Raw genomic sequence first — 144,179 nt, 5'->3', positions numbered from 1 at the left:
CCATAACGCCTGGATCTCCTACAAACTGGCGGAGGCCACAGACGCCTCTCTGTTCACTGTCAATCTGTACACAGGGGAGGTGAGGACTAAACGCGCTGTGTCCGAGCAGGACGACTCCTCTCAGAGGCTGCTTATAGAGGTCAAGGACGACGGGGAACCGGTCCAGTCCGCCACCGCCACTGTGTCCATCCTGCTGGAGGACGGCCTCCATGAGCCCGTCTTAGACCTCCGACACAAAGCAGCTGAGCCCAGCAAGAAAAATGGGAGAATCACCCTTTATTTGATTCTCTCTCTGGCCTCGGTGTCCGTGCTGTCTCTGGTGACTTTTCTCATCTTAACGGTTAAATGCATGAGGAACAGCAGAAGCAGCGGTAGTTGCTGCACGAGACGGACCGACTATGATGATTACAAGAACCCCAACAGAAACCTGCAGATTCAGCTCAACACTGACGGACCTATAAAGTATGTGGAGGTCCTGGGAGGAGACATGTTGTCTCAGAGTCAGTCCTTCAGGTCGTGTATGTCTCCGATGTCAGAGTACAGTGATTTCACTTTGATAAAACCCAGCAGCACCACTGACTTTAAGGAGGTGATCAGTGTTCTTGATGCGTCTTTACCGGACAGCACCTGGACCTTTGAGAGCCAGCAGGTGAGCAGAAAAGACTAGTCTCGCTATAGATTTCATCATTCATTCTTGAGTTACATATTTTTTGTTCAGCCTGAAAGTGAAAATAAAAACACCTAATCTGAACTAATTTGATATATGACCTCAAATTTGTTCCGGATGAAATGTGATTGATATCTGGTCAGCCTAACCATTCATGAATTCTGTTGTTTGATTTCAGTACAATATAATGAAAACACTGAATTTATTTAGAGTTTAAAATTCAGTGTTTAAAACTGTCTGTGTGTCTATGTTTCATACAAGTTGTGAAAGGTGATGATTTGTATTATTATTATTTTTTTATGTGACATGGTATTGATCCCTTAAAACAGCAAATCCAGTAATTTGTTGTGAAAAAATAGGAAAAGTAAGATGTCTAAATGACTGCTTCTAATTAATATCATTTAATGAAAGCATGCACCACAAATATATTTCCATTTGTGATCAGACAAGTATATCTTCCAAATCAAAGCGTCTACCTATTTAATATATTAGCATTATGGTCATGTTTAGTTAGCAGAAATAATTTTAAAACAGGGCGCCAGTGGATTTGGGATTTGGAATTAAAATCATTGTATTTTTCATCTGCTGAATTTTTATTCAGTATTCAACAGGGACAATTATTACAGAAATGTGAACATCCCTCATATTGCATTTGTCAAAATTCAAAGCCACCTTGAGGGGGTGCAGTAGCTTCATGGGCATTGTTAGCGCTTTGTGATTGGACAGCAGAGATGGATGCTGTGAACCAATAGCATACTGAACTGTACAAAGAGATCTACTCCATCCCCCATTCAGTCTCACCACTGCAACCCTCACAGTGCACAGTGCTGGAGAGGAGATGCAATTATTCAAAGGCGTCCGGAATATACATTTCATTACCAAATATTTAAGGATTTATTCGTATTGGAGCGTTTATTCTGGCGATGGATTTGAATGTGGGGTTGTGTTGATGAATACCTAGATGGAAAATAACGTCTTCTAGCGGACCGGGGATGACAAAGACAATGGGATACCGAGACTGGAGATGGCAGGCGCTTTGGTGGCATCATTTCTTTCTCTTGTGGAGTACAATAGACGGACAGACTCGTTACAGCATCCCGGAGGAACTAAAACAGGGATCTGTGGTAGGAAATCTAGCCAAAGATCTGGGTTTGGGACTATCAGACATTTTTGACCGTAAATTGCGTGTCGCCTCTGAGGCTGGTAAGCAGTATTTCAGTGTGGATGCGGGGAAAGGCGAGCTGGTGGTGAATGACAGAATAGACAGAGAGGCTTTATGCGGACAAAGCGCCAGCTGTGTGCTGCCCTTACAGGTTGTGACAGAGAATCCACTACAGCTTCACCGGATAGAAATAGAAATAAGAGACATCAATGACAATTCTCCGATTTTTTCAACAGAGGAGCGATCTTTAAAGATAGCAGAATCGACTGCCACAGGCGTACGCTTTCCATTAGAAACTGCACAGGATCAGGATGTTGGTAGTAATTCGGTAAAATCTTATACACTGAGTAAAGATGAGTGCTTTAGTTTAAGGATTAAAGAGCTGTCAGGAAGTCGAAAGGTTCCAGAACTAGTACTAGAAAAATCGCTTGATAGAGAGAAACAAAGTGTACACCAGTTATTACTGACAGCATTAGACGGAGGCAATCCAGTCAAAACTGGAACCACAAAAATCATAGTTACCGTACTGGACAATAACGACAATGTCCCTGTTTTCAAAAGACCATCATACAATGTAACTGTACATGAAAATAGTGTCCCTGGTTCTGTGCTCGTAAAAGTTGAAGCAACAGACGCAGACGAGGGTGTTAATGGAGAGATTGAATACGCGTTTGGTGAGCATACACCCCAATCACTGTTATCTATTTTTCACTTAGATTCAGGTACAGGTGAAATTTCCTTGGCAGGGCAATTAGATTATGAAAGTAGTGCAATGCATGAAATAGATATAACTGCAAAAGATAAAGGAGTTCCTGAGATGGAGGGCCACTGTCGTGTGCAGATAATGGTAATAGACGTCAATGACAATGCTCCAGAAATAGTTCTCACTTCAAACCCAAACCCAGTGCGTGAAGACGCAGCCAGAGGCACAGTTGTAGCTTTAATCAGTGCACAAGACCTTGACTCTGGTAATAACGGTAAAGTCATGTTAAACCTCGCAAAGGGCTCACCATTCAATCTGAAATCCTCTTTTTCTAACAACTACGCACTGGTTACCAGTGGTCCTTTAGATCGAGAAAATGTCTTACAGTATAATATTGAGATAACAGCCACTGATTCAGGCTCTCCTCCTCTGTCCAGTAAGAAAATTATACCTGTGAGTATCACTGATGTGAATGACAACCCTCCTATATTCACTCAGCCCTCCTATAATGTATATTTAAAAGAGAATGGAGTAGCAGGTTCTATACTGTACTCAGTATCAGCGTCTGACCTGGATTTTGGTGAAAACGCTAAAGTCTCTTACTCTATACTGGACTCTAAAGTGCAGGACGTTTCTGTCTCATCTTATGTTTACATCAACTCAGATAACGGCAGCATCTACAGCATGCACTCGTTTGACTATGAGAAACTGAAGGTGTTTCAGATTCAGGTTCAGGCAAAGGATCAGGGCTCTCCGTCTCTCAGCAGCAACGCCACTGTCCATGTTTTTATCCTGGACCAGAACGACAATGCCCCCGCTGTTATTTACCCCTCCTCCGCTGCCCCGGGCTCCCTCTCTCATCAGAGGATGCCCCGCTCCGCTAAAGCGGGTCACCTGGTTACTAAGGTGACGGCCGTGGACGCTGACTCGGGCCATAACGCCTGGATCTCCTACAAACTGGCGGAGGCCACAGACGCCTCTCTGTTCACTGTCAATCTGTACACAGGGGAGGTGAGGACTAAACGCGCTGTGTCCGAGCAGGACGACTCCTCTCAGAGGCTGCTTATAGAGGTCAAGGACGACGGGGAACCGGTCCAGTCCGCCACCGCCACTGTGTCCATCCTGCTGGAGGACGGCCTCCATGAGCCCGTCTTAGACCTCCGACACAAAGCAGCTGAGCCCAGCAAGAAAAATGGGAGAATCACCCTTTATTTGATTCTCTCTCTGGCCTCGGTGTCCGTGCTGTCTCTGGTGACTTTTCTCATCTTAACGGTTAAATGCATGAGGAACAGCAGAAGCAGCGGTAGTTGCTGCACGAGACGGACCGACTATGATGATTACAAGAACCCCAACAGAAACCTGCAGATTCAGCTCAACACTGACGGACCTATAAAGTATGTGGAGGTCCTGGGAGGAGACATGTTGTCTCAGAGTCAGTCCTTCAGGTCGTGTATGTCTCCGATGTCAGAGTACAGTGATTTCACTTTGATAAAACCCAGCAGCACCACTGACTTTAAGGAGGTGATCAGTGTTCTCGATGCGTCTTTACCGGACAGCACCTGGACCTTTGAGAGCCAGCAGGTGAGCAAAGCAGAACAATGACATATACAGTTTTGTAAGACTTGTACTTAAACACCATTAGCAACAAAAAAGCACACCTCTTGCCTTCACAAGAAGAAATCATAATAACCATCAGTAGATCTTCGAGGAAAATAAAATACTACATTTATATTGAAATTAAAATTTGCTATTTATCTCGTTCACAATTAAAACCTTTGGGGGGTTTGTTTGTTTATAATGATTCATTTGAAGACGGTGATTTCAATTGCTTTTCGAGTTTAGTGTTTCAGCACCACAGGAATGGACAGCGACTCTGACCCATGAGGCATACAGAGGGCACGATGATGTGTTGTTGATGACATTTACTCAAGGGGTAACGAAAATACATAAATATTTAATAACACTTAATTATTTTTACTTATTACAGTTACTACAATTATTGATTTGAATAAAGGCTGAAGATGACCTTCACACATTACAAATCAAAGCTGAGGAAAATGTATTTGGTCTCAGACGAATCGATTGTTAAGACTAAATATTTTTTTATTCATATTTTGATACATTCATTTATTATGCATTCATATACGTTGCTGAAATGTTAATAGGCATCTCCTGCTGATGCTTCACTTGCTCTCTAACGACAGTGCAAAAGGGTTGGTGTGTCTTTAAAGATGCTGCTCAGTTTTCCTCTCATTGGATGTTAGAGGTGGATACTGCGCACCAATAGCATTCAGAACTGTACAAAGAGATCTACTCCCTCCCCCATGCAGCTTCAGCACCAAAACCACAATGCTCGTAGTGGGAGGAGAGTGGGGGAAATGGTCCATATACTCGAAGTATAAGGTTTTATCTTAATTTTATTTTGGACAATGAACAGGCATCTTTTTAACGGAACATGTCACGCTCTCAGAATATGGATTTTGAATTTACATTCTGTGTTCTTGTGGATTGGAGATGATGTATTTTACTGAATCTGGGATGACAAAGACAAAGGGATACCGAGACTGGAGATGGCAGGCGCTTTGGTGGCATCATTTCTTTCTCTTGTGGACTACAATAGACGGACAGACTCGTTACAGCATCCCAGAGGAGCTGAAACGGGGATCTGTGGTTGGAAATCTAGCCAAAGATCTGGGTTTGGGACTATCAGAAATTTTTGACCGTAAATTACGTGTCGCCTCTGAGGCTGGTAAGCAGTATTTCAGTGTGGATGCGGGGAAGGGCGAGCTGGTGGTGAATGACAGAATAGACAGAGAGGCTTTATGCGGACAAAGCGCCAGCTGTGTTCTACCTCTGCAAGTTGTCATTGAGGACCCGCTACAGTTACACCGAATTGAGGTTGAAATCAGAGATATTAATGACAATTCTCCAAGCTTCCTTTCAAATGAATTATCTTTAAAAATAGCCGAATTAGCAGCAGTCGGCACCCGCTTTCCTTTGGAGAGCGCACAAGATCCCGACGTTGGAAGCAATTCACTTAAATCATATACTCTTAGTAAAAACGAGTGTTGTTCACTTAAGATAAAAGAGATAGAGGGTGGCAAGACCGTTCCTGAACTTGTTTTAGAAAAGCCTCTAGATCGAGAGAAAAAAGCTGTTCACAAAATATTATTAACAGCATTAGACGGTGGGAATCCAGTCAGATCTGGAACCTCACAAATAACCATAAATGTGCTTGATATAAATGATAACTTCCCTGTGTTTGAAAAAAACCTTTATAAAGTGACACTGGGTGAAAAAAGTATCAAGGGGGCCACTGTTATAAAGCCCAAAGCAACAGATGCAGATGAAGGCTTAAATGGTGAAATTGAGTTCTCATTTGGCTCTCGGACTCCAGATTCTGTATTGTCAATGTTCGATATTAACCCTTTAACGGGTGAAATCACCCTGAAAGGGGAGTTAGACTATGAAACTACTAAGTCATATGACATTGATGTAACTGCAAAAGATAAAGGCAGTCCTGAAATGGAGGGTCACTGTCGCGTGCAGGTTGATATTACTGATTTTAATGATAATGCTCCAGAAATTGTTCTCACCTCTCAGCCAAAGCCAGTGCGCGAAGACGCACCAAGTGGCACTGTAGTTGCTTTGATCACTGCACGAGACCTTGACTCTGGTGATAATGGTAAAGTAACCTTACAAGTCACCAAAGCCTCTCCATTCAATCTGAAACCATCCTTTTCTAATAACTACGCACTAGTTACCAGTGGTCCTTTAGATCGAGAAAATGTCTTAGAGTATAATATTGAGATAACAGCCACTGATTCAGGCTCTCCTCCTCTGTCCAGTAAGAAAATTATACCTGTCAGCATCACTGATGTGAATGACAACCCTCCTTTATTCTCTCAGCCCTCCTATAATGTATATTTAAAAGAGAATGGAGTAGCAGGTTCTATACTGTACTCAGTATCAGCATCTGACCTGGATTTTGGTGAAAACGCTAAAATCTCTTACTCTATACTGGACTCTAAAGTGCAGGACGTTTCTGTCTCATCTTATGTTTACATCAACTCAGATAACGGCAGCATCTACAGCATGCACTCGTTTGACTATGAGAAACTGAAGGTGTTTCAGATTCAGGTTCAGGCAAAGGATCAGGGCTCTCCGTCTCTCAGCAGCAACGCCACTGTCCATGTTTTTATCCTGGACCAGAACGACAATGCCCCCGCTGTTATTTACCCCTCATCCGCTGCCCCGGGCTCCCTCTCTCATCAGAGGATGCCCCGCTCCGCTAAAGCGGGTCACCTGGTTACTAAGGTGACGGCCGTGGACGCTGACTCGGGCCATAACGCCTGGATCTCCTACAAACTGGCGGAGGCCACAGACGCCTCTCTGTTCACTGTCAATCTGTACACAGGGGAGGTGAGGACTAAACGCGCTGTGTCCGAGCAGGACGACTCCTCTCAGAGGCTGCTTATAGAGGTCAAGGACGACGGGGAACCGGTCCAGTCCGCCACCGCCACTGTGTCCATCCTGCTGGAGGACGGCCTCCATGAGCCCGTCTTAGACCTCCGACACAAAGCAGCTGAGCCCAGCAAGAAAAATGGGAGAATCACCCTTTATTTGATTCTCTCTCTGGCCTCGGTGTCCGTGCTGTCTCTGGTGACTTTTCTCATCTTAACGGTTAAATGCATGAGGAACAGCAGAAGCAGCGGTAGTTGCTGCACGAGAGGGACCGACTATGATGATTACAAGAACCCCAACAGAAACCTGCAGATTCAGCTCAACACTGACGGACCTATAAAGTATGTGGAGGTCCTGGGAGGAGACATGTTGTCTCAGAGTCAGTCCTTCAGGTCGTGTATGTCTCCGATGTCAGAGTACAGTGATTTCACTTTGATAAAACCCAGCAGCACCACTGACTTTAAAGAGGTGATCAGTGTTCTCGATGCGTCTTTACCGGACAGCACCTGGACCTTTGAGAGCCAGCAGGTGAGCAGAAAAACACATGGCAATGTGTGATATTGTATTCATATCTGGGATAAACAGAATCTCCCTGATTCTGTTTTGTTTTTAATCTGTGTTATACATATATTCAGGACTAAAGCGTGTTGATTTTCTATATTTATTTCCTTGGATGTTCATTGGGAGAGTGTGTAGTTTCTGAAACCAAATCAAACTCGGTAAAAACTGAAGTTTTATGGCTAGCCTAGAGTCAGTATGGTTGTAATTCGTTCTTCTAAACTGGGCGACAGAGAACATTTAATTTCTGCGATATAATTCTATCACTTTAATTCACCTATCGATTAAAATTATATATAATACTATGCCAATTATAAGATGATGTGATTTTAGTTCAGTGAATGAATATATATACCTGAGCTAAAACAATCAATTTCATGATGCATTTTTTTCATATTAAAATAAAAATCTCCATTTTCAAAAATTTGGTTAAAATAGTTTATGGTTTCATTGGTATCGTTCTGTCGAGTTTTAAAAAGAATGTAAAAAATAATAGTTTTAATTTGGCCTGAATAAATTACATTTTCTGCTGAATGCATTTCACTTTCCATAAACTTTAAAAAAGTACAACGCCTTAACTTTATCATGAAACCCCATTTAAACTTTCCTCTGACTTCGGGAAGGGAAATTTGGAAACCATGCCCCCCTGCGGATACAAATAGCACTGCTATAAATAACAGCTGCTTGATTTGACTATGAGGAGTTCTCAATGAGAGCATGTGACTGAAATTTCCAATGGTGTATCAATAAGATCAAATCTATCCTGTGTTTTAATGTAAAATTGTATTTTCCACAGTCGTGACACATCCTCCTTCTGTTGTTCTACTTTCACTACTATGTCAAACTATTACAAAGAGAATTAAGTTGATAGTTTCCTGTCAGTGGAAGTGAGTCACAAAGTTTTGTTAGTGTGTGTGTGTGTGTGTGTGTGAGCTGGGGGACAGAGCTGGTCCAGCCCTGTCTTCCAATGAGAGCGAAGGCCTCCGTGGCCTCTCCCCGCCCACGAGGGGAGTGAGACGGAGGAGACAGAGCAGAGAGTTTCACTGAAGGCAGAAAATACCTTGATTTTCCTCCTCGTTTTGTCTTAAAAGTCGGCAGACATGATCACATCAAAACTTCCTATCGATCTATTTTTAAAGCGGAAATGCTTACCATCGAGCACGGCAGCCTCGTTTTAACATAACTATGGATACGGTACGGTGAAAGAAGAAGTTAAAAACTTTCCCATTCTCCGATCCTCGGAGCGCAGCACAATGGACTCCAGACAGAGAAAGCGCTCCGGAGGAGGGAGGCTGTGGAGGCTCTGTTTTTATCTAGCCTGCCTCTCCGGTGCGTCCGCTCAGCTCAGCTATTCTGTATCGGAGGAATTAAGCCCGGGCTCTATCGTTGGGAATATCGCTAGAGATTTGACTCTCACTGCTGATAAGATTGTTCAGAGGAGGTTGCGGGTGGTCTCGGAATCCACAACGCAGTATTTTGAGGTAAAGCCGACGACTGGGGACTTGGTTATTAAACAAAAAATTGATAGGGAGCAATTGTGCGACTTAAGTTCAGCATGTTCTCTACACCTTCAAATACTTCTGGAGAATCCTTTAGCCATTCACCGTGTCGTGGTGGACATTTTGGATGTGAATGACAATGCACCGCAGTTTTCAACCAGCAACATTTCTCTGGAGATATCAGAGGCGGCCGCGCCGGGCACAAGGTTCCGTTTGGAGAGCGCACAAGATCCAGACATGGGGACCAACTCGTTGCGCACTTACCATCTCGCAGCAAATGACTTCTTTACTTTGAATGTGGAAACTAAAAGTGACGGCAGTAAGTTTCCAGAGCTGGTGGTGGATAAAGCTTTGGACAGGGAGACGCAGGCCTCGTTTCGCCTGTTGCTCACTGCTGTAGATGGAGGTCAGCCGGAGAAATCTGGCTCAACACTTCTGCTCATTAAAATTCTGGATGTAAATGACAATTCACCCGTCTTTGACGAACCGTCAAAGAAAGTTAAGCTATTAGAAAATGCCGCACTGGGCACTTTAGTAACGAAATTGAACGCGACTGATGTGGATTCAGGTAACAATGGAGACATATCTTTCCTGTTTGATAAATACACACCGGAACGTGTTCTCAACCTCTTCAGTGTGGATTCTAAAAGCGGGGAGATCCGTGTGAAGGGTCACGTTGATTATGAGAAAGGCTCTACATACCACATCACAGCGCAGGCCAGAGATGGTGGCTCTCCTGCTATGGAGGGTTCCTGTAACGTCATAGTGGAAATTATTGATGTGAATGACAACGCACCAGAGGTGACACTGACGTCAGTAACCAGTCCTATCAGAGAGGACTCGGCACCAGAGACTGTGATAGCCCTTATAAGTGCACGGGACTTGGACTCTGGTATGAATGGGAAGGTTACATTAACTGTCCAACCAGGTTTGCCATTTAAACTTAATTCAGCATTTGGCATGCATTACAGCCTCATCACTGCTGGAAACCTGGACCGTGAGACTGTCCCAGAGTACACAGTGGTCATTAGGGCCAGTGATGCTGGTTCTCCTCCCCTTTCATCACAAACCACATTTGTGGTGAAGCTCTCTGATGTAAATGACAATGCCCCCATCTTCTCTCAGCCTTCATACTCTGTGGACATCCCAGAGAACAATGCTCCTAGTTCTCCCATCGCCACTGTTTCGGCCACTGATCCAGACCTTGGTGACAATGCTCGCATATCCTACTCCATCATTCCTAGCATGGTACAGGGCTCATCCATCTCTTCTTATGTCTACATTAACCCTGAGAGTGGTCACATCTATAGCATGCGCTCTCTGGATCATGAACAGCTTAACGCTTTCCGCATTGAGGTGCAGGCCCGGGATGCAGGGGTGCCCCCACGAACAGCCAACGTCACTGTGCATGTGTTTGTGGTGGATGTGAATGACAATGCACCAGTGCTTGTACACCCTTCCTACCCAAAAGACAAAAGATTACAGCTCACTGTGCCCCCATCTGCAGGCCCAGGGTACTTCATAAATAAATTTGTAGGAATAGATGCAGACAGTGGGCACAATGCATTGTTGCTTTACTCCATCGCCCCTGGACTGAATGCTGGCATGTTCCATATCGGAGCACGCACTGGTGAGCTCCGCACAGCCCGCCAGTGGGCAGAGGAGGAAGCAGGCTCAACTTATGACATCATGATCATCATTGAGGACCATGGTAAACCACCAAAGTCCAGTTCTGTGAACATTACAGTAACTGTGGATGAGAAGGACACGCCCAATAATGCTCCAGCAAGCCCTCGCCACAAACCATTCTACCATCCCACTGGGATGTCGGACATCACCCTGTACCTCATCATCTCTTTAGCCTGTGTATCAGCTGTGTCCTTCATCACCTTTGTTGTCCTCATGGTACGCTGCCTAAGGCACCGTGGCCCAGGGCTGGGAGACTCTGACTGCTGCTGCTATGGTCGTCACAGATCCAGCCGCTACCATCAGAGGCCCAGCAAGGACCTGCACCTGCAGCTGAATACTGATGGACCCATACGCTATATGGAGGTTGTTGGAGGCCCCCAGGACCCGCACACACGCACCTACAGGCCCTGCTACTCCACCATATCCAGCCGGAGTGACTTTGTATTTATGAAGCAACCCATGCTGAGTCACAACAACACACTCAACATGACACTCAGCAGGAAGCACCTTATGAACTCAGTCAGTGAGGTGAGGGATTAAATGGGAGAGCAAGCATGGCATTGGTGGGATATGCCATGGTTCTAAGATCAATACAGCTGTTTCAGTATCTATAGACAAGTTTGAGAAATGCCTTAAGGGATTATGGGAAATATCCTTCATATGCAGTTTTGATATTGTAGTGATATACAGAATGAATGGGTTAAAACCAAGCAACATGGTGAAAAAGCGCTTGAAGCTTAGTTCTCTTACTAGACAGGTTTAGGCCTAATATTTAATCTGACCTCAGGATAGGAAATGTTTTACGATATTTGACTTTGAGCAGCAGAGAGGATCTGTACTTAATGGATGAGAAAGGTAGAGTTAAAGAGAAAATCAGGCAGATAGTAGGTATTTGAGATGGCTGAAGTACTGGCAAAGATAGGGGAAAGGGAGAAACAAGTGCTCCTAACAGATGGAGAGGAGGAGACAAATAGATGAAAATATGTCCTGCAGTTTTGGCTCAGTGGAATGGCTGGGAGACAGAGGGAAACAGGATGACAGAGGGACAGATATGGGGGGAGGGGGGTGAAGGAAAGGAAAAGGGCCATGGAAAGAAAATGGTACGAGGGGTGGGGAGGAAAGAGTCAAAGAATAAAGCTGTAGCTGAAAAACAGGAATTCATGGGGTCATGGTGTAGCCTGACCCCTGACTTCCTGTTGTCCTCTGAACTTGTGGTGATTGGTTCCAGGACTCGGCATCACATGAGTGAGGCTGTTCTGGCAATGTCAGTTCTACAGACACTTCTTATTTCCATTCTTAGATCCTTGGTCAGAAATGCCAGTGTGAAGGAAGGCTAACCATAGAATAATTACATGCATGAGACACAGACAACACATTTAGTGTTTTGATGCCATGGAAGCACTGTCAGGAATAGAAAATGGCTGTCGGTTTTCTCACCAGGATGATTCATTTTAGGGGAATTTAATGAAAAAAAAAGAGGAATGAGGTTCTGCCTCAAATCCAGTCATCCTCAGGGTTCATACTTCATCATGTCATGTTTAATGTAGAGCTGTTGATTGATGATTGGTGTTAAATATTTCTTCCCACACAACAGGGTCTTTACCCTAGTGTCTATTTAATATCCAAAAGATTCTCTGGTTTCTCAAGAGTCTGTATTACATATCCACTATCCCTGTGCTGAATTAGGTTGTCCCTGAGGTCAGCAGGGTACCATCTGTCTCTCTGCTCTAGTGACACGTGTGCAATGAGGACAACAGGGGGAAGAGATAGAGGGATAGACAAAGGGATAGGAAGGATGGCTTCACGCACGTGTGCCATTGCGACAGACTGCACAGGCTATAATAGCTTAAGAGCAGCAGCCATCACTGTGGGTGTTTATGTGCTTGCATGTAGGATTGTGCCGACAAAGCGTCAGGCACGAGGAGCCTCCAGTAGTGTGTAATTTTAGCAGGACCCTGGGGCATTACTGCCTGATTGTCTGTCACGTCCCACTCCCCGTCTTTGTACCCTCTATTCATTTGCAGTGTGCTGATTTGGCACACTTGATTTAACTGGGGGTTAACACAGAAAGTTTTGCAAATATTTCATTATATTGAAGTGTATTGCCACATGAAACATTAGCAACTAAATTATGCAAGGTTTATTTGTGGCAAATTGGCCTGACTCATGTAAAGCTTTGCATGAAATGAGAAATATCCCCATGATGAACAGGACACTCTGCTTTAATGTACAGAGAAACATGCCATGTAATCCTGATGTCATGATTTGACTCACTTAGTTATCACTTATATCTTCCCTTCCACTGCAGTTATCCCCTTCTTTATATTTGTAAAATCAGAAAGTTATATTAGGATAAGAATATTTCCATGACTGCAGTTTTTCACTCTTCTGTGAAGTTTCTGTAAAGGTTAGCACGTGGACTAAGTTAGGCCCAGTGTTTTGTAAATATACTTTTTATGGATGACAAAGCTCCACATGCGACAAACTGGCTCATGCGGTTCAGGTAAACTGTCCTTTAGGGGCTTTGTCAAATGAGTCATGATGTTTGTTTAAAGGAGAGGCATATGAAAAGCAAGCAGCATACTTTGTGCTTTGTCTCAGTGCTCAGCTCCTGCCTTTAATATGATTTAACAGCGTAATGATCCAGCATTTTAGTGGGTATGCATCTTATTTCAGACTTCTGATCACGGCTTAGCATTAAAGAACATAGCTGAAGTGAGGGAGTGAAAGTATGGCTGTGTATTGAAGGTTATGTGGTGTGCTGTGTATGTGTGTCTACACTGAAGGTTATCAGAGCAACAAACAGACACGACTTCCTCTTTTCAAACAGAGCACCAGGTGCAGTGCAGCCATAGCTCTTTTAACACTAATGCAATTTGTGTGTGCGTGTTAGGAAACTGAATCTTCCACAAAGAGTACCAGATGGATCTGTGTGTGTGCAGGGAGTGTTTGTGTTTTTTCCCACCCCTGTCAGAGAGAGGGAGAAAGGGGTGTGATTGCATTGATTTTCTTTTGTACACTTGGATAAACATTTGTGTATCATGATAGATAAGTGGTTAAGCAGTAAATGAGAATTTTGAGCTAAGTTCACGTTTACATGTTTTCAAGCATGCTGGATGAAGACCAGATGTGCCCAGGTGCTGATCAGTCTAGCTTATACCTTAGGATGAATCCAGTGTTCACATAATGGACATCAATTTTATCTCTTAAGTACTTCAACTGAAACACAGTGCTGCAGGACCTAACAAACTCATTCACGTTACGAGCCCTCAAAGCACTTTGGTTCAACTTACAGATGTATGTGAAGCAGACTGACAGGGTTTAAAGCTTCCTGCTGATATGAAAGTCTTTTTATTGGATGAGAATTCATGCCCACAGAATTGTAATCCCTTCATGTCTCTCCACTGGCCTGGTCTAGTCTGAGTAGTCAATTTGACCTTCTCTCTGGCTCCTGCCTTTAAATTTAATTTGCACGGTGAAAAAAAATCTTGTGCATTTTGAGTATCTTCAAACAAGCACATCCAAGGATCCTCAGATAATTGGAGCTAAATTCAATTAAACTGTGATCCCTGCCTGCATGCCGTTAAACCTGGCTTGGGTTTTGTTTTCCCTAGCAACTTTTGTTGTCTAAACCATCTGAACTTAAGAACTCATTAAGTCTTAACAGTTTGTGGCTCACTTGAAATGATGACTTTATGTTTGACTTTATTCTTGAGCAAAACTTGCATCCTTATGGAAATTACCTGTCTGCATACAGGATAACAGCACATTAGGTGTTAGCAGTGCAGCCCAGTCTGTTACCCTTAAATTCCACATGCCTGGGATCTGACCTTGGAAATGACGAGTATGTGTCCATGAGTGTTTGTGTGGTGAGAGCGAGTCACACAGCTGGAATGCTGGGCCTCTCTGTGGATATTTGCCTCCACTCAGTGCTGATCTTTTTCACTCTCTACCAAAGCTCAGACAGACTTGTGTGCCCACGCACATATACTCATCCCTGAGTCCATTTTTAGATAAACATCGACCAAGCTCTACTCTGAAGGAGGATAAGAGCTCAGATATGCTCTGGTTTTATGTTGTAATAATGGCAATTTGTGAGTTCTGGCATTGCAGTTTGGTGAGAAGACATAAGCAAGTAGATTTTTCTTCTTTTTATCTGTCCATGTTCTTTTTCCTGACTTGTTGAAGACTCAACTCATTGTGTTGAGTCACCTCCAGGGTGAAACAGACTCTTTTGTAGATGACACTGAAATTTAATCCACTAACAAAAATTTCCACTCATCACTACTGTATTATAGGCTTGTTCAATGATTGCATTGTATAGTTGAATGAATAATTGCTATACAACTCCATCACTTTGTTTCTATTAACACTTCCTCTGAACGTTTGTACTGTAGTGTCCTTCACAGGTCCTTAGTAGACCAGACAATATACCGCAGTTTCTACTATTACTCCCCAGCTTAAGTTGCGTTGATTTCTGTGTAATGTTCTTTTCATGAGCATTATTTCCCATATTATTAGCTTTTTTTTTTCTTTTTTTTTGTGTGCATCTATTAAGTCACTGATGCATTTGTTCATTATTTACCTGTATTCTGATACAGGTAAATAATGTTTATCCTCCTTTTTGTGTCGGTATGTTTTTAGGGAGTTTCTCTTTCTGTTTTCCCTCTTGCTATCCCGTTTCTCTCCATCTTTCCCTCGGGTAGAACAGCTCTTTTAATAATGCAGCACATCATCCTGCTGGCCTCTCTCTCTAGGGAGTTCTTGTGTCGATTAGGCGGCAGAATCTGGAGCCAAGCCAAGAGGTCTATTCACCGCATCACTGCACAACAAGAGAGCCTGAGAGAGAGGAAAAGAGCTAGAGAGATGGAAAAGACATGGTGGCATGGCCAGTGAGGTAGAGATGGACAAGAGTGCAATAGGCTTAAAGACATTAATAGAGTAGCAAGGACACGTAGAGATGAGAGAGGCTTTTATCACTGCAGAGCCACTGCTGTAGCCTTATCTCGATGGCATTTTGGTTTCAAAATAAAACATATTACAAACATCTGTATTTTATACTGTTACACTGCATTTATAACTGAATGCTCAGTTATGTGATAATGTAGTTTTCTTTTTGATATTGTCTGCTCTCTTATCTCTGTTATCTCCCATTTTATAACCTAAGCTCTAGTTTGTTTGTTTGTTTGTTTGTTTTGTGTGTGTGTGTGTGTGTGTGTGTGTGTGTGTGTGTGTGTGTGTGTGTGTGTGTGTGTGTGTGTGTGTGTGTATTGCAGCATTTTATGCTCCACAGCTTTTGGAACAACATGGATGCCTGAGCATAAAGATATTTGTTGCCATCTGTATCTTTTTGTTGAGCATCACTGCAGAGGCTTTCTGAGTCACAAACACAAACATACAGACATACACCATCACACACAGATGCGTCAACCACAAAGCAACACCTTTTGAACCTGAAGTTACACCTCAGAAACGTCATGATGTTGCTCCAATGAAACATACGATTCATGTTGCATCTTCTGTTCTCTTCACAGCAAAAGCCCCCCAACAATGACTGGCGCTTCACACAGGGACAGAGACCTGGACCAAGCGGGTGAGTAAATTGAGACACACACGCACATTGATAAAATTTCCATAGTGTGAGGTACATGTTGTAGCGCTGCACAAGGCGAGCTTATCGTAATGACAGAAGGAGTGATGAAGAATGAGGGTAAAGAAGAGGGGGATGGTGGATAGTGAGTGCAGTAAGCATAAGAACTGGCTGGCTGCATTATGCTGACTGTAAAGTACTGATGACATCAAAGTCGCAATTTGAATCTGACCTTGAATTACACTGTCGTGATGATGTAAATCATGGTTGCATTCTGCGACGTGATGCTGCTCAGTGAACACAGATTTTTAATTTACACTCCTGACTGAGCATCTCTGCCTGGGTCCAGGCTGCTTTATAAAATGGCTGCCGCTGCTTCCACTCCCCCTCCCCTTCCCCTTCCCTCCCCCTTCTGTTCCTCTCCTCTCTGCGCTCTCTGAGCCTGTGCGCCATCACTCAGTACTACTGATGAGGGACGGTGACCATAGCTAGTGGGGGGATGGGACAGCGTATATATCCTTCTTACTCTCTCTTCCTTTTCTGCAATCTGAGAGGTCGTACTGACTGTTGACTTGAAATACAATATTTTGACTTGGCTTTAAATGACAATAGATGAAATTTCAGTTGTGTGTTTTAGGGATCTTTTGTGTTGATGGTTGATGATTGCTTTTTGTCCATATTGTGTGGGCTTAAATGGAGTGAGTGCAGTAACAGTTTTCACAACAATGATTGCACAACACATTCTGTGAGTCAAGGCTTCTCCCTGAAACATACCAGCTGGGGCAGAAAGCAGCGTCGAGCCAAGTCAGGAAAATGTTAGACACACAAAAGCACACGCCACTGTCTTTATAGCATACCACTGGGATTTTGGATACATTGGACCTATTTCATGTTAGCGGTGGAGGAAAAGAAAACTATCCCCCCCATCTCTGGTATTTTAAATGGATATGACAGGCCTAACATATTTTCCACTGAGATCTAGAGCACAAAGTCGCCACATTTTCATTTTTTGTACATCAACTTTCAGTACAATACACGTTAAATCTTTCAGACTGTATAACTTGTTGTGTTTTTAGTCCCCACATGCCGTACGGTACACACATAAGATGGACGCCGAAGAGTGGGACAAGGTACTAATTTAGACATAGACACTGTATGTTCACTTTCTGTCCTTAGCAGCTGACTGCTGTTCAATTTTGTCCACTCACCATTTGGTGGAAGAGGGACCTGATCACAAATCAGCTGATAAGGGCAGAGAGTGGCTAAAATTGTTTAAATAGTGCACTGCAGATGAGTGCTGTGCTGTGTGTAGATGTACCTAACCCATAGCTTCTGTTAGTCTCCCTAAAGGTTTGATGGGGTTTGTTGATCGATGTGCATAGGCCACAATGCCTGCTGTGGCGTAGAAAGGATTGTGACACTTTTGAGTTTGCGTGCAGTGTTTTGTAGATTTGTTTGCCTTGTATGTGTGCTATTCATAGAGTCATTATAGTGTGAGAGCTCTTGTTTTCTTTCCTTCCAGAAGGCTTACCATACAGTGTTGCCTTTCATGTATGTCTGTGATGGTTGTAGCTCAACATCACCACGTGTGGCTTTTTCATGTGATTTATCCACTGAAGACAACAGAAAAAGGGACAACGCGGAGAGCTGTCCCATGATTGATTTTTAAATGCCTGTTAGAGGTTTAAAGGTTTCTCAATGAACTAAACAGCTCTCCATATAAAACCCCTGTGGTCAACATGCAGTTAAGACAGATGTCAGCATGTACACCATGTGACTGGGCTCCAGTTAAAGTTAATGTCTAGAAGGTTCTCTGCAAAACAACAAGGAGATCCGTCTTTAGAAACAAAACATGTCATGTAAGGTTGCAGAGGAAAACCGATAGCCTTGTTTGGCCAACCAAGAACATCCCTCTGGACCACAGTTCACAATCTTGCCCAAAGGAAGTGATAATCCTGACCACAGGAAGCGCTTAACACAACCACAGGATGTGATAAGTACAGAAAGATGCCAATTTAGCACAAATGAAGCATTCCCTTTAATTTTAAGTGATGTGAAGAGGCACAAAATGGCTGCCCTGGCTTCACTGGCCGAGCTCTTACTGAGTCTGTTTCTTATTGGCTGCCTGGCACAGGACGTACATGTTTCTCTCCCTCAGTCTCTCTCTGGCACTGAACTAAAAACCACTTCAGAGTTTTGGCAGTGAGATCTGGCAACCTGCTCTTAAACAAATCCCTGTTTTTATGTTAGAATTCCTTTTTCACTTTTTCCTTCTTTATGTCCTTTACTTTCTCTTAAGTCCCAGGAGCAGATCAATTTGTCCAAAAGGTTTTTTTCTACTTACTTTTAAATATAAAAGAGATTGTTCCTCTGTATATCCCATGTATTTAACACACTATGTATGCATATTGTCCTGCTTCCCTCATTTATTACTGCAGCCTATATTTGTCAGAAAATAGAACCTGAAAACTCTTTGAAGTTGTACATGCCCTGGTGGGCTAATGATCCTCCACCAAATGCCTTCAGGCGGTTCGTACATGCAAATGCACTGCAAGCAGACACACTATTCTGGAGGTTGAAAGAGTAGTTAAATCCATTTAGTGTTATTGCCCTGTAACAACTCTAGAAGGAGCATCTATAATGGTTTTATAGGACTTTTTGTCTGCTGGTCTTCTAATGAAGTGAAGTGGCATTCTTAGTTTTTTTTCTGACATAGCATGAAGATGACATTCAGCAATACAGTTAAACATCCAAATATGAAGGTTTATTAGTACTTTGGGAACAGGAGCAGAGTTGGGATTAAAGCATTGTGACCTGTCAGTTGTAGAGCTTGTGTTGGTGTGTCACAAGTGTGGGTATGGAAATAAGTAGGTGAGCATAATAGATCGCAGATCTGCTTTCTCCTCTGTTGCCCCACATGCAAATTGCAGGCTTTGAGTAAACATAAGCCTTTGAAGGTGTAGTTTGCCCAGATGGAAATGTTCAGTGCTCACTGAGCGCTGCATGTGTGGCTATGCAGACAGCTATTTCCTTAAAAGTTGGGATCATTAAATATTTAATCAGATTTACTAGATGGCACAGTGCTCATGGTCATCCCAGAGAGAGTGAGTGAATGTTATACAATGTTTACTGTGTGTGAGTGCGCAAACACGCTTGCTACTGTGTGCAGACACAATTTGTAAATGCCTTAACAAGAGTGTGTTTCAGAGTGCTAGTTTGTTTGCGACACACCCTGTTTTGTAAACTATACATCCTCCTTGTTATCTTTGCTGAGGTCTCCTCCGGCTGTGTACTTCGCCGTCAGCTGCTTTGCCTTTATATCACAAACCACCAACTGTCAAACCACTGAGCTAAATAAACACACACATACACACTGGAGTGGATGAACCACCAGCTATTTACAGTCCTCTTTCCTCGTTTTTGTCACAGGGCAACTGGAGGACCTGAGGTTGCCATGGGAACTGGCCCTTGGCCACAGCCCCCAACTGAGGCTGAGCAGCTCCAAGCCCTGATGGCTGCAGCAAACGGTGAGTCCTATACCTCCTCATCTTCTTCCTTCTACCTTCTATCAATTCATCCTTTTCCAAATCAGTCTCTTTCTCTTCATAAGCTTAGTGAGGGTGTGCGTGGGCAGGAGTGGTTGATTTAGGTTCCTGTTTGGTTGAAGGGTAAATAGGCTCACTCATTAATAAAGCTTTCTGTATCCACAGTGATGTTTCCATGTAGTGAGTGTGTTCTGCATCCAGTGGAAGTCTCAGATCATTTCCAGACAGCGCACATAGCTACGTGCAGGTCCTCAGATCAACACAACAGCACAACTGATGTGTTGAATTCAATAACATGACAGAGTTGAAGGTTTTCACTGTACACACTCATCACATGTGCAGTGTTTTATTATAAGCAGAAGGCCATGGAGCCACATGAACAGTTATGCAATATATAACCTGCAGGCTCATACATAACCAAAGGTTCCCATATTCCAAAACATATTTGCTGTTCTAGTTCTCTGTTCCTGCAGTAACTGCCCTACGCAGCACTGAGGGGACACACACACAGTGATTTATCTGTGGGCTGTTACTGTGAAAGCCTTAGTAATAACCTTGAAAAATACACATAACATTGGCCTTAAAATCAGGCTGAGCAACACCAAATATAGCGCAATCAAACACAAAATACTCAGAAATTATGAGGGGACAAAAGATTTATTGCCACATAGACTAAAGTCACTGTTTCCACTGTTTTATTGACACATCACAGCTCCCTCCCTCTACACACCCGCACCCTCCCCCTTCTTGAACACTGCACCGGACATTGTGTGAAATTTTTCCATTGGATCGAACAGAGACGGACAGAGAAAAGGCTTTGTCTTTGGCATAGTGGCAACCTGTATGTCAGCACAAAGTTAGAACGGTTAGTGCCATGAGAAAGGAAAGAACAAACAGTGTGATAAATACTGAAGGTCATCTCTCCTCTGTACTTAATGTTACTGTGTTGATAAGCACAGTGCAGGAGAAATTAATTAATACAGCACTGTGTGAGAGCAGTAAGGGTATTGTATGCTTTCAGTCACTGCTTTGGCTCACTGGAAACCAGAGCAGTTATTATGACAGTTTTCATGTCTATACGTTTGTTTATATAGGCTGAGAGGAGCTACAGGATGGGGGAGGGAACGTTTGTGTCTCTGGCTCTGCAATGCAGGGGCTGTGGGAGAATTATGAGCTGAGCAGCTACGTCATGCGCAAGCACACACAGGGCAGGCCTGATAGAAAACCAGAAACACAAGAGTATGCTGGGGAGAGTTTTTCATCATTCCTATTAAAAAAAAAACATCTGCATTCAATCAACCATTTTTTAACACTTCTTTTGTTCATATTTTTACTACTGCCCTCAGTTTTTAGTGTAGCTCACTGCAACCTTGTGTTTTCACACAAGTACTGTATCTCTTATAGAAGCTTTGAAACTATTTGTTTTAATCTCCTTAAACGATTTATTTTCATTTCACTACTATAATACGACATAGTCATACTAAACCTTCAAATTCTTGTTGTCTAACAAGTTTCATCCCTTTCTCCATTCCCTCCTCACCCTTCATCCCCCCACTCTGTCTCTCTTCTCCCCAGAAGTGAGCGAGGCTACAGCCACCCTGGGACCCGGCACCATGGGCCTGAGTACCCGCTACAGCCCCCAGTTCACCCTGCAGCACGTGCCCGACTATCGCCAGAATGTCTACATCCCCGGCAGCACGGCCACACTCACCTCCAACCCCCAGCAGCAGCAGGCCACGGCTCAGCAAGCCACCCAGCAGGCACTGCCCCCGCCCCAGACCTCAGCTCAGCCTGAGCCTCCCAAGGCCGCCCAGACCCCTGCCTCCAAGAAGAAGTCCACCAAGAAGGAGAAGAAGTAGAGTTGGACGGAGAGAGGTGAAGGAATGATAAACCCGGCCTGATCTGATAAGAAATTCAACCCCCCATATCCTTCCCATAAGGTATCTTACTGCACCGCTGTCACTCATGCTAGCCACGGTCTAAATAATGACAGCAAATCACTTTTGACCACATGGACGATGTTGATGGTTCTTTGAAAGAGTGTCTTGAAGAGTCTGAATGTGCTGAAGGCTGTTATTCGTGTTGATAACCTGTGTTGTGCTAAGGGTCGAGTATTGCTCACATAATCTTTGTCAGTGGATAATTTTGGCAGGGTATGGGGGGTTATAGTGATTTTTATGTTTGTTTGTTTTCTTTTGGCAAAATCAAATGAACTTGGACAAAGAGATTCAGTGTAAGAAACCTTGCTGGGATGACAAGGCTATACGCAGTGATGTATTCAGAGATGAATTGTTAGTGTCTTTCATGTTGGATTTATTGTGCTCTTTCTCTGATGAGGAAAGTCAGCTATTGTAAAGTACGCTAGTTGCCATCCATTAGATTCCTATATAGGGTCAGCCTTGCAGGGTCTTAAAGCATAAGTCCTGTGGATATAAGGCTGTTGTTTGACAGGTATTACAAACTCTTCTGCATGCTCTTTAAGGTTCAAACCACATATACTAGTTTAGAGTTGCAAACTATGCATTGCAAAAGCAAAAAGGAGGACATCCTGAATCTGTTATCCTCCCTCCAATCGCAGGTCAATATAATGCACATGTAGCATTTACTTGACACAAAATGAAAATTACTTTTGTAATCATAGTTTAAAAAAAAAAAAAGGATTTTAATCCCTGATATTTTTATGACCTGAGCATGCACCCAGAGGACCGGCTGGCAGAGGGTGGCGTGGCATTGTGTCATAAAGTCACAAGCCATGCTGTCCATGCAGGTGGTATAGCAGCAGGGTCTGGCTTCTTGTAAAACACCTCCAGATGGGCAAAACATGTCATGCTGCCCTGCACCCTCTACCCTCCCCTCTTCACACTCGGCTAGTGTCCTCCCCTCACTCACTACCCCCATGATGAGAGCCAAACAAGGAGAAATGCACTGTTTATATTCTGATGAGATGATGTAGGGATAGTAATCACTTCTGTCTTTAGGGAAACACGTAGATGTGGTAAACTTAAGTGCTTAGGAGTTTTCTAGACACTTTACAAGCCGCTAGAGTATTTCCCCTCACTATCTATGAAGTGCTGAAGAAACTTCTTGATGTGACACAGTAACATGTTTTTTCTTAGGGAGATAATGATTCAATAGCATAGAGGAGCTGTTTGCATAAGATATGAAGTCTTTACGTTGCCATCCATCTGTCTGTCAGGCCTCTTGGCCAGATACAACTGCATGAGAAAAGGCAGTTTGCAGGCTGGGTCAGGGGGAGTGGAGGGCATGTGGTGAGGGGTTCACAGACTGAGGTGGCACCGTTACAACAACCAGGGGGGTGGAAAACCACCATGGCTCTACCCACTGAATGTACAGAGGAACCACTGTTGACCTGCCCACCCCTTAAACTTTCTGTAATGCACTGACCCAGGTAGAGGTCAACAGAGCCAAGCACAGCTATCCCTGTTGGTGAGGAGATACCACTCTAGAGTCCATTTAAATATTCCTCCTCCATTGAAATCAATGGAAAATCTTAGCCTCTCTACCACTCACCTCTCCCCTCCATTCCCCAGTCCTGTAAGGCTCTTCTCCCACTGTAAATAAACACAAGTCCTGTCGATGGTATGAGCCAGTTGTTTGTATAGTAGGGACCACATCCAACATTTTCAAAATAAAAGTCCCTCTCCACAAGACGTGGCTTACTACTGGAATGTGTTGCATTTTGTTTTTCAAGAAAAATAAGAAAACCACAGTTTTAAAAAAAAATGTCAATAATGAATAAAAATCTGAGATGTTCAACAGTTTGTGTTGCAATGTAGTAACTAAGCACCATGGAAGCCAACTAACTCTTCAGTGTAAATAAATGAATTAAAGATGACTTTAGATAAGTAAACAAAGTGACACACGTAGACTAGTTAACTTGTGATATGTGTTGCGCATATTTTTGTGTTCATTTTCTCTCTTTTATCACCCTGTAAAAAAAAGAAAAGCAAAACAAAAAAATATGGAAATGTTTCTATCCTTCTGTAACCTCTCAATGTTCTTTTGCGGTGATTTTATCTTGTGCATTTGTGAAAGAATGCCTCTCATTCTCTTTCTGTCCATATGAACAAATGATTATAAATATTATATATGTGTAAGTCCGTCCGCTGCTGAATTAATACTACTCTATCCTGCTGTATTATCTTTCTTATCAAATGCTTAGCCCCCACGCTATACCCCTGTGTTACTCTTATTTTTATGCTAATATTTATATTGCTGTTTTATTTTCTCTTGAACACTGACATTTCAAATAAAAAGATTCTGAAATCATTTAAAAACATGCTTGTGCGTCTCTTTTATTTTATACTAACGTATAATTTTCATACAAACTGCAGTTTGAGTGAGTTAACTTTGCTTCTTTGCTAATCCAGAGACTCATATGTGAAAAGCATTTAATGTTGTAAGATGCAGTGTGCTTTTTGTCTGTGTGACCAGCACTCCTAATTCTGAAGCTTTGCTGTATTCCTCGTCCATTTCAGGTGTTCTTTGCAGCAGATTAAAAAATTCACATGCGTAGCATCCTTTTTAACTACTGTTCCTTCTTCTCATGATCAATGTGAAAAATAAATTGGGCCACTTTATTGCCATGTTACTTCTAGTGATAAAATGATGAGTTGTTTAACATTATTAAATTGATTTGAATTACAACTTTAAAAGTATCTGAAGCAAAATTATATCAAGCAAAGCATTACCCTGAGCAGGAAAAAAGACAATTTCATAATGTGATATTTTATATAATAAGATCTAAAAGGCGATTCCCTCACTGCAACATGTCTGCCTATGAGTCCTCTTAGAATGACACGGTTAAACAATGACTGTAAATTGACCTTATATCAATAACTGACCTTATATTGTGTGATGTCTGAATGCAGGATATAGATATAATGGTAACAAGACACTGAAGAAACAATTTAAGTAAAAACACATCTATATTCATACAGCTCATTCTATCTAAACTCTTCTAGTTTATCATACCAGAGCCACATGTTCTTGAACATTTCTCTCAGAAACCCTGGGGCCGCTACAGGGAACAGGGTAGCATGCTCAGGTTCTTTGTGCCTTTCACAAGGTCTTACACAATAACATACATGCCTATAAATAGCCCATGGGACGTCACTAAGCAAAACAAAAGGAGCAGGCTCTGCTGCAGATGTTGGGGGATGGAAGGAGGGAGCTGGAGGGATGGAGATGCGAGTGTTGTTCATGAATCAGGCGTGACGTCCATTCTAATGCCAGCTAATGGAATTTTTCTGTTACTACTTGAATTTTACACCAGACAAAAAGCTCTGAGACATTAAAAAGAATACCTGAAAATTTGTCTTTTATTTTCATTTCTAAATACCATTCTGGTGTAGACCAAGGAATGTTTAACTCGCCAGTCTGGCTATTCACACTGCAGCATTCCCACGTCAAACACTGCAGATTCACATACCCAAAATGGCCGACTCCACTCACCCTTCTCTCATTGTGTTATGTGGTTGCCACGGTAACTGTCAGCCCCAGCGGCTGGATGCTTTCCTCTGTTCTCCACATCTTCATTACAGATCTATGCAATGGCCAATATTGGCTCCGCTCAGGGCCTGCCTGACCTGAATGACCTGCAGGAAGACAAACATATTCATCCATTAGTCAGTCCTGGCAACTTTGACAGAGACATATGCAGGAAACATGGCAGAGTGGAGAGGAGGATTTCCCACACACGGACACAAGCGGATGAGTCAGAGGTAATAACGCAATGTGGGTTTGTCCCAGTTTGATTCACTGGAGATCTACAGTATGACTTCCATTTGATAGCTATTCTAATTTTGGCTAACAATCAAAGGAAATTGAAGTATTATTCATGTGGGTACAATATACTGTGCATATAGCCTAATATTAGGCTTTAAAGTAGCTTTAGAGTCACTATGTCAGCTGATGTTTGTCATCATGTTACTCAGAGACTCCTGTTGGCCACACTGTCCCCATGTGTCATCCATTTCCCGGAGGGGAGACCCAGCAGAATGGGGAGATTGTTCTTTTATTGCCCCATTTGGGTCCCCCACACTATCTCGCTTAATTAAGCACATTCCTACTGATTATACACACACAGCCACATACACACACAGGCAAAAAACTTAAAACCAGTGATGTATAGCAGAGTTCACCAAAGAGAGGGAAGTCATAGCAGACTGGAAGTTGACAATGGACTGCCTGTGTATGGTAATAGAATTAGTCAGACAGCCTGGACACAAGAGAGAATAGCAGGCATCATCACATCCTGCATGTGACACATGTACATGTAAGTAGGCAGCCCACAGACATACCCATTCACTGTGGTCAGTCATTGAGTCAGTGAAGAAGTCAGACCTTCAAACATGCACAAACAAAAGTGTGCAAAAGTAAATTTCTCAAATAGCCCAGTAATCAAATTTGCTCTAATTTGTCTAGATTGAAGCAGAAAGTAGAGCAGAGCCTCTTTCATGGTGTGTGAGCTGCTGGGAAGGTCCAGAGAGAGAAAACACGGATCTTATTTCAGGCTGAGGAGGATCAAATCTGATCCATATGAGGAAAAAACACAGGACATGACATAACGACTGCTTGTGGCGGGACAGGAAGTGAGTTTACGCGCCTCTTTTACTCCCCCCTCCCTAATTAGTCTGGCAAAAGAAGGAAGGACCCCTACCCCCCTCCTTCATCCTCTCCTCTGACTTCCTCTCTTCTTCCTTCCCTGCCCTCCCCACTCCACTCCCTCCTTCCTCCCTCCCATCCTGCAGCTGTCTTTGCAGTATGTTGGGTCACCACATGTTGGAGGACAGAGCACTGCTCTGTGGAAACACGGCAGGGATAAAGACCAGCTTAATCTGGACTTTACCAGGGAATGACTCTGGGATGAAATGTATACATTTACAGTTCCACAGTCGAGTTAAGCATGGCCTAAATCCAAATGACACACTTAATGGAGATTAAATATAAAAGTTTAGAGAGCCAGAAAACAGACAGCAGTGGGTTAATATGATTTCTTCTCATGCAGAGACAGAGAGAAAGACACTCCACAGTTTTTTTGGATGGATGTTCCTCATAAAAAAATTAACAGGGAGAGAAAGGAATGGAATCTTTTTTTTCTTTTGGCACACTCAGTCAGCTCCAAAAATACACCCCGACTGTCCTGCACGACACCAAACATCAAGTAATATCCACTGATTGGAAGATTTGTAAAAGCCTGTTTTTATTTATCATGTCAGCTGAGAGGAATGTACCCATCAAGCAGAGTTAGGTTCAGTGGTCTTGAAGAGTAGGAGGCAGCCATTGAGCAGGAGCAATGGAGCACTGGAGCCTGAACGTTGCTAAGGCTAACAGCACCCTGATTTAAAGAGACACAGTAATGTGCTAGCTGCTGGCTCAACTAAATCACAGAGATGGAGCTGTAGCAATGTGGAAGAAGAACACAATGCTCCCTTTCAAAGCAGCAAACCCCTTTTCTCTTCCTCTGAAAAGCCTCCTCTCTACTCTCTCTCCCTCTCCCTTTCTCGCCTCATCTCCTCTGCCAAGAGCTCTCGCGCCTGTTTTCTCAGCTGGGAGGATGGAAATCAGACAGAGGGGAGACGGGGAATGAAGGGAGAGAGACAGACCGGGGTAGGGGTAGAGTTGAATTTTGGGTGACAGAAGCAGGGTTAATTGCCTCGTTATGATTTTGCTACAGCAGGTTACAGAGAGAAGATGAGAGGAAGAAGCGTCTCCTCATGCTTGCATCAGGTGTCACTTTACTAGGTTACAAGTCAAAGGTCGAGTGTGCAAAACAACAAAACAGCATTAAAGTCATGTGATCACAGGTGACAGAAAAGAAAGATAAAATAAAGATCGATCTAATTGACTCTGTTCTGTTTACTCGACAAGATAGAACAATGAGTGCTTTGAGGGGATCAAAAGATTCCATCTGGTGCAATGTGGCTTGAGGGCACCCCCACCCTGTCTCTCCCCAACACACACACACAAGCAAGTTACAGTTACCCACAACCCCAATCCCTCTTTACAAGCCTATAACCTTCCCCCATCCAGCAGCCACCACAACCCCAGCATAGACAGTGCAGAGTATCTAATCCATTTCTTCCACCACTGTGGTTGTCATGGAAACGCAAAATTCCCCATCTTGAGTGACGAGAGAAGGAATAGAGTGAGGAGAGAACAGAGAGGAAAGCAGAGAATTAAATATGTAAAGATACAACAAAGAAGCCTGTAAGCTAGAACATTTTCCTGCTTCCTTACATTACAACTGCTTCTTCAACACTGCTGCCATAGAGGTTTGCACACTGCATATAAAGGAGCTGGAGCTGCATGTATGAGATTTTGTACATGCCAGCGCATTAATGGGGGAAGTAAATGTATGCTCTGTGTGTGTGTTATCAGAGGTCAGATACGCTGTGAATTTGCAGCACCACAGACATGCAGACACTGACACAGAGGCATGTCGACAGCTCAGCGCCATGGCGACAGGTGTTGCCGCGGAAATGGTGCAGCTGCTGCATGGATATTTCAGGCTAATAAGCATGCACTAGCAAGCTCCTCCATGCTCCCCTCCCCACTCTATTCCCTGAACTAACACACCCCTGCTTCATACTGGAGGCTGGAACGCAGACTCTGAGGGGAGTCCATCTTAAACCATATTACATAGTAAGCTTGCTGTTTGATAAAAGAACGAGATGCAGAGGTTGAGCTAATGAAGAATGCTCAGCCACTCTGACCAAGTAACTGCTGTAATGAAAATAAAACACAAATTTCAAAATTTTAGACTATGCAACTGTCATCTTTTCTAATGGTATCTCCTCATCTAACTTATGGCAATGAGCAAATACGCAAAGTTCCCAAAATGATGAACTACTTCATATTTTCCAGCAGAACCAAGCCCACCCGGAACAAGTCAAAGAGCACAGATAGAAAACAAGTACAGAAATGTCTCATGTGAAATAAGTATTGTTCTAATTTTGGCAGAAGATGTGTTCATGTAAGACCTCCTTGTTTACAGTATTAAGCTATTTTCTTTTAATGTGAATCAATCACCAGGAACCATGCACACCACCATTAATTCTTTGGAATGAATGACCTGCATAAAAGATCTCACAAACTAATCTCACTCTCAATTCTCCCTTAATTGTACATGGTCATGACAATGTAAGAAAGTTCATCTGTGCAGAGGTCAAAACTTTTCTATGCCCATATGCAGTTAAAGAAGGTTTGGGAGCAAGACATAAATGTGTAAGTATTTTTTGCCCTGTAACATCAAGCAATTTATATTAGCTCTTATGTTCATCATCATTAGAAAGTACACAATCAAGACTGACACCAAGTCTAAAATTTAGGAAAAACAGAATCAAGCAGTAATGAACCCAGGCAGAACACACACACACACAACTGGAAAGTTGCATATTTGTGAAACACTAGGGAATAACAAACTGGACCCACACTCATTTAAAATCAACAAGAGGGACCATGGGAATTGTTTAAGAGCTATATCTCATATTCTGACAGTGGTCTGAATGTCAGCAGTGTTGGTGGGATACAAGGGACTCCATTGCACACCATGACCTCTGGGACAGGTGTTAAACCCATCAGCAGGACACTCTAAGCTGGTAATGTATTCTTGGACCATGGGAAATACTCAAACACAAGATATACGAGAGGATTACATTTATTGTTACAACAAATTAAGTTGTAGAAGGAAAAATACAGACCTACAGCATACAATACTGCATTAAGACCATTCTAGCATCAGCATTGTAAGAAATCAAGAAAATCCATAAGAAGCCTTGTGACACAGCTGAAAAGGATAGAAAAACATGAGCCATGTTTGTTCTAGTTTTGTGCTTTTTGACGCAGTGCAGTCAGTGTGCACTATTAAACTTCCCAGTTCAATGCAGCATCTCATTTGGAAATCTGCATGAATCATGGCTAGTTTGTTTGCATGAATGTGTGTGTGTGTGTCTTTTAACAGCAGGCAGAGGAAGCAACAAATTAGAAAATACTGCAGGTTGTTCTGAGAAATGAGGAGACAAAACGAGGAGGGAAGAGAGAGGAAAAAAACAAGCTCCAGTGCCCTAATTTACTGCTCTCATGGCACATCACCCTCCCTCCCTGCATCTCTGTCTTTGTTCTCCTGCTTCCATCATCTATTCTGAATTTCTCTCAGTACACAATACTCGTTTAAGTGGTCAAAAGTGTGATTCTCCTATTCTTTTCTATTAATGTGCTTGCATTCATTTATTTGTCTTCCTTTTCATAACCCCTTTCTATAATAAGAAACACTCTGCCCTAGATAAAATGGAAGTCTGTCAGTCTCCCTTTATGAGCCTGCCTTTCCAGCCATCCAGCCATCCCTTCCCTTATCTCCACCTTCAGTGATCTCTCCGTATCTCCATCTGAGGAGGCAGTGGAGGTCCAGGGAGCGGTTTGTGTCATACGTCTCTCTGGGTCTATAAACCTCAAATATTCATGTGCCTGCTTTATGCCGCGCAACAACAGATGATGTCGGTCGGCAACAGACTCTCAGTTTCCATGGCAACCTCCACCATCCGTTTCCCCCCTCCCCTTCTCTTTCTGACTCAGTTGGGTGATACAGAGGGATGGTGGCGACGGTGATTACCTCCCTGGCAACATGTAGCAAAAGGGGGAAGACATGTTAGCATCACATAGAGTAGATCACTAGGAGGTGAGGGAATGAAGTGAAGAGGGAGAGATAAAAGAGAAAACTACAAATAATTGATGGTGGTTAGAGAGAAGCAGAAGACAAAGGGGAAGAAAAAGGTTTGAAACGTTAAAAGAAAAGACAAAAAAAAAATCTTCCTGCCCTCCCTGCCAGCTCTAGCATATTCTGGTCTCTTCCTCTGTGACGCTTCTTTGTCCATTCAGCCCAGCATCGGGACTTTAAGCTGCTTACTATAATGCAGCTACACAATGCCTCTTAATACTCCTCTTACCCCCCCACCCACCCTGCCTGTCTGAAAAATGGATTGTAATGCAGTGCAGTGCAGTGCCCCCTATCCTCATGTACTTATTCACGCTTGGTGCTTCTGGGATGTAGCTTTTCTGAACATGAAGTCACAAGGTTTAGCTTTCTTTTCTGCACTCCTATGACTCTGGAATAGACTCAAATGCAACACTTGACCCATCTGTCCTTTATGTTATCGGTATAGAGCGGTGACTCATACTGCACGGTCCAGCTGTAAATGTCCACCAACCTCAGTCTTTGTTTACAGGTCTGATTTTCTCTTCTCATCGCCTCTGCTGCAATCTCTATTTTGTGCCTGACTGAGTAACATGCACGGTTAACACCCTCTGTTTAAAATGCACTGCCTTTTCAGCTGCAGCTATAGTATGTTCACATCTGTGTTTCCTTTGTCTATGTAGGTCATCCTTATCTTTGCATTTGTCTTTGTTTTCGCTCTTCTCTTTACTCTGGTAATGTCACCTCAGCCTCCATTTTAGCGTAAAAACCATAAACATACAGCTAAAATGCATTGAGCTCAGCATGCTGTGAGAAAGAACAAGCCGTAGGGAAGAGATGGGGAGGATATGAAAGGGAGAGGAGGGGTACGCATAGAGGAGTGGAGTTAAAGAAGAAGAAAATAAAAAGGGGGAAAAGATGAGAGACGAGAAAGAGACATGAAAGAGGAAACAAAGTGAGTCGAGCAGAGAGAGTTGAGGAAGCAGACCAGACAGGCAGGGAGGGAAAAAAAAGACAAATCAAGAAAAGTGGGTATGGGTGCTGATTTTTGCTAGCAGGAGGTGAGTGTAACCATGGTTACCAGGCAAAGGAATGATGTCATTGCCTCTAATAGGTGCTTGGCATGATTGGGGTATTTTTGGGGGGTTGGCAGTCTGAGTCTATTCTTCACCCTCAGCAGTTTATTGTTGCACATCAGGAGAAAATGAGACTATCCTGTAAATGGGTTTGTGTATTTGGGAATTTTGAGGTTTTTAAATTATAAATAGCTTTTACAGATAATAAAAGATGTGCACTGGCATGGAACCAGACATTCCTATTGTGTGCCAACTTCATTATTACCTTACCCTAAATCTCTTTTCTGAATTGTCTCCACTTGTTTCTTACAGAAAATGTGATAAAGCCACAACATCTGCCCTAATATTAATAGGTCTGCACCTATGAATTATTGTTATTATCAATTTATTTTCTCAGCATTATTTAAATCTTAGTAAATAATAAAAAAATCATATGTTGTTTTTAATTTTCCAAAGTCAAAAAGTTTCATCACAAAACAGAAAAGCAGAAAAACCTCAAATGTGAGAGGCAGGAAACTGAAAATGTTTGACATTTTTAAAGGATAGATGACTGTCAATGAAGATTTATCTAGTATTGAAATTCTTGGTATAGTTTTATGTGGATTAATTTACTTATTTAGCACCGAAATCTACTAAAGATGTTTTCATGTCAATCACAAAGATCTACAGCAATTTCTACATAATAATCAGCAAGAGTCAAAGACTACCAATAACACAATTGATCAACATTAAAGTCATCTCCATCTTTAGAAATGTAACCAAAAGCATTTTGTGAGGTTTGAATGTCTGTCTCTGTTAGAATCTGCTTAACCTCTAAATGTCACTGTGGATGTAGACTTGTTATCTTCACCCCATATCCACCCTCCTGAAATGGGGTTATAAATTATATAGGACACATGCATGCACACAAACGCAGACATGATTGCACGCACAACCTCATACACACACATATAGACCACACCCAGAAATGTACTACCCCCAGAGGAAATCACACTGCTGCAGGCTCAGCTCATGTAGGTCAGCTGACTGACAACTGTCGTACCTCCACCAATGTGTATGGACAGATAGAGAGCAGGAGGGAGGGGCAGACATACACATTCTTAAAAGCACGCTTAAGAAAAACAAGCTCTCTCTATCTGTCCACAAGGACACGAAAATATAACCACTGACAAAGTGCAAAATGTACAAAAACAACGTAAACATACAGAATGATCTCATCATCATCCCCATCAAAACCTAGACCCGTGATTTTAGCCTGACTAATCAAGACAGACACAACAGCCTCGAGAGGTCCACGTGGATACTAGCATCACTTCAGGTTCTTCACATCCGTGTTATCAATCACCATCTACAGGACCACTACACCCCACCTCCACCTCATGCTGAAGTCCAGACTGTACTGATGAGATAAGATATTTTTTAAATCAAAAATCTAAGATTAAAAAAAGCATAAATCAGTATTATCTAAACCCTGAGAGAATATGTGGTTTTCCCAACACAACAAAGCCTCTAAGGAACCGTGATGAAGCCCATGAACAGGGCAGCATTATGAACAGTACTTATTTCATCAGTGTGTGTACAGACAGAATCATTACTGTATTTTAAAAGCAACAGACATTCAGTATCAACCACAAAACATCTGTTGTTCCAACTAGTTAGCATAACAGATTTTTTTTTGTTCTATTTCAGTAACTGGTTTCTAAATACATCCTGATAAAAAGCTTTAATGAAGCTGCACTGACAGACAGTTGGTAATATTAATGGAGACAGATTGACTCGACTGCATGTCTTGGGTCCTGCACTCTTAAATTCACATGCTATGTTCTGACACACAAACACACCCGTCATCCGTCAGCTGGGGTAACATAAACACATTGTCAAAACCATCAACAACATTAGGAGCCATGGCATGGCTACAGGATGTCAACTTGTCACCATAAGCTATGCGTGATGTGAAAGGTTTGTGTCCATGCTGCCTGTACTGCTACTGATAGACACCTCTGCAAGAGCATTTGCCAATTTCTGCAACAAACAAGCTCCTCATGCCTCTTTTGTATTGTTTACTACACATGTGAGGACTCTCTGAGCATTCCTATTTGTGGTCATGTGAAAGAGAAAAGAGGGGGTGGGGGGTAAAGAGAGAGAGTAAGAATAAGAGTCCTGTGGTTATGCATGTGGCTGTGTGACCCCTGATGCTTATTGATATTCTGTTGGCAACAGCCTTCAGCACAGCCTGCAGAGCAGACAGACCCTCTACTCTTATATTTAGGGGGGGAAATCTATCCCAAGAAAAGGGAAGTGGTTTAGGGCTTGTGGGATTTATAGTGAATTTGTGCAGAGGAATATCAGCAAGCTTTAAATATTTTAGAGGGAATTGCTGTGAGAAAATGGACATAAATAATTCTGTTGGTACATAAATGCGTGTTGCATTTGTTAGTTTCATCATCTCGGTTGAGTGCAGAAGAAAATGCTTATAAGCTTCTTTGCAACTGTTAGAAAATGATGACAAGAGAAACAGGGCTAGGGATGATGAGTCAAACAGGGGGAGGAAAGGTGACGAGAGAGGCAGAAAATGAGAACAGGCCAAAATTCTTCAGCCTCTCCTGGCAATACATGAACTGCTGTAAATCTTGTCAACATTTACTCAGAAAGCCACACACAGGCCTGTTTCATATAACACACAATTCTCTTTACAAAATATCCCATCTGCTCTTTAATAGGATTTAATGCTTAAGTTGCCTCCATGTTGGATGTCTTCTGATCTGACGCACACTGCAACATAGACAAAGTCCTTTTCATAAAATGGTGCCCGTCACATTGCTGTGCTGATGTGCAGGACACATCATATTGATTTAGTACAAAACATGCTTCACTTCCAGACGAACAAACAAATGAGGCACAAACACAGAAAAATCAGTTGGCAGGCAGATACAGGATGGAGAGATAATCAGAAATAAAGAGATGAGAGAAGGAGAAAAACAAGTCCAAACTAAATGTTTAAGCAGTAAGGAATGCATGGACATATAAGGAGAAACAGATCAAATCGTATATAGACGCAACTGGACAGATAGGAATGTATACGGAGACAGAGAAACAGACAGACTGACAGATTTCTGCATGAGACAGGCAGACAGTGTTTTTCTCTCTGCACCCTGCTGCTTCAGGGTGATACAGGGCAGCGCTGTAATGATGGAGATGTCACTCAGCGGTGTGATGGCACAGCCAATCGGTTGACACTCACTGGCCCATGTTAATTGTCTGCTAATTGTGTGTCACATGTAGAATGTTATACAAGCAGCCGAGTAATTTGATCAAGGGGATATCATCAAGATATGATGACCAATGCAGGAAGACTGAATTAAGCAGACAGAGACACATTTGCACACTGACATGCAGACATGTGATGTTACTCAGTTGCTCACTTTCATGCAAATGAGCACATATTCAGCATAATACACAGTACCCTCTTTTTTATATTCCTCAGCAGTCACTCAAACCCTGTTTCTATGCAGTTTGAATGTAACAGTAGTGTGTACTTCTTTCCTGAAACAGCAGGAAAGTTGAGAAATGGCCAATCTAAACAAATGAAGTTAGGCTTTAATCCACAGTTCTCAGAAATGAAGACTGGGAGAAAGAGAGAGAAGCAGTGGAGTGTACAGCCAAGTTAAAGACAAATGAAACAAATTTATTTCAGAGCCCTGGCAATGTGGAAGCCAGTAGCAGCCAGAGAAATGCACGCACACACACACACATGCAAAACAAAACGTCTGGGTCGGAGCAAAAGAAAAGAGAGAGTCTGACGTAGAAGGGATGAGAAAACTGAGAGAGAAGGAAAATATAAAAGATATGTTGTGTGCATGTAGATCCATTGTTATCTTCTCTCCACAGCTGAGGTCACATCTCCTCTTCCATATCTAACACTCCCTCCCTGTCTCCTCCAGGAGGCGGAGGGGTGGCAGATATGCTCCGAGGTTCACTTTGCTACCTGGAGACCGACAGCCTCTCTCGGCCAACCAATCAGAGGCTGTGAAAAACAGACTCCTGCCCTTCCATTGGTCCCCCACTCCCGGGAACTCATTCCACTATCAATGGCCGTGTCATTGTGTCGTCTGGCAGTGCTGAAGCCAATTATACTGCCCCTTTTCTTTGTTCAGACCTTTTTTTTTTTTTCTCCAGCAGACCCCCTTCACGCATATAAGGGCATAGACACACACACACACACACACACACACATACAAATCTCCCTTGACTCCCCAGAATGTCACAGCAAGAGACTGAGGGAGTCTGGGAATCAGAGGACCTGAAACTCATAGTAATGAGGCATCATTATAGATCACAATCAAATTTATATCCTTGATCTGACCTTAACCACAATAAAAACAAAACACACATACACACATACACACACATAACTGTTCAGCTGAACTAAAACATAGATTTTTAACTCCTCCTCTAAATGTAACGTTTAGTATAATTCTTCTACATGTAGCCCAGGAGATATCTGTGCAACCATACTGATTTGTGAAACATTTGGCAAGAAACATGCTAAGTTCTTATAGTGCAATGAAAAGTACATGATGGAAACATCATGAGGTCAATGGAAGATGTGAAGGAGAACGGCTACCTAAATGGCAGATGTTATTGATGTGGGTCTGCCAAGGAATTGTGATACTGGATTATGTCCTGTCCTTTCTTTTCTTAAAGGAAAGCACAGTGTACCTTACGTTAAAAGAGATAAGACAGGAAGCAGGACCAGCATTTAGATAATTCAACCAGCTTCCATCATGGCTGCCACTTAGATCCTCCAGGGTCATTTCACTCAGTTAGGAAGCTTTCTAAATAAAAAAAGACTATTCAACCTCAGTGTCCCTATACTAAATACTAATGTCAGCATGTTAACATGGTCACGATAGCAATTCTAACACACTGATGCCCAGCACATATAATGTTTACTGTCATACTTTAGCAATTATGGTCTTTAATAGATATTTAGTTTAGTTTTTACACACTCAGGTCTACTCTCCTGTGCTACAAAACCTCAAACTGAAGTTTGCGGTCTGTCTTCTTACAGTTGCCTGTGGCTAGTATGACCAGGGTATGCTCACATGTTGACACAGTCACACGTGGTGTGTAAACAGTCTCAAGCATGCATGTAACATAATATAAAACGCACATTCAGACACACCCATATAGAAATGCACACCTATATGCTGCATCTACACAAGGATACAAATGTTCCAAACAAAACTATGCAAAGAGGATGCATACGCTGCAGGCGTGAATCCAGAACAGACACACACAAACACATAGCTGCCCCCACAGTGCTGTTGGTGTGAACAAAGTACACAGCTTTTAAATCCAGAGACCTCTTTTGTTTGTCAGCTAATCACTTCATCACAGCCAGCATTCCCTCCCATCTAACTCTCCATTTCAGTCCCCCAACCTCTTTCATCTGCTCTACTATATGTTCATTTCATTCATTCTCAAACATCCCCACTGTTTTAATTGATACTCTCACTTTCTCCCTCCCTCTGCTCAAAAACTCTTGTAGTTACTCAAGCTCTCTTCTCTGGAATTAAGGAGACCTCTTTAAGACACTGTTTTCTTTTTCTGTGTAAATCATCTGTTTGTTGAAGGGCTGCTTTTAAAAGCCTCATCTTCCTCCCTCCTAATCTGGCATTTCCTTCAGTCACACACAATTGCTTTCATTTAAAAGCAAAGGAACTCACAGTGGACATAAATTCAAAAGGTTTGCATTTGTCTCCTGACATAATTTAAGTTCCTCTTCAACACAGAGTGAAGAAAAATGATAAATGACTCTAAACTACAAACAATTACACCAAGAGGTTCAATTCATTCCTACATTTATTTAATAGTGGCTAAAAATAAAGCGCTATGCTGCAAATTAAGTGAGTACCCCTTTAAAAGAAAGCAACTGTGCAGTTGAGAATGAAAAGACTAAAATGAAATTACTGCTTAAAGAGTCATTGTATTCTCTTTACTGGTGTCATCATCGCCTACAGCCTCTATTTTCTATAGTTTATATATACATTTCATAATAAATCATAAACAAACCTTATCTTATGTCTTATCTTAAAATGTCAAGGGCTGTGTTGTACTCACTTTAGAAAAAAAACAGTACTAGCCCATCAAACATGTCAAAAGCGTTAACTTAAAACATAATTCAACCTTTTAAGGTTAAAAGAAATATATGTGACTTTGAGACGTGTCATGCTCCTTAGTCTGCCCTGATGTTAACGATTAAGGGGTACAACTTAATTTTAAGACCATTTAAAGGTATATTTCTATTTTGTTAAAGCAGACGTTTTAAATCATGAAAAAAAGGGTGTGTGAATATATCAAAATATGTCTTAGCATGATGTAAAATGTAATTTAAAAGTTTCTTCTGTAAGGATTTATTGAATTTTTGGTATAGTACTAACTTTTGTGCAGTTGCAATATGAAACAGAAAGACAAACATTCTCCAATCCACAACACGAGTAACAAGGACACCCTCAGTGCAGTTCTACCACAGAGAGAGACACAAATCACTTCAGCCACCCTTGTGTATACCATAAGGAACACACATGCACACAAATACCAGTAAAAAAGCAAAGAGTTACTGGCCCTGTTATCGTTAGATGTTGATTAGGACCAGATGCTGGAGAATAGCTGCCTATTTCTATCTATCTTCAAAGAGACAGGAAGAGTGGCAAAGACACACACATGGATACAAAGAAATGATGCACAGACATTTTGATTCACCATTTTCTTTAGCGTTGAATCAAAGTCATAACTGCCCCCATGGCCTACATGTGTGTAGGCAACAGTGATCGTAAATGATGAAAGGAAGTCAGGGGTAAATTAACAGGCAAGTTAATGAGGTGAAAGTCGGCACTCTCAGCTCAGGTTCACTAAAGGGCAGAGGCCTTCGTTTGCAGTGCACAGGAGAGCTGCTGGGAAATGGATTCCTTATTCTCCAGGTTTTTGACATGAAATGACTTCCAAAAACAGAACTCATTATTTTCTCAAACTCTCTGTGACATCAGAGATGAGATAACACTAAATGCTCCATTTAACATGAGGAGGAAGCACAACTCTTGTACAGAAAGTATGCTTGAATGTTTTGACACCTGATTTAAATTATTGCTAGAATAGAAATAAAAAGGTGGGTTATTGTTGAAATTAGAAAATGCTCCCATTTATTATTTTGTTACTACACAAAGAGCAGTAAATCAGGCAAAGGGAAATTGAAATAGATAGATGCTCCATTCAGCTTCTCCTGGAGAGTGAACAGCTTTCTTGACTTTTAACTGTAGCTGAAGTTTATTATCTTCAATAATATCGACTGACCTCTACACAGATCAATAGCGTAAAAATGAGTTCATTTTTCAGGTGGATTTGACTTAGCAGTACCACCAGAGAGGAAAGGAACATAATTGATGCGTTTCTCTTTCCGTTTTAAATAAAAAGCAGATGCAAAGGTTTCAGTCTGGACAAGCTGCAACAGGAGCGAAAATATCCTGCCAGGAACTGTGAAAGATTTAGGAGATGTGGAAGGAATCGACCCTAACAGAACAAAGCTGCAACCACGGGAACTTCACCAGCTATTTTCTGCAACTGGTATGACACAGCTTGGCATTCCCAGAACAGACCAGTGGTGGGTAAGATGACAACTACAGGGAGGAGATGAACAGAAGTCATGACAGTTTATGTTAGGAAACATTTTTTGGGACAATTCTGCTGTCCAGGGGAGGAGATGGAGATAGAAGCTGATCGTCTTTGTGATTGTCTGATGGAAGACAGTTGTGCTCTAATGTCATAAAATCCAAAGTGTGTAAACAGCTCTAAAGAAATCTCTGTCCTCAGTTACCGGTTTTATTTTTTAGGCTAACTGAAGATTAGTTTGAGGAAACAAGCATCAGCCTAAGGAATAAACCCCCCAAAAGGCCATATGTTTATGCCAGTTTAGATGTTAGTGATTGAATTTGAATAGATACTAGAGCAAACAAGGAGAAGGTCATAGAGTATCAGTTGGAACAGAAATAGAAAGGGGACACAAATGATGAAAAAAAAAACATTGAATGGCATCAACTGTTTTTTTCTCTCTCTCTCTCTCTCTCTCTCTCATACAGACACACAAGCACTGTTTAATGTGAGGGATCATGTTGAACACTGGCAATCAATGTTGGAAAATGTCTCTGGAAACCCTGGAGCCATGGAAAAATCCTGGAATTTATCTAAAAAAAACTATTTTGAATGTTTATACATTCTTGTGTCGCTTGGCAATAAAATTACAGTTTCACAAAGTGCAGAAACTATCTGCTATTTTACTGCATGATATGTTTACATGAGGGAGGGGGGGATGAGAAGTATGGAGAAATGTGCTTCTCAAGGAATTGGCAAAACTACAGGAATGCAACTTAGTTGGAAATCTCATCACATTTATACATCAATAGATGACATGTAAGATATATACTGTCAGCGTGTTTTTAAAAAAGTATCTAAAAATAAAAGAATGACACAGTCACACCATTAAATTTCTTAAGACATTTTAATAGTTCTGTGTAGCAGACAGAATGACTGTGCATTATTCTGTATACATAGAGCAATCTCTGGAAAAAAAATCGTGTCTCTGTTCAAATACATTAAAATAATCAACCGTAAAAATTCACATAGAAAACAACTTAAAAAACAATAATAATCAAGGAACAAAAGGAATGAATCAAATTAGAAAAGAAATATTCCAGTGATGTTCTGATGTCCTCTTTATTTTCTAAAAATCTTTCTCTCCTCTATGTTGAACAGCCTTTTCAGCATCTGGTACACACCTGGCACTGTCCACCTGAAGAGATGGACAGGATATCCCGAACATAAAACTCTGTCGGATATATTTTGTGCTGGAGAGCAGGCGGTGCAGTCTTCACACCTAGTTATTCTCAGTGTTAGTGGATTACAATGAAGCAACGGCACTCAATCAGAACAAGGATTTCTACACCTACTGTACCTCATTGCTCTTTATGTTAAGTGCCAGCTCCTCTCTAAAGACAATAACATTTTATAGAAGAGATCATATAAATGCTGGTGTTGTTGAGGAAAGAAAAATATTTCTTTGATTATTGATATGCTGTTTGGAGCTGTAAAGATTTTTCTCAGTCACCAGCAATATGAACCACTGATCTTGAATCAGCAGGCTAATAAAGACAGCTGAATCCAGTAGCTTTTACATCCTGAGGCTGGCTACAGTATTGTTTGCATAGGAATAAATATTGCATGGAGCAGCTGACATCACCTTGCAGGATTCCTGTCAGATATTACACCACAACATCATGGCAACATGTATGCTGATGGCTACTGAATACAAATAAGAGCAAAGCCAGACATTCAGCAACTACTGTTGCAGTTCAGTGGGAGGGAAAGTGGGTGAGCAACACACACACACACACACACACACAAGCACACACACTTGTCTCAGCAGTTTTTTGGGCAGTTTTCCAGTGTGCTTTTCCTCAGCAGAAAGACCACAATGCTGTTTATGAAACCTAGCATTTATGACAGCATGGTCGGTACCGTACAGTAATTACAGATGGCAACACACACGCACGCACTCAAACCTACATGCACACACATACACACACACAGGAAGTCGAAAGTGCACACATAACTAAATATAGGCGGCTTACTTCACACACTCAAGATATTCTCATACACATAAACACACAGGCATGTAAACTGCTCAGACTAGGTTTTGTATGGAAACACCCTTTTTAAACAGCAAAGTGTTTTTTTTGGTTTGTCGGTGGAGGAACTTTCTCCTCCAAACTAACTACCTCCCTCATGGATTTATGGGAATGTTCATGTTCATGGATGTAAGCAGGTTTTCTTCATGTAACTGTGGGCACATGTGGTAACATAGCTCAGAAAGGTTTATGTAAATCATCCCCAAATTTTATGTGAAATCTTACTAATGCATGCACACCAGTGAACTAAATCCCTTCTCAGTAAAAACAAAAAAACAAATTAAACACACACTGAAACATACACCCAGGTGATGACTGTTGTTAGACTGGTCCACACACCAGCCCAGTGCAATCTGTGACTGGACAAACTCTGGGAGTGAAATGACAAGACTGAATTTCTATTGGTTGGCACTTTTTTCAATAATACAGCAAATGATTAACATTTACAAACAGTAACATACAGTATATCAGACAATTACAAAGCAATATGTTTCATAGGTAATAAAAAAAAAGAATGTGAAAAAGCGCAAAGTGGTCTTGGCCTGGAACATCCAGAGAAAACTCTATGAAGCACCTGCAGGATGTGTCAACTTCCCAGTCTAAATTTGGGATTTGGAAATAACCGCGAAAAAACTGTGGATCCCTCCTGAGTAAGTCTTTGGAATCGCTCAAGATGTCCTTTGATAAATGACAGGTGAAAATAAAGTGATGTCAAAATATAGAGAAACAGACAAGAATACATGAACAGATATGTGCACATGCTGAAGAAAGATATTTTAATTTTACGACAATGGCAAAGATCCAAAGGTTGATGAGGGGGTCCAGGGGTTGTTACTAAGGTGAGAGCACTGCCCTCATCCTCTGCGTCTCCCTGTCCTCCCAGAAGACACCGAAAAGATGGTTCTGTTAAGACAAAGGTTGGAAAAAACAGGCCTTTTCTTTGAGTATGCTAAACTCAGATGGATATTGGCCCCTGGAATGGCTACGAAATACATCCGTGTTTGGATATTACGGACTAAAATTGCCTGCCTAATTGGACCGAGAGGAAGCAGCGTCCAGTAACTCCTCTAATGACTCCGCTCCTTCTACTTTAGGCTCCTCCTTTTCATCCGTCTTTTTCTTCCTAGTGGGCACTTTGCTGGACGAAGGCGTGTCCTCCTGCATCAGCTCTTTGGCCAAGATGTTGGTCACTGCATGACCAGCTCGTCGGTGGTTGGCTGAAAAGAGAAAGAAGCATATGCTTTAACCACTTGACATACAAATGAAGAGATAAATTAGATTTCATGTTTAGATCACAATCAGTTCATGCAGATATGTCCATGCATGCCTTGAAGTGACAAAAAAAAGAAAGACATAAAAGAAACAACACCACATCAGCAGCCAGATACATAACAGATTATTAGAAACAACCAGCTCAACAAGTTATCACACTGACTACTGGGCTGAACACACAGTCACAAGTGTGTGTCTCTCCAAGAACATCACAGGCTTGTGTCTTAAATGATCAAACACAAGCCGAATGCTCCATTTTCTTCCCAACATACACACACATGCATTACCATGACACACTTAATGGTGTGGCTGTGTACGTGTGTGGATTAGTGTGACATCTGGAGCAACTCACTGCTAATGTAAGATTAGACTCAACATGATCCTAAAGAAGTGGAAAAAATAAGAGACATTTAGAGGAATAAGAAGTGGGACTGATGAAATGAAGGAATGGGGATGGTGGATGTATAAAAAAGAGGAGGGAAGGAAGGGGTGAGATGCCATGAAGAGTCTGATGATACATGTTTTGAGAAGATTAAAAAGGCAGGGAGGAATGAAAATAAGAGAAACATGGATGGAGAGAGTAAGAGGAGGAATGTGAGGAATGACAGAAGCGAGTAGTAAAATACACCTCAGACAAACAGTGGATGCAGTGAGGAAAAGATAAGGGACGGACAGAGAAACAGAACGAGTTTGACAGATTGTGCCCTGAGGATCTTGTTGTTTTTATTCTTCTACCTGCTTACCCTGTTATTTCCTCTCCTCCTCCTCTCCTGCTGCTCACACACACACACACACACACACACACACTCACAGCGGCAGCAGCCTTCCTTTATCTCTCTTTCCGTCCTCTATATGCTTTAACACTCTTCATTCTGCTGCGTGGGAGGACAGCTGTGCAGCAGCGGCCATTTTGAATTATATAGGTCAGTGGGAGATTGTGTTTGTGTGTTTGCTGTTATTTTATGCCTGGTGTCTGTTCACGACTCTTCACTCCTCAAGCAAAAGAGGCTACGAATATAAAGGTTAACATCAGTACAGGACACATTTGTTATTATGAACACACACACACTGAAGCAATGTGTTCCTGTGCTACTGGTGGGAAGAAAAAACTAAGATCGCCATGAAACAAACCATTAGAAATACACATGCAAATGAACCATGGTAACAAACAAACCAAGAGTTGACACATGGTTCTGATGGAGCAAAACAAAAAACACACACACACACACACAAACAGAAGTTACCGAACAGGTCTCCAGAACTAGCTGTGACAAAGACACAATTGAGTCTGGGGAAAAAGAGAAGAAGGAAGATTTGGAGATTTCAACGTCATGTTCACAGTTGAGTTGTCTTCTTTATAGGTGAGCCTAGGTGATAGGTGATAGACACAGATCACTCTTAATGTTGAAAACAAATACATTTATAATTTTCCTACTCTACTCTCAAACCCGTCCTCCATATCTATTTCTGTCTCTTTCCAAACCTCTCCCTCACTCATAAACTTACTAATTAGATATTATGCAAATGACCTAGAAACCGAGAGAAAGAGTGTACGTCAGTGTGGGTGTTCGTGTATGTGTACTGCGACGAGCTTGTCCTAAAAAAAAAAAAATCCAACCCGCAGAGAAAAGCTCTTCAAAGGCTGTCAGCCAGGCTCCTCTCGTCTCTCATCCTCCTCCACTCCCTCTTGAGAGAGAAGACAGTGAGGAGGAAGAGAGAGGGGGATAAAAGTCAGGATCAGAAGCTTGTTGAATTGGAAGCAGCATGGGAAAAACATGAATATAGACAGAAACCTGCAGATTTAAGTAATGAGAGGAACTCAGAGAAGTTGTGCAAATTTTCTTGATATTTAAATACAAACAGCCTCAAGAGGAAATACATTCAACTTGATCCAGGTTTACAAGACCATATGAAGTCAGTTTCGATTATCACATTGCATAATGTCACACCAAAAACAAAAAAATGGTTCAAAGGATGGATAGGACTATTCTGTATATTTGTTATTGTCAACAAATCCAAAACCAAAGCCAACATTTGTGTTAGTCCATCTCTCAAAAGTTTCTTGAAAACAAATAAGAAAACTGTAGAATATGACCAGACTTTGTGGTACATCAAGGTTAACTAACTGAAAAAACAGGACGACCTTGCTGCTAGTAGCCTTCAACAATAAAAAAATAATATTGTCCTTTTCTGTGACTTCTTATCGATTTTACACATGGAGTTCAGTTTTAACAGTTGTTAAATGTCTTATGAGAGTCTGGAAGGAGCTGTCTAAAGCTTGAGAAAACAACCCCGATGATGAAATGTAGGCAATGTATTTTTGAAACCTGACCCACACTTGGGACTAAAAGTCAGGATATCTCAGCTTCTGTTCTTTCGATTTTGACCACTCTTTTACTCTTTGAATCTATCTCTTGCAAGCCTTCTAACCTTGTATACGTAAAAAGAATAGCTGGAACAGCCCTTTAACACGTGGCACTACAAACATGGGAAATGCTCAGCATGTGTGTCCAGAAACTCGCTATGATGTTGACTAAATGATCCATGCACCTTGGCATGAAGCCTGGTGTGTGCAGCAGTAGGAAATGAGAAGTCGGGACTCACAACAAAGACTGTTTTTAGGTGTGTTTACTGGTGGGAGTTAGACTGAATGAGTGTGTTTACACACTGAGGGGCAATCGGTGGCACAAAGAGTGTAGTGAAAAGATCATCTGTAACACATTACACTCCGGGAGACTCAATAATGACTGCCTGTTGAGGGAAAGAACGCTTTGTTGTACAGTATGTGTGTGTGCTGCCCTTATGAAGGGAAAATACAGCAACAGGGAGAAGAATGAGGAGCAAATTGGCAGATATGCAAGTGTAGGGCAGCTTGAGATGAGAAGGTAACAAGAAGTAGCTGAGGTTAAGGTGTACAGAGGGACCTACTTCTTCTCTTATCACAGATTATGCCTCCTCTACACAAACCTGAATTCTGCATGTTGTGGTGACAGTGGTTGATAAGGAAGCAGCCATCTTTATGTTCTTAGTTCATCGTCTTTATAGCAGCTGCAGCAAAGCCACGTTCACGTGACAGCATGGCTACAGTGCCACGACTAGCATGATGGTGTGTTTGCAGATGTAGGTTGGACCTCCGTCAGTGTCTCCATCTTAGCAGGGACTTATATCACCCTCCTCAGGCCAGACTGTGTAACACACTGCTTCTCTGCATTGGAGCACTGTGGGAAACAGTGACGTCATCTAGCACCACTACTGGCTTGTGTCTGTGGGTTAGTATTGATGTGCAATACACATTTTTGGACACTGGATGCACTCAACTGGTGCATGTGTGGGGCTTGCTGGCCTGCATTGTCCTAGTGGGTGTTAAGTATGCATGTGACATCACCACTGCATTAGTAATGGCTTGATTAATGAGTTCCCTCCTATTGGTCTGAATTATCTCTCCAGTGTGTCTGTCTGTCTGTCTTTGTGTGTGAACATCTGTGAAAGCACAGATCTTGGTAGGGGTCTTTTTTCTGTTTTTTGTTGGAGTGGACCGTCTGCAGAGCCAGCGTGTGCCTATTGTTGCTATCCCTATTATCTCCGTCTCTCTGTTGTGATTGGTGCTTTGTCAACTAGTTGCTACTGCTATTGGCTGCTCAGGAAAGGGTCATGACCCAGCAGATGGGTCTATAGTGAGTGTTTGGATGCGTCATTCCTCTACACACGAATGCCTCAAATTGCTTTAAACACGTACACACACAAATTAGCCCAATGAAGCCAAGCTGACTGAGACGGACTGCGAGTCTGCACACACACAAAAGGACATTGACAGACCCTGACTTACTATCTAAAGCAGAGAGCCAGAGTGTGATAGTGTTTGAAGAACGCAAGGCTTTCTGTTCTCTGGAACGTGGTGTCTGTGTTTGGGTGCATGTATTGGTATGCAAACATCTATGCGTGTCTTTGAATTGGTATGCAAGCATCTGGTGTCTGTGCTTTGTCTGTATGTGTTTAAGGGGGGTAGACAGGCGGAGGGTAGACAGCTGTAGCTGCTCATTCTAAACAACCAGCACAAACACACACAGTGAGCTGAGGTACAGGTCAAAGGTGAGGGGGTATATAGCCACCGCAGCCTCGTGGCTTTCCATTCAGTCACACTGCTGTGACACAATGAGTATGACAACACAGTCAATAGGCTCTCACTAGTCCTTTAGTAGTCAATTGGTGACGTCTGCAGTCACCACATCTGCCCAGGGAGAAAAGAAAGAAGAAGGGAAAGGAGGGACACACTTCACGTGATGCATCACTAGCTCCAAAACAAAAAAGATAATAAAATAATATGAGACAGTGCTATTTTATATAGTATATGGAAGATATATTGAAAGGATCCACACTCAAAACATCCTATCACCATGATTTTAAAACCACAGAACTCATCTATAATATCTGAAAGTTATTACAAGTGTAGCTTTTGAAGTGTTCATAAGTTCTTAGCAAAGACTGAGTGCTGTTAACATGTAATGTAAATAAGGTGGTCAATTACAAAATGAAGAAAACCAACCCACCACTGTGCTGATTTCATTTGGGACATGCTGATTGTTATCATACATGCTTGATCATTTCTTCAAAGATATTTTAGTGTGAGCAACTGACTTTGGGACATTACGTATGGTGGTACAGATGGTAATGTGAGATGCCCTCTGATGAAACAACGTCTGGGCTTCGACCTTTATATATTAGTTGATTTGATTAGATGTTACATGCTGCAGTAGCTTAATGCATAAATTAGCATTCTATTTAAACTATCTCTCTGAACCTTTAAGGAAAAAGTAACACAATTTAACCTGAAGTAATCCAAAAATATGTTTTGTAACTGTATGAGTTACATAGCACACAACAGCAACTAAGTGTCTGAAGACATTTCCTTAGAATGGCAACTGAAAAAAGTTTGACAGCTCAGTCAAGTCAGCCATCAAAGCTTAGCTCTGCATCACTGTATCACTAACTTCATTAGGAAGTTATGTGCAACATACGATTCTTCTACCAGGTCAAAGATATGGCAGAAAGTCTGGGTGATAACACTGTGCACTGAATTGTTTGTGTTGATTTGTCCTGTAAACGTGACATCCATTGCACGTCTGTCCGTCCTGGAAGAGGGATCCCTCCTCTGTGGCTCTTCCTGAGGTTTCTTCCACATTTTTTCCCTGTTAAAAGGGTTTTTTGTGTTTTTCCTCACTCAAACCGAGGGTCTAAGGACAGAGGATGTCACTCCCTGTACAGATTGTAAAGCCCTCTGAGGCAAATGTACTTTGTGACTTTGGGCTATACAAATAAAATTGATTTTGATTTAAATTATGCAACACAACCTGTTTGAAATGGGTTCATGCATATTTTTTACATTTCTGAGAATAAGTTATTTGTTGCCACTTGAGTTGTGTCAGATGACTGACAGTGAAATATAACTCATTGTGTATTACATATGGACAAACTGTACAGTACAAGGTTCACAGGTGTTTTCACTCACATAAGGGTAAGTAGATACTTTTCCAAATTTGGAGAAACTTTATTAAATTTAACATGTCTTATGTGAAAAGAAGCATCTTGACACTAACATTATTCCTGATTATTACCTTAAAGAGAGATGTTTTTTAGCTATAATTTATCTTATTCTAGCTATATCTTTTTGTGTATAAAAGGTGACTATACTGGGATATCAGGTGGCTGAAACTTTTGTTTTAATGTATGGCTTCATTATGATTTTGTCTACATTGTATTCCCTTGCTACGAGAAACCATGACTCTCGCTCCACTCCATTTACTTAGCGATCGTTATAAGGGATGAACTTTATTTTGAGCCTGCAGACTCATGACGTGACATCTGATCGTTAATACCACCGAACAACTAAAGTTAATTGCAAATTGACTAAATGGAAAGATAATTAGAGTGAGGGACAGTGAGCAACTGGTTTAACTGCCCTCAGGGCTAGTGACATATTATATCACATTCAGTAAGGGAGGCAAATGTATCTACTTTTAATTAAACACAACAGTGATCTTTTTTATCATTACATCCTTGATCTGATCAAGAATATGAATTACTTTTTCCTATAGCTTGATTTTGTGTTACTATACAACAAATTAAGTCAGATTTTTCCTCAAATCAAAATCTCTTCTCTTGCCCTGTATGCACCAAAGTTATCTGTGTGTGTATCTGTGTAAATGTGTAATTTATCTATTAGACATTTTGGTGTTAACACTAAAAATACTCTTTATGCATACATGAGCTGGAAAGAGGAGTGTTTTTAGCTTTCTCATAGAAGCTGCCTGCGGCCACAGTGGTGCCAGATATCATTTGAGCTGGAGTCAGGATGTGTCTCCTCCTACTCCAGCTCCACTAAATTAAGAACTCTGACTCACCCTACCAGTCAAACATGTGCATGCACACACACAAAAACATGGAGACACGCTCCTATTGTGTGGGTGAAGACCTTCAGGCCCTTCCTAGTTTAAGGAGCAAAGTAAGGGTAACTGGAAAAGAGCAGTCTTTAAACATAAGTAAAGAAAACATAAACTCCTAACATTGCTGAGATTGCCTAAAAACCACAGCAAGGCTTCACACCCTCTCCACATCAGTCGTGGAAAACCTTGAACGTTGGCATAACAAAAGTGACAAGACGGAAAAAATAGGAGACAGGGAGGAGGCACTGAGCAGAGATGTGACATACACAGCCACATATTTTCCTTCTCTTTCCTACCACAGACAAGTGTGCGTACTAAGGAGGACTCTCTCTTTCTCTCTCTAGAACACACATGTTAAGGCCAAACAGTACTATGGGAGACTGACTGAGCCCTCAAGTGGGCCCCATTTTTTCCCCTCATACAGTGCTCTTGCTTTTCCCTCCATTTCCTCCTTTCACTGTTGTCTCCCTCAGTTTAGTGGCGATGAGCCTGAGCTGTTTGTGATTAAAGAGAGTTTGCTGCACTTAAGAGATTTTCGCAGCATGACTTGGGCCACTCGGACCACTGAGGACCACTTCTCACAATTCCTATTAAGTTGCTATGCACAATTACAGATAGGAGGCTTTAAAATGCATTTAGTGATTAAAAGAGAGACAGAAGGAAGGAAAGAGAGAGACAGTGCAGTCTACCCTCTGGCTCTGAGTTATTTCACTCTAGAGCACTGCTTCACATCTGGCTTCTATTGTAGGAGGGATTGGGTTGCACACACTCTCCCCCAGCCTCTCTTATGTGTGAATACTCAACCCACACATGAGTGCATATGAACAAACACACACACACACACACACACACACAGTCACACACATGCTCGCTCACACACATTCTCGCACAGTCGCACACATGCTCGCTCACACACACACACACACACACACACACACACACACACGCATAGAGGCTCTCTCAGTTAATGGGCTCTGGACACTTTTACTTGAGTATGTGCTCTCATACAGGACATTAACTCCTGGCTAGTCAAGGAATGGCAAAAACAGCAGTTCAATGTTTTAGTTCCAAGATAAAAAGCTTTCATGTTGAATGGTTCTGATACTATAGACTTTATGACCTAATTCCCTGTAGACATTTACAGTGAACAGGGGTTTCAAAACCTACAATAAAACCTTGAGAAACATGTGTCTACTACTTCCATTCTCAGGGTATGTGCAAGTAGCACATTGGACCAGTCACTGGCTTCTCAACTAGCTATAATGTACAAATCATGCTCAGATGGTGAGCACAGAAACTTTCCCTCTTTAGCAGATAAATGTGGTGTCAAACATCTGCACAATGAAGGTCAAACTTTAACGATTTGTATTGTGTTCATACTTTTGCTAGTTGTTCAAGTATGTTTTGCCTATTGCCCACTCACTGATCCCACTTCCTTAAACTTTCAACCCACACTCTGGTTTATCCTTCTTGGCTCTACATTCAGATTCCTCTTATATTTTCCAGTTCCACAACCACACCCTCACCAGTTGTTACTCTCTTAAGTATTCCGCTGCCCACACCCACCCTTGGCACCCTCTCTCTTCTTCTGCTGTGCCACCCATTGGTGGAATTGTCTTTGCCCCCATGTAACCATGGACAGAAAATCACTACAACCCACAGCCTATGAACAGATGGAACACAAACAAATCTGCTGTTGTATGTTGATAGAAACATACAGACAGAGATGAAGAGGTAGAACAAATTCGCCTCACATGTAACGTGCTTCAGTATAGTACGCATACCACAAATATGTGTGAAAGGAAACATACATCTGTAAATCAAGTGAGACATGACAGTTTTAAACAAGTTTCCTGAAGATTTACTGTTCTGCTTGTGTGTGAGTACCTGCTTGCCGTGGTCCTCTCTTTCTCCTGAAAGCAGCGCCAGACTGCAGCGCCTCCAACAGGCCATCCATGATACCAGTCTCATCACCCTCTGTAAATACAGCATCAAAACATGAAATTAACAATGCATCAACAAACGCTGGATAAAATAATATGTGGAGTGACATTTTAACTTTTATTTATGTCACACAGACCACTCCATTATCAGAACCATGTTATTTTAAATCAATATAACCCTGACATACACGCTCATTTTCTTTCCCACCAACAGGGGAGTGATTAGTGGCTTTTCCACACCCTCTACCTATCGCTGTTTCTCACAGACACACCAACACACGTGGGCAGGCGGCTTATTTACCAGACATGAGGCCACGTTAGTAAGTTAGTTACATTAACCCATATAGGCAGTGACCTAGTTTAGCTACTCTCACTGCTAGGGGCTACACAGTGGACTTTCAGGGATATAACCTCTGACATACAACCACAGCCTTATTAGAAAGACACACCCACTGAGATCAAGCCTCCTGACAAACATTAAAATTGTGCAGAATTAATGAGTAATTGTGGCTAACAGTTAAAATGGGACGGGTGGGAAAGGAACCTTGTATCTGTGTATGTGTACAGGTACAGTACTGTACAGTTTATATGGGTGGCCTCGTTTGTTTACATCCACATTGTCTGCAGAGACTCTGTGTCTGGGGACCTTAAATCATGGAAGGGGGGCCAAACCAAGAGATGGGCGGGGGGGAGGCGGACTATTCAGTGTCATGCTGCTGTGTGTACAAGTGTGTGAGGGATTGTTTCGTAGGCAGGATTCAGTGGCACAGTTTACTGCTCAGACAGATGGTTTTAATTATTTCTATTTGAACCCGAATAAAGACAGAGAGGTCTGGAAAAGGGGCAGTGAGGTTGGGGGTTAAAGGTTTATGTCGTCACCTCCCCAACCCCCAAAGACACACACACACACACACACACACACACACACACACACACACACACACACTATTTAATCCTGCAGTAAAGCCATGAAGCAGATGGCCTGTGGTCTCGCCTGTCACTTCAGAGAAAGTCTCTCTCAACACTTCCCAAGCCTTCCACAGCTCACATACACCCCTCAATGTCCATGTCCTGGAACTGCACATATAGATCAGAATGATGTAGGCCATGTTTTTCTCCTTCCGGGGAAACACATCTGACACATTTCCACTCACACTAATCACATGGTTGGCTAAAACCACTGGTGGAAGCACACAAACCTATTTGTGAATATGTACTGGAGGCAGTAGAGGACCACACAATGACCTGGCTGTATATAAATCAGGCTTATTGTTGACCCAGTTAAAATCTAGAATATCCTAGGGCCAGTGCACTGTATAGCATTATACAGATAGCTCTATGGCGTTTTTTGTGTGAGTGTGGCCAAGGGCAATGCTATCAGATGAAACCATATATGAGGTTTCTTTATTAAAGGGAAGCTTTAATAATACTTGTTGGATTAAGTCACTTGTTGATAATCATGTGGCCATGTTAATGCACATGATTTTCTGGAAGGGGTATTTAGTCAATGATGTTATTATTGGCAATCAATACAAAATCAATACTGAACTGGCCTCAAAAGCTGTGTTGGCAAAGTAAGACTCAACACAAGCAGGAACACACACTCCAAACATACTACAGTGCATGATACAAACAGTATTGCCTTAAGCAGGTAAGAACATAAGACAGATTAATTAGTGTAATAGCATTAGATCATGAGCTCTTAAAGATGTCTCTTTGGATCTAATTTGATCTTTCTCTCTCACACACACACAGACACACACACACACACAGAGGGTGGATAGCATCTTGTGTGGAGCAATAGCACCCCTAATGGATGTTCACACAATAACAGACAAAGGCATGAAAAGAAACATTTACAGAGAAAAAGGCAATGACAACAAAATGAGAAAGAAAAACAGAGAAAAAAGAAAGAAAGACTGTTTAACAGGGTCGGTTACAGAATTTCTGTTTTTCTAATGTGCTATGATCTTGCCCCTATTTCACAGTTGACTGAGGTGAGACATCAGGCTACCGCAGCTTATCCCATCTCATCCCTCTCTCACTCAGTGCTCTCCTCCTCTTGTCCTCTTACCCTCTTTTCTAGGAGACAACAACACAGTCTAATCCCCAGGACAGCATCTGCTGCCCTACTCTCCTCATTCTCTCTCCCTCCCCCACCCTGCGCCCTCACTTGGTCTCTGTGTAGAGTACGGGCACTCCTAGTGGCTGTTCCCATACTAGCATCCATGTGGGTGTGTAAACCACACACGCACACACCCCTGGCCACATACATAAAAAGTCTCACACAACCTTTTACAGACAGTACTGACACCTAGCTGTAGAAATAAGAAGAATAAGTCTAAGTAGTCTGGCATATATGTAAAGATGAGTGTATGACAGCCAGGGATGAGATTTATTACAGTAATAGATAATATTCATCAGATAAAATTAAATCAATGATTGCAGGCTTTACCAATCTGGTGCCATGGAACTTCAATGTTAAAAATGAAACCAAGTAAAGCACTTTATGATTAGGTTATCAAATATGAAATAAATAACAATCTCAAAACAATCTAATAAAACTCCTTACTCTACCATCACATGCTTTTGCACATAGTGAGGCTCTACTGTATGAGCGCCTGTCTGTCTGTCTGTCTGACTCACATAGGAATGACAAGGCCACAAACTGCAAACACACCCTGACCTTCCAGGGTTTAACCAACAACTGGGATATTATGTTTACAGAGAGACAGAAAGTGAGAAAGAGGAACGAACATTCAAAGAATTCATGAGAAAGAGGAACATTCAGAGAGTACAAATACGCTATGAGAGTGTCAGATGCCAAAGGAAAAAAGGGAAATGAGAGCGTATAAAAGTGTAGCTGCTAAATACAACCTTTGTATAATAGCCATCCAGTATGGGGGTCATAACCAAATACGGAACAAAGACCAGGTGTGTGTATGCCATATTTGTGTGTAGTCGTATTTAAATAGGGGGTGTTGAATGACTCCAGGCTACAGGGGCAGTCAAATATGCCACCTGTATGTAAATGATCTCCCCACCCCACTAACGTACATACGCACACACACGCACATCTTTGAAGCACTATTATGTTCAAGTCACGCATACCTCTAGAGACTGAACATGAAATTTGACTACCTTACTTTCTGCCACAAATGTCCGCCCCATGCTTTTAACACAGAGGACAAAATATTCTTACTCGAGCCTCAGTGCTTTCTGTGTCTTTAAGTGCCCCTTTAAATGAACGGCAGACACAGGGGGAGGGAAAGGTGGAAGAAAAAAAGAAAAAGAGGGAGTAATGGAACAAAAGCAAAAAAAGAGAAGAGAGGAGAGGAGAAGCCAGCTGGAACATGGAGCACTAGAAGAAAAGCTCTAAAGACTTTTTGTAAAAGAGGTTCACAAAACAGACACAGATACACATTCCTACACACACAGAGCAGAAACACTTTGGCCAAAACAAGGGTTCTTTAACACATAGCCAAAAGCGTAACACTCACAAGGACAAGACACAGTAATTTTGTAACACACATACAAACAGTGTGCACTGAGGCTGTAGCAAATTTTGACTGTGGAAGAGTCCCAGGAGAACCCGACTAGAGACAGAGAGAGGAGGAATGTACTGAAACTAGGTCACAGTCTGAGAGAAGGGGGGAAAAAGTGCCTATGCATAAATGTGTCTACAAGGCCGGATCTGAGTGTTAACTGTGCGTATATGAGGGTGAGAGTGAGAATGTATGTGTGTTACACAGGACAATATGCTGCTGCTATGCAGCAGTTTTCAAAGTATAATAGCATCTCACAGAAGAGTGGAAACATGTTTTTGGTGATAAAGAGATTTAAACGTTTGTTCAATTCTTTTTTATGGAAGCAAATCCCTGAAAAGAGGTCAAGCGGTTTCTTGTATACATCTCTCCTTGTCCTCACTTTGTGTGGAGCTTATTTGTACTTGCTTACTTCAAAACACAGGTCATCAACATTAGATTAACTCTGGTCTATAAATACTGGTGGTTTGTTCTTTCACACACACAGACACACAAAGACACACAAAGACACACACACACATACAAATATTCCACAGAAGCGTGGACTCTGACTGCCCCCAACTGGAATCTGAGGGAAATACAAACTGATACATGGAGTGTTTCTCTCTGTTTCAGTCACACACACAGGTAAACAGATGTGATTAGCAATTGTGACCTGCGTTGATGTCGAGAAGCTGGCTCTTCTTGAGTTTCTCCTCCTTTTCCTTCTCTGCCTTTTCTCTGGCCAGCTTGGCCCTCTTGGTCTTCTCTTCAGCCTCCTTCCTCTTCTGATTCTCCTTTACCGCTTGCTGGCGTGGGAAGAAAGAGAAAACATCAGAAAATGCATGTATGCACATTGAATTTGAGGGTTTGGTGTGGATAACTTGTGTGTGAAAAGAAAGAAATTCTTAGATAAAAAAATGAAGAAGACAGGCATACAATGGATTGGATGGATATCCGTGTATGTAAATCCAACTTCAAAACCAGTGGATGCCGGTTATCCACAGTAACTGGAAAAACAAGTTACCTCTTACAGGAGCCCTCCCAAACAGCACATTTACAGTTGATGTATAAACTGATAATATAATGAAGTCACTCTCATTCATTATTATGTCAATACAAACAGGTGCACAGCCCTTTCTTCTCCTCCTGGTTTGACATTTTCTTTTCACCTTTCCCTCTTTCATCAACTAATTATTTTCCCCATCTCCATTTGTGTGTATGTCTTTGTCCTGTTTGTGTGCAAATTTGATTTGCGGGTAGTCATTAAAAGGCTGAAATCCACACCCAAGTCCTTTTGAAAGAGATAATTTCATTCCCATGCACAAAAACACACCTGGAACATGTTTTTAAAGGTGTTGAGGTCACCAAAAAATTCCTCTGCAGATATTTTTCTTGGATCAAAGACAAAGTACTCTCCCAGGTCAGCATATTGTTTATCCATATTCTTATGCAATAGATCCAGCTTCTCATGCTGCTCACGTGCGGTAGACACAAAACTGTGGAAACATGGTGTTAAGGAACATAGAAACAAGATCTCTGTGTTTTAACAAGGCATAAAAATGATTTTATGATGACAATATCGATAGTTTGAATTTTTCTAGCAAGTGCTATAGCTGTTTTAGGTAATTGCTGAATAATTCTATTAAATATGTGACTGAATGAAGAGGATATGGACATCTTCTCCACAAACAAGTCCTTGTCACTTTGCGGAGGAGGGAAGGTTTCCAGATCTTTTTCCAAGTTCTTGATCTGACGGCCCATGAGCTCAAGGGCCTTCTGAAGTGTCTCTGCAGAAACTGCAGGGGACAAAGGAGAACCATTAATTATGTAGAACACCTACCATACTGTACATACGTTATAATAAGTTGTTTTTCTTATATGACTGTAATGAGAGCACACTGTATCAATAAGATTAATGTGTAAAGTAATGCAGAACCAGAGGTTGTAATGGATGACATAATGTAGGAATGGAGCTTAGTTACATGTCCTATTTACCTCTGCTGGCCTTTTCAACATGGATAAGCTCATCTGTGAAGCCCATGACGTCAGGATACTGCTCCTGGCACACATCGGCAAGGAAATGGAGCAGTGTCTGCTTCAGATCAGCTGTTTTGGTGTCCCGCAGCTGATTGAAAAAAAAAGGCTTGATTTAAAAAGGGCACACTGAAAGGGCAATCAATGGAAAGTTGTCAATGCTTTGCCCTTTCCTGTTTACAGTAAAGGGCTTTGCAATTATTTGTTTCCAAAATTCCAGAATTTATGCAGTTTTGTCTGTGTGTATCTATTTCCTATTCCACAATATAAGATAGACATATAAAATCTATGTTTTATACTACATTTTTTTGTACTTCCTGCACTAAGAACTGCACTCAACATATTGTAACATATATAAGATTTGATTTTGTGTTTTTTGTCCTTGTGATTACACTGATGGTTGGCTTTACTGTTACTAAGCCCAGTTTTGATTTCATTTTAATTGTATATGTTTAGTGTCTACACCTTATTTTACCTTGCACAGGTATGATATGGAGAAACCAAATGCCTTTCCATTGCGGGAGCCGGAATTCATATAGTTGCCGACGAGAAGGGTGATCTCTAGCAGTTTGGAGAAGGCCTCGCTTTTCCTGAGCTCCTCGCAGGCTGCTGTCACAGACACCACATCTGGCTTGATGTTGTTCAGCTGCTCCTCAAACTGCAGCTTGAACAGGATGGCCTGAAGTCGGGGCATCAGCCGCTTCACACTGGACATCTTGAGAAAGACAAGAAGGTGGATTTTAGGAATTTGAAACCCATTCCTAGTAGTAGTTTTTTTGCCACATAGATTGTGTGTGTGAGTGTGCTGTGAGGGGTAGTGAAGGGGATTTCTTCTATTACACTCATCATCCACAGCTGAACAAAGCAGGCTGTGTTCACCAACATGAGGATTTTCCGTGTCTAACATATTGGTACAGTATGACTATCTCAGTACTCAACATGTCAATGCCTCATTTACAATTACACTGATTTTCTGCTATGTTTGTGGTTAGTCATGTTCAAGTCAGCTGGCAAGTGAAACTATACTGATTTCACAACCACATAATTCTGTTTTTGTTTTTATGTATGTATACTGTATGTGTGTTTTCTCACCACTACTCCAAACTGCTCAGACTCAGCCAGGTCATCATACTCATCCTTCATCTCTGCCAGGACACTCATCTGCTCTGGTGCTGGCAGCTGTTTGATCAGATTCTATGCGGCAATAAGAGGAAAATATACATAAAGCAAGCACAATATTCAATTTTAAAGAGGAATCAACTTACAAAATCTAATAATACATTTACTGTGTGATGAATCTTGAAAATAGTGTGTTCTTTTGTAACTATGTGACACCCATCTACACTGCTGTGTTTGCCAAGTCTCGCTATTAAGAGGTTATGTATCTCAAGAGACCTCCCGTTTATATAAAGGTCATAAATATGTAATATAATGTTAAATAAAATAAAATTTTAAAAATGTCCTGCTGAAGATCACGTCAACCATGGAGAGGCTTGCTATCTCAAGAGTATATGATGACCTCAGTAAATATATATGAACAGATCATAAAAGTTGCAAATAAAGAAACCTATTATACAACTTTACCGAAACCATGGACTCTGTGAGGATCTTCTCATTAACTTCCAGGACTGCGTTCTTGATCTCTTCATAAGGGACACGGAACGATCCCAGGAAAATGGCTGTATGAGCAAACACAATTAAATTCAGTTGATCAGATTTCATTGCTGGTATTTCAATGAAAGTGCTCACTAATTTCATTTAAAGAGCAATTTCATTGGTATGAAAATGTGGGCATGTGTGGACTTACAAAGGTTCTGTGAAATCTTGGAGTCAAGAACCTTCAGCTCCTTCACCTTCTTCTTTTGCGTCTGCTTCTTTTCGTCTCCGCCATCCTGCTCCTTTTTGGCTGGAGAGATGGATAGATAATATTCAGAGATGGAAAGAAGTAAGAGGACATTTTGTTAGCAATCACATTTATAGAAATAATTTTGACAAAAGAGACAGCAGTAAAATCAAGGTTCTGTAATGGAGAGAGATGAGGATATGAGGCGTGGATATAGGGCCTATGTGATAGCTATAAAAACTGACAGATGTGGCACCGCTTTCACTCTCCCAGCTGTATGGTGTCATGGAGGTGTTATGATTATGTTATCAGTGGCCTTGGGGAGGATGAAGTACTATGTAATGGCTGTAACACTGGGGCGGAGATGTCCCTTGTGTTTGTGGGGCTGGTAAAAATGGTTGAATGATTGTTTAGCTCTAAGGCGTAAAGTTTGCAATCCGCTTACACACATGCACACACAGTACATTCTATCACACACACATTTAAGAGAAACACTTCACATTAACGTGTTCTGGCAAGGTCAGGATTATGGCCGTAAGGATGTGTCAGTGAGTGGGTGAATGCACACTGGATGAGAATTAGAAGTGAAAGATGAACAAGCACATGGGTTTGACCACATAACAGCCCACTGTAGATCTAAGGTCATGTCAAAGTGCTGGATGTCACAGCTGTTTCCTTCTTCCTGCCAGAATTAACTAACCACTCATACTAAATTTAACATTCATCTGTAAGTGTAGCACAAACACTGTATGCCATGATTAATACTGGTCGATTAACATTATGTTTGCCACTTAATTAACCGTTGAGTCATTTAACAAGTTATACGCCAAACATTTTTTAGTTACATATTCTCAAATGTGAGGAATGAAATGCCCTTTCAACTGTGTTTCCTGGCATGTCGTATACAAAATAATGAATTCTGGATATTATTCTAATAATTAAAACAATTGTTAGTTGGGAGTCTATTGGAGCAAATCTCCTCCTAGACCTAGGAGTATTTCTAAAGTCTCAAAACCACAATATTAAAACCCCTATGACACTTTATGACCACAACTAACCCCCACCCTTTTGCTGTGTAGCTTTTTTTAGTTTACATCTCTACCACCCATTTTTCATTTCAGTCTCTCTTTCGGTTTTGCCCAAATCTCTATGTGTCTTATCTTTGTAAAGACCAGACAGGAAACAAGAATCACTGTCTGGAAAACAGCCAGCATGAGTGCTAGTACAGCATGTACAGTATGAGTGTGCTGTCTGTCCAACACTTTCTGTCTGAAGCACGGAGACAAACAATACACCCCTGCAGCTTACACTGCCCAGTGATGACCTCATGTAATGACATCAGGACCTAAATTAAGTATTTCACCACAACAGACAAGGCTGGACTGGAACTACTGTGGCCACTGTAAAATAATGACTAGATGAAGTGGAGACAGATCTACTTAACGCTGCTGAAATACCAGTGTTACTAATATTTACTATTAATTGTAAGACAGGTTCTTATTTCATCACTTCCTTAAACTCATTCCATCATATTTTTCCACAATCTGTCCACATTCGACTGTTCTCTCTCTCCTTCAAACAGCAGCACTCTAAGTATTCTCCACTCAGACTCAGAGAGAGCCACTACAGCATAACAGCTCATTCATCCATCAGTCCATCCTTCCATATGTCCAGTCAAACAGTGCTTTGATGTGAGAGGCTATTCAGTCTTACAGTCTGGTAACAAACCCAGGCCTCTTAATGAGCTCCTCCATCTCTCCATTTATAAATACACACACACACACACACACACACACACACACACACACACACTCAACAGTCAGTCAGTGGACGATGGCCTCAATAAGTCCCATTGTTTCACTCAGTCAGCTTTAGCTTTATGAAACTCCTCTCTCAGAACCAGCATCGAGTTGTGCCTAAGGTTTCACTCAAATTAGTATCTTAGTATTTCTGCCATTTGCATTATATAAATATAATCAGCCATGTGTATCACTATCATGACTCAATAACACTATTGTGTGTCGCTAGAGCTAAAGTCCCCTGCTGAGAGCAGGAAACCATAGCAGGAAGTTAACCATTACACACACAGGGTAGGAAAATCCGTCAGGACATCTGAGAGGAAACAACATAAATATCTCAGCACAAACACATAAACACAGCTCGTCACAGCTGGAAGGTTAGGAAGAAACTCAAAGGAAGTGACAAGAATCTACAAGTAAACATCTTAAAGCAGACACAAAAACAGGGAATCTGACAATGATCTAAAACAATCCACTTCTTCAAGACAGTGGCATCTAGAAAACTGGGGAAATATACCTCTAAAAGAGAACAGTGAGCTAAAAAGACATCTAAGAGTGATTATGATTAAATCAGTAAAAGATTAAAACCATTAACACACTTAGAAATATGCACATACAGCCTACAAAGTACAAATGTTACAGATCAAAGTCTTATCTGAGGAGTATATAATCTCAAGGAGTGATTATCCAGTTAGTCTGGGACAAGACTAGTGACGGCATCATGTCAGTAGGTCAGTGTGTGCCTGTGTGCCTGTGTGTATCTCAGAGAGATGGAGACCCGGTCAGGGAACATGCATTTGTGTGTGTGTGCATCCGTACTATAATAGCTACAGTGCTAGCTGAGCTTGAACCAATGAAAACAGGCATAGCTATGTCATCATGGCTGATTCATAAAATGGGGTCTGGTGTGCAGATTGTAAAATGGCTGCTCTGTGGTTTCCACATGCAGAGCTGACTCTTTTCATTTATGAGCCAATGGCACCTCTAGTGGTGGCTATGAAGCACAGCGCCATGTTACACTTAGTCATTGTGGGGGAGGAGAGGAGATGACAGAGGCAGAACGCATCTGTGACTGGACACACACACACACACACACACACACACACACACACACACACACACACACACACACACACAAGCACATATGAACACGTTGGTGGAGTGCTGACATCTTAACATCCACATGTTTTATCATTGCAGCTGTCTTTTTGTTATACCGTAACACAAAGAAGGCTCCTTTTGTGGAAACAAATCACTACCACTTATTCTAACTAACACACATGCATGCACACACACACACACACACACACACACACACACACACACCATCTCTTTTCCTGGAACACCTCCCCCTCGTCTAACCAGCAGCTGCTTGGCATTGAGAGATGATGAGAAAGGGGGGTTGAGTCTCTAAGTGTGTGTGTGTGTGCGCATGAGCTTGTGCATGCAGACACGCATGTGTATGTCATGAAAGAAAAAACTAAATTCTTCCATCTCTAACTTCTGTTTTTAATTATGTGGAAAGAGAGAAAAAAACAGAGCGATGGAGAGGAGGCAAAGTAGGGGGGCACAGAATCAGGAGCCAAGTCATGCAGAGGTCTCTGTCAATATGTAACTAAATGTGTGTGTGTGTGAGACTGTCTATCTGCACAAAGAGGAGTCTGTTTATCAGTCAGCAGACCTGAGTGTGTCCTTCACCCCCCCCACCTCTTTCCTATTCCCTTCCTCTTTCGTTCCCTCACTCCTTAAAAGGAGAAAATGTGTGGTGGAGAAGGTGATGGGTAGCCAGGCTTGCAGAAAGAAAAACATGGAAAAAAAAAGACAGATGGAAAAAGAAAGAAAAAAGAACACAAAGAGAGAGAAAAAATGTATAGCACATTTTCAATCCTAGACATCTCTGGACTACAGCCTCAACTCAAAGAATAGTTTAAGACCTTTCACAGAAAGCATAGCCTCTTTTCTTTTCTATCATTTCTCTGTTCTTTCATGTGGTCCATTCATCCTCGCATCACCACTCCCTGCTTGTGGAGGACTGCAGTTTATTTTTAACCCACTAAAAGCTTTCAGATGATGTGCCCTATTGTATATCTGTGCCCCACATGTGTTTTTCATGGGCCCTCTGGTGGTAAGATAGGAGAAAAGCATAACATTAACTTTATGTAACTTCAAACTAAGTTTTTTTCCATTCAGCATTCCAGGGCTGGAGACTGTCTAAACTGGAACAGAGGAGAGGGTTTTTAGTTTCAACATCAATATCTATGGGGTGAGCAGTTCTTTGGAAAAAGCTGCTGAGGTTGCCCAACAGAAAGAACCACACAGAGACACAAACAAATCTTTTGCCAACTTTTAACGTCAAAGACTAAATACATTTCAGGGAAACTTAATAAGAACATGTTCTGTTTATAGTTTTTAGAAAGTTTACTTTATGAATGCTAAAGCATTTGTACAAAAAAATGTAATGAAACTAAAAAGAAAGAAAAGAGAAAGGGTCTGGGAGTTCTTTGTCTAAAGTAAACAGAAGGCTAAAACTATGGCTGACAGAAGGACAGCTGTTGCCTTGGTCGCTTTAAACTTTAAATGTCCAACATTCTGTCACTCTCTATATAGCTGTGTGTGTGTGTGTGCCCGTGTGTTACAATGAAACCAAGTTTGACAGAAGAAGAATAAAGGGGGTTTCCACGGTAACCTGGAGTCTGAAAGAGCCCCTTCATCCTGTTTTTCACTGTGAAAGGAAATGAGGAGAAGAAAAAAAAAATCCTGACTGTGTGTGTGTGTGTGTGTGTCTGTGTGTGTGTCTGTGATTGTGTGAAAAGGACCAGATGGCAGGGTGGGGCAGTGAGGAGGGGGGACGGGGGCAGGATGTGGGAGGGCCAGGGTGCAGGGGGAGGGCTTGTGGGAGGGGCTAAGGCTGTGCTCACTTGCGCACCCCTGGTGCATGAACAGTGTAACTACAGGTTAAATTATCTGCCCTGAACTGAAGTTGGATATTATAGGACTAAATTTATTTCAGAAACATAATAATAGCCAGTATTTATGGCTAAAAACATCTAGAGACATAATAATAGCCAGTATTTATGGCTAAAAACATCTAGAGAATATAATTTTTTTATTTTATCATCTGCTGATTAGACTTGGCCTGCTAACTCTAACTAAAACACTTTAAACAAAGACTAAAATACACCACACTTCTGAAAAGTTATTTTCCAAGAGATTTCAAATTGATTGATGATTAATCTTCAGTTTAGGACAAAATCTGTCATAATGTATTGTTACATATATGTAATGTACTACAATTTGCTTATTTTGTGGCCCTACATAACATACAATTACACTTGTTTAATTACTTGTACATATATATATTATTATTAAATTAAAAATTAACCAAACAGCTCTCAGTGTTTGGAGTAGGTAAGCAAGTGTTAAGTAATATAAGATGTGATGCTGCCAAAATTTTAGAAAAAAATCAGTTTTAACATAAATATAGGTGCTCTTAGAAATAAAAACAGAACTTGAAATATAATAACATAAAAATATTAGACCATGCTTGCATTCTGAATTGACTATTGTGTCTATATTTGAATGACTGCCAAGTTGAAAATACTTTAAACTGAAAGAGCTCTTATAATTATCCACCATAGACCTACAATGTTAGCACCTTCAAAAAGGAGATGTTCTATATTTGCCTTGGAATAGACAAAGAAAATCTAAAAATCACACTTGAGGATATGTTTTACATTACTGTCTATTAAAAAAGTATTGTAGTGTGTATAGAGTTACATTTTTTATTTAAATGTATTACCTACAGGAGGCACAAAGTGTGGGTTTCTTCATTGAGGTTACTGTTTATGTATGGAGTCACAGTGCCCTCCATTGGTAAACGTGGTGTACTGCTGTTAGATGGCATAAGGCAGGCAACCCCCTACACCTGGATACACCGTTTATTACCTTTACACTTCATCTCACTCACCATTCAAGGTGTGTGTGACTGAAAGAAGTAAAAAAAGCTTAAAGAAATAACATACTAATTGAGTATGTGTATGTGCAGGGGAGACAAAAGGAGGGAGACAGAGGTGGAAAGAGTGTGTATAAGTGTTTGGCTGTGTGTGTGTGTGCCAGTTGTTCTCTCAGGGCCATTCTGACCTCGCTCTGCTCTTCTGACCATGAAGGTCTTCAGCGATGACGCACACACGGCATGTAACGGCATCACTGATGAGACACACACACACACACACACACAGTATGCTGCCTGCATTGCTGATAAGGTGCATTACAGTCAACACACCGACACAGCACTACCTTGAACTCGAATTCGCACTTGCTGAAACCACACAAACAACCCATAAATCCCTATAGCAAATAACAGAGGACACAGACAGACCCCCCTGCCACACATCCACATACACACACAAGGAGAGGTGAGCTGCTATGGTGTGCTTATTAAATCAGTCCTATATCAGCCAGTCTCCTTGGGACAGCAGAAAAGATTTACTACAGCAATTACACTGGCTAATTACAAGGAGGAAAGATAGAGGGAGTGAGGGAGAGCTACAGAGTGTAAAGGAGAGAAGGAAATCAAATCAAAAGGAGCAAGAGCAAATGAAGGAGTGAAAACTGAGACGATGTGCGGGCAAATAAAAAGGGAGAGATAGAGAGAAGTTGGTTTAAAGGAGGATGTGACCTTGGTCCAGTCACAACACCTGAGGCTTGAATGGGGTACATGGGGACAGAAAAACACAATGCTTCAATGTTAAAACTCACAAACCGTGTGTGTGTGCGTGCGTGCGTGTGTGTATGTGTGTGCATGCGTCTGTGTGTTTGACTGACTAACTGAATGACTCACTGAGTATATGTAAGTAGTTTTTCTGTGGTACTCTGGCAGTCTAACGTAGTGCTTTGGTGTTTGTTATTCACAGTGTGAATGTCCTTGACGCTGCACTGGCCTTCACAGCACAGTGCTCCCTCTAGGGGGAGGAGAGTGAATTACATCATTGAACAGGCTTGCTCACTGTTATGCTGGGTATCAATCAACCCTGATCCTTACTCCTAGTGGTATGGAAGGCATGCAGTGACATTTGCAGACTCTCACATACTTATAATAAGGTCTGACAGTCTCTCATATTTCAATATAGGCTGTACGGGTAGCAATTAAGAACTGCTAATAACTTGATACTTTATGATTCCCATCAGGGAAATACAGTTCATACCATCTAACTCCACTCAACTCTGGGGGTTTACAAATTCTTCCTCATGGGCACTTCATCCTGTCAGATGCTTGGACTCAAGCTGTGCAGCTGAATGTTACTCACACTATTGCCTGCCAAATGTACTGACATTTCCCTGCTTGTGAACCGCACTGTCCATCCTGACCGCTTCTATGACAAATGCACAACCATGCAGAAAGTCTCATTTACATGAGCACAGAGGTAGAAATGAAAACTTCTAAATTGGGTTTCTATCTCAATTAAAAAGTTAGATGAACTGTAACACACATATACCCCATGAGGCACATTTTGCCCTGGGCAAAAAGGATTAGGTGCTGCAGTCCTGCCCTCCTCAAATATTCATTATTACCTTATGGAAAGATAGCAGGCAGACAGTGAGTGGGAGCAAAGACAAAAAAAAAAGAGAGTAAGTGATAGAGAGGCACTTTATGAATACAAGCAGTTCTGACTTATGCAAAGCAAAATAGATGAAAGGAGGACAGAGAAAAATGGAGGTCTACATGGTGTCATGCCATTGAGGACAGTTAAAAGCTCGTCACAGGGTTGGAGCACACACTCATCCGCTGCTAATCCCTCAGTTTCTGTCCTCTTGTCTCCAACCATCCATCCCTTCACTCATCTTTATCTCTGCTTCAGTGATGAGGACAAAGGAAAGCACTCACTCATTTGCTCCCTCCTTCCCCAGTTCCCTCTTCCCCTCCTTTTTCCTTCTCTTGGTCTCTTCAGGCAAGGCTCGCAGGCCTGATTAGCAATTGTGACTTGACCGCATGGTGGAAAGATTGGCAAGCACGCACAAACACACACGGGAGTATGTACACACACATATGTATACGCATACACATGTACGTGGCAAGGAGGAGGACAAGGGCAAGTTTTGCTAGGTCTAATTACCCCTTGAGCAAGGCCCACAGACAACGAGGGGGCTGGAGAGAAGGGAGTTATGCCTTTTCTAATGTCAGCCATCGCTCGCAGGACACACACATGAAAAAGTGTGTCTGACTGGAGGCAAAAATATTGGGCTGTTTTCTGGAGCTCGTCACTACACACTTTTTTTTTTTCAGCCAACATGTTAATACGACCAAGCCAAGAAAACTAGTACGGAGAAGGGGGGAAAAAAGGAAAAGAGAGATATGTTGAGGGCAATGCTGGAAGAGAGGATAAAGGGGATGAGTAACAAAGTGGCAGAATTGTCAGAGGCAGTATTGTGGGGAGACTATGGAGCAAAAAGGATGAGCAATAACGAGGTGATAAGGAGAAAGACAGTGTGAATGGGCAGAAGAAAGAAAAGGGGAATGAGCCCAATTGCAGAAAGACTTTGTCTCAATTATGACGACTAAAACTCTAGACAGATGAACAGTACCATACATACAAACCCAAAGCTCCCCCTTTGAACTAGAATTGTGTCCATTTTGTTTACAGCTTTGAATCTTGAACCAGCAAGTGTATAGATCCTGCAATCCATACTGCTGAGAACATGCCGAACACTTCTTTTGTTGAAAATGCTTTGGGAAAACTACTGCAGGTGTGTGAAATACATCAATAACACTGGATCATAGTCAAACTAAGTACCTGCAGGGGGATGGCAACCATGATCTGGCAACCTCCACCTCTGTGTGAGAACCAGGGGAAAAGTCTCTCTCATCAGAACATCCATTGGGGTGCTGCAGGGCTTCCAGTGTGTGAAAACAAATTTACCTCTTTTCTCTAAAAAAAATAAAAATAATAATCCCACAACCCCCAGAATAAACTAAACAAAAAAAAAAAGGATATTTAAACTGAGACACAGACGTGCAAATCCTCTCCTAGAACATCTGTCTGCTGGCCTCTCGCTGGAATTGGCTGTAGTTGAGGCTAGACAAAAATCCGCATGCATGCACACAAACAAAAACACAATTTCACAGAAGTACACACCTAATCCCACCATGTGCTTAGTGAGCCATCAGGGGACGTGTTGCCAATCAGACAGCTATGTGAGGCTGGGTGAATGAAAACAATCAAGGAACAACACACAATATGGCTATGCGACTGACACGTGTATGTGTGAGTGACAGAGTGTGCGCGTGTGTGCTTGTGTGATCAAGTTCACAGATTCATACACACATAATGCCAACTGAAGACCAACTTCTGTGCTCGCTTGATGCATTTCCTAGAGAGACTGTGTGTGGAGAGTCTTTCTGGGTCTTCTGTAACTAAAAGGGATTGATTGTAAGAGTGGCATATTCAGGGAAAGAATTAGGATTCACTACTTATACATCCTGTGCACATATCTTTGGATAAAAGCGCAGTGATGTAAAGATCATACTTTGCACGGCAGAGCTACTTTCACAGTTTAAACAATAGGAGAGTAGAGCACTTAATACTAAAAATATATTAACAATGACAATAAGACTAGATGTAAAATATCAGAATTTGTCTTCAAGGTCTGAAAATAAGACAGTAGAATGTACCCTAAAATATTGTAACAAGACTGTCTGGTATCTTCTTTATTCTACCTGTTGTTTGTACTATGGACCTGTGACCTAGTGTGTGTGTGTGCGCGCATGTATGTCTAGCGAGAGATTACTCCTTTCTCTTTCTTGTCCCTTCTCACGGCTCACTGAGTGTGTCAGTCTGCATTGGTCCTCTCTCAGAAGCTACTGAGAGATGGCAGCACCATTAAAATTTAACCCACTATCTCGCCACTCACCACACACTGACAAAAGAGGGAGAGAGAAAGGCAGAGATAGCCAGGCACGCATACAAGGATATACAGGCATGTATCTAACCACAGATATGCGCACAGACACACACACACAAGGAGTGAGTTAGATGTGATAGCAAAAGATGGGGAGCGACGGAGCGAAAGATCCCATACAGATAGAAAGTAAAGAATAAGATGGAACAGATTACCACTTGAAAACCACACACGTACACACACACCTGATGCATAGACGGCTGTGGAAATGAGTGGCATCAATTCAGCAGGGGAAATGGAGAACGTGCATGTGCCTTATGTCCTATCAATCTACACTCTCCCTCTCTCTAAATCCACATTTCTACACTTTCTATTACTTTCTCCCTCATCAGCTCTGCCTACTCTTCTCTGAATCCATCACTCTTTCTATTCAATATTTTTTGACGCATAGCTTTTTCATTTCCCTGTCCCTCCTCTCTCTCTCTCTCTCTCTCTGCCTGTCTGTTCCTGTCCTTTTCTGCCCCAGTGGAGTGTGGGATAGCAGGCAGTGCTGGGAGGCCTATGGTCTCTTAATTAAGAGGCAAGGCGGAACGAGGCCACAGTTAACAAGGACACACACACAGACATTTGCATTGCTTTACTTGTAAGGACCTGCATTATCTACATCCCCAATGCTCACGTTAACCATCAGCACCACATGCCTGACCTGAGCCTATACGCTCTGAAACTGATCGAGAACTGATTCATACCTTAAATCCAAGTCTTAAACCTTCATTTGCACAAAAAACTAAGAAAGAGACATGGTCTCACTTTACATTCTTCACGTCTAAGGTGTAAAGCTAAAACTCTGCCTCACAGAGATAGAAGTATAAGAATACACACACACATAAACAAGCACTCAGTACATGCTCACAAAGTAACAGAGTAGCAGACTATGTTTAAGACCATTGTGCTACCGTCTCTCTCTCTCTCTCACACACACACACACGATTTCCTCTTCTTTCACACATCACAACAGCTAATCAGAAGCTGAGGACCTGGGTTGAAATCTGCGGGGCTAGGACTCAATCAGCTAGTGCAATCAGACACAGGACACACACACACACACACAGACAGACAGACACACACACTCACCCACATTCATTCACACGCACGGTTACAATTACACACAGGGACAACGCACACATAATAAGCCCTGAGCTCATGAACGAGAGGAAGGCCATCACATTATTCAGTCTACCTCATCACCACTGTAACCAACACACACAGACACACACACACAGAGGAGGCGGGATGGAAGTAGCTATTTTGAGAGTGCGTGCGTCCGTTCTCTTCGAAGGTGACTTTGGGCTGGCTGGAGTGGTAATTGGGTACACATACAAATGCCTTTTTCTTCCTTTTCCCCACGTTCTCTTCAAAGTCTCTCTCTTCTCCCCCCTCTTTTCCTTCACCCATGATCCCCCTCTTTCCCTCACCGCAGCCCCCGAACGTGATTACATTTCCGACATGAGTGAGGGGTGAAGAGTGCGAGCAGTGGAATGAAGAAAAAGTAAGAGAGACAGATGATTGACTTGAAAAACAAAAGAGAGGGTAGAAAACAGCTATTGCACTGGATAGAAAAAAAAACAATGCTTAGACACACATGTACATACTGTACATTAGCATTTGCTCCCTGCACAGAAAAATGCACGCCTATATATACATATATATCATTTACTCGGCAGGGGAGCAAGGCAAAGCGGAGGAAAAATACATGAAATGTCATTCAGACTGTCACCCTGATCTTTTCTGAAGAGACGCACAGAGACACACACATACACAGTGCAATGGCCATCTCATTTCCTCAGACGAGTGACATTTTCTCTCTCTCTCTCTTTCTGTCTCTCCTTCTGCACTCCGTCGCTGTGGTGATAAAATTAGCATTCCTTTCCCTCCTCTGCTTCTCCCTCCCTCGACGGCTGGACAAGAGGTGAGGACCACAGGGACGGAAGAAAGGAGAGAGAGGAAGAGAAACTAGAAAGAAAGATGTGAACAAAAGAAGACATTAAGAGAAAAAGCCTGAGAGAGATGTGGAGACAAAGAAACAAACAGAAAGCAGAGTGTGACAGGGAGAGAAAGAAGAGGGATAGGAAGACAAAGACTAAAAGATGCAGAGAGAGAGAGAGAGAGAGAGAGAGAGAGAGAGAGAGAGAGAAAAATATAGCAAGTGGACAGGATGCAGACTTGTGGAGAGAATATGGGGGGAAAATATACCCTCAAGGGATTCTTATCACCATGACAACCCGCTCCTGTCTCCTTTGCTGTCCAGGTGCATGATGAACTCCTGCTACTTTAGTGGACCTCAGCATGGACAAAATATCCACTCACTTTTAGTCTGAAAATCAATCTGTGAATAAATAGTTAGTGGTAACAGGTTCAAACATATTTTTAATAAGTAATTACAAATTGTGTTTGAACGACCAACACTTTGGGAATTACCAGCTGGACAATCATGCTCGAGCTTACTTTGTTTACTCTGCGCACGTCTGCTCCACCGTCCGTGCATGTGGGTGCATAAACCTGCACGTGTGCATGTGTCTACAGGGACAGGGTAGAGGGCCCACAGAGTATAATTAAAAGCCAGAGACAGAGAGTCCTTGGGAGCGACTGCAGCAAGAACTTTATGGGGAGAAGGGGGAAAAAAAGAGAAAACTGACCTTTAAAAACACAGAGTGAGTTAGAGAGAAACAGTGAGAGATGAGAGAGGTGTAATGGAAGATGGGATACTGGGAGATAGACTGAATTAGATTATGCTCAATTGAATGCGGCAAAGAAAGAACAAAAAAAAAAGTGAGAGAACGAGTAGGAAAGGAGACATTACTGGACTGAGTTGTTTGTGGGGATGGCCAGAGGAAGAAGAGAAGATGGAGAGAAAGTGAGGGAACGAGAGAACCCTAATCAGAAAACTGAAGAACAAAATAATAAGGCTGCCTGACAGCAAATGTCAGTGCAGGAAGGGTAGCAGATGGAACGAGAAAGAGAAGCAAACACACAGAGAGGAAGAAGGGAAGAGTGAAGAGAGTAAAAGAGACAGGTGGGACTGAAGTGATGGAAACACCATCACTGCTCCCTTCAGGAAGAAGGAATACAATATTTCTGATGCTAAGAAGCAACACATCGCCAGGAAAGATATTCCCCATCTCCCACTGGAGGGAAACAGAGCCGCCAGGTCAGGAGGGTGAATCCTCATATGATGGTGTATACGTGTGTGCGTAAATGTGTGCTTGTACACAAACACATTCACTGCCTGGCTGGGAAATGTTGCCCTTGAGGCAACCTTGACTGCTGCTTCACTTGAGCTAAGCTTTGCTTTAATTCCCAAATCAAAATCCATCCCTTTCTCTCTCTCATGTTGCTTCATCACGACTCTATGGGGAGACAGGATCCTGACTGTCTCTCACAATTTTCTTCTAGCTTTCCTCTTCAGCTGCTCAGCATGAATACATGCAGAGGTGCTAGAGATCTCAAAAGGTAGAAGAATGGATGTAACAAATATCTCCAATTAAAAGCATATTTTGAAATCACTGACAGTTTGATACATTAAAAAGAACACAAATTATATCAGTTATAACAGTTATTGCCAGGAGTTCAAATCCAATAATATTTGAGAACAGTAAGTAAATTCGAAGAACCAGAATATTAACCAACCATTAGGACTAAAATGAACAGTTTCTAAGATACAATTCTATTCTCCAATATCTAAGTAGCTGAACTTTGGCCACAGTTTTTAAATTTTTAACACTCAACAGTGTCAAAAAGCCAGGCAGAAGTCAGCAGTGTATTAGATAATATATGCATTCTGTTAAGGTGAACATGAGCAATGTGAATCTTAAAAGGAAATCAAACTTTAATGAGTTAAACAGTTCTTTTAAGTTAACCTAAGGTCAATGGGGCAGAGCCAGGGTTATTCAAAACCAAAAATCACAGATTTGACTACAGCTCTGTACAATATGAAGTTTTAGCTCGGGTGTCTCATTGGCTGTGTTGTGTGCTGTTATAATTCCCATACAGCATGACTGGCCATGTATTATCATTTGATATATTGGTATTGCAGTTGTATAATTAACTGCTATACCAACTCTTGCAAAAGGGCTATATCTGTTAAATCTATTTATGTAAATCTTTTGTCTTTTGCCATGTATGTGCAGCTCTTGTGTGTTTGTGCTCATACTTGGCATTTTATGCAGTTGATTGCCTGGTAAGTGTGTACTGCACAAGATGCTGTCTGTACTATTTAAGCCCAATCAAAGATAGTTTCTTGATAAAACCTCACTCTTTCAATTGGATTTTTTTATTTTTTTTTGCCAGACTGTGCTCTTTTCCAGATCAGAAAGAAACTTACTTGAGTAAAAGTGAGATTTAGAACAGATATAAACTATTTAGGTAACAGTCAAGTCCACATGACCAACAGGTGGTAGATAATAAACAGCCAGACTCAGTTTTAACCATACACATATCATAACATTTCAAGCTGTGAAGCAGCTTGCCCTGTCAGACTATGACGCTAACATTAGCTCCATCTGAGTTTATGACATGTCAATAACATTCACGGGTTGTCAGTCATAAGTAGTTGTCACAAAGAAACTTTTAAATACCACCATGATATTTAATCGGTACCTTTAACAGTTTTTACCAGTTTAACCCAAGAGCTAGTTTCACTGGTCAGCAATAGCTTAGAACAAACTTTATGACCATCAAAACCACAATCATAGTACCGTCTAAAATGTTCATTCAAATCCAGGATCAGACATGTGACACTGTTACACACATTAAAATATATTAAGATTTTGTAATGAATTCATTTGTTGGGCCAAGTTGCAGGAGGACACATTACTGTAACCCTAAAAGGTTTAAAAAATTAGTATTTATTCCAAAATTTTGGGATGTGAATGAGTAAATCTGAAAATTGCTACTTCTTATCGGTTCTGCATGCATATGATTAATTATTAAAATTGCATTCCATTTTGTCTTTAGAAAAAAAAACCCAATGTATTCCAGGGGGACAAATAAACAAAAAGTATTGTTTCTATTTAAAATAATGAAACTAATTTTGTTTTCAACACATCGTGGAGAGATAAACAAAAATCAGTAATTAAACAGAAACTGCAAATAAATTATTGGGGATTCTGTGAGGAAACAAAATCAAATTGAAGGACACAGAAAGACAATTCCCGGGAAATGTTTTTGTGTAAGTGTTGAGAAGTTAACTAGGCTGACATGTTTTCCTTTAACATTAAAGCTTTGACTAAGCTGTACATCTGCTGTTGTAAACATCACTGTAAGCCATTTTAATTTATAAGCCAAAATGATATTAATGTGGCATTGCTAGCCATTGTATCAAAATTAGTAACTGAAATGTATGAAGAACCATAGCACTCATATTCTCATGTAACCGTACTGATGTACTATGAAACCTACCTTGATTTAAAATTAACTATAAATATGAGGAATACATATATATCTCAATTCTAAAGCAATTACTATACAGGTCATGGTCACAATTGGATTATACTTTAAGGATTAAATGTGTTTGGTATTGCGAATTTCAGCTGGGGATGGGAATCTTGACAATTATCTAAACTTCCCCTGGGATAATAGCAGGCATTCATCCCTGAGCTATATCTCTATAAGAAGGTCAAAATGAGATAGAGGTTATCAACTACATAAAAAGCTGTCCCTGCATTTCCCCCATAAACCACAGTTTCACCATCACACCTCAGCCGTCCTCCTCAGTAAGGACATCTTCCCAATCACTTGTTCTCTCATTCTCTCCCTCCCCTCATCTCTCTCCCTCTCTCTCTCTACACCCAGTGAGTAATGGCGGGAGCAAAGGATAGTGGCAGAGAGCTATAAAAGTGTAATTTGCTCCATTTTCCTTGGGAAACCAAATTCACTTTCTGTCCTGTGTTACAATCTGTTAACATTCAGATGGCCAGCATTGCAGACAGCGCATTACCCGCCTACACTCACTACTAATGACCCTCACCCAGTGCACACATACACACTCTCATAGGCAACGAGAGGAAGGACACACAGACTTATAACTCTATAAGAAAGTACAAAGAGTACACGTGTACAATTGTATATGTGCACACAACACCCAAAGACTCATATTCTGGTTGTAATGGACTGAGAAAGGGCAAAAGGGGGAAGGACAAGGTTAAACAGAGAGAGCTTAGAAAGAGAAACGCTAAATGGGATGAAACTCTGTAGAGAGGCTAAACGTGTTTCTCTGAATTAAATTAAATAACTTGTTCAACCTCACTTTTTCCTCACTCTGCTGCCCCACAAGTCTTTCTCCTCCTCTAATCTCCCTCTGCTCTTCTAATTCTCTTTAAGTCTTGTTCACGTGTTCTTTCTCTATCCTTCTCTTCTTTCTCCTCCTCGGTGTAAATCTCCCAAACTCTTGTTCTCTTACTCATCTCTTTGTCTCCTTATTCACTTCTTCCATGCCTGTCTTTTGCCTTCCCTCACTTGTTCGCAAATTCTCTTTCTCTCTCTCTCCCTCTCTCTCTCTCACACACTCTCATCTCATCATCCCACCCTCACAGCAATCCTTTCTCTTTTTCTCTATCCCTCTCCTCCATTTCCACCACTCCTCTCTCAGGGAGCTAATAGCCTCCTCCTTTGTTCTTGGAGAACAGCGGGGAACAATGGCGGAGTGGGGCTTGTCGTTGTGGCAACAGGCATGAGACAAGAGAGAGAGAGGGAGGGAGACAAAGAAGAAAGGCAGAGAGAGAAAGAGCAAGCACAGAGGGGATGCTGGTTGTTAGCCGGGCGGCAGGGAAGCGAGCGCTGGCTAATTACACTCGTTTCTATGCACACCGCAATTAAACCCTGATACACACACACATACACCGCCTGCGCTTAGAATATCCACCGCCAGCCACACACACATACACTCACTCTGCAACATCAGAGAGAAAGAGCAAGCAACAGAGGAGGTGGCAGAGAGGCAGAAAGGAGGGAGGCTGGGAAGGGAAAAAAAAAGAAATGACAAGAAAAGACTGAGGCTATTTTAAATCAATGCTACTGTTCTCTCAAGTAGCACAGTGAAAGTTCATTAAACTTCTAGCTCAAACACAATAAGCTCCATAAAATCTATTTAAATACTGTAAGTTGACATTAAAGGTATGAGATGGCTCCATGACCTCTTCACAGCTACACATTCTCCATCTTAAAAACACACACCAGCCAACCAACGGTCGCTTTATTGTCACCAGTTGGTATCTGTTTCAATATTCATATGATATTAATTCTTCCCCTCTGTTATCAGTTGTATTCCTCCCACTCTGCATCGACTGCACCATCAGTTCATCATCTTTATCCATATAATCAGTTCATCTGGCTCCTTCTCTCCACAGGATGATCACCCTCTCTCCAGAGATGGAGAGCTTCACACAAATTAACAAAGAGGGAATATAACGGAGGCTGTGAAGGAGAGGTGGGTACAAATGTGAGAGAAAAGGAATGAGAGAGATGGAAATGAGGAGACTTGCATCCAGGTCAGACCACCCTGTAGGATAGAACTTATGCTCTGCCTCATAAACACCCCTTCCCCGGGTTCCTTCATCCTTCTATCCATGCCCTAACACTCTTTTCCATTAACATGCGTCTTGGAGAAACATGTGTTTCACGCTGTCTGCCTGTCTATTCTATTATTCATGCAGTTTAATGCTTGCCCAAAGTGTATGCATGTGCGTGTTACGTGTGTTGGAAGTTCATGTTAAGGAGCCGTAATGTGCCATTACATGTCTGAGGACGACCAGCTGATGTGTTGGTCACATTGAGCTTTCAGTGTTAAGAATGATGTGTATGCATGTGTGCATGCGTACACGCATACCAACATGCACACAAGAAAAGCACAACTTCGCACAGCAGCATGAACACACACGCAAAAGCAGGCTGCCAATGAGGCAGATGAGGAGTGAAAGGAGTCACATTAAACAGCCAAACTTGTCCTGTTTCGCTTTCATAGCCCCAGTCCATTTTCATAATGCATTAAAACCACTGCTGAGAAGAGAGGGAGAAATGGAAAGGAGAGGAAAAAGATGAGAAGGGTGTGTGTGTGTGAGAGAGAGAGACCGAGAGAGACACACAGAGACAGAGAGAGAGGGAGAGAGACAGAGACACAGAGAGAGAGAGAGAGAGACACAGAGAGACAGAGAGAGAGAGAGAGACACACAGAGAGAGAGAGAGAGACACAGAGAGAGAGAGAGAGAGAGAGAGAGAGAGAGAGAGAGAGAGGGAGGCGAGAGGAGAGAGGAGACGCGAGCGAGGGAGAGGAGACGAGAGAGAGAGAGAGAGAGAGAGAGAGAGAGAGAGAGGGGACAAGAAACATTCTCAAAGTAATCCAAAGCTAGTGAATGTATGGGGGTGCGAGGAAACAAGATAAGGATGAAGGGAGTGGAAGAGTTTGAAAAGAGAGCTCGTCTCAGAGGCAAGATATGGGAATAGAAAGTGTCTGATAGAGGCACAGACAGATTAGGGAGGTGGATAAAAGAAGATGGGATGCACTGATAAAACAAGTAAGGTTGATAGGCAAGAGATGGGAAAGAGGATTTAGTCACAAACTTTGATTGTGTGTGTTATGAATGCATGTGGGTTTCTTTACGTGTGTATGTGTTTGTAGTGCTCCATATTGTGTGTGTTTGTGTGTGTGGTTGCACAGTGGCAAGGGGCAGAAGGTTCTCTGTTTCAGCACCAGCAGGCTGATGAGAGTTTGGGGCCAAACAGCCTGGAGGCAGAGCTGGCCTTGTTACTCTCCCTTTTTTTTTTCTCTCTCTCTCTTAGACACAAACAGACACACAATCTCAAATTTAAACCAAACAGAGCCACGGCTGCTGTAACAAGCAGAGCATTTTGAACCTCAGATCATAACGATATGACTAACACATGGAAACAGTTAAAATGCTAAAATATTTAGAATGAATATCCAATTGTTTTGAGAATAACTAATGTGAAAAACAATGCATTTAAAACAGCTCTCGGTTTGAAAGGGGGTAGCTCTTTTGTATTACAAACACAGAAAACGAAATTGTATGTGTTCAGTACAAAAGTAAAGTAAATGAGCCAAACAAACAACCCCCCCCAAAAAAAAAAATAAATAAATAAAAATATTTGTCCAGTACATTTTGAACATATACACGTGTGATCAGGCAGCTGGAAAGACTCCAATGAATTTCCCATGTTCCTCTGTGTTTGCTACATGTGTAAAATATGCAACTGCTTGCCAACACATTCACTATAAGATTTTGAGAAGCTGACAGCATACCAAGCTGGAAACTTTTTTGATTCAGCACAGGATGAAAGTCAACTTGCTAATACTTGAAACTCGCTTGAGGTACATAATCCATCACAGCTCACTCTATGCCTCCTTTTTTTCCCTCCTGTCTGACAAAGTTACATTATTGTCATTAGTGAAACTGCTGTGACACTGCAAGTGTGATGCATTTATGGCCTGGAGAGAAGCTATCTAACTCACATGAGCTCAAATTATCCTTACATTATGCTTATCCTATTGTTTGTCTCCAGGTTTTGATTTTCTGACAACCTCTGATATGTCATAAATATATGAGTGTTTAGCTGCCAACTTTCAAACCATCTTTTTACTAACACTACTATACAAAGACAACTCTGGCAAAAATAAAAAGTTTACTGATGGATTATATAATCCAATCTTTACAAGTTGTGTGTGTATATCGTACCTACATGAGCAGACACAAATGGATGTCTAGAAGGTAATAAAAAAGGATTTAAAATGGATAGTGGCAATTTATGGTACATGAGCTAAAACATGAAGGGCAGTCACTATGACCTATTAAATGTCCATTAACCTTCAATCAAATCTACAGAGAGTGACTATCTTCTTATTGGTTGGGAAGGAAAGAGTTAAGTTACCAGTCGAATAGGGGCTGAGGCATCCAAAAGCCTATCTCCTCCAAGTCAATGGCGTGAAGGCTATCTCACACACACCTGACAGAGACAGAGTGCTGCCAATAGTGCCAGAGGGAACGAGAGAGAGGTAGGGCGGCAGACAGTGAGAAAGAAAAGGGGGAAGGAGGGAGCAGAAGACAGCTAAAGAAAGGAAGACAAAGACAGAGAGCATAAACCAGAGGCATGAAAAGAGAGATGGATGGATAATCGTGAGCACAGTGGTCAGATTTGAATGCTTGCTGCTCATTATGGGAAAAACTGACAGATGGAACGTTAAAGAGGCAGCATTTTGTATTTGTGTTCAGAAGACTGTAGACTGATACACAGGCACCGTGTTATAAAATCACTAAGCGCTCCAGCAGCCACAGGATAAAACTTTAATCAGGCATTAATAAAAACAATATCATTACTGTCTGCCTAAGGAAGTATCAAGACACACCTCACTGAATCTGGCAGGCAGACACACACACACACACACACAAACTCCATAGACATAAACAACCTCATCACTCATTGCACCTTTTCTGTTTTTACTTTGTTTACAATCCCCTCCTCTTCATCCTCCAGCTTTTCTATTTCCTTTCATCGATCAATCTACCTTTAAAATCATTGTGTAAGATTAAGCACAAACAGAGTACGGCCATAAGACACATCTACAAACGAACGGCTACATGGTTGGAGAAGCGAAAAAGCAAGAAGACTGAAAGCATCTCTCAAGGACAAAAGCAAGCCACTCAACTCTTGACTGAAAGCAGAGCTGCCTCATACAGCAAAGGGGCTGAGACTTGAGTCAAACAATTGTAAGTAGTGCAGCTTCCCAGTCACGCCATTCACCACAGACATAAAGAAAAACTATGAAAAATGGAAAGCCAGATACAGAATGGACATCCAGATAGGCACAGCTGAATGCTGTAGCCTTCCTGAAAGAGTAACAAAGCTAGAGAAATCTCTCTCACACTCTTACTCTCTTTGACAAAGCTAGGCTGGAAGGATGAAAGCACTGAATGAAAGCCTACACAGGACCTTAAAAGACAGGATAATGGTAGCACAGAAAGTGGAAAGGAGTAACAGAAAACAAGAGTGCGGAGAAGAGAAAAGGTCATATTATGGATGTTCTGAGAACATATGAAGGGTAGGAAGTTCAAGGAAATAAGTAACAAGAGGGATAATAGGTAAGGCACTCAGAGAAGGAAGGAGAGGGCAGAGAGAAGTGAAAAGCAAGAAAAACTGAATGAGAAAGTAATAAAGTCAGAGAAATCCAAAAAAAAAAAAAATTACTTTACTTTTCTTCCTTAGTTCTGAATAATCCTTGCCCTAAATACACACTCATACAGAGTGAGATATGTGTATATGCACACATGTGAACGGATCATGCACTGATAACATTACACTCCTTAATTCCTAATTAATCCTTCTAAACTGGATTATGGCGCAGTGCATGACAAGGCCAGGATTCCACCCTTTCGCTCTGATGACTCGTCATCGTGTGTGTGTGTGTGTGTGTGTGTGTGTGTGTGTGTAATGTCACTTCACTGTTTTTCAACTTGAGGTCCCATAAGGCCAGTCTGTCCTCGGTTACATGATGCTAGGAAATGAAGCTGAAGTGTCTGTGGTCCCCTATGACACAAACACACACATAAACACACACATTCACTCATTCACTTACACTCTCACACACATCCAATGTCTCTCTCACACACACACAACAGAGACAAGAAGTCCCCAGACCACAGGTCTCGAAAACACTTATGAATTATTGTGGTGAGTGGCAAGAACTCTAAACATTACTTCACACATTTTAAGTGAGGACTCAAGGGGGATACGTGCTTACTCACATAACAGACACAGGTCCCCTGACACACACGCACACGCACGCACACACACGCACACACGCACACACACACGTGTCCTGGTTTAAGAACTGCCACATAAACTATCCCATGTGATGTATTTTGAATTACACTGCTGTCTGAAATAAAAACCAGAGGGCTCTACAGACATCAAAACTAATTCATTTAAAGTTCTGTTGCACTTTGTAGATGACCAGAGATGGCAAAAAGCTTCCATTTATTAAACTTACACTAAATAGTAAAAAACAAAACTAGACTACAAAAAATAAAACAAATTATATAGTAAATATTCCCCATTTTCCAGGATTTAATACCAAAGTGGTTGTTGTGGTGATTTCAGCATGATGCACAAACACTATGTATGTACGACACACAACATAGGCCATGAACTCAGGATAATGTTTTGATGTAACAGCATGCTAAGACACATTTCATATAATCAGAACATTGTTGTGGAGTTTGACACTGGCAAAGGACCGTTGTCGCACACCACTCCCTCTGTCCTCACACTTCCCATTGTTCTCCACAATCGGTCTATTAATATCACTGTTGGTTTGAAAAAACAATGCTGATGAAATTGAGCACCTACAGTCGATGCACATAATAGCCTACAGAGAGTGCCAGTTCAAAGTGGAAGTCTCAAGAAAAGCTAGCTACATTTGGACCACAGTATAAATTAATAATGTGTTACATATTGTATTTCTTGTTACTGTGTGTACAGTGCTGTGTTCTCTGTGCTCATTAATCCATGCTGGCAATAGAAGGGGGGGGCAGAAAGGGGAAGTATTGTAATGGGTGAACGGATGGAGGGGGTCACAAAGGGATAGATGGAATGGAGTGAGTTGGGGGGAATTAGCATGCTTTCATGCGTTCTACACCTCAGTGGAGCACCACAGAGTCTGTTGATGCCTCTAAGTGCTATGCAGTATTAAGCACACAATCTCTAAGGAGTCCCTGTGGCATAGTGTGTGTGTGAGTGTGTGTGTGTGTGTGTGTGTGTAAGTACCAAGCCCTAAATAACCTATTTGGAAAACAGAAAGAGAAGGGAAGTGGAGAGATTCAGTTGAGAGTCAAACATTGTCAGAAGAGTGAGCCATTAAAATGTTTCCTGTGACGTGTTTGACTCCTCAGAGGAAAAGTGCAAAGAAAAAAAAAAGGCACAGAGGAGAAGGGAAATATTAAAAAGGCGGAAAAAGTTCTTTGTCCATCCTGTCTGTTCTCTTACAGCGAGAAAGTAGCAGGGCACACATGTTGAACAACTCATATTTTGTTAAGAGCAGCAGTGTCATCTCTCCTGCAGCTATCACAGCAGCCAGCAATGTAATACGTCACTATGACCAACCTGAACACCCGAGCTCTGTGCCCAGCTCTGTCACTTCACCTTTTCTCACTCACATGCTCTCTCACTGCTAACTTAACTCAGTTTCCTCATTTTACCTCACCTCAATCTCCAACTCCTCAATCACCGTCGTTGCTTCATGTCTCTCCACCTTTTGATCATTTGTCATTCCTTCATTCGCTCACTCAGTGCTCTCTTCAATCGTACACAGATCACTCCTGCCTCCATTCGTCCTTCCCTGAGCCTCATTCATTCTACGCCTCTCTCCTTCACTCTTGCCTCAATAACGCCATCCGTCTTCTCGTCTACTGAACCAAGATTAGTCTCCATCCATCTGTATCTTTGACAATAATCTCTCCTCTTTTTTTCCTAAATAGTAGCTGCAGGTTTTCAAAGTCATATTAATGCTACCTGGAATAAACTTGAGAGAGGAAGAGGAAGAAAAAGATGAAAACCTTAATCTGGAAATTTACTGCTGAGCTTTGGAACACAGGTGTAAAGCCACTACTTTTATCTGCCATGGTATGTTAAATTTTGGTTTTGGCTGAAAAACAATGCAGCGGCCTTGTTGTTTGTTTCCATCATCTTGCTTCAATCAAGCAGCACATTTTTTTAATCAATCAATCACGCACCCAAAATTTGCACTTTTCCATTGTGGTGGCAAGCTTTTATCTTTCTTGGGTTAGCCAACTACCTTATGAGCCAACAAATGAAAAATATGTTTTTAGTAACTTTCTCCCATAAAATCTGTAGTGCTGCAAGTGCTACCCACATTTTTCAGAGTAGGGAAGAAAGAGAAAGCAGAATGTTTGTAGTCCTATGCAGAAAGCTTTACAGCACTGAATATACTTAAAACTTAACTGCCAATAAGACTGTATAATGATATATTTTGATTAAAAAAAAGACATTCAACAGAAAAAAGATCTGTGTTTATACAGAGAATACATCACTTTAATGATTTGAGATTTGTTTTCAAGAGCCGCCAGTACTTGTTTTATTTCTATTTTATCATTATTAGTATTATTTCAAATTCTGTTATGGTCTGTTGCTCTTGCAGTATTAAACCACTATTTTCTTTGAGGCTGGAAACAAAGAAACCAGTGAGATGGGAAAACCTTCAGAGCAAAAATCAACATGAAACTTTGAAAGCAAAAACTCTCTGGGTTCTTCAAAAACTTTCCAGAACAGATTTAAGTTAAAAAAAAAAACATTCTTAGAGAGAGCTTTAGAAGTCTCTGGCGTACCTCTCCATTCACCCAAACAGACAGGAGTTGCTGGTGATGCCACATGCATGCACAACAAGTCCTGAAAGGTTCGCTCTGCTTGCTGCACATCTATAGTGTAACAGATCTAGCAGACAAAGCACTTCTATGTACAATACATACAAAACAAAAGACAGAAACAAGACACATGCAAAACATGTGACTCTCATTAGTTAACATGTACCATAGTTTGTTATGGGTGGTGTTATTAAATCTCAGTTAACGTGGCACTGCTTTAATTCCTTCTGACTACTGTGTATACTATATCCACAGTGATACTTTAAATTCTTTGCATGAATCGGGAACAGGCACATTTGGGGTTAGGTGGGAATGGTTTTGTCTTGAGTAGTGGTCAAAACAAGCTGAGAAATGATTAGAGAATTCAGTAGGGTTTCAGTCACTCCAGCTAAGATTGAATTTTGGAGGTTTTAGGGGAAGTCAGACTCCAATTTTCAGGCCCAGTCAAGCTGTACTTGAAATGGTACAACTCCAAAGCCCACTCACTCAGATCAATACTTAAAGTAGTAGCTCCATTCACACAATGACAAATTACTCATCTGCTGTCTCTGTCTTTTCTTTTTCTTTTTAGTTCCTGATGCCCTGCTACCATCACCCTGCTTTGCCAGTCTCAGTTTCACCCTGCAGTTAATCTGCTGGGTGGTGTGATGAGTGCTTGGGGAACCGACAAGGAGAAGATGAAGGAGATGAAGGAAGAGGGGAATGAGAGGAGGAGGATGGTTCGGGTGGGGGATGGGTTGGGGAGTGAGCGATGGCCATGCATTATTGAGCATACAGAGTGGAGTTTTTAGGGGATAAATGTGAAAGCATGTTTAGGGACAACCTTTTCCCTTCTACTCCCCCTCCTTCTCCCTTCCTTCATTACTTGCCCTCCCTCCAACTTTCGTTTCCCCACGAGGATGGCCACATCTCTTATTCAGTGGGGAGGTTAAAAATTCAAAGCTAGGAGGGTGTGTGTGTGTGTGTGTGTGTGTGAAGAGTGGGAGGGGTTGGCAGGGTACCTGAAAATGGTCAAAACGAAAGAATGTCTTTAGGGAGTTTTCTCAAGTGCTAATCTAGAAAGCTCCTTGCTTTGATTAGGCACACGTGTGTGTGGCGAAGGGTGGGTGGTGGTGGTTGTGGTGGTGGGAGAGTATGGGTACGGGGGAGGTAGATGAAGTGCGATATCAAGCAGGAGAGGGTGTAGACATACACTTTCATGCAGTGTAGTGTAGCACACAGCATAGTGAAAAATTAAGGTGCCTGCAGGGCGAAGCAGAACCCATGTCTCAAAGAACACGGCACATTCAGATACTGAGTAATGTAGCAACGGCTTCAACATGCAAACACAAACATGCAGCTATGAGCAAAAAGACATCGGAGGAAAACAACTGTGGCCGACCTGACCAAGTGGCATATACGCACAGCATTATTATACTCACATACACTATGCATGTTTATGTCTCATAGATATGTAGGGAAAAGAACTTAAACACATAGAAGTCCATAAACACACACATACACAAACACACACAGTCACAGTCACACAATCACTGGTAACAGATTAAGGTCAAGAAGTGGAGCGTGGCCCAGCCCACCAAGCTTTGTAAATACCATCGCTTCTGGTGTAAATGCCACTGGGTTACCCATATTACACACGGCCTCTATAGCTAGAGACCAGGGTCCATATTACAACAGCAGCAAAAAAAAAAAAAGCTGAGCAGGTTACAACACACACACACACACACACACACACACACACACACTCGGGCTAAGAACACAAATATTAAAGTAAACAAGATAATGTGCACCTTAAGAAAGTTGGTACAAGTGTATGCAAAGTTTGGGTGAAATTGATAGTTTTAATATGTGTGATTGTGTGAGAAGCCCGAAGACACTGTCTGAGCCATCAGCATAATGAGGAAGATAGTCTAATAGCACCCTAATAACTCACTAGCTAGCTAACGCAGCATCAGCAGCAGCTTAAGGCTACTGTTAAACAATTCGACTGAGATAGGAGCTTTGGACTTTAAAGGACACTTTCAAATGCCTGTGTTGCTGCCATCTATCTTGCCTTTTCTCATTTTACAGCTTGCTTTATCTTCACCCCCCACCAGTCTTTCGTCATTTTTCTGGTTCCGTCCCTTGTTCATCGCCTCTTTTCATAAGAACCCCTTTATCAGGCAGAGATAAGAGGAACGAGATGAGGAAATCAGGAGAGTAAAGAAGAAGAGGAGGAAGGGAGATGGGGGTTAATGCTCCTATCTTGTCAACTCTATCTTTGAAGTTGTTGCTCTTTACCGCTCCATTTTTTTATGTACGCTATCAGCAACATCAAAGTGGGCTAAGTCTCCTGTGTGTGTCTATGCAAGTGTGTGTGTGTGTGTGTTTGTGTCACTGCCCTCAGGGATAGGTAGCTAATATTGCAAAAAATAAACAGAGGTAGTTGCTGCCATGTGGCAGAGCCATCAGCCACAGTCAATCTGCACTTTTAGTTGCACCACACTTTGATTCTTCTCCTCTGTATCTCTCCATTTTTTCATGATTACCATGCTTTCTAATCATAGCCATGGCTTCAGTATGATTTCCCTTCCTCCCCAACCCATCAATACCAAAATTAAAGCACCTCTACCTTCAAGAACACTTTGACACCTCAGAGACGCAGGCACACATGTAAGTACGCACGTACACACATACATAAGAAAAACAGAGGGGGAGGGAAACAAAAAAAGAAAAAGAGTATGCCGCTGTGACCAAGAGAAGCAAAACAGGAAAGAAGAGTGGGTGGAAGGAGTGTAGGTGTGCATACATATATCACAGATCCCTTCACTCCGACATCCTTCCATCTCTGTTCATTTCCCCCTCTTAGCCTGGGTGAAAAGAGACAGAATGAGGAACACTGGGGATACTTAGCATCTGTAACAAGCTTTTGAGCTTATCAGCCAATCCTTCGATTAAACACACATACACAAACTCATAAACACACAGACACACGTACACACAAAGGTTCTCTCAGTCCCTGCTCAGCTGTCATATCACTGGGAACATTTAAATGGTAATGGTGTTGGAATGAGAGATTGGAAAACTGGCTGGCTAGCTGACCGACTGGCTGGCTGGTTGGGAGAGGAGCCGAGTGAAGCGACGAAGGCCTATTCCGTTTAAAAACAGGATAATCTCCAGAAAAGAGAAAAGGCAGCAAGGAGATTAGGCACACACAGACAGCAGTAATGCTCAGGCATGAGTACACTTAGCTCATTTGCATGTAAAACAGAGGAGAGAGATATAACGAGGGAGGGATGGAGGGTGGGATGAAATAAAGAGAATGAGTGGGACAAAAGCGTGTGTGTGTGTGTGTGTGTGTGTGTGTGTGTGTGAGTGTGTGTGTGTGTGTGAGTGTGTGTGAGAGAGAGAGTGAGAGAGAGAGAGTGAGAAAGAGAGAGAGAGAGTGCACTTACATGTGTATGTACAAGTCTATGCATATGAGTGAGCTATTGCAGTTGGCAGTGAGAGCCAATGTGAGCATACACAGATGTGTTTGAACCTGATAAGGCCTGATGAATGAGCAGCGTTTTGCGGCTGTTCCTCAACCATAAAGAGATGGTGAATGAGGGAAAGCTTGCTATTGCCGCACTGAGAATACACACCGAGGCTTACAGAGTGAGCAAAGCCAGCCTAATGCACCGCTACTGTTGAAGGCTTAAAATGGTATAGTTAGGATTTAAACTTAAGCACTGGTACACACCAAACACAACCTATAAACATCAAATCTTTTCATTTACAGGTTATACCTGCACATTGAAAAGCTAGTCTGTATATCGTATATAGGTGCTGATCAGATTTATGCGTCTCACAGACACCACTGTACACAGACTGATAGTTATCCAATCGTGTGGTCATTTGTTGTCGGAAAAAGGGTGGGGAGAGAAAACGGGGATTACACATATAAGTGGAGAAATGGCTGCATCCAGAAATAGAGTGAATAAGAGAGAGTAGAAGGAAAGAATAGTGTGATCACTTTCTACAGCATTAGTGACCCTTGCATTAACCCGCTTCTCTTTCTGCAGCCCCAGCCTGAACACTGCATGATTTATTAACAAGGCCTGCTACTGTGAGCTACACAAGTACAAACATACACACAGAGAACTACACACACACACTCACAGAGAACTTAAAACACATTATACACAAGCTTTTCAAAGCCAATACTAATTTAGCACAATCGCACAAGCGCACACAAACACTGTTATGGCTTAATACAGAGGGCCCATTCCTCATTTAGTCATCTAAGTGCTTTATTAGTACATATTTTAAAGAGTCTCAGGAGACTGCAGCTCTGAGTCTACACATCCCCTAAACTGTTATCTAAAACTCTCCCTAATTATACACAATCATACACACAAACACACACAACTCGCAAATGATCCAACAGTGGAAAAACAAACATCTTCTCAAAGTGGGTTGTGGAGGGGATTATGAAACTGGGATGGAGGAGGAGGAGGAGATGTGGGGAGATAAGAAAGGATGGATCTTCCCATTGGTGTGAAAAGCAGTCTTCACTTTTCTCACCTGTGGTCATTTCCAACAAAAACTTGCAAGTTATTTATCAGGCCGGTCAAATCTGAAGAGACACTTTTTACATGAAGCATCACCTATGAACTGTGCCTTATGAATGACTAAAGGGTAAATCTACAGGGACAGCATATCACACAGCTTGGAGTTTTGTAACAGCTCTGCAATCAGGATGTTTCTAGCATAATTATTTTTCTTCATCTGACAATGACCTTGAGCCAGTGTACAAAAAACAAGTCACTAAATAGTGTGAACTTTGTTTAATAGAAGATGCAATGACCTACAGTGATCAACAACACTCTCTATGCCTCTTGATCTTTTATTTCTAATATTATATTAAATATCTCATCTCATCCCTTTAACTGATTGACTGACAACCTGAGAAACGCCCCAGACAGGCAAGCATGCATGCAAACACACACATTCTTGTTGAATGGTGGCTTATCAAGGTGAAAAGTGAATGGAACAGAGCTAAGAGGAAACTCAGCAACATGAATACATGTGTACACACACACACACATAGAGACACACACAGTGAAGGAAATTGATTTCTTCAGAACACAGGGAGATCAAAAGGCTTATTATAATTGGTTTGTAAATGTGGCTGAGCTCACCCACCCACTCTCTGAAGTACATACACCAGCATACAGACACCCCTTCACTGACAAACACGCATCCATCTGCAATAAAGTTGTGATAGAAGAAGGTGCTGTTCCTTGTGTAGGTGTGTTTTGCGATGATATGCAGGGTGGATGGCATCACAAAGTGACTTCTTGGGGGAGGATTGGGGGTGGTGGGGCGGGGAGGCAGGGACGTGTCTCCACCAAAAAAGAGAAATGAGGTCGGCATATTACAACAGACTACAGAAACACAGCGATAGAGACACAGAAGAGGGAGGGGTCTTAAGACTGGAGAATTGGGATATGAAAATGATCCTCACATTATGAGGATTAATAATCATATATGCTCCTGGCCCTTTTCTCTCCCGAATCAAATTAATCACCACCGGTCCCCCTAGCCCAGCCTTTCCCTCTGCTCACTTTTTTTTTCTCCTTCATCTACCTTCCTCCTCCTTCTTTCTCTATCTCTCGGCCTCCCTCTCATTCTTTTACTAATTGGGCTATCTGAGGTGCCAACTTCAAAAGGCACCTGCTATCAAGCACAGATGAAAAAGTGAGAAAAGGACAGTTCAGAATATATATACCCATATTAGACGAAGAGCGTACAAATTCTAGCCTTGTCCTAGTCTGTCCTCCTACACCCCAAAAATTGGCTAACTATGCATAACAATGACCTGTGTGTGGATACTGTTAACCTATTATTAATTATTATTACTACTGTTAATATTATTATGTTAATATAGAATTAAAAGAAAGAGGGAGAATGTTTGCTTTCCGCCTGACACACACACACACACACACGCCCTTACACTCACAAAGCACAACAATGAAAAAAAATTAGTTTGAGTTTGACTAATTGCATACCAAGTCATTTTTGTGAATACAGTGGTCCCTCGTTTATCGCAGGGGATACGTTCTAAAAATAACCCGCATTTAGCGAAATCCGCGAAGTAAGTTTTACAATTATTATACATGTTTTAAGGCCGTAAAACCCCTAACCACACACTTTTATACACCTTTTTACACGCATTTTGTACAGTACTCCTTTAGTTAATCAGGACGCAGAACACATGTGCGGTTCTCCCTTAGCTTAGTTCATACTGTACAGTACGCTGTAAAAAACAAAACATGCAAAATTACACAAAAAAAATCAGCGAGTCTGCGAAAAGTTAACCGCACTATAGCAAGGGACGACTGTACATTGGATGGAGCCTAAAATAGAATTTTATATCACACCAGGCTGTACTACAGATTTACAGTCTAACAGCTTGCCATTATCTCAGACTGGGCAATCAATCACATTCAAAAGTTCAGTAACATAAAATGCAGCATGCAGTCTTATTAAGAATGTATCATCACATATTTTCTCCCCTGAAGGTGCTCATGTTAAAACAAAAAATTTAAATGTACCTTCAATCCCAATATGTGTCAATAAGGAAAACATTCTTAATTAACGTGACGCATATTGATACACTGGGCCACAGAGTGAAAGCCGACAAGCAAGTCTGGAAGAATATTCCCATTCAGCTCCCGGAGGTGGTGTCTCTTCTGAAAGTTTGCATCCCACTATAAGGCCTTGCTCAATTTATTGGCAGACTATGAAATGTAGTTTTCTTATTTCCCATGTTGACAGCTTAGTTTTGAATGAATGTATTCAGGTGAATAAGATGTTCAGCAGCACAGGACTACTAACAGGTGGTGCTTGCTTGCAATGTTTATTCGCAAGGCAAGTTAAGTAGTTTGAGAGGAGAGAGATGAAAAGACTTGAGGTAAAGAAGGCAAGACTAGAATAAATCTAGTGAGGTGGAACTTTTCTCCAATAGTAGTAGGGACATGTTATGTTCTTGCCTGACCTCAGAACCACTGTTGAAAATATGTCAATGCTGAAATACAGTTTTATAACGCAGAAAGAAAAGGCCAGTGTGTGTGAAATTGAAAGCAGTTAAATGAGATCAGATGGATTACTAAGTTTTTAAAATAAACATGAAACCAACCAACACTGCACAATTTAGGAAACATTTAGGAAATGCTTTATAACATATTTGCTACTGGTGCTAACAGAGTCATTAAACGGACATGAACAAACTGCAGACCACATTTTTTTAGTTTAATTCTGACATGCTCAGGATCTGGAGAGAACAGGAACATACAGTATAACTGACCTAAGCTTAACTACTGAACTTGACATTGCTCTCACTGAGGGAGAGAAACAACAGACAGCAATACATACTCAGCTAGAGATATACAGATTGGAAATATAAATAACTACATAGATAAAAAGCAAAAGATACAGCCATGTACAGCCAGAGGGTGTGTCTCCCACTATCAGCTCTCTGCTCTTCCACCGAGCCTCAGAGGTCACCCCTGACCCTGCCCTGAGCACACTAGCCCCCTGCATGTCTGTTTTCTGTGTGGGTGTGTGTGTGTGTGCAAACCCAGCTGCACTGCTGGGCTGCTGACAGAGAGGAGGAAGAAGGGTCAGAAAGGGTCAGTGGTGGCTCGGTGTGGTGGCTTAGCTCGCTTTTGCTGGGTAACAAGGAATGGGAGGCGCAAGAGGAGGAGGAGGAGGAGGAGGAACGGGAGGATGCGGAAGAGTGAAGCCAAGCTCCCAGAGGTGAGGGATAAGGAGAGGGATATGGAGGTCAGGAAGAATGTATTAGGCCGTCAGCGGTACTGTATGTTTAAGCAAGAGGGGTCAAGGGTCAATTTGCATAACCATAACATAGTGTGGATTAAACCACACATGCGCACACAATGAATCCTAGTCCTAACTATCAAACCTTAACAGATTCAAAAGACGCACATGAAATCAACAACACAATAAACAATAATAAATAAATATCTCTCTCTAAACACACACAGAGTACACTCACACAGGCATACACACAGACAGGTGTGGGGCTATGAAAAGGCCACGGTGTCTTCATAGTCAGCTCTCAGAAAAGGTTATTAGACATCAACCAGAATAGGCGGCTGTCTCGGCCAATAAAAAGTGGAGGCATGGGTGCATAGGCCAGAAGGGTGTGTGTGCGTGTGTGTGTGTGTGTGAGTGAGTGGGGTAGGGTGGGGGGTGTTGAGGGGGGTCAAATCAAGGAGTGACAGGCAGACCTTAGGATTTGCCATACAGGTGAAGGCAGATGGGACAGCTGCCAACACTGACATTTAACTGACATCAACAGCTAGCATCAGCCATGTGTGCATGTGCACTTTTGTTTATGTATATGACATGAGAGGTGTGTCTGTGTGTGTGTGTGTGTGTGTGTGTGTGTGTGTGTGTGTGTATACACCGAGACTGAATCTGAAGGTCAGATGGAATTATATACACACCAACACTGTCTGTATGTGATTTCCTCGTGTCCTGGTTATTGAATGAATATGGAGGAGTTAGAGCAGAAGGCTCAGTGACACTGGGACAAGGTGATAGGAGCGGACAGGTGTGCGTGTGTGAGCGTACGCCCGTGTGTCAGTGCTTTGTGCCAGGACAGCAGGTGGCTAGTCAAAGGACATCAGTGACCTTCTCCTTATCCCTCCCTCTACCCTCCTCCCTTTGTCCATCTCTCCCTCTGTCCCCAAGTCCCAATTCATCTCACCTGGTAGTGAGGGCTCTGTCTCCACACAACAAGTCATGGGGACATTGAGAAGATGAACACACACTCAAACACAGGTGCGAGTGGTTTATTCATGAACTTGTGTGAGATGCTGTTTTGACACAGCGTTGTTGAATAATGTAAATGTGCAGTGTGTCCTCCAAGCAGAGGAAGGGAAGGGTGAAAAAGGCTGGAGAAGATGTGTGAAAAAAAAAACAGCTAAATGGAAGTGTGTGCGTGATATTCTTACCTTTAGTGGCTGATGGAAGCAGAGCAAGAGAATTGAAATAGGCATCGAGTTGGGGAGAGAGGGGAGGGATGTGAGAGGGGTGAGAAAAAAGACATTGCTCATTACTGTGGGACACAACATGATAACAGCAGTACTAAAAAGAAAATAAAAACACACAAGCCGCACACTCACGCTTTGACTGCGAGGAGAAGGCTAAGGTGAGTTTGGCAAAGAGCTCATTGTTTTCAAATTTCTCCTCTTTTGCCTTGGTCCAGAAACTGTTCTCAGAGAGGTCCTCAGCTGCAATCTAAGAGAACAAAATGCCAAATATGTACAGAGATAGAAAGAGGGACACAGGGGAAGACAAAATGAAGGGGAGACAGATGTATTGTATGCGTTAGATAACCATATCATCAAATTGACTCAATTTTCCAAAAATGGTCATCTGTGCACCTGGCAAACAATGAAATGAGCAGATAAAGAAGTCGAGAGAACAAAAGAAACAGCAGGGCTATAAAAGGAAGAAGCAGGGGTATGATAGTAGAGGGAGGGGAGAAGGGTGAAGGAAGGAAGGCAGGCACAAAGAGGAAAGAGAGAGGAGGAAACAAGTAGTCATTTTCTCTAATCTTCACACACTGTCTCTACCACAAAGCGTCTTCAGCTTCACACAAAGAAAGGCAAAGAAATACAGAGCGTTCTACTTTTTTCCCCTCACCCTTAGTTTTTTCTTTCTTCACACTTAGGAGCTCACTCTGTATCCCTCTCTTTGTCTTAGTATTGCTCTCTCTCTATTCTGGTCACAAGTCACAATTAACTTTGTATGTTTTTCCTTCACTTTCCAAGTGTTCTCATCAAAGGGAAAGAGAAAGAGAGAAAGTGAAACAGAGAGAGAGTGAGAAAACAGTGGCAGTAAATTTACAGATATCAGTCCTTTCATTATGGACAAAGCCTCGGGGATGGGGGAGTAGGACGGAAAAGACAGAGAGTAGGGAACGGAAATGTGATATGGGGATGAGCTGAAGGAGCAAGAAAGAAAGCAAGAGAGCAAAAAGGAGGATGAGACCAAGCCAGAAAAAAAAGTTAATTTAAATTACAAAAGAATACTGTCCTTTCTAGCAGCAATTTAATTATCTTTCAGTGGCGCAGTTAAAAGAAGAAGGCTTATTAAAAAGCAATTTCTGTGACATCCTCGTCAAACACTCTCACCAGCCCAGGAGAAAGAGGGAGGGGGAGAGACACAGAGAGAGAGAGAAAGAGAGAGAGGGAGAGAGAGGGAGAGAGAGAGGCTAAATGCTGATGAAGTCTGCTGAAGCCATTAAACAGTAGCTTTAGGCTAAAGAAAGACAGAGAGCTGTTTTGATGTTTTAACCATCACAGATGAGAGGGAGGAGAAGAACATGAAGCACATAGTCATGAGATACACGTATGCATGCAAGTCACTTTAGGTCAGAATCTCACTGTTAAAGCCCTATCCGACATTTCTTTCACACTGTTTCACACACCCTGAGCCATTACTAACTGTATTGTAAAACTTAGCACAGAAAAATACATACACACTTGGGATGAGCGAGTACAGCATTATCTGTATCTGTATCTGTATCTGTTAACCGTATGAATTATCTGTAGCTGTACTCAGTGTGGGAGGGGCCTAACCCAGAAGTGAGCAGGATTTAACCCGGAAGTGTGTCAGGTTGTCTTGAAATGGGCGGGGATTTAACCAGTATGTTATTTTAAGATGCAATTAATATGGGTTGATCAGAAATTGTTATATTTATTGCTGATTAGAAAACTATTTACAGGACAGCATCAGCACTGAGCTTCAGATCAATGGTTTTGATAGCACGACAACAAACAAAATATTTACAGAACAAGTTTTGCAACCATTAATACAACACATGCGGTTGCAATTATGAAGTGAAATTTTCATACTCAACATAACTTTCTTAAACTTTTATTTTTTTATGATCAGTGTGATTTTTTTTGTAATATTATTTATACCACTACTACCTTTATTTGTTTATGAAATACAGCAAGAAAGTTGGTTACAGCCAGCTGACTGTTTGACTGAGGGAGAGACAGAGAGCTGGGACAGTAGGAGAGGGGCGCTGTGACTAGCCTATCACAGAACGCAGACACAGTCGGCTGCCCAATGAGGATTTACATTCAATCCGAGCACAGACATTGACTCGTATTACTCGTACTCGTAAAAGTGCTTTATCTGTACCGGATGCTCAGCCGAGTATTCCGCTCTACTCCAATACAGACTTTAAATTACATTAGAGTTATTATTATTATTATCATCATCTTTTATATGAGCATTATATGCTCATGCTACAATGAGATATATTAGACTACAAGGGAGAATGATCTAATTTTCAACACTGGTGTTTTTGCAAATAGCAAACAACGAAGCAAGTTGAGAAATTTCTGGAGATGCAATGGGTCTGATTCCGAAATAACAATATTAAACATTCAAGTTAAGTAACTACATATGTGATCTTCCAAAGGAGCAAAGTGTTGGTTATATCATAGTATGAATCAATGAAGGTAGATATTAATATGAATTTCCAATATTTTTACATCACCAGATGAATAATTAATTGCCAATTTTGCATTCACTCTTTAAATATTGATAATATATTGAACCACCTATCCAAGAACTGACCTTCATCCAGTTTGCTCTCTTCAGCTGGACCTCAGGCTTGTACTCCTTTTTAGCCTGGAGCCCATAAGGCAGTGTAGGTGGTGCTGGGGCACCCCAGCCCCCCATGCCAAATAATGGCGGTGGAGGTATGCCCATGCCTGGCGGTGGTGGTGGTGGTGGAGGGCCCATCCCAGGCAATGGTGGAGGGGGTGGCGGTCCTGACATACCAGGGAGCGGCGGAGGTGGCGGAGGTCCTGGCATGCCTGGAAGTGGTGGAGGTGGTGGAGGCCCTGGCATGCCAGGAAGGGGTGGAGGCGGTGGCGGTCCTGGCATGCCAGGAAGAGGTGGAGGTGGTGGCGGTCCTGGCATGCCTGGTAAAGGAGGGGGGGGTGGGGGAAAAGGAATGGCTGCATGGCCTGGTAGGGGTGGGGGAGGAGGTGGAGGGGCCATACCTGCATTCTGGCCAGGGAGAGGAGGGGGAGGTGGTGGAGGGGGCAAACCGGGTGTTGGCACAGGAACAGTAACCGTGACAACTTTAGTCTTGGCTTCTTCCAGATCTTTAGACAGCTTTTCAATCTGTGGAGTATAAGGATACAGTATGCTATCACAAATATAGATTAATATCAATATTAATATTCATTGATTTACTATCAGACATACACTGTCAAACCATATACAGCAATTTAGTATATCTTGTATGTGTATTGTTTGTTGCACATTTCTCTAATTTACATTTATTTTGTTTTTATTTGCCAAGTTCCATCATTTCCAGTGAACAGCCATGCCAACGGAGTGATTAGATTTGAGACAAAAGGCAGAACAAAAGAGGGGGAAGAGTAACATAGAAAGGGATTAAAGCCTAGGCAGGATTGAGTTTTGGGAGAGATGGGGAGAGAATGGAGTGCAAGGCACAGAGAAAAAAACATAGCAGACGGGAATTAAGTCCACAGAGAAATTCAAAAGAAGAAGTTTTAAAGAAGAGGACAAACTTCTAAATTAGAAGTGAGGGTGAAATCAATTTTTTATTTCAACACTGAAATACTAATTTCAGTGTTTACATCAGTGAGCTGCCAATTCTTGAGAACACTGTTCTAGTCAATAAAGTTAGCCAGTTAATACTGGCATACAAGAGACTGGAGTCTGAATGAGAATGTAGTCTGTGTACTGTAATTTAAAGAATACAAGTACAGATACATTTATTTACTGTATGTGTACTTAGGTGTGTAATGTGTAAACAGAGTATGTGTTTGTGCGTGAAAGAGTGTATCTATGTGGCGTAACAAATTGTTTGTGTTGTTTCCTCCTCTGACTTTGAAAAAAAAAAAAGAGACAGTAACAGACATAAAGGGCCTCTGAGGCAAGCTTTCTTAGTGAGGCAGGAGATGAAGAGTTGGGCACAGCATCACACAGACGGACAGTGAGGGATCTCTACATGTGAAGAAATCTTCGATGGGCAGTGCTTCAAACACAGAGAAAGTGAGCCATCTTAGTATGAGAAGCTTGTTAGATGTCTGGCTGGTGATGCTGTTGATGGACAACTGTGGGTGCATATGCATATGTGCGTGTGTGTGTGTGTGTGTGTGTGTGTGTGTGTGTGTGTTTGGGCTTTGTGTGGTGAGAAGATGACTCTGCTGGCATCAGCCACTTTGGATGAGGCTCATTTTGGAAGCTGTGTAGTCCTCTTACTGACAGACAGACAGACACACACACACACACACGCACACACACACACGGATGTCTTCATGTGTTTATGAGCACACATGCACAGAGGCAGACTGTTCTGGGTCACTTGGTGTGTTTGTGAGTTTGGGTGTCACTGTGAGGCAGAGTCCAGCTGGTGTGGCAGCAGGACACTGACAGCTAAACAATCCTCATCTTTGCCTCCCTACTGTATGAGTGTACACACACCAGCACACACACTCACACACTCACACACAAACACACAAACACACAATCCCTGTGCGGGTATCTTGGCCTTAAAAATTCTGTTCTGTCCCATCTCCATCCTTCCCTTTCTTCTTCTTCTTTCTTCTCCCTTTAGTCACTCTTTATTCTGACATTCCCCCACTTTCCATGTTTTTATTGAGTTTCTTAATCTCTAAAGGATTTGGCTTCTTCTCACAATATCCTTTTAGTTTTTTTTCCCTTCTTTTCATGCCATGCTAGCAGCTGGCTAAATCATTTAAGGCCAGGGGGCTTCTGTGTTTGTGTGGGTGTGCGTAAATGTTGGACAACTTTTTTGGTGCTTAAGAGTTCTGCAATATTGCATTTTCTGTAAGTCTTGAAATGTTTTGCTTCTTGCAACTTTAGCAGAAGTTTTTGTTTTGTGTGTATGTGTTTCCGCTAAAGAAGACTGTTTCTTTTATCTGAGTCGATATTTATCGATTCTGTCTAAATGTTTAGTTCTTACTGACAATGGCAATGAAAAAGAAATACTATATAAAGTTTTCTTGAGCTGGTCAACTTGTACCATGCTGGGTTCAAGTCACTTTTAATTCAGTGAACTGGGGCATTTACTTTAAGACAAATTCACATAGTGAAATCTTAAGAATATTTGTCACATTTAGTTATGGGCTGAAAAGAAAAAAAAGCTTATACTTATTTGTTTGAATTAAAAACAGCATTGATCCCCGCATGGACTGGTGTGTGTTTGTGTATGTGTTTGTGGGTACCTGCTGTTGCAGAGTGCTTAGCTGTTGTTGTAGTCCCTGGTTCTCCTTTTCTTGCTCCAGCTTAGAAGACGACAGCTGTTCCTTTTCTTGACTCAAGTCTTGCAGCTTGTGCTCATAGTCACCCTCCAGTTTCTTCAGCTCCACCTGCAACTCGTGGCGTGCTGTCAACTCTGCATCCAGCTAATACACATAAAGGGTCATAGACAGGGACACACTCAGTTACAGTTTCCTAAAAAGAAAAAGGGTTAGACTTTTTGTTAACTTTACATTTTTTTGTGTAGTGCTAAAGTTCAACAGTCATCATTTTAGGAGCAGTAAACAATGTTTTGTCAGATTTCAGGCACAAACAGAAAAATCCCATTAGTACCAGGGCGGGACTGCACAGATACTGTGCCACAGTCTTGAAAATGGTGTTCCTGATATGCTCTTGTAATTAATATTCAGCTAATTATGTGCAACTTTTACTTTCAGCACTGCCACAAGTCTTTTCCTCTGGATATGAGGCACAGGGTGCACAGGATTATTATACTAACCATTTCAGAAAAATAACAATAATGATTTTTAAATGTTAATTAAATATTAATGTCATGAAACATTAGGTACATTTAAAAATATTCTCTTGCAGCTATCAGGCATAATATTAGACAACAAAACTGAGTGACAAAACAGTTTTTTCTGCTCAGGTTTTTGTGAAATTCATGGTTTAAAATGCCAAAGCAAACATAGAATGGACACCATGATGCTGCAATTCAGAAGGGGCTCTACTACAGGATTCGGTTTGGGTGAGAAGTTGTCAAAGGCCAAATAATTTTTATGAATACTTTCATTTAACAGATGACTTAAGTTTTAAAATACACAAAGTATAAATATCAACCCTGAAGCTCCAAAAACACCAGGGTTCTCTAAAGAAGTATTAGAGCAAAGTAAGTTTGTGTGCACAGGCTTTTAGCCACCCTCTTGAAGCTGCAGCAGTTTCCATATCTCAAAGACCTGTAGAAGCCATTTCCTGCAGTGTAGTGCTTTTAGTTTTGTTGTATAAATTACTCTGCGAATTAGTGTCAATTATTGAGTTAGGATGCTTCAGTGCACTTGTATGAATTCACTTCTCACTTTCATTTTAAAACCTTCACATCCACAAAAAAGAAAAAAATATATTTCACCCTTCATTTTAATTTTCTCACTTTCAAAAGTGTTCAAGGATTTTTCTGCTAGGATACTTTACAAACAGGATAAGAGTATTTAAACAGATGAATCCATAAACACATAGACACACATGGCTGTTTAATTTGCAGACAGCAGATCCGTTACTCTCGCTGTCAGCGTCCTGACAGCCTCATCCCTAAATCCTGCCAGAGACTGCCTGCAATTACCCCATCATACACAACCACCACTATGGTGTGTGCATGCGTGGTCAACAAAAATTAATCCAAGTGCCTTCATGTAATAATGTGTGCTTGAGTGGATGTGCATGCGTTCAATTGATATGATGCCATGTGAGAGTGTGTGTCTCTTTGAGTGCCTAAATGAAGGCTAGTTTCAGCTCCCTCTTTGCAATTATCCTGTCACTAGGACAGAAACATCAGGGTAGCAGCACACCACAATCAAGGCATTTACCCCCTTGTGTGAATGTGTGTGTTGCATGTGTTTTTTGCTAGCCTGTAAGAATATTTGTCTGTCAGGTTGCTGTCAGACATGTGTATACTCATTCTCTTAGTCACCCTCTGTTCCTCCCTTTTTCTCATTTGTCATCTCATGTCAGCCAGACGCTGGTCGCATAGAATTTCATTACAATCCAAATGTGTCTGTCTAAGGAGGAAATGCTAGACTTTTACAATCTATGATTTTCTTTAGTGCCTAAGTGATTGTAATAGCTTCTGGCTTGAAGTGTAAATACGATGGCATGTTATAATTGTGTGTGCACGCATTAACAATATTCAGTGTGAATTCATTTGAGTGCATTTCTGTCAACTAATCCACTAATTACCTTCTTCTCCAGCTCATTTGCCTTGGCCTGACTGGTTTCCACTTTGGTCTGGTCCACCATGTTATCTGTGGACAAAGAGGACAGAAGAGAGAGGAAAAAAAAAGGTGGTGGATAAGATAAGCGTCTCAGACAATGGACCTGCACGTGTCTGTGGCCGTGAAAACGTCGCACCCTTCAGTCTGGCACATGCTGTGGGTGCACACATGGATTTACAAACAAGACTCATACACACAGAGCAAGCGTTCTATGGGTCTCCTGACTTTTCTCTTATCACACTAGTCAAGATCCGCGACGATTATGGAGGCATCTCATTACAATAGGATACTACTATCTGTTGCATGCTGCTTCGACACAACATTACCTTTTATGTCTCCAATACATACATCTTTGTCTGACTGTGTGCATATTTGCTAGAGAAGTGGGAGGCACTAATTTCCCTCCATGCCACGACAAACTGTGCAAAAATAAAAGAAAGACCATATAACACTCAGGGAGCAATCCATTATCAGAGGTTCTGCTTGGCAGGGGACAGGGTGAAAAGGACACAGGCTAACCATCAGGGTACCTTTACAGAATAATTGCAGGGTCTACAGGTGGTTTAGTGCCCAAGGGCTTGCCGAGCATGTGCAATAAAAGAGCTAATTAACATGAAGATGAATGCCACAAAGTCACTGGATCAAAGACAGCTAATCATGATGCCCAGGAGAGGGATCAAAGAGATAGATAGCAGAGATAGAAGAGCTGTGAAAAGCTAAAATAGAAAACTAAGATATTACATGAACTTAAAGCAACTAAATTATGCAGATTATTATACGTCCAGTGGAAAAAGAAGCTGAATCAATGTAAGATTTGCTATATTTTGAAAAACCAGTGAGAACGAGGGAAAAATGAAAAATGAAATTCATGAAAAAGGGTTTTGCTGGATGAAAGAACCTCACAATAATATGCCAACCCACATACAATTTCAGAGTGTGCATTTGTGTATGAGTTTACATAGTTATTGGATGTGTAATGGGGTGGGGGCTGGGGGGTGTACTTCTGTCATGGTGGCTAGGCTAAATGGGACAAACTTCGAATAGAGAGCACTAAGGGAGCCAGAATATGGGGGGAAACTGTGCTGAATTTCAGAGTTCAAAGAAAAACACTAAATAATGCATGCAGGGCAGAATTGGGCTGCTTTCCACCGATAATAACTCTGGCAGCCTTAAAGGAGGCCAGCCAGCCTGTGTGTGTGTGTGTGTGTGTGTGGGTGTGTGTGTGTCAAGACGCATTTAGAAGCAGTGCAATTAGAGCCTCCTGCGGTGAGCAACGGAGACCTGCCATAAAGGAGTATTGAACTCTTGAGACATGACCTGCACCTCCATTCTGCTCTGGTTTAGTTTACTATTGTCGCCAGGTGTTTTCTTGTCAACATTTGGAGCTGTCGCTGAGGTGCATACATTTCAGCAAAATTTAGGATTTCAAGCTTGTAACAGGAAATGACTTCAGTGGTCGTCATAACTTCACCTCCATAAAAAAAGTCTGTTACCACTGGAGCTGTACTATGTCTTGCTCACAGGTACTTAAAGGATAGGTTTAAAGTTAATTGAAAATACATATGTACATATAAAATACATATAATACATACAAATGTGTGCATAAATATATATATATAAATAAACAGTTTTTTCTTGCTTTAATAATTCCTCCCTTTTTGTTGTGGAGAAATTGCTGAAGTCAAAGGTCAATGGTGAGGTCAGGAGGGAAGGAGCCTCTGATGTCTTATGCTGTAATATTTATTGACACTTGGCCAAGGAGAATTAGAGACACTCTTAAAGTTCATCAGAAGTGCCTGAGTCGGTCTCACATTCTGCCGAACTCATGCTGGTGGTCAGACTTTAAACCCCTACAGATTAGGGGTTGCATGACTTCAGATTTTCGACACTAATATGATGAAAGTCGAGTCAACGTCGACTAGTCGCTGGTGACGTCATTGATATTTTTTTTCAGTAATTAAAAAAATCACAGGAGGAGGGAATGCTTTGCAATAATCAGTATTCACTGACAATGGACAGCTGTTACAGAATTTGCACAGAACAGCAAGCATCAAGTATCAACAACAAACAACTTAACTGTTAAATTTTATGTAACATACCTACACGTTATGTTCCGCTACATCTCCCATATAGGCGAAGTGGAAAACAAAATACTGTACTCTTAAAACAATTTGGGAAGGAAACAACACACACAGACAAGAGCCTGCAAGCCTAGTCATCATCACAGTCCTGCTCAGTCACAGTTTTCGTTTTTTGATCCTGATTTGTGTGCAAGAACACAAGCACATCTACGTGCGCTGGGTGAAGGCTCGCCCGCTGTCGCGTGATGGTATTTCCAGTGAGTGAAAAAATCCTCTCGCTCTGTGTGCTTGTCGCTGGGACAACCAGGTAACGTTTGCACAACTTGGCCAAACAGGGAAATCTATCCTCGTTCTGGGCCCACCAGTGCAGCGGGTTCTGCATGGTGGAGTGTGCGGTGTTTGCTCACGGTGATTACAGCTAGGCGACGTTAAGCTCTAAACGTCATTGTGGAGTAGTGAAATCGACAAATCGACCAGTCGACCAGTCTGTACAACCCCTACTACAGATAATACCACAAATAATATACGCCCAGAATTAGTCAAAGAGAATGTCTTTACCCGTGTTTGTGTTACGGTCAGTAAATTCTTAATTGGAAATACTGTTTTTATATTCTGTTTATGTTAATGGAACGTCAACGGCAAGCTATCTATTATTTCTAGAAAGGCAACATTCAGTTCCTTCAATCCTGGCCACCACAGTAGTGAGATAGGCTGGCACCTACTGTTCCCAACCAAAGCCAAACGACTAATACTGCTGAGGACCTCAAGGCCCACACATGACCCTGTGTAACCGAAGGATAAAAAAATTCCATAACACTTTTCAAACTGGCAATTAAAAGATCCTTTTCTAATGCGGTTCCAGTGGAAAGATGGGGGACAAAATCTACAGTCCCGGTTCTCTGCAAAGATGTATGTGTTAACTTTACCTGAAGTTAGTAACTGACGTTAGGAGTCTGAGTTAATTAAATCAAGTGAGTAAAAGTTTGTCTTTTTAGAATTCCCTCTTTCCGTTTCCCCAGACACTGTTTTCTTGCTGAGTTGCAGTGAAGGCATAGCAATACAAAGAGGGAACTTTGTGCTGAAAGGACTTAACTTTGGAAAAGTACTCACTTCATTTGTCTAACGTAGACTGCCAAATTCTCCTATATTTTTGCAGAGGAAGGACTGTAGATTTCATTCATTTCACACAGTTACACAGTCCCTCTCTGGCTCCACCCTGTGGTTTTTATGAACTCCTACACATATGTCAACAATCGCATAACACAAGTATACTGCCATTGACAGTAATACAGCAATGTTGTCAGTGATTGGAGTGGGGTAGCCAAAAGTAAAATGGTTGAAAGTTTTAATCAATGTGGTACTGTGTAACAACATGTTTCATTTTTCTGGTCCATGTGCATTTTGTGTTGTTTCGATCTTTATCATCTGTCAAGTGAAGTGAAGAGTTTTTGGTGATTTTGGTGAGGACTTGATCATATGTGTGTTCTGGTCTAATAACTCACCTATCAACCCCTCAATGTTGAGGCTGAGGTTGCGGCACTTGAAGTCAGGGTCTGCTCCATTCCTGTGAAGCACGACCTGAGCGATACACTCGTCGATCAACTTGTAGTACTGAGGCCTGCAGAAGGGAGGGTGTGACAGATTTACAGAGAGATGGATTAGTAGACAGAAGAAAATGGAAAGGCAGGAGAAAAATAAGACGAAAAGGATTGAGGAGGAGGGTAACAATGGAGAGAAGAGTTTATATGTGGTGCTGGAGAAAAATAAAAGAATGTTTCTCTCTATACAACATAATTTGCATGTTGTGTCCACAATGACAATTATAACAAATCTATGTCTTTTTCAATACCAGTCTAGTCTGTATGAACAAGAAATATGGCACATCATGTGAGCAGAGGGTGGGATTGACGAAGAGCGAGCAGGTTCATTTGTTCAGACAAATGTGTGAACACGCATGCTTTGTCACTTTGTCTGCAACTGAGATTGGCTGTCTGTGTGAGCATGACGGTTTGAGTTTCTTGTCACAAAGATTGATTGTGTGCAACTGTGTTCGTGAAAATGTGCTGGTGTATGTCCAGCGCTCCATGTCTGATCGAGCCAGCTTCACACAGACACTCAATTTTGGAGGTGTCTTATTCCCTGACCCCATTATATGCTGCCAGAGTCACAAACTCAATACTTTATTTATTCTGTCTCCCTCCCTCCTCCCCTGTCTCTCTTAGTCACTCTGCCTTTGTCTAACACTTATTCCACTCCTTCACTATACTTTAATTGTTTTTTTTTCCACAGCTCAGATTTATCCGTGGAGCGAGAGAGACATCTAGTGTTCTTCTGAAAAACTGATTCGAAGAGAAATAGATTTGTCTTTGGCTACATCTTACATCCAGCAATTTTCATGAGCCTGAATTTAGAAATTATGTGTATAAGAAAAATGTGGTTGCTGATATATCTCAAAATTAATATACAAATGCCACTGCATCTTATAAACTATGTCTAATAATCATCTTATAGTCTGTGTATGACTATTCATGAGTGCATTTGTGTATTTTATTTTTTCATCTCCAGAGATTGAAACACAGTGAGACCAAGAATGAAAAAAACAAAAACAAAGCAGCAGGCACTTTTCCATTCATTTCCATTCAAATACTTAAAAATCTCTGAACATCTGACCTAGCAATTTACCTCAACTCTCAATTTCTTTTTCATCATTGTCTCGCCCTCCACCTCCCTTCTCTTTTCATCTCTGTAATTATCAAGCTGTATTTTCTGCCACTCTACAGCTCTAACTCCCACCCTCACTTCCTGTCTCTTTGTGGAGTACATTACAGACCATCTCTATTGTGTTCCACTGGAACACCTGGATGGAAAAAGCATGATAGGAAAGACAGAGGGAGAGAGGGGAGGTAAAAAGATTTCAGCTGGGACTATTTGTTTGGGCCTACCTCCCTTTTCCAACCTCACAATTTATTCCCCAAACAGTGTTAAAAATAAACTATTTCCTGTCTGTCGGATAACATCGAGGCAACATCGAGCCAACAACACATCTAACTCAACTCAAACGTGTGCGTGCTTGCACATCTGTGTCTGTTTTTGTGATATTAAGTAAAGCAAAGCATTCTTACCATTTGTGTGGACATGCATATGTAAATATGAAAACACTATGCCATTCACTACTTGACTTGTTCTTAATCTTATTCTAGTCTCGTCATTCACTCTTCCTCTCTCCTCTTTCCATAGCTAAATGCCCAAGGGCTTTGGAAAACACAGGGAGATGCATTAGCATATTTCCAGTGATAAGAGGTGATGCCATTCATTTCTATTTAAATGAAATTGGAATTCTTTGCATGTATTAATTTCTCAGCCCTTGAATGGTGTTCGAGAAAACAAACAGGAAATAGAAGGGACGGGCTGAGAGGAGGATGAAGAGAGAGGGAATTTAAGAAAAGGATGAAACTTCTTCTCAAGTTTTCTTTTTGTAATGGTTATTTTTTAAGACTGCATGGGTATTGAAGAAGACATTGCCAGTGATAATATGGCTGTATGATTTTGACACAACTAGCATTACTTCAGGAGATAAACCTCAATATTTAAAAAAAGTGACAATATCATGGGATGATACAATGGATGTTACACAATGCTACAATTCTAATTAGTAAAGCAGCTTTTTCTCTCTTGCCACCCAAGTGTAACTCTGGAAACCTCTTCTGCATTAATTAGCCTAATTTCTAGTTTTTATTACCCATAAATGACAATGTATGTATCATAGTAATATAACAGTAGTGATGAGTAAATCTCAGATGACAATATCTACTCTCTGCTCTCAGCTCTTATATGTGAACGCATGATCAGGAGCATGTGTGACACAGTATCAACATGTGTGATTGTGTATTTGTTCATGTGTTACCTGGCCAAATAATCATTACGGATCAGCAGCAGGTGTTGCATCAGTGACAGGAAGTGGTTCTCGGCTTTGGAGTCCTTCACAGTGTTGACTAGGATCTCAAATATTTCCCTCACATCATTGAAGCAAGAATTAAGAATCAATTCACAGAATAATTGGGGGAGTTAAACTCAAACATAAAATACAAAATATAAAACATCTTTAACAATCAGTGACTGAATAGCCTTGTACCAAACACCAAACACAGTTGTGCACTGCAGAATTACAGCGACACACAAGTCGAGACCTATCACACAAATATGTTTATGTTTTCAAAATTCATATGACCAGCTCTGTTACATTATCTCTGTTTGCATGTTGTTGCAGTGAGGAAGGCAGACTATGATTACACTGTTCTGGGTCACTGGGAGACACCTGGTGTTGAAAATCATAACTGCATGTCAAAAGCAGTAAGAAGCAATAGCAGCAGTTAGTTTTGGTCCTTTTTGAGCCATTTTAGGTACACTGTTATAGTACGGATGACTTTCTCTGGATGTATGTGTAATCAGTGTGTAATAAAGATAAAACGACACCCATTGCATCTTTCCCTTGAAATATGTATCTTTGTCAAAGCAGGAAAAAATCTTTATAGACAGTTTCTATAGTGATAGACCATATCTACACAGAATGAAGCTATTAAAGGACTCATTCCAGGTCCAGTCATCCCGCTCTTTTCACAAAGTGATCAGATATGCATGTGTTCACACTGATATCTAAGTGTCGTAGCAAGAACCATACAAGTCTACATATAACAACAACAATAAGAATTAGTACTTAACTAAGTTTCTATTGTTGTCATGTGCCTAATAAGACTGACTTTTATCTGTATGACAAAACTACATAATTTATAGTTGCATTAAAGGAATGAGTCCACCAGCTGATATTTTGCTGTTCTTTACAGCACTGCAGATGAGTAGCTAATGCCTGCGGCATCCTAATTGGCAAAGACGGATTTTAAATGTGAAAATGTACGCAGGGTTACAATGTCCCAAGAGCCTGAAAGATTATGCCTATTAATATGAAAATATTCATGTTGCATCTGTCTAAGAAAAAGTAAGTGGAACAAAAGAGCAATCTGAGGTTATGTAGATGATGATGCTGATTCATAATAACGCAGGTAATATATGCATTAAGCAAGGTTATTTCTATCACTCATCAAACTAGCAAAGTAATGTAAACGCAAAACCTCAAGTACGCAAAGTTATGTTCGAACCAAGTATACAGCTCAAATAGTAGACCCTGACAATTTCTACTAGAGGGAAATTTTTCCCCAGTGGAAGGATATTCCATCTCAATGCGGATGTCATCAAGACGTGCTTTGAGGTCCTCAGAGTCATCTTCAGCCTGCTCATCAAACACGGTGAGTTGCACCCTCAGCTCTTCGTTTTCTATCTTCCGCACCTCCTGCAGGGAGAGCGATGGGAAATGAAAAGGCAAGGGGGGAGAGTGGCAGAAAGCGTGTGACAAACAAAATTGAGTTTGGACAGTTGAGAGAAAGTTTTTTACGGTGTGAGTGTGTCAGACAGACAGCTAGACATAGGCATCAAGAGTGAGAGAGACATGGAGAGTGAGGCTGTGCAAATGTGTGTTGTTGGAGAGTCGCTTTGAGATAAGATCAAAAGAGAGTGTTTTCTGTACCGTCAGCTGTTCTCTGAGACCCAGTCTTAGTAGTTCAGAGCGAATATGGATCCTGAAGTCCAACTCTTCTCCCCGGCTGATCAAGGCATTGATCAGCTGCATGCAGCCACCCTGCCAAAAACACATCATAAAGTCAGCTTCACAGTTTAGACTAATGGAATACAGTTACACACACTTTTACATTTGACTGTTTATCAGATGCAACTGGGTTGGTGTCATTTGTCCAACAAAAACACACATGGGGAATAATAATAGTTATTTAAGGATGTGTGTGCATATGTGTGTACCTTGAGAGCAATGTTATGATTGTTCATGCCAGCAAGGAGAGGCTGAAACCTCTCAATGTCCCGTTTCTCTGCCTCCTCTGTAATGGCCTCCAAAACACGCTCGTGACTGCAAAAAACAATAATGCAAAAGGACTATAATTTTTGTGTGTTCAACTTTTTAAATACCATAGTATCATCATTTAATTCATGCTTACAGGTTCTCAGGATGTTCCAAAATTGAGATGGCAGAGAGCAGCTTTACAGCATCCACCATCATATGAGGTACCCTAGGATTGATGGCTCTGACCAGCAGAGGAATTCCCTCATCTGACTCCAGCATGGATTTCAGACCGTACTAAAAGGGAAGAAAGGAAGGATGAAGAGAGAAAGCAGAATGAGGTAAAGTTCTTCATGGTTTCTTTTTTGCAGCAGGGCAGAGACAGGACTTTTATTATTCAAATTATAGTGTTTACACCAGAAGAATCAGTCCAGATAAAATGTACACAGACTGCTACAACTTTGGAAATTACACAACTTATTTTCTATTGATAAAAGCAAAGTAAAAGCAAAGCTAACACCTTAACCCCTACAAGAGAGCTCAGGCTGCATATGGTAACGGGTTCATTATTGATTACAAAGCTATTACTATAGGCTGGTATCATGGACATTGAATACATTAAGTGCTTTGTGCAAAATGTATTACCAGATGCATTGTGTTTTTCTGTTTCAAAATCATGTTTATCTGTTTAGGTTTTTAGCTTAACTAAGGCTATAAAGAGTAATGCAGCATTTTGTCTCTTGTAGGCATCACATCATTAACACATGATTATTAATGTGTAATTTTTAAATGTAAAATTTTTGAAGAAGAATTTAGATATTTAGAATGTAGTGACTGCAGTCAATGTAATGAACTGACCAAGTTTGTCATAATGACTTCATGATGCCCTCTAGAGGAAGAATTGCTACATTACAACAAGGGCGGAAAAGGTGATAAAGATAGATTAACTAGTTTTATTTTATATTATATATATTATTTTACTTACATGCACCAACTACTGTGCTACCACATCAAAGAAAGGAGTATGGATTTGGATGCAAGTAAAGAAATAGTTAATCTCCTTACCTTGTTGTTCATAAAGGCTTTTAGACAACGAATTATCTCATGTTGACATTTCACCCCCATCATTCTAGTTGGTGGATAAGAAGGAAAACAGAAATGAGTACACATTATAAAACATACATGGCTAGAGAAAACAAATGCCTATTGTGGTGTTGTGATGCTGTTGTTTAAGTGTCTTACGGGTATTCGTCTTTTTCCTCCTGTAGTCTTCTAAGCAGATTCAGCAGCAGGGCCAGCCCCTCATCTCCAAAGTTCTGCACCCAACTGAAAATAAAACAAGACAAGTTTTCTAGTACTGTAACGTTATAATGAAGGATTAACACGACTATGTTTTCAATTATGATAGCTGAGTTGAGAAATCTTTTAACTGGAGGTCAATTTCCGTAATGCTGGAGGTCAAATAATAACTGATTGGGCCTTCAATTCCCACTGCTGTCAGATTTTAACACCAGCATGACTTTATGACTTTTTTCCACATATTTTCTTATCCACCTTGTGCATACAAGCTTCTGTGACAAGTTAATGTCCCTGGTGTAGGAGCATTAAAGTCTATCTTATCTTCTGTTACCTTATGCTATCTTATGTTTACTACAATTACATTTTACAATTAACAGTGTGCAAGTATGCACTGTCTAGTCGCTGTTTTTTGGTCCTGGAACAATAAAAAAAAAATTTTAAGTAAAAAATTGTATTTTGTTCTTTTCGCAGCAGTCATTATATATCACAAAGTAAATTGTGAATCACAGTGGATTAATCACACTAATCAACAGTTGAAGTCTCTCAAAGCTAAAATAAATCTTTACAAATTGATTACACTGAGTGAGTATCTAATGGAAGCTTCTATGGCAACAGTTGAATTGTGTCAACTGATCACTCTGGTCACTGCAATTTTTCTTTGCAATATGGCAGAAGCTGTCAAATAAAATGGTAATCATGAAAGATCAGTAATTTTAAAACAGTCTTGCAACATAGTCTCTGTTGGATTGAGGTCTGGACTCTACACTGGGAGATCATTTTCATAGGCTCTGTGTGTATCTGTATGCAAGTCTATGTGTCTCTTACCTGACAGGGTTGTTATTGAGGGAGACTCGGAGAGATTCCAGACAGCTCAGCAGCTGTGTGTCTCGGTAGTCTGATTTTAACTCCTGGATATACATCATGGCTGATTTGGAGCTCTCCTTCTGGTCTTGGCCCTAATCAACAAACACAAACAGACACAGTTGGCACACAAACACAAATTCATTTTGTGTTCTGCATTTATATTTGTCTTCTTACAGTTTATAATTGCTATTATTTCCACAAGAAAGCACAACAGCAGGGCTCCGTTGGCAACAGTCAAGCCCAATTTGAAATTTTCATCTTTAGAATTAAAGGGTACTGTGTGTAACATTTTCTCTTAATAGGCTTATTTCACCGTTAAATGAACTGTGCTAGCTACCATCTGTGCTTGGTTATGTCAGTCCTTTGAGCTACTTGCTTTCACCATGTTTGATTATACTACTTTTACTGCTACGACGACTGCTGGAAGGGAAGATGGTCCTAATAATGATGGTGATATTTTACTGACTTAATACTTTTGTATAATGGAAAATAACATCCAGTCTTTATTTGACAGTCATAACACTCTGTGTATGCAAAGCCGATCACTGAACACAGTCAAGGAAAGGTCTTTGTCTGATCATTTTCCATAACAATTAGATAACAGATAAGAGTGACCCTTGAAAACTCTTCAGTCTGGCTCCATGACAGAACCATATGTAGCACTATATTTTTAACAAGACGATACGGCATGTACAAGACCAAATTGTTTGTGATGACTGAATTTAGCCAGTACAGAAAAAAAATATGACTTGCATGGAACTGTCTGCAAATTCCCTTCAGCACAATGTGTTAGCAATATTTATTTTGGTACTGACAGCTTTAGACGTGTGGAGGTACTGGGAGACCATCTCTCGTTTGATTATAATGTCTTTTGCCCTTAGAGGCTGCTGCTTCTCCTCATTCAGGTTCATATCCACCTGGAGGAAGAGAGGAGGAAGGAGAAAAGAAAAACAAAGAAGGATGGAGAGATAAACAAAGAGACACAAAGTATTTTAGGAGGAGCTTGCATGGTGAAAAAATCTGTTGATTCAAGCAACAAAATACAAATTAGAATATAATAAACAGAAGATAAATACTAAAATAGAAACAGGAAGAATCAAATTAAGGATCCCAACTGGTCTCTCCTCAAATGGAGGCAAAGCATATAAAGTGAGAAGCTCTCAGTGAGATGTTTACAGATGCTCAGTTTCCATAGCTGTTCAGGGGAGATAATGGATAGGCGATTCTCCAAAAGCTCAATAGTTCACACACAAGACACATTTTGACTATCTTTCTCACCAGCATCTGTTCGAAGAGTTCCAGGACGTACTCATCGGTGTGATCATGCAGCATAGCACTCTGAGGATTTATCTCATAGTTGGCAGCTGAAGAGTGTCGCTGACCAGGCATATGGCCAGGCTTCTCCTTGTCCTTTTTCATCCTCATGCTGGTGAAACGCTCCAACTGAATTAGCAGACAGTATGACACAGGTTAGAAGAAAGAGGTCAGAAAGAAAATGTGTAAAGTGTAACTATGAGTGTAAGACCACAAAACAAGGTAGTAATCCCTAATCAACTCACAGTTTGAAGACTGGCCTACTCTCTTAATTCCAATGCAAAATATCGAACAGTGATAAAATACCTAAGTGTAATTTCTCCCTTAGTTTTGGGATAAACTTTTGGGTTTTCGTAGAAACCATAAACAAAGTGAGATGATGATTAGGGACTACAGATGTCAAAGGTTTTTGCCAACAAACATTGTCACACAAAGTCAACATGCAGTTAACACTGGCAGGCAAAGAGCATGGGGCTTTCAGTCCCCCTGGTTTAAAAGAATGTGGTAAGTTGCCAATATTTGCACATATTTCTGAGTGTTTATATAATGAATAGCCAAATGAAAAAGACGTCAACTTTAGGAAACATGTAACCCTTGGCACATATTGACATAGTGGCCCTCCATTATAATAAAATATAAATATTTAAATATGCATAACTCTGGCATCCCCCTGTTTCAACCACATCAGGGCAACACTAGCCTATGTGCCAAGCATTTCATTCCATTAGTGTCCATCTACCAAGCATACACATCCAACATGAGTACAGCACAGGACAAAACACATAGTAAACAACACTTGTGTTACAGTGGATTAGGATTGTATGACGGATGGCGACATGACATTAGATGGATATTGATGAGCTGGTTTATCAAAGACCACAGTGACAGATGGATGAACCAAGCACAAAGGTGATGGTTGAAAGCGGTAACAAACCTACCTCGTCAGGAATCAGCCGTTTGAGTTTCTGTAAAGGATGAACGGATGAAAGGGAGAAAAATGACAGAAGGGTAAGAAAAATCAAACAGACGGCAGGGAAAAGCCGTGAAAAGAAGGGAGGCAGATGGAGGGAGAGAAAGAGAAAGAATCAATTAGACAGAAATCATTTATGAAGGGTAACAGATTCAGGAAACCATCTGAATTCATGAGTGATTCATAGTAGTACAGTGGGAAACAGTATACATAAATCAGTGTTACACCTCAATCTACGTATTCATACAACTTTCCAAAGAATTAATACTTAAAATAGAGTTTAAACTAAGGTAATCAAGACATCTGAAAAGTAATAATTACAAGTGTGGCATATTAGGAGCAGAACAGCAGTCATAAACAAAAGGTGGAGGGACGCAAATATTTTCAAAGAAAAATAATACATTTGCATGTCAGGGCCACTAGGTGTCAGGCTATACCCATTAATGTTCCCATAGGTAACTCATTGTCAGCAGTGCTACTTTCAAGTTGGACAAACATATTTTGACAAGGTGCCTGCAAAGAACCTTAAAATGTCTCTAATTAACACAATCACAACTAAAATTAGTAGATTAAAGAGAAGGGGGAAACCTGAAAAGAGTGTTTTGAAGAATATCAGAAGTAGTAGTATTTTGCACTAAATGGCAAATTTCCCTAGTATTCAAATTTAAAGGCAAGCTGTTTTCCATTTAGTTTGATAGAGAAAAGCATTGGTGAAATGCACCTCCAAGTGCTATACAATGTCAACAACCTAGAAGACATGAGAAGGGTCAGTCTGGATATGACATTAGTCTATGATCTGACATCAAAATGACATTGTAACCTTGGGAGTTGGTCTAGAGTGCAAGTGTCAAATGGTCACAAGATCACAGAACAAGGTCTTCTTTACAGAACAGACATAAACAGACTAAATGCTATTGAGCACAAACCATAAACACTGACTGCAGGGATCTGCAACTTTAAGACATTCAACTTTTGGGATCCCAGATTAAGAATATTACATCAGATTCACCTACAACACCTCTTGCTGTATTGTGAAAGTATGGTTGTGTGAGGGTTTGTAAAAGTTGTTTGGCATTTCTAAAAATTGTTGGTGGCAGCATAAGGAGACTGTGAGTACCATGTGGTGCATGCACAACAATATGCACAATACCACTGACAGCACCAGACCTAGTGTGCACTTATTGGAGGCAAGGACAAGGCCTGGGAATAACATTTTCTGAAAGAACTGTGCTCTTTCTTGAGGTTTAATGTATGGCTCAAGACCGCAAAAAACAGCTTTTAACCAGCATAAAGTGACCCCATCTACTCAGCAATATATCTGACCACAGTTCTACCTTGGGTATTTCATTCTGTTAGTTGTAAATCTAGTGAACTCCACTTATTTTGGTGTGGACATGTCTCTTGTTTGTGTTTGTGTGTGTGTGTGTGTGTGTGTTTGCGTGTGTGTGTTTGCGTGTGTGTGTGTGTGTGTGTGTGTGTGTGTGTGTGTGTGTGTGTGTGTGTGTGTGTGTGTGTGTGTGTGTGTATAAGCCAGCTGACAGCCTTCACATCAAAATAAATCAAACCAATGAGTGAAGTTGGGAAATTAAATGAATAGAGGTTGTTGTGAGACCTGCTGTGACAAAGCAACACTTGAGAGCTTTTGTTCCATTATTCTTTAAATCACCAGGCATTGCATTAGGACTACAGATACAGTTTTGTAGTAGTTTTGGTTTGTTGTTTCATTGATCTAAGCCAAAAGCCACTACTAACACTTCCTGTGACCTTGTCAAGGGACGTCTGTACATCTACAATTAGGTGGGCTGTCCCTTTACTACAAGTGCCACAGCTGCACAACAGAAAGAAGGCACTCTGATCATGGGGAGAGCAGTCGTGAGAGGGATGTTTCTGCTTACACAGCTGCCGTCAAATGAAAGATCCTCCACCCATGCACACACAGACAGGCAGAAAATAACACATACACAAATGTTGTGGTGCTAGTCAGCCCACAGAACGGAAATACACAGCTGACAGCAGGCACAGTGGATTCTGGGTAATCGTATGTCCGGAAGAAAGCAATAGAGATAGATAGAAGAGGAAGAGATGGAAACCTTTCTTGAATTTAACTGTCAGTGTGTAGTTCCTCTTTTCAACCCACAAGTACAGTTAAGAATATTTGTACTTGTGGACAAAATTATCCACCACAGTATCTGAGCGAGGATTTTTAAGGGGGTCGAACGGAGTGACATGTACTGCATCTCTTTCTAAGGAGAACCACGAAAGCAACAATGAACCACTGCAGAACCACTTTCAGTAGTGCTGAATAACAAGGTCTCCATTAAATGGATGAGCTAGTGCCAGCTATGATTCAAATACTAAAGGGTTAATGCCTGAATATCACTGATTTAACTGAATACCCCAATATTGTTAGAACATTCTTTCAATACACAGTCAGTGGCAATGACTGCAAAATGAAGCATCAAATAATCTAATTTCTGTTCAGTGCAATTCAATGTTTTCATAATTAAGTTTTAGATCAGGCAATGTGTTTTAAAATAAAAGCTTCAGTGACTTCTTTGAATCATTGTTAAACTGTTTTGTAAAACAATTATGACATTTACTACTAATCCATTGAAACTATTACTGAATTATTCTTCAGCCTTAACTGTTAAATACCAATAATAAAAAAAAGAAAATCTGCATGAATGTGTGTTTCTGCTACATTGATCTAGATGATCACATATCCTATCTCATTACCTGCTCTCAGAATATTGGGCACCTGTGTGTCCCCAAAGTAAAAAAAAAGTGACTGGCTGCAGGACTTTTACCTATCATACCCCACTCCTCTGGAATAACCTTCTCCCTGCTGGCATCAGACAATCTGACTCCATTAAGGCCTTTAAATCCAAACAGATTAGTTCAGGACTTGCCTGGTATCATTATCTTTCAGAGGATTCATCTCAGTCTCTCTCATCTCTTCTTATAATCCACATTTGTCCTGCTAACAAAGATAAAATTGTAAACTTTTTTTAATAACCCTCTCTTGTTTTTGTTTCTGTTTCTTAAAAGTTGTGTTTGTCTCTCTCTTCTTCCCTCTGTTCTTGTCTCTCCCTTTTCTCTCCTCTCTGCTAGACCACCAGCCATCTGGGAATCTCTCTCTCAAGGCTTCCGGGGCCTCTTCCTGACCTTTAGATCTGAAACATCATCCCACAGAAAAGTTAAGCTTCCCTTCTTTTCTCCTCTCTCCCTAGTTTGCATGTGTGCTGGGTGCGTTTGCTTGTTTCTCCTGTTTGTGTAAATGCTGTGCTGTCTTTTCTGTGCTTGTGTGGTCTGAAAAGGTTAGTCGTCCAGATATCCATGGTGGGATCGTATGGCTTAAGTACCACTTCTACGCAACTTCTACAACGCCTGAAGTTGTTCAATATCCTCTCGGATCCCGGATATTTTCCTGTTAGGAAAGGGTTTTTGGGGCAGGTTTACGTCAAATTAAGTGTCTAAGGACTGAGGGTGTTGACTGTTTGTGAGATTGTGAAGCCCACACATGCAAATTGTGATTTTGGGCTACATGATTTTTTTTCTTGGCTGGAAATAAAATTCACACAGATAATGCAAAATGTTATGACACGACAAACTGATATTAAAACTGACAAAAAGAACTGAGTAGCCTGTGGAGCAGGTTAGATAGATAGATGATGGTAGATAAAATCATTTTTAAAGCCAAACTGCCAACCATGTGCTTGTTCCAGCTTCTCAAATTTGACAATTGGCTGCTTTTGACTGTATAATACCAACTATTGGGTTTTGGAAAACAAGTCATTTAAAAAAAATACTTGACATCTGGGAAATTTCTCACAATTTTATGACATTTTATAAACTAATTGATTAGATACATTGTTGGAAAAAGTAATTGACAGATTAATCTACAATAGGTCTGAAAGTTTTTCTCAATTATAATGCAGCAGGCTCCCCGAGCACAGGATGCCAGCTAAATGAGCTAATTCATCTAATCAGCCACAATGTGTGGATTAGATAAAGTGGTGAGCTACATGTCACAAGCGACCTCTTACTACATTTTGAGTGAACATCAAATCACCACCTCATCAAGGTTAGCAACTATTACATAGAGCCCATAGATGGGTTACGACAACAGCAGGCTTTTAATGGCAGTCTTACAGCATGCAGATTTGCTAATAATCATCCACAACACTGAGGAGTTGTTGTTGATATTTAAGAGAATGGAGATAGGTGTAAAGAAAAACATTAAAACTGCACAGTTGCAAGTGAGGATATATTTATGAAAGTAAGAAATGTAGATTGGTGCACCCAATTGCTGCTTTCTGTGCAGGAAAAATTCCCTACAGTGCAACCCTTTCCCGCACACACACGTAGAACATATAAGTATTCTAAAGAGAGTATAATTACACAGCCTTGAAGGCAGAAGCAAAAAAAAGAAAAAGAAAGGAGGATAGGGAACAGGCTCGGTCTGTCTGGTTGTCTGTCTCTGAGACCAGACAGCTGTGGAGAACGCAACTCAGCAGATGCATTTGGCTTGTGACAGGAATATAATGAGCCAGTCACACATGGCTGCTGATGTTTCTCTATGTGTGCGTACCTGCACCTGTCTGTGCACAGTGCATACATATTTAAGTAGCAGGTCCTGACAGTGGTAAGAAAGATTATGTAAATCAGAGCGACGATGAAAAGTAAGTAAATGCAGGCTGACAGAAGACAGAGTGACCACTTTCACAGGCAAATGAGTCAAGTATCCACAGTTCTGTCAGATGATCATTCAAAACGGATGCATACTAGTTTAATGGTTGGGCTGAACAACAGGGAAGAAATACCATTTTGCTATCGCAAATTTGACAAGGGTGTGACGTATCTTGCCTTAGAGTTAATTAACAAATTACAAATAACATTCCATCATTACTGTGTGATGTCAATTATTTTATTTTCTATAATCTAATACAAATGCAAATACAGACATGCGCACAGATATTTATATATCTTAATATTTATCAAACAAAAATATTTAAATGTTAGTAAGTATGTCTATGTTGGCATAAAAGGTCAAGCATAAGCTGGATTTACAAATATTTTTGTTTTGTCAGCACGATTCACTTATCAGTAATGACCAGGCAAAAATTAGTGTCAAGCCGTGCCCATTAGTGTACCACATGTTTATGATTATAATTCTGTCTCGGTCTTGCCTACATGTTCACTTGGTCTTAATTTGATCTAACTATCACACATAAACATCCATTGTCTGGTACTTGTAGACAATAAAATCAGGAGGCCTGGGTGGGAACTGGCCAGGGACTTTTATGTGTGCTTATGTGTGTGAAATAAATATACAGAAATCACTTTGTTCTCACGACTTCACTGTGTATTTATAGAACAGAAAGGAAACAAATTACCTGTCTGTTAAGATGGATGTGGAGTTACTGCACTCATATTTCAGTTTGTGTTCTGTGTGACGTGTAAGGCGTAATGTGGTATTGGGGTTGTAACATTCCTAGATATTAATACTGTGTGAATACAGAGTTGGGTGGGGGAGGGAAGTATAGGTGAGGGAGAGAGGTATATTGATATGAACAGGTGAGGTGCTAAGTTTATTAAAAGTGGCAGAGCGGGGAATAGGGTGGAGACGTGGGGTAATGGAAGTGTGAGTGCATGCATATCATTTTTTACTGTTTGTGCTGAAGGAAGATGGATGTAATATCTAGATTATATTTAAAAACCTCTGACCACTGAACATCAAGTTAAAGAAAAATATGCTTGGTGTGTGTGGTCTATGTTAACCACGCTGATTTAACACTATTTACAATATTTCCATGGCTACATACTGAGTATACTGATGATATCATAGAGGCAGGCACACCCAGAGACAGCTAAAAAGTTTCCTACGCTTACTGCCTAAGCAGGAAATTACCAACAACCTTGACGTATTGCACACAGTTAAAAAGAAAAAACTTCCCTCCCTCTCACCAGAGTTTGCCTTGAAAAGCAAAAAAAAGAAATTATCTATCACAAACGCTCTTTTGAGAATTGTAGGGCAGAGTATGACAATATTGTGGTCACTGTTTCGAAGGAAACCTGGCTGTTGACACATGCCAGGTTAGTTACAACTTCCAAGCAACCTGTAACAAAAATGAAACAAACACTGACAAGCGAAAGAGAAAGTCCCCAAAACATAAAATGCAACACTTTTACCAAGGCTGTGAGGTCTATTCCTCAGAGGTCAGCATCTCCACTCCACGTCCCCACCTTAAATTGGACATTAGTCAATTCTTTCACATCCGATCCTCTTTATGCTGGAATTTTTAATGCTCCTCACTGACCTACTGACTGAAGGAACATTTGAGTGCACTGTCTCTGTGTGAGAGAGAATATAATTGTATATCAGTCTAAGTGGGGCATGTTTGCTGCATGACTGCTCCTTGTCCTTGGACTACTATTGTTAATGGAGACACAAAGCCCACTGACCCCCCCCAACCCTCCTCCACTTAAAACAAGGGAGGTCACTGTTCCCATGTCTCTCTCTTTGCAACCCTCGAAACTGCAAACTTTAATGCAGTATCCATGGTGTGATGTTGCATGACACAATTCAGTGTATTTCCACTGTGTCATCTAAAACTTGAATGCCTTGGAATATTTGGTTAATATTAGTCAAAAATGGCAAAACAAATAAATATGTAAATTTCATAGCATTTAAGTATTTTGCTAGTTCGAGTTTTTATTCTTATCTCGGTGAAAATTCATGCAGTATATACATAGCTTTTAGCAAATTCAAGCTGCATATAAATATGTATGCATGCAAGTCACATTCCTGGCATCCACACAGTTTTCTACCTGAAAAACTACTTCATTAGAATACAACTTTTTGGGTTTCTGATTACCTCTCCACTTCACCTGCAAATCACCTCTTTGTAAATAATCAGACCATAAAATGTCATTGTAATAAATTTACAGAGTTATAAAATCATGTCTAATAGTAAATTAAAATGGTGTGCAGTTCTTTTACTCAAATTAAACTTCCACAAACATATTTCATCGAATCAACGTGTCTCTCTTTTTAAAAAAAAAAAAAAAAAAACACAGGGTTGTGTCTGAATGCCCAGTTAGAGAGCTACAGATTAATCCATAAGCAAGAGGCAAGATACATCCTGGACAGGTTACTAGTTAAGGCTTGTCCACACAGGAGGTGGATCACCTGAAATTACCAGATGTCCATCTCATGCACTCGTGGCAGGAGAGTACACTTCTATTTTAAATCAATACAGCTGTGCAATGGGTCATATTGCACTCGTGCTATTTACACATAACCACAGTATCAAATTAGACTAGACTGTTTCTTCCTTTTTTCTTAGTTCAGCATCACAGTAAACTTTTACATTACATCAGCCTACGTGCGTCTCATTTTTTAGCCTACCTTATCTCTTAATGCTTTTCCTCGTCACCTGTTTTCCACACAGTCAGAGAAAGTAAAAGTGTGCTTACTGCTCATGGTTCAGTTATAAAATCCCCAAATAAAACATCTCTCCGTCAAGCTGCTGACAGCAATGTCAGCGGAAGAGTCAATCACAGTAGATGGCACAGTGGACTGTCTGGTTCAAAAGTGATGTAGCTGACTTCACTGACAATCACTGGAGCAGAGAGCGACAGAGCAGCCAACAGACTGGAGTCGCACTGCCCTGCTTCCAGTGTCACACTTCCCTCCGTTTATACCACCCTTCTCTACTTCCATCTCAGTGAAGTTTTGTGTCATTTTGAGATTTTGGGTTGTGAAGTGTACAGCCATGCTGGTGCTCCTGCAAAGTTCTGTGTACAATGATGCGGCTAAAAAAGGAATGCAGAGATTTCACTGACATGACTTCTCTGGTTCTTCTGAACTGATGATTCAAAACAACTTTTATGGGGCAGCCAAGAATCTTTCTCATCTTTTTTACTGATCTAAACATGGACCAAAACAAACACATACACATACACATACAGTTACAGATGCACTTGTAGCAGCTCTGCAGTGTGGTCAGCATTTAACTTCCACACTTCATTAAAATCACTATACACTTCACAGTTACAATCACAAAGGCTTGCAAAGTACTGTGTTTCATACATTAAGGTAAACATATTTAGACTATGCCGTCCAATAATATTATGACATAATAATAATCTCTAATATGAGAATGATGGCTTGTGGGAGAACAAAACCAAGGAGACAGCCACACATGCACACCAGTGATGCGCGGGTTGATCCAAATTGAGCGGGTGCCCACGGGTGGTCACGAGTCACCAAACATTATTAATATAAAGAGTTATAAACATATTCTATGCCTGCATTTTGTGAGCACTTAAATTAGGCATCCATGTGACAAAATAGACTATTGTAATCTAATTTGTAGTTGGAAATCCTTATTTATTTTGAATGTTGAGCACTATTAACTTTTGAATGAATGCTGATGCGGGACAAAAAGCCAGATTTTCCAACACGTGGAACTGAGCATGCCATTAAACCGCATTTTAATAGGCTACCTTTAAATGAATATAATAACTCAGTATTGCCAGTTTTATGTAGCCCGATGACGCTACGAAGTTAATCAAGAGTATAGACTACTTTTTATAATGTGGGTCAGGAAGCGGGTTGGGTACAATATTTCACAATTTTTTGATGCGATCCGAGTTCGGGCGGGTTAGTTTAAAACGTCAGCCGGTGCAGGTCAAACATGGACCCGCGCATCACTGATGCACACATGAACAAACAACAAGACAAAACTGTACAAAGCTGTTTGTCGGAAACAAAGGGGGAGGGAGATTAAACAACCACAGGAGTTGGGATTTTACAAATGGGTTCCACAGAAACACTGACAGAGATATTTAAAGGAAGTAGATCCAAATCACAGACTCTGAAAGTACACAATTCAATTATGAACTTAGAAGGCAAGAGAGAGGGATAAGCAGTGCATTTGTGCATATGGGTAAGGAGAACACAACAGAAACACTAAAATAATACGTCAACCCCCAACTACCACCGACACCACCGTGTTTGTTATGTGCCCCAAGTCACCAACAACAAAGAGGCTACACTTAAGCATTAAGACAGTGTCAACAATTGTTGAATAACTTCATATTTGATCACAAATCATATTCTGTTGGTGTTTCTCAGATTGATTCAGATTCATTGATGTGCTGTCATTGCTGCAGCAGTGTTTAACAGAACAACTTAAAACATCCACCTGAAACATCACTGCAAAATAGAAAATGACGAAGCTATTATTTTATATCACCTAACTAGTGTGATTTCTCCCCTGATGCTTAAACACTTCCAAACAAACGTCACCCTTGCAGGCACTTTTGTTTCATGACTTTGTCATTTCAATACCGATGAAAAAACTGGTGTCAGGGTGTCAGGCCTTCAGGGTCATTTAAATAACGGTTGCATCCTGAAACCCAGCGTCTTAGAAGGGATGAGGCCGCCACACAGCACATTTAAACCCTTACCACCTACACATATCATCTGCTCACAAGCAGAATGAAGCATCAATCCTACACAAATTCCCCAACTGTATACAAATCTCTAACTTTCACCTACATATTACCACAAGAGCTGGTAAGTGTCACTGACACACAGACATTCTCATTACCTCCATCATACCCTCACATACTCGGTCCATTGTGACAGCACACAGAGACTTGGCTGATATGCATGCATCATTGACTGTTCCTACTGATGACTCCAGCCTTCTAAATCAACAGAGACGGGGTCTGTTTCTATGTGGCTTAGAGGCCCACCACAGGAACAACTCTAAGTATGAGAACTGCCTAAAGAGAAACTGCACAAAGCTAGAGAGAGAGTACAGGAACGTTTTCTGTCTCTTTTTGTTTTTGTTTTTTTTGCCACAATATAACCTCAGGCAGGAGATGAACATCATGAAACCTCCTGGATTGTGAGAAAAGCTGATTAAGATATGTGAATATGTACAATGTATTTTCCTTAGCATTATACTTTCAGGAGACTTTCCTTCAACATTTAATCATATTTACAGCCAAGAATGTATTTCGAACATTTCACAGGCTGTTGTCAACAGATTTTAACAGTTCTTCAGTACTTAACAAATCAACACAAGTGTACCAGGCCCTCAACCATACCAGGTGGGAACCTTCAGCTGATGAGGAGCCATAAAAGAATCTTCTGTCAAACAGGGGTCGTCCACTAATCAGATGATCGCCGGTTCGATCTCCGGCTCCTCTGGTCCGCATGTCGAAGTGACCTTTGGCAAGATACTAAACCCCAAATTGCTCCAGAAGGCTGTGCCATCGGTGTGTGAATGCGTATGAATGGTTATCTCCTCAAACTGATGAGCAGTTGGCACCCTGCATGGTAGCCAATGCCATCAGTGTATGAATGTGTGTGAATGGGGTGAATGAGATATGTAGTGTAGAGCGCTTTGAGTGGTCGGAAGACTAGAAAGGCTGTATATAAGTACAGTCCATTTACCATTTCCATTTATTCTTACTGGCCACCATGCCCCACATCATTTCCCCTAACCAATCTTGACAGTAGTAGTAGTAGTAGCAAAGCAGGTCCATGAAAAAAATACTAGACAAAACCAGAGTTGTGTTAAAAAAAATAAATAACATCAATATCACAAAGCTGTGTTCAACATTTCAACATTACTGCCACTGCTGGTGGTCTGACACAGTTCAATCTACTTGTTACTGGACTACAGGCACTAAACCACTTTTCAGCACACACAGTGATTATAAAGTGAATTAATCACACATTTCAGGTTAAGCTTAGTTTCCTACGCTTGTCGCCAAGACACAGCAGGGTGTGTATAGATTTATTCCACAGTCTTGCTCCACTCTTAGTAACACACAAAAACCCCTGCCCTACACACACAAGTGGTACACGTAGGCCCACGTTGTTTACAGTCATGGTGTTGAGATACACAGAGCAGTCCGAGATTAGCTGTAATCTGACATAGGTAGACGAGGGGGAAGTCACAGAGGACTGACACTGTAATCCTAACTAAACCCCTCATACACACACAGGTGCCACATACAGTCAAAAGTCTTCGTATGTGTGAGGATCAGTCTACAGGGCTGTCAATCCAGCTATGCTAGTGCAAAGTATTAGTGCATACATAAATCAAAAATCTCTTCACAGCACTGCCCTCTGTCACCTACCAGCTGACTGACTGAGAAAGATGGACAGAAAAAGAGCATAAACCCATATCAGCTTATCCATTCATGACTACAAGAAATGGGAGATAAGGGACAAATCTTAAAAAGGGTGGGAAGAAATATATAATAACACTATGAACCATTCTTTTTTAGCAGTCTTGTGAAGCAACATAGTTATAGCCCCCCAACCCCCAATCTGGCATTGACACAGAGGAGGTTTCCAGAGCTATTCGACCATCCAAAAAGCATACTGGCAGCTTAAGAGGCAGCATATCTTAGCCAGCCCAGTCAGTCTTATTTTACAGCATAAACACAAACACACAGACACACAGGTAAATTGCTGACTAACTCGTTTACCAATCATAAAACTAGAGATAGAAATACAAACACAAACACTTGAAGACAGGTGACCATGTGAAAATGTTTTATGGAGGTTTTTAAAACAGGAATCAGCAAAACAAACTGACTAACCTTGGAAGATGCAGAGAAACACAGAGAGAGAAATAAATTATCTGATTATATGTGAGGAAACGGTGGGATCAGGTAAAGCAGCGGTTTCTTTTTCAGTAGGTAACGTCATTAACACCAAGCATCTTCCACAAGTTCTACCTGATTTATAGGGCAATATTTTGAAACATACTGTGTCTGCTCTGTTGATTTTCTTTCCTTGTTTGATACCGCGAGAAAGACGCAGAAAGCAGTTGCACAGTAATTCTGTGAAACACAATTTACATTTGTTTGCTTTAAGTTGCTCCCAGCAGGTGGTAGAAGGTAGGATGCTATGGTTTAAGTTGTGTTTCTAAGAAAGGGAGTGGAGTGTGTTTCACATGTTGCATGCCAAACAATTAACACCTGTAGATGAATGATACTTCTCATATCCTAAATTGTAATATACAATGTTATTGTGATTAAATTAATAAACAATGCTACACTATAAATAGAAGGTTTTAAATATACTCTGAGATCATTCAACACTGCTTCCTATTTGAAAAGCCATACAGCAGAAACAACGTCCTGATTTACTCAGGGTAACACGGTTACTCAGTGTTGTCCATCCTCAGTCTGGAATGTTTCAAACCTGTCCATTAGGCTCCAATGATAAAACCCTGGTCTATATTTTAACATTATCCAGGCCTCTAAAGCATCCAGGCCCCCAAAAGATTTGAGAGTTGGGTGTGTGTAAACATATTTACTAGACCATTGGTACCTCCATACACAATGGCTGGAAAGGAGGGAAGGAGAGAGATATGGGTACGCAATAATGGAGACGAATAAGGAAGCATCCTGTTCGCTATTTTTGCACAACTTCCTGTCACAGCCCTTAGAATTTGTGAAATAATAACAGGGTGGAACACATATCAACATGCGTGTGTATGTGGGTCCGTGCAAGTATGCATACACACATGCACAACTACACAAAGTAAGAAGGAGAAGTAAGATTTAGCCGTTTGCAAAGTGTGTGAACAATAACTGGTGACCCAGAAGGTCATAGAAGTTTGAACACAAAACTCATATTGCTTCAGATTTTAATATCTTTCCACTGAAGCCAAATGCTAGAAATGCACAAAGAGAGCAGTTTATTTTTAGTTAAAAGATAAGAAAGGGAACAAAACAAGTGAAACACCACTGTCTGGACTAGCCGGTTTATTCATTTGGACTATAAACCTAGTGAAGGCCTTCGACAAACATGGCATGTGAAACTGACTGTGGTAAATATTCAAGAGCTCCTGGCAACATAAGCACAGAGGTATTTGTTGAAGCTCATCTCTGACTAAGGGGAAATAAGATCGGTTTCCTCTAACAGCCTCTATGTGTCAAACTAAACAACACATGCATGGTAGCATAAGGCTTCTAAGCTAACGCAGACCACATGACATGAACATCATACAGTTAACACAAAAAAGTTAACAAAAAGTAAAGTACAGAAGTTGAGCATAAATTGGCTGTTGACTGAAATATCTTGTCAACAAACATTCATCATTCCTGCACCTCTTTCATGTCATGCCTTATGACTGCAGGGCTTAACAAACCATATCTGATATCTGCAACAAAAAACAAAAAACACTTTTCCTCCTTGAGCATGCAGAATGACTGATATGGAGGTGTTAGGTACAGCAGAGTATTAATCAATAACTAAATACAATTCCGTAATATTTCAACAATATTAAAAGGCGTCATTTGTTGCAGCACATTGTTGGGCTGTGAATAAATGTGTTAGGATGCTAACTCTGATGCATGGACCATATCGGGCTCCTTTATCGTTTATTTTCTGTTCCGGCAGTTCAGATTTGTGTGGATATGGGCTGAAAAGATGACTCAAGTCATAATGCAGAATGCATAATCAGAATGCACAGATCTGATTGGATGAGTAGGTTCATGTAAGATAATTTACAACACATGCAACTGGTTCTTCTGGACCACTAAACCAGTGTGATCAAAGCTAGAAAACCATGGTGACATGGAAGAGAAAAGCAACATCTTGTACCAACTACGTGGCTGTTAATTACTCCATCATTAGATCAACTGTTTGCAGAAAGAACAATAGTTACTAAGAGTGGGCAGCTTTTAAGGTGACATTCTCAAATGTCTTGTTTTGTCCGCCTGAATAGTTTATTACTTAACATAATGGTGTTTCTTTTCAACATAAAAAAACAACAAAAAAAATAAACTTTAAAAATACTTTTTGCTTGAATTTATCAAGTTTCAAAACAGTTGCTGGTTATTTTCCTGTCAATCAAAAATAGATTAATTGATTAATCACCACAATCCTAAAGCGATACAATAGCTCTATAGAAAAATTGCTCTATAGCGCTAGTCCATTGTAAGAATGAGGAACACTTGTTTAAAGTCAAGTGGGAAATCTGAGTCTATGAGAAAAACATATTTGAATGAAACGACCATCCAGGTGAAGGTAAGATTCAATTACAAGCATGCTATTTCAGTGGTGCAGTGACTCTGCATTCCTCTGTGTGCCTGCCCTAACAAATATGTCACCTGTACTTTTATTACACAACTGGGCTCTCACATCCAGTTAGAACAGGCTTCAGTAAACCACAGTTCTCAGCTGAGCCAACAGCTGTTCCTTACTGATCTGTAAAGCACAGTCAGGACGAAGCAATCAGAGAACACAATGCATGTTAATCATCTTGCTTATCCATTGCAGATTACTCCAACAAGTGTCTTTAGTCAGTTTAATTACTGGTGTCTGAGGATATTTGTCTCAGAGTGAATGACAACTGCTGCAATCCACAAATCAAATTGATTGCATCTAAGAAGAAAGTGTCTGCGTGTTAACCTGCTGTATGTCTCATTGAGTAAAGGATTTTAGATCCACATTGGACTGTGGTGGCAGAACTGCTCCCTGTGCGTTAAAACTTTCAGTCATGCTGCACTTCTGTCCGCATCTTATCAGTTATGTCACACCAGGAATTTTATCTTTAACAACTATACAACCTGTCACTGATTTGTTTCAACCATAGAGAGGTGCAGAAGCGGTTTCCTGCCAACACATCCCTTCTTTTAACTGTGTTCTTCGAGTCTGCTCCATAATTTAAGCTTTCCATACTCATCACATCGCCTGTAACTTATTATTGTTGACTGCAGTCACACTTGTGTGCATTTTCTGCCTTCCTTAATCTCATTATCTGCATTTCTCTTTCTTTCTTTTGTTTTTTTCCCCTCACACTTTATTTTGTTTTCTGTCAAACTGTCAGTTTGTCTGTGGCTCTTTGTTTCCCCCCTGTCCTTGCTCACTGATGGCTCACTTGCTTTCCCTTACTCAGCCTTCCTCTCTAAAATACTCCTGTTCACTCTGAGCCAAGAGGCCCCTGCCACTAGCAGTCCATTAACCACTCCAGTTTCATGCTGGCACTCGGTCATCCTATTCTTCAGCTCACAGTATGTTCTTCTTCCCCTGACATGAACAGGAAACTGTGTGTCTGTGTGTGTGCCTGGTGTGTATGTTCGGGGAATAGAACAGCCACACATAAAAAAAGAAAAGGGCAAAAGAGTCCCACTGTGCACCAAAGCAGATTTTCAACTACTCTACTTGACTCAGACCACTTGAGTCAGACTGTGACTTAAGAGTCATGACCTGACAGGCATAATTCATGCCGTTATCTTAAATTAAGCATTTGCTGAGGTGGTTCCCCCAGGAAGTAGGTGCACTGCTGCACAAAGGCATGTGCAGGCACAAGATTTTACGCTTGAAGGAAGGTGCACTTATCTTTGCAATTAATCAGAAGTTAAATGATGAACGCCACCATGTCAAACTGTGACTCACTGGAAACAACTTGGGCAACAACCCCCTAATTCAACCATGAATACAAATCAGACAAACAGAGGTAAACAAGTGCCACATAATTTAAGTGTTTTTGGTTGCTCTTGTTCCTTCTGGTAGTGCTTGACTGTACTGCGGATTTCCTCTTCAGCATCAACATAAATGCATTACTTCAGTTGATGGCTGGGCAGCATATCATGATACATTCTGTAGCAGGGAACCAAAACTGGGAATCTTGCTATAGTCAATTACAAAATTATTATTATCATCATCTCTGGATATTTTCTTGTCTATGTTGACAATATATTGTTCACAATGTGTTTGTCTATGACGATAAGTATCATTTTCAGTATTAGCTGTACTTTTTCCAATTAAAGTGCAGTTTTATATCCTGTAAGCCATCCTCTGACATGACTCTCTGAAACGTATGTGGTTTAAAATCCAACCCATGGCATCATCAAATGGATTGAAAGGACAATATGAAATGCCAACAACTGGTAAATAACCAATGAAGCTCTTCGAGAAATGCAAGGATATCCCCAGGGGAGCATGTTCAAGTTACACTCCTCACTCCAAATATTAAATGGTCTCCTTGATAACTAATACTCCTTATCAGGGTTTGAATAAATTCAGCAAACCTTTCTACTGAAAACAAATAACCTGCCAAACTCAACAAGATGTCTCAGAACCAGAATTTTTGATCTACGGTTCCCCTTGTATTCCAAACAACTGTCCAAGCCAGTGATCTCTGGCTAATCCACACCGTGCCTGCCTGCTGAGTTGAGCCAGCCTGTTTATGTCAACAGCATTTATAGATGCTGATCCTTTCTGTCTCTCTGAGCCTGAAGAACACAGATAGCGCTTCAGGGAGCACAGCTAAAATGACCTGCTTTTGGCTTCAAACAAAATACATACTCAGCTACAGAGGTACCTGTAAGCACAGCAAATCAGGTTAAATATTCCTGTAAGACATAACTGCAGGTTATATATGCCAAAGATACAGCCAATGTGTGAGGTGAAACACACACGGCACACAGAGGGGTTGATATTGGGGTTAAAGTGTATTTGATGTACAAAATGGTGAAAGAGCTGAATATAAAAAAGGACATAAATATCTGTATGTCATTTGCAAAAACAACCATAGTGTCTGAATACCAAATCTAGTTGAAGCGGCAATTCAGTTGCACTATTCCAACAACACATTTTATTAAAAATCATTCCAAACATTTCTGGAAATGGCCCATTTCTGGAAAAAGAGACGATTACTACAACTGGATAACCCACCCACACGACTTCATTTAGGCCCAGACGATGGAGAGACATTCACACAGGGATGATTTTGGACTGAAACACCAAATACCAAGATGACGAGAGACCGCACATACACAAGTCACACATATAGCTTCATGTTATCATTAATGGTATTTTTCTTTCTGCAAAAGTGGAGAGTGATGAAATCAGATAAGTTAATGCTGCAGACAAGATAGTTGAGAGATGACATCACACTGTAGATTTAGCATGCGCACCCAACCTCTACACCCGTTAACCTCTATCTAACCTCTGACTGTGGTGTAATAAAAATTGTGCCAGGATGAGCTCAAATTTCAGAGCTGGTGTACTGAAGTCAAGGACATATTATACCTCACTCTACGGTGGGCAGTCTAGCTGCACACACAGACATGCACTCCCTCCCTCTTAAACACAGACTCATGCAGTGTTATCACTAAACATTGCACAATTGGTTTCTGTCTGACTCATGTTTACTTGTTGCCCCACCTCAACCTGTGCGAACATTAACACTGTTCACATATTATGCCATTCATCACAATACATTCTCCATTTCTGCATACATTTACAGTACGGTATTATCAGCTTTCTACATCTTTACTAACTGTGCCTGCACGCTTGTGTAGACTGACTATACTAACGCGCCAATTGATGTCATCAAAACTATGCCTACCAACCACAACCTCCTCCGACTACTGCTTGGCAGAGAGTACCCGATGGTACTATTTACATAAAACAGGTTTTCAACGAAAAGCCTGCACAAACTGTTCTGTATGCAACTGTGTCTTGAAATAAAATGGTTTGCGTTCATTCCTGCCAGCGTGATAGAAAACAACTTGTGGTCTAAACAAAGGATCTTTTTAGTGTGACCAAAAGGGTCTGAAAACTCTCCGTAAGTGTGTGTGTATAGGAATTGTTTACTCGGTGACCAGATATGTCTTCTGTGCATCCTCTATGGTTACCGTTTGTCAGTGTGTGTGTGTGTGTGTGCAATATCAGTTTTCACCTGTTGCTAGACATGGCTGAGGGGTTAAGTTACGCAACAGTTTTTACTGGCTGGTGATACGCATCACCACCGATGACTCTTACTGCTCCCACCAACACACCACCCTGAATCACACATGCTGACACAGCCAGGTAGACACCACATGATGTCATCCCGATTAAGTCACTTCGAGAAAATTTCGATGTGCCCGTGCCACACCTTACCACAGTACACTAGGTCATTTATCTGACACAATTACATGAACGTGTTTTTGTTATGTAGTGTTTAAAATGCATACAGCCCTCTGTGTATGAACAGCAATGATAAGTGGGCTCATGTGGCGTGTTTATAACTTGTCAAATGTTTCAAAATGATAAAGTGATTTGCTGAAGTGTTGCGGTTTATCAGCAATGCATAACTTCTGGTTTACTGCACAGTTCAGAATTGGAGAGACAGCTACTTCCTTGTATGTTGACACTTTGACCCCACTCATGAATCCTACTGGGTAGCATTGCTCTGTGGCAGCTGGTGCACAGCTTTAGGGGGTGAAAGTTACAGGCTGATTACAGGTACGGTGGCAGTTTTCTGTGTAGCTTTAACTTGAAACATGAGAAGAAGAAGAAGAAGAAGAAGAAGAAAATGTAACCATCTGTATTTTGTTGTTAGGTGCAACACCTGAGAGATACTCACAAATTTCTTTTTCCCATCTCCATCTTCGTAGTTCTTCTTTGATTTCTTGTCTTTCTTGGGTCCAGCAGCAGAGGCAGAGTTCCCCGTGTTGTGCTCCATACTTGTGAATTAATCCAACTCCTTGAGTCGAGGTGACAAAATAAACTCGTGTGGCGGTAAACTAAACACAGCAAAAGATGTTTCTTAACATGCGAAGGGGCTAACTGTTGATTTCCTTAAGGCCTAGGCTGGTCCCCTTTGCTAAGTAGCCACAATTAGCACGGTGCTGCTAATGATTTGGTAGAAAGCCAACTACACCGAGCAAACCCCCTCCGCTAAGCCGCCTGTCTGTATCACAGAAGGAGGGAAATTCAAAGCACAACCCCCCGAGTGCTCCGGACGAAAAGTACGATAACGGCTTGTTGCCTTTACAAAATACAAATGAGTACTTTAGTTCACCTGTAACACAATCCGCTTCAATTCAAAGTTTTAACAAAGTCTCTTTTTAAAGTATGAGGCGCTAACGTTAGCTTTAGCTTTAGCTAGTCTGGCTACAGTAGGTAAAGTAAAAAAAAAAAAAAAAAAAACTCTTCCCACTTCCACGAGTTGTTTCGGGGACCACAACACAAGCGACGGGTCGGTGTTACGGATGACTCGGCCTGGAGGCTTCTCCTAAATTAGTTTCCATGACTGCTATAACTTTAGTTAAACTTTTTAACCCCTGAGTGACAGCGGGGGAAAACGACTACGTCTTTAGCAGCAGAGAAGTCTTCCTGTTCTTCTGACAGTCCGGTCGGAGCTGGTTGGGGAGGAGCCTGTGCTGTGCAGCTACACCTGGGTGGATTTATCTGACACTTCAAACATGACTGCACAGATCTGTAATCTGTGGGTGCAGGGACGAACACAGCTTCCATGGAAGAGTTACACGGCTTTACGGTAAAAATAAGGAGCCAGTCCAACTGCTGACTAACTTCCCATTGTGGTGTTTCCATGGCATCTGTGTGCATGACGTGTCTTAAGCAGGGAATGACGTAATAACGAACTGTGTCATAATCTAGAATTAGAATTAGAATTAATTGAATCCACAAAGAAGACAAGAAAGGATCCAAAAACAACAACACACACACTCACACGGTCAGTAAGGTGAGCAGTGTAGTAGAATAACCCACCACCAGCAGGCAGCACAGGCCAGTTAACCTAAATATTGCAGTCCACTACTGAACAATCAAGGTAAGAGTAAACTCCCTACACCTCAACACACACTATACACTGAAGTTTAATAGTTAACTGGAAAGGGTTTTACAGTTAAGCAATAAGGGAGGAAGAGTCTCTAGGAGCGACTGGGGGAACCTTTTTTATTACTATTATTTTATTCATTAGGCTACATGTACTATAAAAGCTCTGTAAGAGAGAGGGAGACCTGCCTGTAATAACATACTGCTATAACACACAGCTATTGCTACTGTTCCTTCTCTCTGTGACACACTTTTTTTTTCTTTTTTACTTGTACTCTCAGATGTTAGATGGGTTAGGGAACCTCTACTCAGACATCTAAGGTTGCACACCTTCTAGATATCACACAGATAAATGATCAAATCTCACATTATGAAAGAAAAGGAACTCTGCTGCTGAGAGATCTTAATTGTTCTGTAGACTAGGTCATCATCAGTAATCCTTCCTTCCTGGTTCATCTGCCGTGGGACTGTTTTGTATTTTGTAAAAGACGATGTTTCAACACGTGTGGTTTTGGCATTTTGCCATGTTGTACTGTAATGGTGCAAACAAATAACCAGACTTGGGGCGCCACCAAGTGGTGACAGGCTCTGCAGTGTCATCAGAGTTCATACATGTCAAGCAAAGTTAATGTACCAATAGGTTTCAATTGTTGAATTGCCTACTTTATATTGTTCTCTAAAATGATTTCTTTACACTCAAATTCAATTGGCGCTGGGTGGCGGTTATAGGGGGAAAATAATAATAATAAATAAATGCACAAGGCACTTGCAGTAAATGATTGAATCAAGAAGGCACATCACCCATTCTTCTTAATAAACTGACTAAATCGACACAATTCCGAGGAGAGTGTCTTCCAAAAACGATGTATGTACAACACTCCAGGCAGGTGTGTCCTTTTGTTCCCCTTTGCAATTTCAGCACTTCTAAGATCCAGAAGATATTATGATTACGCACCATGGACAACAATAATCACGCTGTTTGTCTCATCATTAGATGAATCCAGGGGTCACTGGATGAATATTCAGAGGAATTCGTTGCCTCCACTTGGCCTGGCTTGAGCCATTTTGAGATATAATGTCCGATACCCTACTTGAAATGCAGTGTTTCTCTTACCTCTCAGACGCACACAAACCTATTTGCACTCATTACACCACGCATACATACGCGCAGGATCAGGATTACAGAGATAGGTTCGTCTGTCTGCCTTGGTATGTGAGAGATGTTTTCCAATAAACAAGATTGGAGAGGATTTGCGCGTCACCGTTGGCACTGAAACCGACAACAGTGTGCGTTTCATCGCACAGGTCTCGTCATAAACTTGAGCTTCAATTATGGGGGAAAGGTTAATTAAAGTGAATGTGCACGATAAGGCAGGTGGCCCCGTGGTACTCATAAAAACCGTCTCTACCCACATATTAAATGATTAACAGCTGGCCCATCACAACATCATCTTCGTCGTCGCCATTCATGAACAATTAGACGAAAAGACTGCCACTTTAATGTAATATCTTTATGTCAATATAAGCCTACAGTCTGTCATTTCATTATCATTTTACAATGGTCAGAGGCTGGAAATCGTGTGCTGTGTGCATCATTTCACAAGACAAGACAGTTAAGTTACAGATATACAAAATATTTTATATACAAACTACTGTAGTCTCTTTTTATGTTGCTATAAGTCACGTTTCCATGAAAAGAAAAAACATATTCATCTTGTCAGGACTGATGTGAAATACCTCGGGGTTAAATTTGTAAGCAACTATCAGCCTAATGCAAGCTTTGGAGTAGGCCTGTATCGTAAATGAATAAACAATTTGTTTCCAAAGTGCAGTGCGGGAAGGGCACAAGAGGGGGGTGCAGCGGATAATGGATTGTTTCACATTGCATTCATTAATTACCAGAAAATATGAGTCACTCACTAATTTGATCAAGAGTTATATTTATCTCTCCACCTGCGTAGACCCATAACACCACTCCAAATCTCTAATATCCCCCAGTGCTATATTTTGGGTGCTTTGATGTGGGCAACGTCTGGCGTAATCGAGGCCATGATTAATAATTTGAGGTTTTGATGGGGATTCCAGGTTTTTTGGGCTTCCCAATTTGTCCAAGACAACCCATAAAGGCAACAACTTCATGTGTCCAGTACGTGCTGCAGCAGTTCAAGGGTGACCATTTAGTCTTTAAACCCCCACAGGAGTCTCATTAGAGAGTCCCAGAGTCCCAGAGATTTGTCCTGGGGGGTCTTGTCTCTACTTGTAGGAGGTCCGGGCCTCTCTCAACGACCTATCATATGGCATGGAGGCGAAGAAAGAGTTCCGGAGCTGGCAGTTGATGAAAAACACAATGAGCAGCACCAAAAGGAAAAGCAATAGGCACATGACTATGTAGGTGATCAGGTCCGGTTTGTGAAGCTCGCCCTCCCGGAGCCCTCCTCCCCCTCGCCCCGTTGTGGGTCTCAGAAGGGCGGCCACGCTCACCGAGCCGCCGTGGGAGGCGTTTAGGGAGGGGGTGGCGTGCGTGGAGGACTGGGCCATGAGCACCAGGTCGAAGTCTGGGGTGTTGGTGGAGTTGAGGAGTATCTGCCTCAGCATGGCGCTCCGCTGGCTCACCGGCTGCGTCGGTCGGCTGGAGGATGAAAAGACGCATAGAAGGTTACCCACTGACTCCGTCTTTGTTCAGACTGGGTTCTGTTGCAACAACAATGATAAATAAATAAATAAATAAATAAAAAGAACCAGGAGCGACTCCTGTGTGACAAATTTAGGAACAGTCTTTCAGGATCGCAATAGGCTATTTAAAAATCCAAGGTCACTGATAAACTCCATCCAGTGACACATATCATCTACACTGCATGTGCAAATCTATTATGAATGAATAAAAACATCATAAAGAAAGCTGGAGTCACTGTTAAGCACAAACTATATCTCCTACAAATGGCATAGCACCCTGTGATTTTGTTCTTTGTGTAATCCCACAGGGACGTCAAAGTACATGGTTTTAGTTAGGGGTTTACTTACTTTGTTGTGCGCTGCGAAGAATTCCGCAGGTGAGTTGGAAAAGACAAAATCCCTGCTCCGCATTCCTCAGCGTCCCCGGCTCTGTCTGCCCCAGCCCCTCCGAGGACGCACTGTGGAGACGCGGCGGGTCGATAGTTTTAAACCCGCACCTACAGACCATATGTCACTGAGTGGGATAGAACACGGCGTCTTCAGTCACATTAAACTAAAGTGATCAAATCAAACGTGTCAGCGCAAATGAGGGTCCCAGTGAAGGAGCACGTTACCAATTCCACTTGTTAGCTTTAAAAATCCAAAACAGTCCTTCCAAGCGCGTGGTTACGCACAGGCTGTGTTATCGCGGGCTACTGAACCGATATCCAAATCACTCTAGGGTCTGTCAGAGGTGGGGAAGTTCAACGGCGATCGCTGGTGCGTACCCATGTCTTCTTGTGCGTCGTGGTGCGCAGTACAATATCACCTTTGCCTGTGCGTACTGGCCACAGCTCTGCCTGTTCTTTTATCCAGTGAAGGGACGTGTTGGATAGATGATACTGACTGTCTTGCCTTGTGGGATTATCGATTCATGACTAAAATGAGAGGAAAGGAGAGATTAACACAACCACACACCGGGTCGTCCATCTTCGTCCTGGGGTTGCGTGTGTATGACAGAGCTAGAGGAGACAGGGAGAGAGAGAGAGAGAGAGAGAGAGAGAGAGAGAGAGAGAGAGTTGCAGATCAGGAGAGAGGTAGGAGGGCGCTGGAGGAACGTCACTGGACAGGGATGTGTGTTACTGTAAAGAGAGAGTCACAAGATCTATCTATCTATCTATCTATCTATCTATCTATCTATCTATCTATCTATCTATCTATCTATCTATCTATCTATCTATCTATCTATGGTAATTTAACAACTTGAGTCAGAGCCATTTCTGGACCAGTGTGGGGAATGTCTCACACAGGGGTAATGAGAGAACAGGAAAATGTGTGAAATTGGTGAGTGTGTGTAAGAACTCATAAGGGTGATTAACTTTTAGAGAGGGTCTACCAGGTATTCTATTGTCTGAGTCTTAGCGCCTGAGCAAAGCATTGGATGTCAGAGTACCAGTGTCAGTCCGTTTCCTGTAGGAAAGACTTAAAGAGCAACAAAACTCATCTTACACCTCACACAGCTGTGGTCTTTGTTCTCTGTAAAACAGAATTTGGTGCCAGACACCAAAAAGAAGGCACGGAAGGTGGAGAATGGAAGCTTTAGACATGAACATGCACACAAAGGGCCAGACCCTAGAAGCTGTGCTAATCTGTTTTATATTCATCTGCACCTGTTCTGTCACAATAGAATATCTGACAGGCATAGAGGGCAAGGACAGAGGGACACAACACACACATTGCAGCAAAAATAATGTAAACCATCCCCAAAACATTGAGGGAAACTAGTCTGCAAATAATAGACAAATGCCTAACAGTGACCTGGTGCCCCACATGAACTTTGTATTCAACAATAAAGAGGATTATAGTAGACCAGAGTTAGGTGCGATGTGTATGACACACAGGAAATCTAAATACAGCCTAAAGCCTTGTTTATACACATGGAAGGACAGCAATAATTGTGACGGCTAAGGAGATTACTGTTTATTATTGGTTTTTGGATGTGCTGCTTGTTCTCTGTTTTGCTAGGGGCTTGGTGCTATCCTCATCTCCGTCATACATTTACACACACGCACACATATTCACACATATACACATCTACAGCGACAGGCACAAATGCAAAGCCAAATACACATAATGGAAAAATCTGGCCCATTTTGTCATAATTGTATGAGTGCCGTCAAGTGATGATGTCGTGGTGTTATATTTACAAAACTTTTAGCAAGATTGCTAAAAGTCCCGACTCACACATTATAACCAAGTTGTTTTGGAAAGAAAAGGAAGCGAAGAGAGGGCAAAAGCCTGTCATATACCATGACATATATGGTGATTGTTGCTTTGCTCTGTGACTAATTGTGAAAGTTATCAGGCTTTGCTCATTAGCCATAACCCATGACAATGGAATTTTGATTAAGAGGGGTGAAGTGTAATTCTCCAGGGGGTCTCAGCCAACAGGAGTTCTCTTCACCCTCCTTGGCAATGTCAAGCATCATGTCACACTAATGAAACAACAATGACCTTTCTCCTACTGAAATATGTGTTTGTTTACATGTGCTACCTGTGTCCTACATGCAGACACAAACAAATATGATCACAACATAGACCCATTTACGATTTTTCAGCCCATCTTTGACTAATTCCCTCACGTCCGTTTTCCATTTCTCTGCTGTGTGGTCTGTTTCTGTCACTTCTCCTCATGTCTCCTTCTCCTCTCTTTCGCCAACTCTTTCCATTTCTTAATCCTTTTAATCCATAAAAGGGATAAGGGGTGGGGGGGAGGGGAATTCATCCATGAAACACTGAGAGCTCCAAAAGAAGAAAAACAAGAAAACTACAAATTCTTATATTTCTTCAGTTCAATAATGTTGTTTTACAAGAAGAAAAAAAAGTGAGATGGACAAGTGCTTAAAAGAAGCTTAATGTTCCCACTGATGAGACATAACCAAAGCGAATGACAGGTCATGCAAGTCAGCAGGGATTATACCTTCACATCCTTCTGCTACTCTTTTACAACACTGAGTTTGAGTCACCTCAAATTATTCCATGTCAAGTGAGGGTGAAGTAAAGTAAGCACTAACAAAAGCAGTGGTAATCTGCACTCACAGCAGTACTTTCCTCGGCCATTATCATTAATTTCTTTGAGAGAAAATAGCTGGAGCCTACTGAGTTTTGTTTATTTTTGCCTCATGAAAGAGTAATATTGTTTTGCTGCTTTTCCTCAGCATGAGCTCGACATTGCAGTGAAGTCATTCACCGCACAGGCAGGAGTCCAACAACCACCCGGATATACTGTCTATAGAGTCTATCCATCTTAACAACCACCCGGATATACTGTCTATAGAGTCTATCCATCTTTGCTTTCCACTACCTCACTGGCAAGCTGGCTCACTGGCAATGCTACTACAGCTCCAAAATATAATAATCAATCATATATATATATATATATATCCTCTTTATATTATATATTATATTTCTATATATATATACAGTATACCATCCCCTCTTGACAGACGCACAAACATACACAAACACATAGCATTTGATTACAGTGATAGTCCCAGACAGACTCTCTAGAGCAAACTAAGAGCCACACGGAGGCAGATCATGAGAGCGCTGATGTGCACACTCCAGCATTGCACACTCACACAAAAGCATAAGATATGTTTGACATGTATAAACCACAAGCAGCTGCACACACACACGCACGCACGCACATGCACACACACACACACACCACGCAACGCAGACAATATGATCACTAATGGCTACACAAGCAGCTTGGACTCCTTTATCTGTTGAGTCAATACAGTTCCATTTTCTCTCTTACTGATTTCCAACAAGGATCCTCAACAAAAAAAACAAACAAAAAAATCACACGTAAATGTCTCCCCTCTCATTTTCTGTAATCGTCTTCATTTTCTTCTAACCATCTCCTCTTTAACCTTTGTGGAAAAAACTGCTGGCAAAATAGGATTTTTCCCTGCCATCGCGTCAAACGCCCCCATTGGCAGAAATCAGATGCTCTACAATTAGTCACTTGATTATCTCGACAGAACACCAAATGCTGCCTCTCATCCCAGGCAGGCAGAAAAGGGGAGGCATTTACTTTCCCTCGCCTTAAAAATGACAAACGGATAATCGAGACAAGCAGCAGCTGTCATGTTACCACTGTAACATACACGCAGGACTACCACTGCATTTTAAATTATACATACGGTAAATATGCAGATTACATGCATTCAAATTATGTTTTGTGAGACCAAAATATATTTGAACCTGCAGATGTACAGTATATTGAAGTGGAGTACAGGAGTACAGAAAAATAAATGAAAATAAACTATTTTTTCCAAGGTTTACAGTGACATTACTGTATAATGATCATCTAGAGTAAGTAAATTCTCATATTTTGCACATTCAACACATTTTGCCTATGAATATTTGTATTTATACTCTCTTTTATTGCACGATAAGATCAAATCTGCATTTAATTTTACTATGTATGCAGATAGTATCAGAGCCCACTACAGGTCAAGTGGTCTCTCAGCTCTATAGCAAACAAAGCAGACTCAGTATAGGCCACTGGGGTATTTTAAAGTATGAACTTGAGGACAGTAAACAAACAAGCGAGGAGCATACATCCTGAAGCTCTAAGTATTAAATGCAGAAGTACTAGTAGCTTACTAACTTCTATTTTCAATTTTCCCTTTCATCTGCATTTGAAATGTGCCTAATATGGGAATGTTGTTATCAGGATCATTGAAGGAGGTTTTTGGGAGGGAAAAAGTGAGGGCCTCGATGAGTATGTGTGTATTTGTAGTGTGAAGTTCTGCTGTTTGTAGGCTAAATCTGGATGAGCAGAGGAGGAGACAGAAAAAAAAACAGACAGAAAGAACGAATTGTCCTGTTTCCAGGGTCACTAAGGTCATAACCACCAGACAAAACATAAAAAAGAAGGGTTGAAAACAGCAATAGGACAGAGAGGAACAGAAAGTGCCAAAGAAGAAAATAGTTGCTGAGACAGACACCAACAAATGTCAGATTAAAAAAAAATAATAGGAGTGTGAGTGAGCTAGGGAGGGTGGAGGTAAAAACAGAACTCAACACAGAGCAGAACAAAGGGAAAGAAATACAAAGTGAGTCAGAAGATGAATCGTGGTCTAACAGCTATGGCTAGCCCATAAAAGGGAAACTATGTTGTAGGTACATAAATACACTGAGGGGAAATGTTGCTGTATATGACAAGCAGCAGTGCTGGGATTGTTATAAACATAACTTCCTCTCTATGTCTCACTCATTCTGCTTTCATACTCACACGTGGCTTTAACAGAGTGAATGGGGGAATATTTGCAATCCAGTAAACATTGTAGCAGTTCTTGCACTGAGTTTCATATCCATTATTCACTGCTGTCAGTAATACTGAGATAAAGATTTAACAGTGATAGGAACACTAAGGATGGTAGTAGTGATAGGACTGTAGCACCGATTAAATGTTGCTAAATTGAAAATGATGTCAAAGACGATGAAGATGATGAATGCTATGGCAAAGCTGTAATAATGTAGATGGCGATGATGATGAAGCCTCATGCCACATTTTCTGTATTCGTACAATGGGAGAGGTTTTGGAGTGGATTTTTTCAGCCCATTGTATTAAATTGGCTTTCATAGTAAAATTAGTTGAATGCACATCCAGGCTCTGAATACAGGAGTCGTTCGGTTTTCTTTGAAACTTTGTTGTCACGAGAAATGTGCTAGAATTTTGAAATGTTGAATGTTAGAATGATACGTGTATATGTCTATATGTACGTATATGTTCTTGCTGATTTTTTCGTCATCCATTTTTCATGGTAAACCTGATTTATTGTGGGAAAGAGTGCCACTAGAGAGGTGTGTTACACTGTAGGAGATTTCAGAAGAGGAATAAACCGCAAACCCTAAATCCCACTAAGGAAATCCTTGAGATACATGAGACAGCCCTCAGATGGTCAGAGCAGGAGTTGGCCCAAATTTGGCAGGCATATTCACAAAGGAATTCAAACAGGAAATTTGAGAAATTTAAATGTCTCTTAGATTAGGTTAAACTACAGGTTAAAGACTGCATGCTTGATTAAGCTACCTTGTACACCAAGAAGCATCAAGCTTTCTAATAATCAGGCCCTGTGAATTACTCTGCAAATGACTGAAACCCACAAATGCATAAAATTTTGTACTTGAGTTCTAAACCTCAGGGCACATAGAAATTCCTCTATGAGGTCTCTCAATACCATATACATAAAACAGCTATGTTGTTATTGTTGTTTTTAATTGTGATTTTTTTTTCCATTAATTTGGATCCTCATTAACCACTTGCAACTAGTCTTGGTCCACAAATGTAAAACATTACAACAAGTAAAACAAATATGTAATTTAAAATCCAAGACAAAGGAAGCAAAACAAAAACAAAGAGACAATAAACCAGCAAAACAAGAAACAAATAATACATGATGGTAGTCACATTACCAAATTCCCACATTATATTTAGTCAGTAAAACATATGGTTCCATATAATAGAAGTACCAATAAAAACAGTGTATACAGTTACTGAGAAAATGAAATAGGATAAACTGAAATGTGAGCAAGAAAGTTCCTGTTGGCAGTGATGATGATAAAAGTGATGATGATTTTTTTTTTCTGTAATCATCCGGTGAAATAAATGCACACCTGACACATTTATCTTACCTAGCCTGTTTCAAGCTCTTCACTTGCAATTACGAGTGCAATCATGGCTTCCTATACTCTCATTCCTCAACCCCGGCCTCGAGCGCTGGTTGAGCCACCTGGAGGGCTTGTCGGGGAGTTGTCATATTAATCCCTCCATCCATCTTGATCCAGTGCACTGTGGCTTTCAAGAATCGGTAAACACTCGACGAGTCTTTTCTTCTGATAGCACCTTATAGCCCCTTCCTCCTCTACTCCATCAGTCCTCTCACTGACTGCTCAACAAATTAGATATTGGCGTTTCACCAATCATGGGAACTCTTTAAGAAAGTCTCAGCACCATGGATTTATGATTTTTTTTACAGGCTGTCATGTCAGAGAAGTAAAAAATGGGTGGGAGCAGGTTAGATTCTTATGATTATGATAAAAGTTGCATTTTTATGTTTGATTTTAAGATTATGACAGCTTTATGCTCCTCAATTGTCTTTCAGTGTGGTTAAGATTTTATCCCGATTAGGTCCTCTCCGGAGGGCTTTCTCCTAATGACATACTGTGATGAGAGACTGAGATGGCTCAAGGGGGTGATTGATGCCTCAGATGGAAGCTGTAGTGTGTGCAAAAATGATGAATGGCACCTACTTGTCTGCGCGGGTCAGAACCACAGAGAGACTCTAGAATTTAAGCCTGCTTCTGCATTAATGTTTCTATTAATATGTGAGTGTAAGCTTTTGTTTGTTTGTGTACAAACAAGTTAGCATTCGCTATTTAAACGGGAGTGTTTATGACAAAGAGTCCAGTGTGTGAGCGTGCACGCATATGTGAGCATTCACGCCTCAGTGAGTGTGTAAATGTGTGTAGATTTCTGGCAGAGAGAAGGGTGTTTGAGCCCACCTACGTGTGTGTTCAAGTTTCTAATAATATACAAGGAAGGGTGAGCTATGTATGTGTGTGTTTATACAAGCAAGTAAGCATATTTTTTGTTACTAAGTTTGTCTCCTGAGGGGGCTTCCAGGCAGTAGGCACATTGGAGAGGGAGTCTAATCTCATCTCCAAATCCCTGGAATCCCTGTCTTTCAGAGGCAGGAGGTCACATCGCTCACTGCTCTGCCAGGAGAGACAGAAGCAGAGAAAGACAGATGGAGGCGGTGAGAGGGATGGAGGGAGAGAGAGAATAAAAAGGAGGAGAAGGGGAGAGGGAGGGAGAGCTGGAAACACTTCCATGCCTTGGGCCTCTGGGACAAATTACACCAGAGAAAGGATGTCAGTTATACTGTGTTGCTCAGACACGCACACACACACAGACACAGACACACACAAAAGGTTTTTTTTTTTTTTTCTATGCAAGCACACAGGCTAATGTCTGCTCGCAGGTCATACATAACAGATCATGAGAATGACTTCCAGAAAATTGTATCTTGCGATTAAAACAAACATGTACAATACACACAAATCCAAAAATACAGATCAATGGAGCGTGTAATTCAGTAAAGGCCATAAGGTTCAAACTCACATATAAAATCAGGGGCAAAACTCAGATAATAGAACTTCCTAAAGCACGTCTCTCTTGGACTGACTGTTGCTATGGAGATAGTCCAGTAAAGATCCAGCGTGCTGTTTACATGTGTGAGTGTGTACAGTTGAATTAAGTCTTCTTTCTTTTGAGACAGTGTTTTGGCATTTCTGCTTTATAGGCCTGCATATAGAGTGCAGCAGTGAGTGATGGGGTAGAGAGAGGAAGAGTGGAGGAAACAGAATGAGAGGATATGACAAAGGTTATAAACCAGACTCAACAATGTGATGAGTAAAACGCTTGTCTGAGTTTACCCAAGCCTGTAATTGTGGTTATTGTAGAGCTTTTGCTTAAAGCTGTGCCTGCCAACATTTTATTGAAAAATATAACTTTCAACACATCTTACAACCGGAATCATGAGTTTATAGACTCATGAAATTCTGGTGGAGTGCATGGCCACTGTTGACTCTGTAAACTGAAACTTCAGTGCAAAATCTTTACTTTACTGAACAGCAGCATTACATATGTGAGCTCATGATGACGACTGAACTTTATGTAAAAACACATTTTCTTCACCACCTACATCACATCACTTACAAAGGAGAAGAGAAGCCCAAGGTCTGTACAGTTCAAATGTTCACATTGCATGGTTTTGAGTTATTAAAGTCAACAAAACAAATACCTACCAGCAGCTGTCATGACGGGCCATCAGTGTATGAACTTGCCTATCGTGGTTTTAACATCAAAAAAGCAATATGAATGAAAAACAGCTTTTAATCAAAATATTCCTGCTCTTAAAATGACACTTTCTAAATAAACCAGAGTTGCTTCAATAAAACTGTCAGCAAAGAAATTGCACTGAAGCTGAGATCAGTCCAGAAAATCAGTTGACGCTTGTCATATATAGTCTAAAAGATGACCATGTAAGGCAAGTTTTAGTGACAGGGTTATTTGGCCTTTGTGTAATGGCAGACCAGACAATAAAATGAAGTCTTTCAGTGACAGTCTGAAACAATGCAGAGAGAGCAGTAAATGAATGGTATGGCGTACCCGAGGTCTGATAAGCATCTGGACATATGTTGGAGGAGTGTTTATAGTGCTGCTTTAGAGGGCAGCTTTCAGGATGTCTCTGACACGCGGAGTGTGTTGGTGAGATCAACACACACACACATGCTGGTGACTGGGTTGCATACATACGCACACGTTTATAGAAAATCCAATTTCCCAGTCACAGAGGAGTTATTTGGCTTTTAGGTTCCTTTAGTTAATGTCACTCTTAAACACACTGCATGTTGAGTCGGCAGTAATCTCGTGTAATGCTTTTAAAGTGGAGCGAATGTATTATGTTTAAGGAAATACGGTTCTTTATGACATGAGGATAATTTCTGCTCTGGGCGGTAGTTGAGGCTTGCTGCTCATATCCTAACTGCTAAGCACTGATTTAAATATGTTGTGGTTTATTCAGATGGTACGTTCTGATTTGAAGTTTATATCTACACCCTTTAAAAGTTTTTGTAGGAACTCAGGAACCTTTATCTTGAGAGGAACCCAGTTAAAGTTTCAGTCAAGCCTCATCACTGCTTTTCATCCATTATCTGTTTAGTTTTTTTGTAGTTAATTTTCTAAAATCTTCTTGGGCTCTACTGTTTTAAACGTTAGATATTTGGTATTCTTTTGCACAGCTGTTTTGGATCATGTAAATTGGGCAACACAAATGTGCTTGACATATACCAGGTTTTCAATGCTGGTTTATGTAAAAATGAAAAATCAATTCAAACAAACAAACTATAACTATAATATTTTGAATGTATGTGTGTGGTTGCAGTACTGTGTGCTGGAAGTGTATGACTGCACTGTGTACAGTTTAGTGTAGTCCGGGTCCTCCCGGCTGCTCAAATGTTGGTTTAAAGAGCATTTGTTCTGAAAGTGTACATTTGTGTGTGTGTTTGTGTGTGTTAGTGTGTGTGCGCATGCGCGCATACCATTGGAGAACAGCACTGCAGCCACATGTCTGGCTTCGCTGCCATTGACTGAGGGCTACCAATGCGGACAAACTGAATATTTAGACTCATTTGATTGATCAAATTTGACCAGTTTGATCAGCACAAACATACAGAGTACTCCAATGATTAAACAACCAGTTTAGATCTTACTCTTTTTAATCCAAGGATCAAAAATATGACAATATACAGTACAAGATTTTGCTCAACATTTTTTGTGTACAAGTTAAAAATATAATATTTCAGGTAATTTTGTCTTTCAGGAGGTGGGAATATTGAAACCTTTCTGTAATTTTTATCATTAGCCTGATTCTGCACACAAAATAGTTAGCTGCTCTTTCACTCTGTGACACAC

The 144,179-nt window shown here is 41.2% G+C and overlaps 2 protein-coding genes across 38 annotated transcripts in view; one reads left to right on the top strand and one right to left on the bottom strand.

The window, feature by feature from the left end:
- The window catches only part of LOC104930405 (protocadherin gamma-C5), a 260,504-nt gene extending 236,329 nt beyond the window's left edge, over nucleotides 1-24,175 (top strand). For 12 of the 36 annotated variants that reach the window (XM_027278269.1, XM_027278267.1, XM_027278262.1 and 9 more), the window contains 4 exons: nucleotides 16,277-16,335; nucleotides 17,409-17,462; nucleotides 19,762-19,859; nucleotides 21,453-24,175. In XM_027278269.1, coding sequence (XP_027134070.1) covers nucleotides 16,277-16,335; nucleotides 17,409-17,462; nucleotides 19,762-19,859; nucleotides 21,453-21,736 — 495 coding nt within the window. In that variant the 3' untranslated portion in view covers nucleotides 21,737-24,175. Of the gene's footprint in view, nucleotides 650-1,467; nucleotides 4,114-4,881; nucleotides 7,525-8,515; nucleotides 11,271-16,273; nucleotides 16,336-17,408; nucleotides 17,463-19,761; nucleotides 19,860-21,452 lie in introns of those variants that run through there. The other 24 variants (XM_027278302.1, XM_027278282.1, XM_027278258.1 and 21 more) reach the window with 14 other exon arrangements.
- Nucleotides 24,176-40,210: 16,035 nt separating this feature from the next.
- diaph1 (diaphanous related formin 1) lies at nucleotides 40,211-130,727 on the bottom strand. Of its 2 annotated transcripts, XM_019263910.2 has the most exons (28): nucleotides 129,759-130,727; nucleotides 111,323-111,349; nucleotides 110,349-110,513; nucleotides 109,886-109,987; nucleotides 109,032-109,162; nucleotides 108,150-108,233; nucleotides 107,973-108,036; nucleotides 107,065-107,204; nucleotides 106,871-106,976; nucleotides 106,584-106,694; nucleotides 106,231-106,349; nucleotides 104,910-105,026; nucleotides 102,508-102,623; nucleotides 98,890-98,954; nucleotides 96,906-97,085; nucleotides 94,255-94,809; nucleotides 91,782-91,896; nucleotides 91,611-91,619; nucleotides 58,431-58,529; nucleotides 58,208-58,302; nucleotides 57,716-57,817; nucleotides 57,099-57,338; nucleotides 56,585-56,714; nucleotides 56,261-56,385; nucleotides 55,923-56,087; nucleotides 55,263-55,395; nucleotides 51,007-51,096; nucleotides 40,211-42,624 (listed from the first exon to the last, which is right to left on the bottom strand). In XM_019263910.2, the coding sequence occupies exons 1-28, from the start codon at nucleotides 129,855-129,857 to the stop codon at nucleotides 42,437-42,439; spliced, it is 3,672 nt and encodes a 1,223-aa protein (XP_019119455.2). In that variant the 5' UTR covers nucleotides 129,858-130,727; the 3' UTR covers nucleotides 40,211-42,436. The 2 variants fall into 2 exon arrangements, with proteins under 2 accessions (XP_019119455.2, XP_027142495.1); XM_027286694.1 differs by lacking the exon at nucleotides 111,323-111,349.
- Nucleotides 130,728-144,179: the final 13,452 nt, after the last annotated feature.

Source organism: Larimichthys crocea, chromosome I (genome assembly GCF_000972845.2).
Source record: "Larimichthys crocea isolate SSNF chromosome I, L_crocea_2.0, whole genome shotgun sequence".
Taxonomy (NCBI): Eukaryota; Metazoa; Chordata; class Actinopteri; family Sciaenidae; genus Larimichthys; species Larimichthys crocea.
Note: the sequence above shows the minus strand (reverse complement) of the source record. Positions and strands in the feature narration are given on the sequence as shown.

Excerpts from the sequence above, each read along its gene's own strand:
- diaph1 (XM_019263910.2), bottom strand. The coding sequence starts at position 129,857 with ATGGAGCACAACACGGGGAACTCTGCCTCTGCTGCTGGACCCAAGAAA. Across the intron at positions 108,234-109,031 it reads CTCAATAACAACCCTGTCAG|TTGGGTGCAGAACTTTGGAG; the intron begins GTAAGAGACACA and ends TTTTATTTTCAG. Across the intron at positions 55,396-55,922 it reads CCTTTAAAAACATGTTCCAG|CAAGCGGTAAAGGAGAATCA; the intron begins GTGTGTTTTTGT and ends TTCCCACGCCAG.